The sequence below is a fragment of the Tenrec ecaudatus genome, chromosome 6, assembly GCF_050624435.1.
Source record: "Tenrec ecaudatus isolate mTenEca1 chromosome 6, mTenEca1.hap1, whole genome shotgun sequence".
NCBI lineage: Eukaryota > Metazoa > Chordata > Mammalia > Afrosoricida > Tenrecidae > Tenrec > Tenrec ecaudatus.
In genome coordinates, this window is record NC_134535.1 from 100,350,877 (window position 1) to 100,495,055 (window position 144,179).

The 144,179-nt window shown below is 42.3% G+C and overlaps 2 protein-coding genes, 1 non-coding gene and 2 pseudogenes across 4 annotated transcripts; 4 read left to right on the plus strand and 1 right to left on the minus strand.

The window, feature by feature from the left end:
* The first annotated feature begins 10,753 nt into the window (after nt 1-10,753).
* IPO8 (importin 8) lies at nt 10,754-102,936 on the plus strand. Of its 2 annotated transcripts, none has more exons than XM_075551916.1 (25): nt 10,754-11,014; nt 27,049-27,130; nt 42,039-42,195; nt 44,922-45,080; nt 46,862-47,018; nt 49,951-50,040; nt 51,113-51,207; nt 52,986-53,070; nt 54,406-54,540; nt 56,133-56,232; nt 59,835-59,911; nt 61,606-61,722; nt 62,581-62,667; nt 64,716-64,881; nt 66,532-66,692; nt 68,171-68,296; nt 74,266-74,332; nt 76,159-76,284; nt 77,118-77,215; nt 84,462-84,557; nt 86,078-86,298; nt 93,357-93,562; nt 95,328-95,531; nt 99,744-99,860; nt 100,731-102,936. In XM_075551916.1, exons 1-25 carry the CDS (start codon nt 10,931-10,933, stop codon nt 100,826-100,828), a joined length of 3,111 nt encoding a protein of 1,036 aa, XP_075408031.1. In that variant the 5' UTR covers nt 10,754-10,930; the 3' UTR covers nt 100,829-102,936. The 2 variants fall into 2 exon arrangements, with proteins under 2 accessions (XP_075408031.1, XP_075408030.1); XM_075551915.1 differs by having other exon boundaries at nt 10,755-11,014; nt 62,578-62,667.
* LOC142451119 (large ribosomal subunit protein uL6-like) lies at nt 23,119-23,704 on the plus strand. The gene has a single exon (XM_075553042.1). It carries the CDS (start codon nt 23,129-23,131, stop codon nt 23,702-23,704), a length of 576 nt encoding a protein of 191 aa, XP_075409157.1. The 5' UTR covers nt 23,119-23,128.
* LOC142452052 (U6 spliceosomal RNA) lies at nt 24,236-24,340 on the plus strand. The gene has a single exon (XR_012785116.1). It is a non-coding gene; the product is annotated as a U6 spliceosomal RNA (small nuclear RNA).
* LOC142450569 (U3 small nucleolar ribonucleoprotein IMP4 pseudogene) lies at nt 77,678-80,811 on the minus strand (annotated as a pseudogene).
* Nucleotides 102,937-119,129: 16,193 nt separating the features above from the next.
* LOC142451564 (heat shock cognate 71 kDa protein pseudogene) lies at nt 119,130-120,744 on the plus strand (annotated as a pseudogene).
* The last annotated feature ends 23,435 nt before the right edge of the window (nt 120,745-144,179 follow it).

Here is a 144,179-nt window from a genome sequence, read left to right on the forward strand (position 1 = left end):
TGCGAAGTCATGTGACTCCAGTGTTGGAAACTGGCAGGGTTCCAGCAGCTCTCAGGGTGGCAGGCAAGCCGGTAGGTAGGTAAAGGCAGAGAAGTCTGCTTCCAGAGAGAGATATCTTGGTTGCTCCATCAGGGGAAGTCAGGTTGTGACCAAAATTCTTTAACTATCACAAGGATGTAATGAATTTCACCATTTAGCTCCTAGTGTAGGTCCTTTGTTGGTTAAGAACTTTGGTAGTCTGGTTAAATAAATTAGCTCATACATTTCATGTCCAGAACTTGTGATGTAGAGAGCAAATCTGTCTATTCAGTTCATACACATTTCGGTGGTTTGTCACTGATTTAGATATTTACAATGTAACATCTCACTTTCTCCCTTTGTTTCACATATTCTTTCCAAAATCTGAACTTTGTCCTCGTGTAAATGTCCTTTTGATCTCAGATGATTGGTCTGAAATGCATGTGTCCTTGTGTTATTATAACTTTTATAGACCGGTCTACTAGCTAAAAATTGGACCATGGGGTTCAGTCCTAGATCTGAATGGTGGCTAGGAGTCATTGTCTTGGGGGAGCATCAGTTTTTCTGACTTGTAAGCCTAGTCTTTGAAAAGAAAATTTTTTTCATGTTTTATTACAACTTTTATTGCTATGGTGTTTAGGGCTTAAAACATTTTAAATTGTAAATTGAGTGAAGGTTTACAGCACAGGTCAGTTTTTCCATTTAACTGTTCATACAAAACAACATTTTGTTTTACCTCACTGATACCAATCCCCACACTATACACCACTCATCCCAGTTCCTGTGGTGGTTTTGTTCACATTCTTCCTCTTCTGACCCTTCTGAACTTTGTCTCTGGATAAATGCTGCTCTTCTGACCTCAGGTTGATCACTCAAAGCTATTCTTAGTTTCCTAGTATTAACTGTTCTCCTTTTAGACCTGCTGTCTGAAAATCGAGCCATGGCATGAGTTCATTTCCAGACCTGATTGGTGACCAAAGGTCAACTCTCAGGGGTTCAACCAGTTTCTATTCAACCAGTCAGATGGTTTTGAGTTGTGCCACATTTACCTCCTACGCTGGGACCTCCTAAGATGATCCTTTCAGAGCAGTGGGTAGTGGTAGCCAGGCACCATCTAATTCTGGTCTCAGAGCTGTGAAGACTGATGTTCGTGTGATACTTCAGTCCATTGGACTAATTGTTTCCTTGGGTTGATTTTCTTCACTCGTGTTCCTTCTGGACAAGGAGAGACCAATAGTTGCTCCTCAGGTGGCTGGCTGTTCACTACCTTTTAACATCCCAGTCACTGCTCAACAAATTAGGAGGCCGACCATTATCTTTGTGAAGTATGTGATACCAATTGGTGCCCTCTGAGAGTATGATCCTGAGCTCGTGAACTTGTAGTTGTCAAAACTCAAAGTTATCATGCCTTTGCTCCCTATGTACTCTGCCACATTCATGAATAGATTTGCACCATGGGTAGATAGATAGCACATATAGAAATGTGAGACTTCAAAATTTTTCATGAAAATTTCCACTAATTTTTAACTCCACTTTTCTATGAGCCTGATATTTTTTTAATTACCACTTTTATGCTTTGGGGCAAATTGTAGTAGAAACAGCTGATATAAATCACTTGCTACCAGTGTCATATGCTGAATGCCAAATTATTAACAAGATGTTTTAGGCTTACTAGTTCTGTTTTTCAAGCATTACTATATTAATTTTATTTGAAATGCCCATTTATTACTAATGATTGGTCTTCAAACATTTGGGCTCTGATTTTCACTTGGCTCTGGAACTATGAAGATGAATGGCATACACATACTCAGACCTGTCAGGTAGATTGAATCTTTTTTGTTTTTTTAAAAAATTTTACTGGGGACACAGCTTTTATCACAAACCATACATATATCCATTTTGTCAAACATCTGTACATAAGTTGTCATCATCTTTTAAAAAATGTTTTCTTTCTACTTGAGCCCTGGCATCAGCTCATTTTCCCCTCCCCCACCCCCCCATCCCCTTGATAATGTCTAAATTCTTTTTTTCATGTTTTACCCCAACTGCTGTCTCATTTCATCCACTTTTCTGCTGTCCGTCCCCTTGGGATGGGGGCCATACATCTATCATTGTGATCGATTTCCCCCATACTCTCCCCCCCCCCTTACCTTCCTAGTATCGCTGCTCCCTTTTTGGTCCTGAAGGGTTTATCTATTCTGGATTCCTTGTGTTTTGAGCTTTTATCTGTATCAATATATATGTTCTGGTGTAGTCAGATTGGTAAGATAGAATTGGGGTCATGGTAATGGGGAGAGGAAGCAGTACAGAACTAGAGGAAGGTTATATGTTTCATCAGTGCTGTACTGATACACTAAATCTATTAAGAGCCATTTAAAATTAGTCCTTTGATTTCTGTTACCCTTTTCTCATTCCTTTCTCGGACTTTTGTTGTTTATAAGTTAAATTCATTTAGGCCACTTTAATATTTTCATCTTTCATTTATTTCACGGAGATTTCTTTGCTTCTATGGAGAGTTTTAAATTACTAAAGGCATGTCTTTTGTCTGAATGCCCCTTACACATATGAGTCTTGGTTTGTGATTTCATTATTTTCTCATCACTCTATAAATTATTCATTTCCCCGTCTGAATCATCTGTTCCCTATGCTTTTTTCTATTTGTTGAAGTTTTTATATCATTTGGGGGTAAGACAAAACGCACTGTTACTAGCTGATATCAGAGTTCAAGAAGAAAGAAAATGTTTTGAAAATGATGGTGGCAGCAATTGTACAGTTATGCTTGATCTAATTTAACCATAAAATGGTTTAAAAAGAAAAGCACCGTTACTAGGATTTCAGTTCATACATGCACAGGTTTATACCAAACAAAATATGCTTAGCTAATACACTTGTCTTGATCTCAGGGTTCTTCGCCTCCCCCCCACCCTGGAAAAAGGTTCATTCATACCAAAAAGGGTATCTGTTTGCTTAGTTATAGTTAGCTCAAAGAGTATGGTGGTTTGTTTGTTCCCAAGAACAGACTTTATCAAAGGACACAGGTAGGGAATGCTTATTAAATTTGAAGAAAATGGAAAACTACCTTTGTGAGAAATAGGCAGGAAAGCAAATAAGTCCACATGGAAGAAGCACACCAGCTGTGTGATCATGAGGTATTTAGGGACCAGGTTCAGATATCAAAAGATCCAAAACAAACACATTTATGTGAGTGAAGGGGGTGGAGTCGAGACCCAAAGCCCATCTGTAGACAATTGGACCTCCCCCCACAGAAGGGTTACAAGGAAAGGACAATTCAGCCAGGGTGCAGTATAGCACTGATGAAACACATCATTCCTCTAGTTCCAGAACACTTCCTCCCCTTCCTCCACCCCGCCTCCCCGCCCCTCCCAGTTCTACCTTACAAATCTGGCCACTCCTCAGTACAGATAAGAGCTTTTGACCCATGGAATTCAGGACAGATGAAACCCTCAGGAACAGTAGTGGGAATAGTTACATCATGAGGGTAGAGGGATGGTTGGGAGGGAACATGGGAGAACCCATCACAAGGTTGGATATATAGCCCACCCCCCAGGGGGATGAATAACAAATGTGGGTGAAGAGAGGCAACTGCCAATGTAAGACACGAAAGAATATATAATTGATCAAGGGTTCATGAGGATGGGAAGGTGGGGAGGGGGAAAGAGGAGCTGATACCAAGGGCTTTAGTAGAAAATGTTTTGGGAATGTTGATGACAACATATGTACAAGTGTGCTTAATATAATTGAATGATGGATTGTCATAAGATTTGTAAGAGCTGCCCAATAATGAATAATTAAAAAAAAAAAAGACCAGGAAAGTTGTAACCAGAACTTTTTTCCCATTACAACAGTACAGCTGGTCATTCTTTGAGGGTAGCAAGGGTGGTCCTACGAGAATTTCACTGGGAAACTAGTTGAGCAGAGAGTAGAATACAGATCTAGTTGATAAAAAAGTTAAAAACACATACAATCATTGAATTATATTTTATGGTGGGATATACAAGGCTTTTGGTAGTGTTAGCTTTAATGGGCCTTGGAGCTTTGTAGTCAGAGGAAGGAAAACTTTGCCCTTTCATTCTGAATCTGACTGTAAAACCCAACAGATGTCTTGTTATTGTTAAAGAAAGTAAAAGATACACTAGATTACTATGGCACTAACCCTGCCTTATCTTTTCTTGGATCATGCTTGAGGGTTTGTTGTAATTACTGTTGTGCTTATGCTTGGGATAATAAAAGCCACCCACCTTTCAGTGGTATTTGCATCTAATCTCAGTCCACAAAGCTTTCCTGTATGTAATTTTCTTTGATCCTCAAAAGAGCCCGGATGAGTTAGGTAAAATGCTTTAGGAGGTAAGAAAATGTAGGCACTTGAATGTTTTTCAAAGACTTAGCGGAAGCACTGCCCACCAAGCTTGTCTCTCCTAAGTTCACACATAGTGTCTCATTTTCTCCAGCACTTTATACACTTAGTTCTCTAGTGCTCCTGCTTCCCCCTCGTTTTCCACTGCTGTCTCCTGTACAAGAACATTTGTGGTGCATGATTCCATTTTGCTGTGGCAAACAATACATTCTGTGATAAGTCCTTCATGGACTCAGTTGAGGAAGGCACAGGGCACTTCAGGGAGACAAGCCTCATGGGAATGTAGCCATCGCACCTTGAAGTCCAGTTAATTTCTTTCTTTAGCTCCCACACCTCCTCTCCCTGTTTTGGTCTCTAGAGAAGTTTCTTTTGGCTTTTGTTTAGAAACTTCTTGACATTGCCTACTCCCTAATATTTGGCTTTATTATCACTAATTTAAAAAAAATAAAATTCCCCTTTAATGGCAAGGTTTGTCACATTTTTTTTCTTTTTTTTTAAATTTTAACAATTTATTGGGGCTCATACAATTCTTTTCACAGTTCATACATATACATGCATCAATTGTATAAAGCACATCTGTACAGTCTTTGCCCTAATCATTTTTTTCTCTTTTCTTCTTTTACATTTTATTAGGGACTCATACAACTCTTACCACAATCCATACATATACATACATCAATTGTATAAAGCACATCCATACATTCCCTGCCCCAATCATTCTCAAGGCATTTGCTCTCCACTTAAGCCCCTTGCATCAGGTCCTCTTTTTTTTCCCCCTCCTCCCTCCCCCTTCCCCCCTCCCTCATATGCCCTTGGTCATTTATACATCGTTGTTTTGTCATATCTTGCCCTATCCGGAGTCTCCCTTCCCCCCTTCTCTGCTGTCCCTCTCCCAGGGAAGAGGTCACATGTGGATCCTTGTAATCAGTTCCCCCTTTCCAACCCACTCACCCTCCACTCTCCCAGCATCGTCCCTCACACCCTTGGTCCTAAAGGTATCATCCACCCTGGATTTCCTGTACCTCCAACCCTCATATGCACCAGTGTACAGCCTCTGTCCTATCCAGCCCTGCACATTTTAATTACTGTGGGGTACCAGCCTACACAATTGAATGGGTCCAAGGGGCAGTTGTGTAGAGACATTTGACAATAGAATGCAAGTCCTCACCAGATCCATGCAGAGAGAGGGAATATTATTTCCAACCACGGCTTAAATATATTAGGGGTGTCCCAGTCCCCTAATTACAGGTAACCACATGTATAATAGGAAGGGGTTGTACAATAGGCATATGCGTAGCAAGATAGGCGGGCTCTAGAGTCAAGATGGCAGCTTAACCTTGGTTGTCCCTGAGTTGACTTGACCCTTAGGTATCTGGGTTCTCCTGGGGAACAATCCATTATCTTTATCCGAAGGGAGTGGGTTCTACTTAGGGTGGGACAGACAATAGGGCCTGATTGCCTTAGATGGCTAACTACCTTCAGGTAGATAACCTTTAGGCAGTTGACCTCCAAGTATACATCCAGTGACCATCCCGTGCGTTTGCAAATAGCACCTTAGGTTTAGGATATATTATGGGCGGACATCTGGGGAATAACTTGTTTCCTGTGACATTTCCATGGAGATTATCACTTTCAGGGTAAAGATATTTAATCATGAACTTGAGAGTACTCACTGAATATGGGTATTTAACATCGTTTGAAAGATGGATTACTAAACTTACAGATAGAGATATCTGTGTATTGTTTTTTTAGTTCCCATTTTCTGTTCACCAGATGGGCTAGACACACGCCTACTAACATAGACCAGCAGATGAGTTGCTGTCAGCAGATGGGGAGGACAGCTGTGTGTGGTATTCCATTTAAATGACTAAAATGTTAAAACAACAACAACAACAACAACAACAAAAAACCCTACAGTGCCAGTGCTTGTGGAGTAAAAATTACTTTCTGTAATTTGAGCTGTACTCAATCATCCCAGTTATTCTCACCCCATGCTGTAGCTCTAGGGCAATGTACACTCGGGTACAGATGACACACAGTTCCCTAACTCCGTTCCTTTATGGCTTCCTCTCATCCTGCCACAGCTTTCTGCCTCCTCCCCCAGCTCTAGTGAGTTCCAGATGTGGGTTCCAACTGTCTCCTTGAAATCTCTAGCAGCACACCTCATAAATGTTTATCTCAGGACAGCTCTTGGAAGCTCCACACTTCCAAAGGCAAACTCATCGTCCCCAAATCTTTTTCCTGGTAAATGACATCCATTAGTCATCAAAGCTTGAAACTGAAGGATCATTCTTAGCTGCCTTTTGTTACTTTGCATACCAAATCAGTCACAACTTCCTGTTGATTCTACCTGTTATACCTTTCCCATGTCTTACCTTCTTTATCTTACTGTGGACATTCTATTTCAGATCTCTCACAGGGTTCCTGAGTGGTGCAAATGCATATGTACTAGACTAGCCAAAAGGTTGGCAATTGTAACCCACCCAGAGGTACATCAGAAGACTGGCCTGGGAATCTGCTTCCAAAAGGTCACAGTTGTGAAAACTGGAACAGCTGTTCTCTGGGGCTGTCTTGAGTCTGAATTGACTCATTGATGGATGACATCCGACCTCTCCCTCCCTCTTGGACAATACGGTGCTACTAGTAACCATTTTGGAACATGTACCATGGGTAGTGGGTTGATCTCATTTAGTCCTCAGAGGAGCTCTTGGAAGCACACGAAGGAAATGAGACAGGGAGGTGAGGCACATGCAAACCGCAATAATACTGATTCGATTCTACCTGATATTAGGTAAGGGTAGATATAAGTACAAGTATAATCAGATCCTCTTATGCACAATAATAAAAAGAGGGCAGGCTAAAGCAGTTAAACTTGCGGCACAGTGGTAAATGGCCTTGAATAGGCCACCAGCCTATTCCACAGGAAGATGTGTCAGCCCCCTGCCATAGATTTGCAGCCTTAGAAACCCTAGGGGTTTGCCCCATAGGGTTGTTGTGAGTTAAGATTAACTAGATGGCAGTGAGTGTTTTTTAGTTTAGGGAAAGTCATTTAAAAACAAATCAGAGTAGAATCATTAATGGTTATATTTTATCTTAATTTTTTATGTTGTCTATAAAAAAGCCCAAACTCACTACCGTCTAGTCTGTCTCAGTGACCTTACAGGACCAAGTAGAAACTTTATGAGTTTCTGAAACTGTAAATCTTTGTGGAAATAGAAAGCTTCATGTGTCTCCCAGAGAACAGCTGGTAGTTTCAAACTGCTGACTTTGTGGTTAGTAGGCCAACTCATAATCACTACGCCATCAGAACGTCTCAGCCATAGGATATTTGCGTGCTTAGTTTTTTATAAAACTGTCAGACTTGTTCAGAGTGGCTGTATCATTTTACACATCCATCAGCAACATGGGTAATCCACCTTTCTCCACACCTTTGCCAACATTTGGTGATGGTATGTAAAAATCCCATCTCTTATATTACTGGAATAACCGCATCCGCTCTCTCCCTGCACCAAAACACCTTCTTTAGGACTACCAGAGTTTAAGATGTGCACCTTAAAGGGTTTAGGGTGACTAGTTAGAAATGTGTAGGTTTTTGGATCCGTACATATTTTCCAAGGGAAGATGCCTGGGCACAGCCGGTTTTGTGAGTTGTCTGTGTTGAGGTGATGGTTTCAAGCTGTATTAGTGAGTGAAAAGCTGACTAGCTGGAGAGGAAAGAGAAGTGGCAGGAGCACCATTGTTTAAGGCCTGGGTGACTCAGTATTCAGAGGGGTAGCATATATTCTGTATTAGAAAACAGAAGAGAGACATTCAAAACAAACAAAACATGTAATAAATACAGTGCCAGATACCAGAGGGAGAATTAATGACGTGTTAGTCTGGGTAGACTACAGTAACAAATCTAGGGAGACATTTCTATGTATATCCAAAAGAGCTTTATATAAGAGTAATTATATATTAAGAAAAAATATCCCAGCCCAATCCCGATCAAGTCTGTAAGTTCAATATTAGCACATATGTCTGAGATCAGTCAATAAATTCCTCTTTAAACTCACGCAACACATGAAATGGACAATCACAGGCCAGTTGGTTGGAAGTCCTGTGGATCCAGTGGTGGTGGAAGCTTCTCAGCACTTGCCTGAGTCTCGATGTGGCTCCATCAGCTTAGCTCCATGTGGCTTGTCAACAGGAATGTGTAGCCGAGTATCTCCCACCTGCAAAGGAATACAGGAGTTCCCAGAATCCTCAGAAGGCCATGCCCACACAGTGGCCTCATTGGCTGTGACCTCATTGGCTGTGACCTCATTGACAGGTGAGACTCCACCCCCTTCACAAATGGGCAGATTATGTAACTGCCACAAATGAGAAAAATGCCTTCCTTGTGTTTTGGTAGATGAGGGATTGGTGTTGAGGGACAGATCGGTGCTTGGCAGGTTCAGTGGGGAAAGGTGGGGAGAAACCTGAATAGCAGGTAAGGAAGTGGAGACCATGACTGAAGACTGTCCGTTGGAATGAAAACTGAAGGAGCAACAAGTATGACTGCAGATGGTTTTAAACTAGTGAAATGTTCTTAGGTTAAGGTTGAAGCGGTGTTGAGGAAACGGCTATAAGCAATAGGAAAAATTATAAATTGACAATTATGTACCCGAAGTTTATTCTAATAACTTTAAAGCAGGAAGAGCAGAGATATTTTGGAACATGATCTTGGTGGTGGGAGAGGATTTAAGTTAAGGCTGGGGAAAAGGAGGTAAAGCGGAGTAACCAAAAAACACTACCACCACCACCCAAACCGCAGTCCGAACCCTAACACCGTCACTGAATGGATTCCAATTGTTAATATCACTGTCTCTTTGGTTTTCTGGGACGTTGACCGTTTTGCGGGAGCATATAGCCTCGACTTTCTGTCATGGAGCAATTGGAAAGTTCAAAACGCTGACGTAGCAGATAACAGCTCAATAGGGCTCTTCTAGTGAGGGGCAAGGAGAAGTAAATGCAGCTGAACGAGGTGAGCCTGATATCTTTGCTCATCTGGCGGGCTTTCAGGGGGAAGCTGGTAGTTTGAGAAGTGGCTTGAGGTTTGGAACAGTAGGCAACGGGATGGAAAAACTCCCAAACTCAAAGCCATCAAGTCGATTCCGCCTCAAAACTGCCCTCTTGCGTTTCAGAGAGGTAACTGTTTACAGGCGTGGAAAGGAAAGCCTCATCGTTCTCCCAAGGTTTCGAACTGCAGCCCAATGCAGAAGCCCTGTGCAACCACTAGTGTAACATACGCAATCAGAGACGTGTTAAAATCATTGCCAAGCGGTTTCACACCGTGCAGAGGGCTGCAGTTTCTCCTAGGCTCCGCAGAGGGGTTTGCTATGAAGGGCCTTCAAAAAGTCCACGGACAAGACATCGTTGAATTCCCTTCTCTCCCCCCCCCCCCCCACCCCTTGGGAAACCACCAGCCCCTGGTTGCATAGAGCTACGCCTTGGAAAGCCCCAGGGGCAGTTCTACCCTGTCCTACAAGGTCGCTGATTCAGAATCGGCTGGATGGCAGTGAGGTTTCCTTTGTTTCAGAGACTTTAAATCTTTACAGGAATAGGCAGTCTCAGCTTTCCCTCCCAGAGCAGCTAATGGGCTTGAACAGCTGAGCCTGTGGTGAGCAGCTGAGTGGGTAATCCACCACTCCACGATGGCAGTGAGCTCCCCCGGAAAGAGCTCGTCCCCTCACCTGTTGTACCCACACTCTCAGCTATCAGTGTCTGGGACTTCTGTTTCCACTTACTTTGTAAGCCTATTTCCTTTTGTTTCTTTTACCAGATTGTTTCTTTATACGTTCATCTTGCTCTTACCTTGTTACAGCGTGTAACTCGTATCTTAGAAAATGGGTTAAAAAAATACAAGTTTCACAAATGTCCAGTGAAAAGAATGAATGTGGGCTCCCACAAACGAAGGGAACCCCGGACTCGGTGATCTCAAGTCGTCCCTGGAACACACTCGGGTGACAATGTCACAGCTCAGCTGTGCGCAGACGGAACACACACACAAAGTGCCATTGCTTCCAGAAGCGGCGATAAACTTAAACGGGGAGGAGACACCGAGTCAGCGCGTGCCCACTTCTGGGAAGAGGCGGGCGGCCGTTTTCCGTACAGCAGCATGGCGGCCGCTGGCCGACACAAGTCAGCGCAGTTTCCCCTCGAGGAGCCCGCCGAGCTGCCTTTCCGTACAGCAGCATGGCGGCCGCCTGAGCGCGCCCGGCTGCGCCGTTACGCCTGGGGGAAGAGGGCGCCGTAAAGCAGGCGCCGCTTCCTCTTCTCCCGCCTCCCGCCCGCTGACGTAAAAGGGTGAATGGAGAGCGAGTTGTGGGGGGGAACGAGGGAGGACCGGGGCCGCCGCCGAGCTAGAGTGGCGCAGCAAGTGGCTGCAGGTGGTGGCGGGGAGTGGGGAGTGAGGTAGCGCAGCGGTCCCGGGCGCGGGCTAAGAGGGGGAGAAGGCGGACTAAAGCCGCAGTCTGGCGTAGGGGGCCGGGGGCCTTGGAGCCCCCACCCAGGGAGATGGACCTCAACCGGATCATCCAGGCGCTGAAAGGTACTATCGACCCGAAGCTGCGAATTGCTGCTGAGAAGGAGCTCAACCAGGTGAGCGGCGGGCCTCGGCGCGCCCCGGCCGCGGAGCCGGCACCCTGGGCGGGCGCGCGCGGGGCCCTCTCCCCGGCCCCCCCCTTCTCCCGCGCCCCCGCCCCCGCCGGGGCGCGTCCCGGCGCTGCCCGCGGCCTGGCCCCGCCCGCCCCGCTCCCCGCCCCCCGCGGGCCCCGGCTGCAGAACTCGCGCACCTGTTGGCTGGCTTTGCCTCTTTTTGCGTGTGTTGCCTTTCTTCTGCACTCCGCTGTCGGTGAAAAGCAGCGCTTTGCAAGTTTTTCGGGTGGGATTTCCTTTCCTTTCGGGTGCCGAGTCGGGACCGCGGGGGGCAACGAACTCTCCGCCGATCCCATCGGAGTGCAGCCTTTCTCCAGACCCAGCCCTTTTTAGGTGTTAGGCTGGGAAGCTGCCCATCGCCTGCCGCTGCGGGCTTGGCAGGGCTGTGTGACACCGATTGGCACAGTTGTGCTGGCGCGCTGGGAAATGCTGTCGGGAGAGCGCTCTGGGAAGGATAGTTCGTGTGGCGGTGCTTGCTAATAATCGATCTGAACAGTAATATGTGCTTAGAGGAATCTCGTCTAAATGCTGGCGTGTGTAAGTCTTCTAAATGTAAACGCTACTAAACGGAAGACTTGCTCCGGCCACTCCACTCTTCTTAACTAGCATTGACCTGGTCCAATGGAATTCAGAGTCCAGCCTTAAACCTGCAGTATTTCAAAAGTTTAATCTCAAACTCTGGTTTATTTCTCTGCTTCTTTATCTCCCATAATGAATTTTGAACCTTTCCCTAACAAGGCACGAGTTAAAGTCTACCTCCAGGATATAGGTAACACCTGTTTGAGGTTGAAGAAGTCTTTAACGTAAAGTAATGCAGGCAGGCAGTCTGCCCGTGTGCGACTTGCAGATGACTCCTGCTAGTCCCTAAAGCCAGCTTTATCACTGCTGATGAAGAAAAACAGGAGTTTTGACAATCAGGGTGGCTGGGCTCTGACAGGATCGGGAAAACGGACAGGTGGAAGCCCTGGAAGGGGAGGCTCAGAGTCACGGTGTGAAATGAGTTATTGGCAAGACTCTTAACAGCTGCGCACAGTTAAAGTAAGTGGGTGACTGACGACCACGATCTTCGAAGCCCTGCTTTAATGTACATTTGCCCTCATTTGGAACCGATTGGCTCAAGCCCTACTTCTAAACCCCAAAAGGCAAACCCCCCTGCTACCAAGTCAGCTAGGACTCATACCGGCTGCATATAGAAAGCAAACGAACTCCCATTGAGTTGATTCCAACTCATAGTTACTATAGGACAAAGTAGAAGCGCCCTTCGGGTTTCCGAGTTCTTACATCTGTACTGGAGTAGACAGCCTTATCTTTCTCCTGCAGGGTGGTTAGTGGTCTTGAACCATGGGTTTTGCGGTTAGCAGCTCTGTGACCCACTCTGCCACCAGAGCGTCTCTACTGACTGCGTATACAAAACTTCCCTGGCATCCAGTCAGTGTTCCTCATAGCGACCATACTGGTCAGGGTAGAACTACCCCTGAGTTCTGAGACTAACTCTTGACTGGGAAGCAAGCTCTGTCTTTCCCGCCACAGAGCAGCTCGTGGTTTTGAACGGCTGACCTTACAGTTCCCAGCCCAATGTGTAACCCCTGTGTCATCAGGGCTCCTACAGACTGTATCCCCCAAATTGGGAACCTTTGCTTTCAAGGAGCAGGTGGCTTCGTCGTCGGCTGGTAGCTTTGACGTGCAGACAGCTCAGCACTTATCCCACAGTGCCACCAGAGCTCCTTGTCCCCATCCTCACTCCAAACAAATTCTTTATCACAGTCACAGTCTCTTGATGCACACCCGACTGTTTTTTTAAAGGATATATATATATATATATATATATATATACATAATATATATAATTCAAGTAACTGCAACTAGGAAGCCAGAAGGGGCCCCAGGTGGGACATAGAATGGTTCCCCTTTCCAAGGGGAGAGGGCGGCCTTACACCCTCCCCAGTCAGCATGTACCACACCCCTCCTCACTCTGCTGCAGCATCCTAGGGCTAAGCCCCACCCTCCCTGGGACTGGGACTGGGCTGGTCAGTAACCCAGCCTGCTGGGCCTGGCCCCCTTTTCCTTGAAGAAGCATACTGGGGGAGGGGGCGAGAAGGATGACCATTTGGCCCTGTACCAGCAGGGATGACAGATGTCTGAAAACAACACACTGTCCAGAGGTAGTTTGTGAACAGAGAGAAAATGGAACCAGAACTTTGGGGGCAGGGTGGTGGTGGCAGGTGGGGGCAAGGTGAGCTCCTTGGTATTAATGCCCCATTTGAAGGGGGAAATGGAGGCCTAGAGTGTAAGCAGACAGCGTGGGGTGTGTGACCCAGCCTATTTAAGTGGCTGCCACAGGCTCCCGGGACCTTCTTGAGCTCACCCGGGAACCCCAGCAATGCAGGGAAGGGGGGCATGGCTGAATCCCTCCTGCCTTCCTGTACCCCTAGACCACACTAGAATAGGGACGGAGGAATGGGGTTATAGGTGGGGGACACACTGAGGCAGAGAACCCCCACATGGACCACACCTGCTGCTGCCAGTAAGGTGGAATGGGTGTTCAGAAGATGGGGCATGGACCTCTTTAAAGCCAGGGGTATCCACTTGGGTCCCTTTGTGGGGAGCCAGAGGGAAGAGTGGGAGCAGGTGGGCCCAGATAGCAATGTTTCCACCCCTGAGAGGACAGGGATGCAGCAGGCACACACAACTTTTTAAAATTTAAATTTTATTTTATTGGGGGCTCTTACAGCTCTTATCACAATCTATATATATATACATTTTGTCAAACACATCTTTACATATGCTGTCATCTTTTTAAAAACATTTTCTACTTGAGCCCTAAGTATGAGCCCCTACTCACCCCTCCCACATACCCCCTTGATAATTTATAAAGCACTCTCTTTTTTCCATCTTTTACACTGACTGCTATCTCATTTCACACACTTGCTGCTATCTGTCTTCCTGGGATGGAGGCTATACATCGATCATTGTGATGGGTTCCCCTACCCCACCCCTCCCCACCCTTTACCTTCCTAGTATCACAGTGCCTCTTATCTGTTCTGGATTCTCTGTGTCTCAGCTCTTATCTGTACCACTGGTAAGATAGAATTGGAGTCATGGTAGTTGGGGGGGAGCATTAAAGAACTAGGGGAAGGTTGGTACACACAACTTTTAAATCATTGAAAAGGGCTGGAGCCTACACTCAAACACTCAGCCCACCCCCACCCCCCCACTGCTGTGGAGTCCGTTCCAATTCATAGCAACCTTGGACAGGGTAGAATTCCCGTGGGTTTCTGAGGCTGTAGATCGTTACCAGGAATAGGCCTCATTTGGCAGCTCGGAGCAGCTAGTTGATTCAAACTGATGTCCTTTTGGGTTTAGCCTAGTTGTCAACCTACTATGCCACCAGGGCTCCTTTCTTGGTTGAAACCCAAACCAGCCAATCCTATGCTGTTGAGTTGTTTCCAACTCACAGTAGCCCTGGGCAGAGTTTCCAAGGCTGCAAACCTTTCCTGGAGCAGCCAGCTTCATATTTCTCCCACAGAGTGGCGGGCCCACTTCCCTTTCCCTCCTCCAGTGAGCCCACCCGGCTACTACTGCTCACTGCCCGTAAGTTGATTCTGACTCAGAGTAGAATTGCCCCTGTGAGTTTCTGAGACTGTTACCCTTTATGGGAGTAGAAAGCCTCATCTTGCTCCCTTGGAGTGAATAGTGTTTTTGAACTGCTGACCTTGGGGTTAGCAGCTCAATACACAACCACTATGCCACCAGGTTCCTGAGAGCCAACCCCCTACTCCCAACAAATTCTTCATCACAATCACTTTACTTGTTGCATGCACATCCTTTAAATTATGGGAAAGACTTTTAGTCGTAAGAGCTGTAAGAATCCCAATAAAATAATTTATTTAAAAAATCAAAAAAAAAAAAAAAGACTTTTAGCCTTTTCTTGCACTAAAACCCAAAAGTAAAAACCCACAAACAACAACAACCAAAAAACCCCTCCCTGCCACTGAATGATTCTGACTCCTGGTGACTTGACTTAGGATTTCAGGACTATCAATCTTTATGGAGCAGACACCCTCAGCTTTCTGCTGCAGAGCTGCTCTTAGGTTTGAACGGGCAACTTTGTGGTTTGCAGCCTCAGTCCCTGCTTTGACTTCTAAGTTCTACTTAAAAGACACGTAGTGGTTGGTCACACATTCGAATCGTAGTAACATTAGCTGGTCATTCGCATAGACTTATGGGTGTTTTCCTGCCACTGACAGTGGTATACTTCAGGATAGATCTTGAAATATTCTTTTTGAAAATGAATGTGACTTTAATTTGTCATTTCGGGCTATTTGTAGACCATTATGATTTTCTGATTCAGAATGGCCAGCACCAATTTATTTCAGCACACAAATACCCAAGGTACCAATCATCAAGCATTGCATTTCATTTTGACAACACCCAATTTCTCTTGATCCAGTACTGTGTACATTTCATGTTTTAGTTACTAATGTACATATGTAGCTATTTTTTTCTTATTTTGACTTGTGCCACATCAGCAAATGAGGCTCTAAATCATTAAAGATTAAACTTCAAGGATCCCCACCAGCTAGCTACTCCTTAGGAAAAGCCTTCAGTTCTCATAAAGATGTACAGCCTTGGAAGCTGTACATAGAGCGGCTCTGAATGGCGTCCACTCGATGGTACTGAGATTGGCGTGTATACATTGGTATGCACACAGCGTACATTTACTGTTAGGAGGCAGTTCGTCCCCACTGGTATTGTGAGTACCTTCTTCCCTGAGGGGCTCATCTCTGGCACTGTATCAGATCAGTGTTTGTTTGCTAGCCATAAGGGTTTCACTGTTGAGTTTCTTTCAAAACAACATCACCAGTCAGGTTGTTCTTCCTAGTCAGAAACAAAGATCAGTAATTGGAATACATGACCTTGATGATAGAAGTGGAACCTTCGGTTCAATGATAGGATTGTGCAAGACTGATGGCTTCTTTGGAATGATTTACTTTTTAACAAGATAAAAAGTGACATACATGGGGACCTCATGGAATGGTATATCCAAGAATCAAACTGACTACAACTGTGGAAAAGATCAAATCCCTACAAGGCCAGAGACTGATTGGGGAACCGACCATTAATTGCTCCTCTGCAAGTTCAAGTTGGAGCTGAAGAACATTAAAACAAGTCTACAAAGCCAAAGCGCAACCTTGAATATATCTCACCTGAGTTTGGAGACCATCTCAAGAATAGATGAACACGAATGACCAAAGGGCATTTTGAGTTGTGGCATGACAAAAAATACAACAAACATGAAGAAAACAACAGGTCATTAAGAAGGGAATTTCAGAAAACAAAATTAATGTCAGAAGAGACTTGCTCTTGATTGTAGTCACCAAGTTGAATGGAAGCAATGAAGTAAAGTACTAAATAGAAGATTTCAAAGGGCAGCTTGAGAAGACAGGAAATGTGGCAAGACTTGGAGTTAGAAAAAGATTCTGATCCAGTGTGGCCTGCAGCCAAAGGCTCTGTGAAACCCTCTTCCTTCAAAACTTTTTGAAAAGTGGAGGAAACTCAAGAACCTGAGTTATGGACACCTCCTCAGAAGAACAGGAAACCAATACCAGTTGTTAGGTGCCATTGATTGAGTTGTCTCCCACTTGACCCTGTGAACAACAGAACAAAACCCCGCCTGGCTCTGTCTTGCTCACAATTGTCTTTATTGTTTGAGGCCATTGTTGCAGCTGCTGTATCACTCCATCTTGTCAAGGGCCTTCCGTGTGATTCTTTCAATAGATACAGAAAGGTATTCCAAAAAATCCAACATCCATTCTTGATAAAAGACAATAAAATAGGAATAGAGGGGAAATTCCTCAACATGATAAAGGCCATAAATGCAAAACCAGTGACCAGCATCTCACTTAAGGGGTTGCCCTTTATTACCACTCATTAAATATAGTCCTATATTAAATATAGTCTTAGCCAGAACTGTAAGACACCAAAAAAATATTAAAACTATCCAAATTGGCCAAGAAGAAACAAAATTCTCTCTATTTGCAGATGACACAATCTGATACATAGAAAACTCCAGACACACACACACAAAAAAGCTGGAACTAATGGAAAACTTTGGCATTCTAGCACACTATAAGATCAACATAAAAAAGATCAACATATAGAAATTCATCAGATTCTTCTATTGAAGAGGCCTTCAATAAGGACATGGAAAGAACAATACTATTTATAAGAACCATCCAGAAGATGAAATACTTAAGAATAAGTCTAACCAGAAAAACGTCGCACACAAAGTGAGTTAGTTTATTGTGCCAACCTGGCTGATGAACACATGTGGGATTAATTGAAGGGCGGAGGGATAAATGGCTTGGCGAGCCTCGCCTTTCTAGTTCTCGGGTCTCTTGCTTTGTGATGGTTGGACCAGGGTGCAGCTGCCTTAGCAGTTCCCTGCTTCAGCTTGCAAGGCTGACTTCCTGCAAGTCATCCCCAAGGAGAAGCCACATGGATCTACCCCGATGCAGCCCTGGGTGCTGGAGCAGCTGTGTGGAGACTCCTGCCAGCGCTGAGATGCTTACACGCTCAATGACTCGGCTTTCCTCCTGCAGTCAGCGTCATTGTGTCACTTTGTGAGATGAAGGAGGACTTTGTGGATTGGTGTTGGACATCATATGGGTTAATGTTGGACTTGTGGGCTTGGGCAGCACTCGGTAGGGATGTTTTCTTGATGTTCATATAACCTTTATGTAAAACTCTTATACATGAGTTTCTGTGGATTTGTTTCTCTAATAAAGTACCCAGACTAACACAAAAAAACTATAAAACATTTCTACAAGCAATCAAAAGAGACATGTGAATGGAAAAATGTCCCATGCAAATGGAAAGGAAAACGTCGTGGTTTTTGCTAGGTGCTGTTAAGTGTACAACAGAACAAACTCTTGTCTGGGCTTACACTGTCCTCACAATCAGTTTTATGTTTGATCCTACTGCTATAGTCCTGTGTCCGTCTGTCCCACTAAGGCCCTCTATTTTACCAAGCATGATGTCCTTTCCAGGGACTAGGCTCTCTTGACAACATATTCAATGTACATGAGATGAAATCTTTCCATCCTTGTCTCTAAGAAATACTCAAAGTCATCAATTCTTCTTGAGTCTTTCAGTGTCCAACTTTCACATGCAAACGAGGTATGATATTTTCATCGAGTGTATCCTCTCACCATACTTAATCTGTATGTTTAGAAAAAATCCGAGAAGCTGGATTATATGAAGAAGAATACAGTATCAGGTTTGGAGGAAGACTTTTTAACAACCTGTGATATGCAGAACACAACCTTGCTTGCTGAAAGTGAAGACTTAAAGCACTTGCTGGTGAAGATCAAGGATCATCCACAAGTCGCACAAGTGGACCAATAGGAAACATCAGGATAAACAGAAAAATTTGAAATTGTCAAGGGTTTTGTTTTGCTTGGATACACAATCAGAGCTCTTGGATGCAGCAGTCAAGAGATCAAAAGCCGCATTGCCCCGGGGAAATATGCTGCCCAAGACCTCTGTGTACTGTTGAAAAGTAAGGAGGTTACTTTGAGGACTGAGATGTTCCTGACCCAAACCATGGTATTTTCAGTTGCCTCTTGTGTTTGTGAAAATTGCCAGGAAGTAAGGAAGACTGAAGAAGAATCGATGCATGTGAATTGTGGTCCTGGCAAAGAATCTTGAAAGTACTATGGACTGTCAAAAGAACAAACAGATCTGTCTTGCAAGAAGTACGGCCAGGTTGCACCTGAGAGGCAAAGATGGTGAGACTTCTCACATACTTTGGACAGATCACGAGGGACCAGTCCCTGGAGAAGAACACCACGCTAGGTAACATGGAGGGGCAGCGGAGAAGAGGAAGACCTTCACCAACAGGGGTCGACACAGTGGCTGCATCATTGGAATGAAAAAGTAACAATTGTGAGGATGGCATAGGACCTGGCAGTGTTTCGTTCTGTTGTACATAGAGTTGCTCTGAGTTGGAACTGCCATGATGGCACTTAACAACAACACCCTGTGCTGAGTTCTCAGTTAATGTAATACTTCCATGATGAGACCTGTGAGCAATTAATTAAAAAGAAGTTTCCTCAGTGGTATGGCCTGCTACCAGTATAGTGGAAAAGGTTGCTTACTTTTTACTTGGTCTGGATCCTGCATTTGGCTCATTATCTGACCTCCAGTTCTTTGGATTTGATCCTGCAGCTTGCTGATCTTGAGAGTAATCGGCAGCCTGGCATCTGCTGCCTTTCGATTCATTAGCTTCTGCAGTTAGAAGCCTTCTGTCTGACTTGCTCCTCTTAGGAGTACCAGCCCCCTGCAGCTATGCCAGTCAAGAGAAGCGTGTAGCCTCCTGTTTGACCCACACACTTGGAACTTGTCCATCTCTACCACTATGTGAGCCACTTCCTTGATATCAACCCCTCTCTAGAGAATCCTGCAGAAGACAGGTAGATTTTGGCTGAAAGCAGAGAATACCAGAAATAATCTATGGGCAAAATTAAAAACAAATGTTTATAGACTTTGCAAGGACACTTGATTGTGGATCATAACAAATTATGAAGAGATTGTAAAGAACTAGTTACAGAACACTTAATTGTGCTTATGCTGAACTTGTACAGAGATGAAGAGGCAGCCATTTGAACAGAACAAGGAATACGCACACCCATCAAGTCAGCTCTGACTCAGCGATCCTATAGGACAGTGTAGAGTTGCCCCTGTGGATTTTGGAGACTAACTCCTTTTTAAAATTTTTTAAAAAATCTTTTTATTGGGGCTCATAAGGCTCTTATCACAATCTGTACATACATCAATTGAGCAAAGCACCCTTATACATTCGTTGCACTCGTCACTCTCATAATTCACCTTCTACTTGGGTTCCTGGAATCAGCTCGGTTTCCCTTTTTGAGACTAACTCTTTAGGGAGCAGAAAACCTTGTCTTTCTCCCATGGAGTTGCTATTTCTGAGTTGCTGGCTTTGTGCTTAGCTGCCAACACATTATCCACTGTGCCACCAAAGCGTAAGGGTAGTGTGGTTTAAAATCAGGGGCGGTGTGTTTCAGGGTGTGTCCTTACAAGGTGTGTGATAGGGTGGTATCATTGTGTCTATTGAATCTATATGCTGGGAAAACAATCTGAGAAGCTAGACTATCTGAAGAAGAATGTGGAATCAGGATTTGAGGAAGGTTCATTAACTTGTGATATGCAGCTGACACAGCCGTGCTTGCTGAACTGCGCCCTTGAAGCACTTACTGATGAAGATTAAAGACTATATAGCCTTCAGTGTGGCTTGAACTGCTATATAAAAGAAAACAAAAATCATCACAACTGGACCAATAGGCAACATCATGATAAATGGCAGAAGGGGTGAAGTCCAGAATTTAATTTTTCTTGGATCCATGATCAATGCCCATAGAAGTAATAGTCAGAAAGTCCAGCAACATGTTGTGTAAGGCAACTCTTCTGCCAAAGGCCTCTTTAAAGTGTTAAAAAGCAAAATGTCACCTTGAAGTCTAAGGTGCACTTGATCCAAGCTTTGGTATTTGTTTTGTCCTAATTAGTATTCTCTACTTTATCTCTAGATTCTAATATTAGTTGTAATGGCTACACAGAACTCAGGCAAAATTTAGGACTAAAGGCTTGATTACGGACTTCATACAGGTTTCGGTGCAAGTGAGAACTGCGGAGGATACTCATTAGACCATATTACAAAGTTCTTTTGGAGTTGCCAAAGGGCATACCCATTAGCTGTAAGCTCAACTAGAAGGCATTCAGCTCAAGTTCTGGAGGTCCTTCAATGACGTGCCCAGAGGCATCCCATTCAACAAGCCAGCCTTTGTGCAAGAAGCACTTAGCTTTACATGCTCAGTAGGCTGGGAAGTTCATCACTCTGTGCTCTGGCTCCTGGTTCTGCTGCTGCTGCTCTTCTGGTGCCACAACTCTCTTCTGGATCCACGGGGTTCACTGCATAAAGATCTCTGGTCCGGAGGACACACTTCTGGCTCTTGCTGGTAATGAGCTCCCCCCTCCTGCTTCTGAAAGGGCTCATTTTATACTCAGCAGGATGGCATTGCAGGGAATCCTGTTCACAATTACTCACAGGTGAAACCTGTCTTTCTTACACTTCTTACCAGACCCTTGCAACAGTAGGTCCTTTGGTGGGAGTGTGAGACTTTGGCTTGAAGAGCCTCATTAAATCATTCACTGCCCCTGCAGTATTTTCATCCTTGTGTGCATAAGGAAACTGAAAAGGATTGGTACAATAGAATTTTAGTGTTGGTGAAAAATAGTAAAATTACCTTGGACTGCTAAGGAGAATAAACAACTCAGTCTTGGAAGAAGTACAGCCAGAATGCTCCTTAGAAGGGAGGAGGGCAAGACTTTGTCTCATGTGCATGTCATCTGGAGGGACTGGTCCACGGAGAAGCTCGTCATTCTTGGTGAAGCCGAGGATCTGTGAAAGAGGAAGCCTTTGAATGAGATGGGTGATAACAGTAGCTGCAACCGTCGGCCAAAACGTGATAATGATTTTGAAGATGGCACAGGACAGGCAGTGCTTCGTTTCATTGCACCGAGGGTTGCTTATGAGTTAGAACCCACACCAAGCCGCATGACAAGAACAAGAGCAACAGCAGTACCTGACAGCAACAGGAACCACCAAACAGTAACAGGCCAATGACTGGTTTCATGATGGCTATTAGAATTGTTGCATTACAAAAATGCAATTTTAGTTACCATATATACTCGTGTATAAGCCGAGCTTTTCAGCACATCTTTCTGCAGTTTTTGTGGTAAAATTAGGTGCCTCAACTGATATTCGGGTCAGCGTATACTCAAGTATATATGGTACATCAGCATATTATGAACAGGGAATTTGACTTGTTACCCACTTACTCTTACAAAGAAGGTAAATGTTACTTTGAAGTGTTGATGGGAGCATTTCTTTGATAGGTTGTGTTATTCTGGGTAGACTAGAGAAACAAATTCAGAGACATTCATGTGTATAAGAATTTTATATAAAAGAGCCTTTGTATATTGAGAAAACATCCCAGCCCAGTCCAAGTCCATAAGTGTGATATTAGCCCATATGTCTGATACCAATCTAAAAATTCCTCTTCAGACTCACTCAACACATGCAATGACACTGAATACAGGAAGATCACAGGCCAGTGGGTGGAAAGTCTTGTGGATCCAGTGGCTGTGGAAGCATTTCAACACTGGTGTGGGACTCCACATGGCTCCTCCAGCTCCAGGGCTCTGGCTCTATCAGAGTATCTCCATGTGATTTGTCATCAGGAATGTGTATCAGAGTCTGGCCTCCAGTGAGCTATTTATCTCCGTAGCACCACTCAATAAGATCCTTAACCTGTGACCTGATTGACAGACTAACCTCCACCCACCCCTTCACTTTTAGTTGTCTCCAATTGTTACCAGATTATGTAACTACAACTTATGTTATACTTGTTTGCCCATGTTGGCCTAACCTTAGTTTCTGATTTTTAAGCGTCTAAGTTCAGGGGAAGTCGTGGAAGTAGATACAGTAGGAGAGGCAATAGATCAAGAAGACAGGTTTTAAGACTAATTTTTCCTTCATGGTATTTTAGTCCATATCTGTCTACCCTACTCTGCCTTACTCCAAATCCACCCAACACACCCGAGACCACAATTTCCATGACAACTTCTAATAGCTTATTATTGATTGTCTGCTTATTTAGCTTTTCCGTGCATCTGTAAGGTACCATTTCACAAGTATTGCCTTGAGAATTTATGTAACTGAACAACAGATCTAATTATTGAGTTATACTTCAAGCATTGGTGCAAGACTGTCTCTTTTAGAGCTTGCGTTCTAGTGGGGCATGTGGTGTGCTGTTGAATTGATTCTGACATACATCAGCCCTAGGAGTCTTGGTGGCACTGCCAGGCAAGTGTTGGATTGTAGGTGGTTCAAACGCACCAGCCACTCCACGGGGGAAAGGTGAGTCTCTCTACTCCAGTAAAGATTTGTAGATGCTCTTTGCTGCATCTACTGCGAGAATGAAGACCATTCTCAGCAACCAGACTGTCGACATTCCGGAGAATGTGGACATCTCCCTGAAGGGGCGCACGGTCATCGTGAAGGGCCCCCGAGGAACCCTGCGGAGGGACTTCAATCACATCAACGTAGAACTCAGCCTCCTTGGGAAGAAGAAGAGGCTTCGAGTTGACAAATGGTGGGGAAATAGAAAGGAACTGGCTACAGTCCACACGATCTGTAGTCATGTACAGAACATGATTAAGGGCGTGACACTGGGCTTCCGATACAAGATGAGGTCTGTGTATGCCCACGTCCCCATCAACGTGGTTATTCAGGAGAATGGGTCTCTTGTTGAAATCCGTAACTTCCTGGGTGAAAAATACATCCGGAGGGTTCGCATGAGGACAGGTGTTGCCTGTTCTGTTTCTCAAGCCCAGAAAGATGAGTTAGTTCTTGAGGGAAACGACATTGAGCTTGTATCAAATTCAGCTGCTTTAATTCAGCAAGCCACGACAGTTAAAAACAAGGATCTCCGAAAGTTTGTGGATGGCAGCTATGTTTCTGAAAAGGGAACAGTTCAGCAGGCTGATGAGTAGCTCTAGGAGGTGTCCAGCAACAGTCTAGATGACTCCTTTAGACTTGCCTGTGACGCTGTGATCCAATCCAATAAAGTTCATGTAATGAAAAAGAAAGATTTATAGACTTGGAAACATTTGATAGGGCTGCTGTAAGTCAGAATCAACTCAACGGTGGTGGTTATCAAGCCCTGTGTGATGAAGAAGTACCCTATACAGGGTCTTCTCGGTTGTAATCTTTACGGGAGCAAATATTTAAATGTTTTTCTCCCAGACTGCCTGGTGTTTGAGCTGCTAACGGCTTAGCTCCTGTGCCAGCAGGGCGCCTTAGTGGACCATATGGAAAAGTCCATAGTAAAAGTTTTGCTCACAAGTGCATGAAGTATTGGGCTGTACAAATAAGGTGGACATTCTCTGAAGAATGACAGTGCAAGCCCAGAAAAGGCCCGCGTGCAGCATGCTGGAGAACTGGAAGGTTCATGTAGTCAGGGCAGTGAGGCAGAGAATGGAGAATTTAAACAAGTAAACATTTATTCAGAAAACTTCAGAGATGTGCTTGCTTCGGCGGCACATATACTAAAATTGGAACGATAGAGAAGATTAGCATGGGCCCCGCGCAAGGATGACACGCAAATTCGTGAAGCTTTCCATATTTTTTAAAAAGAAAAAAGAAAACTTCAGAGATAATTTCATTGGGAAATTACTCTTAATTTGTGTGTGCGTAGCGGGGGAGAGTGGCTTAGAAATTTGAAGCCCAAGGTGGAACCAAGCTATGAGGTAAATATTTGTGAGTAAAGACATAGAATATATATGAATTTATCTCGGAATGTTTTAACTGGCCAATTGAACGTAAATTGACTCAGGGCCGAAAGAAGCCACAGTCTCAGAAGTTATTGAAATGGCAAACAGCTGCAAAGGGTTGCAGATAGTTCCAGAAGGGGAACCTGGGAGCAGTATTGAAGCAGAAATCGAAGTAGAAGTAGTCTTCCCAATAACTAAAAATGTCGAATTAGTCTAAGGGTAAAGATTATGTTTATGTGTAATCACATTTTTAAAAGGTAACAAGTCAATCATCATGCTTACAAATAAACTATGTTAAGGCTTTTTACTATGAGAATTTTCAGAATCTAAACCATTATAAGTATGAGATAATTTATAATAATGTAAATATAGAGGATGTAGAGAATAGGAATTTAATCTGAATTCTAATCTGTCAACTAATAAAATATGCCTTCTTAAAAATCTACTTTAAGATTATGGATAAAACTATGGATAAATTTTACCTTTATATGAGGAGACCAAGAAGCTCATGGAAAAATCCCATTATCTTTAAATTCTGTATTTAAAAAAGCACTTTTACACAGGAGATATGAATCTGAAGAGTTTATAGAATAAAAGGAACAATAATATTAACACTTAATATGTTAATAAAATAATAAAGGGAACAATAATAAAAACAAATATTTTACTGAAGGACATAGATTTAGAAAGCACATTATTCTTGAATAGGGATAGGATCAATATTTTAACTCTTTGATGACCAAACTATTTACAGATCAGATCACTATTTTTACACTTAATGATTTAGAACTTTGAATTTTGTTGTTCACACCATGTGTTTTCAATAGTGAAAGGCATGTTGAAATCGAGGAAAACAATTTGAAGGTAATGCCTTTTATAATTCTGTGGGGCAGTATGTCACAGATGAACTCTGAGGTAGGATTGGCAGTGTGAAGCCTGTCTTCTCAGATTCACAGTTATGCAGACCTACAGCTGGGATAGCAGCTTCTCAGGCAACCTGAGGCTAAAAATATTAATAAATAATGTTATTTATAATATAAATTCCGACTCATTGTACAGCTGCCCTTTGGGTTTCTGAGACTTTAAAATAGTATTGGAACAGACGGCCTCATTTTGTTCCTGTGGGGTAGCTGTTGAATTTGAACCTCTGGCTTTGCAGTTAGCAGCTGTCCGATGTGTAACCCACTGTATGACCAACTCCCTGTCCCCTCAAAAGAACCCCTCCAAAACCTCATGTCATTAAGTCGATCCCAGCTCATAGTGACGCTCTAGGACAAGGAAACTCCTGTGGGTTTCTAAGACTGTACCTCTTTACTGGAACAGAAAACTCGATCTTTCTCCTGAGGAGTGCCTAGAGATTTTGAACTGTTGACCAACAGTGAAACCTCCATGCCCCCTCTGTCCCACCAGAGTTCTTGAAATAGGTTTGGTCGGTGATTTATTCCCACAGGTCACAAAAGGGTTAAAGATACCAGTTTTTCTCCAAATTAATTTTTAATCAAATTTTTATCGTTATTAAAACTATTTATATCCATAAGTGAATATGACTAATTAAAAAACCGGAAAGTTATAAATAAACCAGCTCTGTATTGGAAGGAATGGCACCATACTTGTAGATTCAGGCTCTCATGAGAAAGTAAGGTGAGCAGACTTTCTGGGTCATTGACTTTAGCTGCACTGAGAATTCCCACTCTTTCCTGAGAATGTCAGTGGTCAAGTCCAGGAGTTAGTTCTGGGAAACAAGGTTTACCAAAGTTTAGTATCGGCAGGGCTGTAATCTGGTCTCTATACTAGACGTCTGGAGGGAATCTGGTCAGAAGGAGTGGGCTGCCTTGTGTCACCATAGCAAACTCAGGAGTAGGTCAACGTAAAGCACATGTGTAGGATGAAATGACTCAGGTCAAGGGTAGAGCAGTAATTTCTCATGACAGACTCACTTGGATATTGCCAGGCTTACAACATGGCGCAGCAGCAGGAGGCAGCTTGGTGACAGTCTCCTGAGTTGCTGTGCTTGTGTGGGCTGGTTCCCTCCATCTCACATGCACAACTATTTACTTAACCACCATCTTCTCTTTTTTCGATGTTGACTGTTTTCATATCCTCAGGTACAAAAGAATAAAGGAACCAAGAAATTTGCTTAAGCATCCAAATAACTTGCAAACATGAAAATAATTCCTTGACTCTTGAGATAAAGGAAATGTAATTTAAAATATCGATAGACAAAAGATAATTAATGAAGTTTTACCATTGTGAAGGAATGATAATATCTGTTTGAACATATGGACATTTTTATGTACTGCTGTTGGGAATATAAGTCAGCAAATTCTTTTTAGAGAACATTTTGGAAGTATATGTGAACCAAAGATCCTTTTAATTGAATTTCTAGAAACTTTTTGAAAGGTCTTTTTTTTTTTTAGCTTGGGTATACTTTAGTAATTTTCATTTTGCCTTAGAGAGTTTCTCTTACTTTAAAGATTAAAAAAATAATAAATGAGGCAGTATGGTATTCAGTAATAGTTCATTTATATTACCCTATTCCAAAAAATATTTCTTTTCACTTTCAGTCCTACAAGATTATCAATTTTGCCCCCAGTTTACTTCGGATTATAGTCTCTGACCATGTGGAATTCCCTGTACGCCAGGCAGGTGAGTTGGATTTTTTAAAAAAATTCTTTATAAATTTATTTACAGATAAAAGAAAGATAAGAACTTTATTTTAAATATCTGTGATCTTTTTGGAAAAACTAGGAACAATGTATATTTAAGAGTTCACTCTGCCCGCGCTCTCCCCCCCCCCCCCCCAATTTGGCTAGTCCTTGTATTCTCAAATATCCCCTAGCCTTTTCTCTCTTCTCCATTTTCCCCATCAGTTCTTTGCCTCTGTAACTTTGGGACTGTGCCTTAATTTTAATAGTTTAATCTCCCTAATTTCCCATGATTGTTGGTAGCCTGTTGTTGTTGGGGGCCATCAAGTCGATACCGACCAATGCTGTCGCGATGCACAGCAGAAGGAAACACTGCCTACGCCTTTGGCATCCCACAATTGTGTCTCTGCTTGGGCCCATTGTTTCAGCCACAATTTAGTCTGTAGAAGAACCCCAACATTAAGCTAATGGCTGTCCGAAAACCTCTGGAAAATTCCAAAAGGTTTTTTCCTGAGTTGGGGTATAAGGCAAAATTATGATTGATTTGTTATCCCCACTCAGTTGTCTTCAGCCATCCTGGCCTTGGCAGTCAGCTGAGCTTTGTTCCCAATGAGGCCAAGTGACTGTGGGGCCTGTCTTGCCCAGATGTTGCCACTCTGGAGGCTTCTCCTTTTGTGCTAGCATGGCAGTGCGGGTGATAGTTGTGTGAGAAATGACAAGGTGAAGACTTAAACGGATCAATGCCATACATTTCCCTGGCTCGTGCACTCTATAAATTGTAACTTGCAGCAAGCCTCAGGGGTGAACTCTAGGACAATTTAGGTATGGGTCTCCCCTTTTAAAAATTTAAATCTTTTTATTGTGGGCTCGTACAACTCATCAGAATTCACGTATCCATCCATTGTGTCAAGCACATGTTGTACGTTTGTTGCCATCATCGTTTTCAAAACATTTTCTTTCTACTTGATCCCTTGGTATCAGCTCATCTCCCCCCTCCCTCCCTCCCTCCCTCCCTCCCTTGCTCCCTCATGAACTCTTGATAATTTATAAATTATTATTTTTTCATGTTTTAACATTGACTGATGTCTTCCTTCACTCACTTTTCTGTTGTCCATCCCCCTGGGAGGGGGTTATAGGTAGATCATTGTGATTGGTTTCCCCTTTCCCCTTACCCTCCTGGTATCTCTACTCTCAATATTGGTCCTGAGGAATTTTATTTGTCCTGGATTCCCTGTGTTTCCAGCTCTGATCTGTATCAGTGTACATGCTCTGGTCCTTCCGGATTTGTAAGGTAGAATTGGGGTCACGAGAGTTGGGGAGAGGAAGCATTAAAGAACTAGAGGAAAGTTGTATGTTTCATTGGTGCTGTACTGCACCCTGACTGGCTCGTCTCTTCCTTGTAACCCTTTTGTAAGGGGTTGTCCAGTTGCCTACAAATGGGTTTGGGTCTCCACACTCCCCCTCATTCACAGTGATATGTTTTTTTCTTCTGAGTCTTTGATGCCTGATACCTGATCCTATGGATACCCCATGATCACACAGGCTGGTGTGCTTCTTCCATGTGGGCTTTGCTGCTTCTCAGCTAGATGGCAGCTTCTTTATCTTCAAGCCTTTAAGACCCCAGGTGCTACATCTTTTGATAGCCAGGCACCATCAGCTTTCTTGACATTTTCTTATGTACCCGTTTGTCTTCAGCAATCGTATCGGGAAGATGAGCGTCACCAAGTGCCAGGTTAATAGAACAAAGTGTTCTTGTGTGAGGGAGTACTTGAGTAGAGGGCCAATGTCCATCTGCTACCTTAGTATTAAATCTATAAATATATGCACATGGATCTATTTCCCCATCGTCATATATAAATATATTTACATATGTATCTGCCTGTATTTAGACCTCTATAAATGCCCTTTACCTCCTAGTCATTTCCTGTTTCCTTTTACTTTCCTCTTGTCCCTCTGTCATGTTCAGCCTTCATTTGGGTTTCAGTAATTCCTCTTGGTTACATTGCCCTTGATCAAGCCCTACCAGGCTTCCTATACCCTCCTCACCATCAATTTTAGATCACTTGTTCCCTTGTCCCTGCATTTGTTAACACCCACTCCTTTCCCCCACCTCCCCCTCTCCCATGTCCCCCTGGAACCGTTGGTCCCGTTGTTTTCTCCTCTAGATTGTTTATCTCGCTTATCTTCTCTAGACAGACCTGCAGAAATAATGTGCACAAAAACAGGACAGAGCAAAACAAAGCAACAAAAGAAAACAAAGAATAACCAAAAAAAAGAAACTCCTGTAAGTAGTTCAAGGTCTGTTGACCTTTAGGAGTTTTTTTCTGGTTGAATCTGATGGGGTGCCAAGACCTGGCCCCAAAGTCTATTTTTGGTGTTCCCTGGGGACTTCCTTGCTGTGCTCCCCTTGCTGTTCTGTTGCACCCCTTAGTGTTTTGCCTCGGTGTGGTGGGGTCAGATTGGGTGCAATTCCCGCACTGTGTCTCCAATGTTGTCCCCGTAGCACTATGGATCAGTGAGGGATGTCGTGTCTTGTAGTGTGGCTGGCCCTGTGGCCCTCTTTGTGTATGGGTCCCCATTTACTGTGTCAAACACGTGTTTTTGAACTCTTCTATGGGGATTCCCAGCAAGGGTCTTACCCAATTTTATATCTCCTAGTAGCTTTTGAAAATTATTTAATGTTTTTAGATGTTTTTTTTCTAATTCCAACTTTTTGTGGTGTAATAGTCATCTGATCTACTATTGTCCCTAGGTATGTATAAGGGCTGGTTGTCTGAATTTGATCAGGAGCAATTACTGATCCTGTCTGAGTGCTGGCCTCTCTGGTATGAATATAAGCTTGTAGCATTTCATTAGTAGGTGCTGCTGCTATGATACTATTCATGTAGTGGATGATGTATGCCTTGGGAAAAAACCTCTGTGACTGGTTCTAGGACTTTACCTATAAAAAACTTACACATCGTGGCACTTTTCATCATGCCCCGAGCTGAGTTTCTCATTTGAAATCTTCTCATTGGGGCCCTATTGTATAACTTGGGGACCATGAAAACGAATTTATCACGGTCAGCAAGATCTCAGTGGATAGTGTAAAAACAATCTTTCAGATTTATGACTATTAAAGACTACTCTTTTGGGATCAAACTCGGGAAGGGTAGGCCTGGTTGGAGAGTCCCCAACAGCTTTACAATTGAATTCATGGCTCTAAAATCTATGAGCATATACCAGTTACCAGATTTCTTCTTAATTACAGACATGGGAATTCCAAGAGCTGAGAGTTTCTTCAGTGAGACATGCTCCTTGCAGCTCTTGAACTGACTCATGCAAAGAAGCCACTGTCCCACCCATTTCGGGCCATTGGAGTTCCAGGACAGTTTAATGGGTGTAGGCCTTATGACAGTCGTCCTGATTAAAAGATGTAAAATTTTAAATTCTTAACAGATATAACTAGGAGTGGCCTTGATTGGATGAGAATCTCCGTGTTCACTATTTTTTCCCTGAGGCCTCCCCCTTTATGTCCTGTTTTCCCTCTCCTGTTGAAATTGGGTAGTGGTGAGGGTAAAAACAAGCTGAATGAAGCCTGACTGTCTTTCAGGCTCTGTACTCTGTAGGATTTTACGACTCTGCCATATTTTTTCCTGGTTGACTTCTCCTATCTCCTCCATATTGAAATCAGGAGGCCGTGGTGATGAAATTAGTAACCATGCCTTAGGCCATTGTAGATGGTTCATGACCGTGATACCAGCCCTTGAGTCTGAACATCCTGAAAATCCCTTTCCTTCAATTACTCGTTCCATGTGGGGACGCTCCTGCTTGACCACAGCAGCATCCCAGAATACTCCACGACCTATGAAGTCAGATTCCTCGGAAGCTGTTTCCCAAGTGGTGTCTGTTTTACCGATTGGAATATCCCTTTTTTTTATAAACCAGGGAATTTCTGTTTTAATTACAATCTTAATTTCCCCTTCATAATTTTGATTAAAAAACTCCAGTAACAATTTGAATGCCTTGAGTTTTTGGGCTAAATCACCCTCTTGACATTTCTGCCGCTCCTCTGGCGGACTGCGGGCCTAGCTTTTGGACCTTTCCTTGCTAGGTAAGTCTACAGCAGTGCACACTGTGCTCTGGTTCCAGACCAGCGCATTGCTGGCACTCCTTTGGAAAATGTCTGATAAATCACTCCCTGCATCTTAAGTTATTTTTAAAGTTTTCCACCTAATTCATACTCATTCAAAGAGACATTAGTTTGCTTTTGAAAATTCGGATAGCTCACACAAAACTCTCACTAGACTGACAATCCTCTTTCTCGTCTTCCTATGTCTGCAGAGGTTCTAAAGCAATTTTTACTTGAGTCCACAGAGACCATGTCTCCACGGGGACGTTCTCCCCCTTCATGTGCTGTCTTTACATTTGTACAACCTTTTCCCACGTCTGTAGACCTAGCGTCCCTTCCTTAGGGAATCATGCAGTGTACCTTTTTACTACTTGTAGAAAACCTGGCATCTTTTCATTTTGTTACTACTACACTCTTGTTTTTTCAGTCGGTGGTTGAGACTAATACTTTCACCTTGCCCCATTGTTCTGTTAATTTTTTAAAAATCGTACTAATTCCCCAACTGGATTCTCACTTCGAAATAATTTCCCCAATTCACTCTCATCTGATGGGGGTTACACAACCATTGTGTGGGGTAATTTCTCCTCCAGGAGATCTTCCCCTGATATGAGATCCAGACAGGTTCTAAGAGATGATTGTGTAATTGAAGGGAAGAAATTAAGAGATGAGTTTTGGGGTGCTCACCTCTGCCATGGCTTCAGGATCCAGGTCTGAGCAGAGCGAGTATATTCTCACATCACCTTTTATACTCGTGGGGCATGCTTGCCCCTCTAGTTACAGGTAACCACATACGCAACAAAGTGGGCTGTACCTTAACCCTAAGGGAACCTGAGTACATTGGAGGAGTAGCCTAACACCAGTGCAGGTGTTGTGGGTTCAAATAAATGACAAGCCACTATAATGTCTTTAAGTTTAGAAGAGTCTTTTATTCAGCTAGCTGGGCTACCGAGAAACTGAAAGTGTTTCTCTCAAACGCAGCCCGGAATGGAATTAACAGTGAGTTTATAAAGGCACAGACCACAAAGATAATTTATCAGGGGCTTTAGCAGGGGTGACAGAGCAAGATTAGCAAAATTAATGTTAACATTCTTTAGATCAAAGCAGGGTACATTGGTTACAGAAAAACGATAGTAGCAGGATTAATTATAACATCCTGGTTACAACATCAAAAAGGAACAATATTAAAGAGTAATCAAAAGGAACAATATTAAAAAATAACAATATCAATTACAATGCCCTCATTCTGGGTACACCTGACTACATTCTGAAATCAATTAATTACTAGTGGAGGTTGCTGAGATGAGAGGGGCAAGAAGGCAGGTCATTCAGTAGTCAACAAAATGGTGTTACAGTGGCTAGTCTGCTTCACAGGGGGCGGGTAAGGGGAGTGACTCACCTGAGTAGGGAGAGCAATAGCTCCTATAGATAAGCTGCCAGCCAGATTGAGCCATGTGCTTGTAAGAGGCAACTCTAAGGTAGCACTATTATGGGAGAATATTGTGGGGATTAATCTTGGTTATGAGAATGTGATTGAGACTCATTTCCAACTCACAAGTGTGAAGGCCTTCCTCCACCCAGAATCCTGACCTCCCAGACTTCTTAAAACATGAGACTAAAGAATTTGTCTGCATGTACTCTCTTCCCGTGCCTCAGTTTCCCACACCCTTAGTCCCTGTTTCAGGGTGCCATATGTTGGGGATTAGTATATTTATTTATAGATGAAAGAACAAAGAAGGATGAGAACTTTATTCTAAATAGGTGTTTTTTTTGAGAAACTAGGAACCATGTATGTCTTTCTAATCACTTAAAGTCCTTGTAACTCAGGTTATAAGGAAGGATGACTCAGCCAAAGTGCAGGAGAGCACCAAGGAAGCACACAGCATTCCTCTAGTCCCTGAATGCTTCCTCCCCACCCACCCCCCACTACCATGACCCAGTTCTACCTCAGGATCCGGCTCGACCGGAGAACACACATCGGTACAGGTAAGAGCTCTCGACACATGGAATTCAGGACAGATAAACCCCTCACGAACTAGTGATATCATGAGGGTAGGGAGATGATTGGGGAGGAGGAAGGGGGAGAAAGGGGGAACCAATCACATTAACACCCCCCCCCCCACCAAGGGGGATGTATAACAAATGTGGATGAAGGGAGACAGTGTAAGATGTGAAATAATAATACCTATATAATCGACCAAGGATTCATGAGGGTGGGGGAGGGAGGGGGGAAAAAGAAGGTTTATATCAAGGGCTCAAGTAGAAATGTTTTGGAAATGATGATGGCAACATATGTACAAATATTCTTGATAAAATTGTTGTATGGAATGTTTTAAGAGCTATAAGAGCCCCCAATAAAATGATTGAAGAAAAAAAAAAGTTCACCTCTCCCCCCCCCCCCCCCCATTTAGGGTAGTCCTTGAATTCTCAGATATATCTGTTGTTCTCACCATTTCCCCATCAATATTTTGCCTCTGTAACACTGGCACTGTTTATTAATTTTTTATCGCTTTTCTCCTTAATTTCCAATGATTCTTGGTAGCCTGTTGTTGCAAGGTGCCTTCCAGTCAACACCGACCCATCCTGACCCCAAACTCTGCCGACTCCTGTGCCCTCCTCACAGTGTGTCTCTGCTTGAGCCCACTGGTCTAGCCGCTGTGTAAATCCATCTTCTTGAGGGCCTTCCTCTGTCTCTGCCTTTCTACACTACCAAGCATGGTGTTCTGCTGACATGTCCCAAATGTGAGATGGAGTCTGGCCATCTGGGCCTCGAAGGAGCTTCTGCCTGGAGTTCTTCCAAGACAGATTGGTTTGTTCTTTTGGTAGTCCATGATAGCCCTCCCCACACCCACCAAAAACACCAAAACCCAAAAAACCAAGCTCACTGCCATCAAGTTGATGTTGACTCAGAGCACGCTGACCCTCTATCTAGGATAGAGTAGAACTGTTGCTGTGAGCTTCTGAGACTCTAACTCTTCATGGGAATGGGAGCCCGCCCCGTCTTTCTCCCATAGCGTGGCTGGTGGTTTTGTACTGCTGACGGTGGTTAGCAGTTGAACACTTAACCGTTACACCACGAAGGCCCCCTGCTAGCCTAGACCCCATGAACTAGGACCACATATCTGAGCTCTACTTCTATGTCAGATCAGAGAGGTTCAAATGGTTGAGCACATATATCCAACTAAATCAGGAGTCCTCAAACTTTTTAAACAGGGGGCCAGTTCACCTGTCCCTCAGACCCATTGGAGGGCCGGACTGTCGTTTAAAAAAAACTATGAACAAATTCCTATGCATACTGTGTATATCTTATTTTGAAGTGAAAAAACAAACGGGGCAAAAACACCCTGCGGGCCGCATGTGGCCTGCAGGCTGTAGTTTGAGGAGCCCTGAACTAAATGATAAGCTGGACCTTGTGAGTTAGACATAAAAGTTACTTTTCTGTTTGTGGGACTCCATAAGGTTAAAAATGGGGAGAGCCTTGCAGCATTGTAAGTTCAGAGAAGATGATTATTACAATATGAAGGGGATAAAATGACACAGAGTTGCTAATTAAAAATTTACATACTTAGACTTTTATTATGTAGTGACATATTCTCCTTTTAAATATTTCTGGAAATATCCAAGAATACCATGGAGAAAGTAAAAAAAAAAAGCAAATAAAAAATTGAGCCAGCAGTCATCATACAGAAAAGACTATCTTTAACATTATGAATATCTGCCCAGGCAGAGGGCAGACGAACAGTTCTATAGAAATGGGATTATAGTGTGCATAAGCAAATGTGGTGAAGAAAGCAGATGGTGCCTGGCTTCAAAAGATATATAGCGCCTGGGGTCTTAAAGGCTTGAAGGTAAACAAGTGGCCATCTAGTTCAGAAGCAACAAATCCCACATGGAAGAAGGACACCAGCCTGTGCGAACACGAGGTGTTGAAGGGATCAGGTATCCGGCAGCATCAGGAAAAAAAAAGATCATTGTAACTGAGGGGGAGCGTGGAGTGGAGATCCAAAGCCCATCTGTAGGCAATTGGACGTCCCCTTACAGAAGGGTCTCGGGGAGGAGACGAGTCAGTCAGGGTGCAATATAGCAACAATGAAACATGCAACTTTCCTCTAGTTCCTAAATGCTTCCTCCCCCTGCCCCCCACTAGCATGATCCCAATCCTGCCTTGCAAGTCTGGCTAGACCAGAGGATGTACACTGGTACAGATAGGAACTGGAAACACAGGGAATCCAGGGTGGATGAGCCCTTCAGGACCAGTGGTGAGAGTGGTGATACTGGGAGGGTGGAGTGGAAAGGGGGAACTGATTACAAAGGTCTACATATAACTCCCACCCTGGGGAAGGACAAGAGAAAAGTGGGTGAAGGGGGACATCAGACAGTATAAGATATGATAAAATAATAATTTATAAATTATCAAGGGTTCATGAGGGAGGGGGGAGCGGGGAGGGAGGGGGGAAAATGAGGAGCTGATGGCAGGGGCTTAAGTGGAGAACAAATGTTTTGAGAATGATGAGGGCAATGAATGTACAAATGTGCTTTTCACAATTGATGTAAGTATGGATTGTGATAAGAGTTGTTTGAGCCCCTAATAAAATTATTATGAAAATTTGAGGAGTTAATAAGGGTTGAGAAAATGTTCATAACCATATGTTCTTTCCTAAAAGGGTCCCTTTGTAGTTAAGATAAAATGGAAAAACTATGAAACCATTTAACCTTGGAGTTGTTTTGGTTTGCAAGGTTGATGTAAATTCTTTGGATCCTTAAATCTCAGTTCCTTAGTCTATGTTTTATCAAATAGACGGAACCCTGAAGGTACAGTGGTCAAGCCGCTTAGCTACTAACCAGAAGGTCACCAATTGCTACCCACCAGTCTACTAGAAAGATGTGGCAGTCTATTTCTGTGAAGGAAAGATTGTGGCCTTAGAAACCCTATGGGTTAGTTGTGCTCTGCTGTGATTCTGCTGAGTTAGAACCAGCTTGATGGAATGGGCTTTCATGTAGAGCTATTGGGAAACAGGAGCCCTGGTGGCGTAATGGTTAAGCATTGGGCTGCGAACTTCAAAGTCAGCAGGGCTTTCTTGGGTGAAGGGAGATGTCACAGTGTGACAAAGTAATATTAATTTATAAATTATCAAGGGTTCATGAGGGAGGGAGGGGAAAATGAGGAGCTGATACCAAAGGCTCAAACAGAAAGCAAATGTTTTGAGAATGATGATGGCAACAAATAAATGTGCTTGAAACAATGGATGGATGTATGGATTGTGATAAGACTTGTATGAGCCCCCAATAAAATGATTTAAAAAAAGGAGGGCTTTCTATTCCTGAAAAGAGTTACAGTCTCAAAAACTCATAGGGGCAGTTCTACTGTGTCTAGTTGCTGTATGAATTAATATCGACTCTGTGGCAGTGAGTTTTGTTTTTTTAAATCTGAAATGATTTTTTGCAAGCAAAAAAAATATTATGTAAGTGTTTACAGCATCATTATAAGGTTTCTTTGAATTTTAGAAAAATAATTTAAGTATAACTGAAAATATTAAATTAATATCTTAATTCCATGAAATAGAATTATTATATAATATTGATTTTTTACATTAAATTGCTCTTAATCTTACTTCCAAATAACTGCCATCGACTTTAGTGTGTGGCTCTTTAATTCTTTGTTTTCTGTACATATGCTGTCTTTAAAAGTATATTTATAGCACATAAGAGGGGGCTTCAAAAAGTTCATGGGAAAAGTTCCATTCCTGTAAGACATAGGTTTTCATGCCCAAAGAAACAAACTTTGATGGTTACCAGGTGGCAGAGGGTGGTGGAGGGAGGAGGCCAGAGGGGCGGGGAAGGTGAGACAAAAGACTAGACCACGAGCTGCAAACTTTTCAGACAGGAGAGCCAAGCCTGACCCTCACAAAAATTTAAAAATTATTCGTGAGCCATAAATATATTTCTACAAATAAGGAAATAATTACAAATTTTAAGTTCTATTCTAAATGAAACTATGATACTTTTATTTTCATTTTACTTCAGAGTCACATGTATGTACCCCAAAGCCCCATAGGGCTTGAGAGCCACAGCTTGCCGACCCCCAGGCTAGACTAATAGCTAGGCATTAATTGGGTGTACAAGACGGGGGAGAGAAATTGGGCATAGGGGTGACAAGGCAATCTATGGGGAGGTTTGATAAGTCATTTAAATATTTGAATTCAACATTTTCTGGAATATAAACCTTCACCTAATTCACAATAAATGTTAGCAAAACAAACAAAAATGTGTTATTTTTTAATTCCATTTTTTCCACGAGCTTTTCGAGGTTTCTTCATATTATTTTACAGTTTCCTTTAACTTTATTTTGGGGGTTTATTCTAGATCATTGTATCTCTAGATAACTCTTTCTTTACAGTAACTGTCAATGTCTTTTTGGTGTACAAATGTCATTGCTTAAGTCTCCATTGTTGGTCTTGATAGAGGCTAAATGTGTATTACTGGACATGAGTCTCCAGGTACTTGTGGGCTTGTGTTCACTGGGTCACTGATGAGTGATGGAAATGCTGTCAGTGGACATTAATGGTATTAACATGTAGAATTTTAAATTCTCATTTTTTTGTTTTGTTTTACTTAATTAACAGTGCATTAGAATGCTAGATTTTCCATATTCTCATCAACTCTGTTCATGTTTAAAACTTAATTAACTTTTTGAAAGATTTTATTGTAATATATATATATATATATAAAACTTAAGCTTTACCATTATACATTTTTTAAAATGTTTAACTCATGACATTAATGAGATTCAAATTGTTGTACATCCATCTAATACCAAAACTTTTTCATCACGGCAAGTAGAAACTTTGTGCCATTTAGCAATAACTTCCCATTTTGCTCTTCCCCAGCCCCTGGGATCTACTGATCTGTTTCTGCCTGTACATTTGCCTATTGTAATGACCACAATGATTCTTAAGATCACGTGTTTGTTATGCATTCGGATGTCATTTTTGGTGAACTGTCTGTTCATGTCTTTTGCTCACTTTTACATCGGGCTCTTCATTTTATTGAAGTGGTGCAGTCTTCTGTAGATTTTAGAGATTAGTCCCTGTCTGTTGTGCCATTGCCAAGATTAATACCCCACTCTGTGCGTTCTCTTTAATTGTCTTTTGTTGCACATAAGGGTGCTTATTTTTAGTAGGTCCACTCATCTATTTTGTCTTCTAATATGTGTGCTTCTTTATATATGATGATGTGTCTATGGCTTGCAATAGGGCCATTAAGCTGGTCCTTATTTTATTTTTCTCATTGATAATCTTTATAGCTCTGGGATTTACAGTTAAATTTGTTTTGTTAATTGGGCTTAATACCTATACCAAATATTTCCATATTTCATTCATGTCAAGCAGAATTGTACATTTGCTATCACAGTCAGTTTCCAAACATTCTTTTTCTATATGGACTGAATGGCAGTTATATAATCTGTCAGTTTGTGAAGGGGTGGAGTCTAGCCTGTAAATCAGGTCGCAGCTTGATAACCTCATTTCGGGAGGCAAAAATGGAGATAAATAGCTCATTGGAGGTCAGATAAACCCTCTCCCTGCGAGACATTACTGTTGAAAAGACACATGGAGCTCTACTAGACTCCTGGAGCTGGAGGAGCCATGTGGAGACCCCTGCCAACATTGAGATGCTTCCACCGCCATTGGATCCACAAGACTTTCACCTAGTGGCCTGTGATCTTTCCTCCTGCATTCGATGTCCTTGCATGTGTTGAGTGAGTCTGAAGAAGAATTTATAGACTGGTAACAGACATATGGACTAATATCAGATTTCTGGAGGTAACCTGGGCCGGCATGTTTTCTTAATGTACAATTGCTCTCTGATGTAAAGTTCTCTATTACACACATATGAGTGTCCATGAATTTGTTTCTCTTTTCTATCCAGACTAACACAGACCCCTGGACGTCATCACCCCTTCATCCTGCCACCTCCTCTGTGTCCCTCCAAAACCTTATTCCACTTGCTGACTCTAGGTTTATCAGTCCTGGTTTTCATACCCCAAAAGTGAAAAAAAAAACATTTACTGCACTTTCAAGAGGGTGACCCCCAATGACATAACACTCCTGAGATACCCCCTAATGTGTACAATCAAAAACCAAGCAAAACAATACAATCCCACAAAACATACGAGTTTGGTAACCAGATCAGGTCCAGCATGCATCATAGGGGAAATCTGACAAGTTTTAACTGTTCAAGTCAGGCTTCTGCCTTTGACCTTCTGTACTCAACATACCAGTGCACTTCATTTAATGACCACTTTCTTCCTACCCCTCGCTCGTGGATAGAGGGAGTTAGTTCACTGGAGATTTATTTCCTGTATACCTTTAGAGTTTTGATCCATCCTGAGTTTGTTTTTGTATGTGGGGTGAGGTATGGGTGCTGTTTCATTCTTCTGTTGATGGAGACCCAATTTTGCCAGCACCAGCAAAATAGTCTCGCTCATCTTCTCTCTAATAAACTTCCGTATTTATTAATTTGCTTATTCTAGATAGTTTATATAAGAGAAATCCTACAGTATTTGTCTTTTTGGTTTGGATTATTTCACTAAGTGTAATGTTTTCAGGAGTCATCCATATCATAGCATGTATCAGAGCTTCCACTTCTTTATGGCTGTGTAATATTCCACGATACCTATGTAACTGCATCCAACTGTTCCTGGACTCAGTGATTGTGAACCATGTTATGGTGAACGTTCATGTCCAAGTACCTATTTGCACCTCTGTTTTTGGCTCTCAAATAATCTGTTGCGCTTAAAAAAGGAGAAAAGTGCATGTATCTTTAAAAAAATTAAAACTTATGTTTAAAGTGGTGAGTGTATTTGATGATGTAAGGAAGCAAAGTTTAATGCTTTATATCTGTGAATTGGATAAAGATGATATTAGAGTTCTCTTTCTCAGCTTTGGCAAACTGTTGCTGCGTGCTGTCAGATTGGTTTTGACTCAGAACAAAACAGTGCCTGGTCCTGCACCATCCTCACAAACACTGTTATGCGTGAGCCTGTTGTTGCGGCCGTGGTCATTGCCGCAGACTGTAATCTTTATGGAAGCAGACTGCCACGTAGGTCTCCTACAGAGCAGCTGGTGGGTTTGACCCGCCAGTCCTACTGTTGGCAGGGCAGCACCTAACCACTGTGCTAGTAAGGCTCCATTTCATCAGTAATGTTAGTCAATTTATTACATTAAGTTTAATTTATTTTTTAACTAAATACAGATCTACTTAAATGTATAATGCAAATATGGTATTTATAGAGGCTGTCTTGCATAGTGCCCCATAACAAATATTTTTTGTTACTAATTTCGTAGATTTAATTACTGGATCATAAGTGAGTTTATGTCTACTTTGATTTTTACTTTCTGTAGGCTGCTTGTCTTTATTTATAAAACTGATTCTATAGGGTCTAAACGAGCATTTCTTATATATAAGATATAGCTTGATTTTTGTTTTTCTTTTTGCAAAGATTAATTCCGGGCACTAGTTCTGACCTGCTGCTAGGTTTGCCCATATTCTTAGATCATATATCAAGTTTTTAACAGTTTGCATGTTTTTACTGAGTATTTTATGTCACTGTTACCTCAGATGTAACAGGACTGGGATATAAAAGGCAGCACTTGGTCTTAAGTCTAGGTGGTTTAAAATGAAAAGTAAAATGAAACAGCAAACCAAACTAATATAAACACAAAAATTCTCCAAATAACTTTTTTTCCTCTGAACACATTGAAACCTTACGTAGAATGTCTTTCCAGATCTTAGGTGAATAAAAAAAATAAGAGGATTTTATAGGATGCCAATTTCATAAGTTAATTAACTTTCTATTGTAGTGTAATTATAGCCAACATCGAACTTCCTGGTTTGTCTGTAGTGTAATCTTTTAACCAGCCAATTTAGTTGTGAAGAGGTAAAGAGGGTTGAAGGCAGAGAGATTTCGGCGAGAAGGGAGGGGCCGGGAGAAGCTTGAGGGAAGAAAGTTATGCTGCTTTGGGGATCACACCTCTTTATTCTTAAATGCCAAATCGTTTCATTGTATATAAGTTCTTTGCTTACATTTCTGTGTCCAAGTCGATGGCTAGGAAGCTTCACATTCCCTCTGAAAGACCTGGTGGTCGTAGTGTGTCCGCTTGTTTCTTTCTGAGGCCTTTCGTTAAAAGTTGAAGTTGAAAATGATTAAGAAGAATCGGAACTAAACCATTGCGCATCTATTCTGATAGGAAAAAACAGATAAAAACATTTCCTGTCAATATTTGAAGGCTAATGCGCTCCCTATAATTACATTTACAAGTATTAAATATTTCAAAAAAGGTTAAACAGATTTCTGATGTTTAAAGTAGATCTATGTTCTTTTTCAAAACGGTAGAGCCAAGTAGAGCGGGTAAAAGTGAAAAAGCAATCTACATTCATTTCTCGTGAGCTTCATATTAAGCATAGTGAAAGGAGACTTCGGAAAGTTCATGGGAGATGGAATTGAATGACAGAATTTTTCATGAAGCTTTGAAGCCAGGGCCTTGTAACCTAGAAGTGCATGGAGTAGCGCTGTCATTTAGACCGTGCGTTAAGGCAAAGGCTGTGTGCTGGATTCCCAGATCGTTGCTCCGGTCCTTAAACACTGGAGCTTGCTTAACCAGCTGGAGAGGAACCTTTCCTTTCTGTTTTCCCTTCCCTACTTGACTATTTTCATTTATAATGAAGATCTTTCCCCGCTCGGTCAGCTCACTTAACCACTCTGTCAGTGCTATTGCGTTAGCCTGTTTTCTCTCTTTCTCAGCTGCCATTTACCTGAAGAACATGGTGACACAGTATTGGCCAGACCGAGAGCCTCCACCAGGGGAAGCAGTATTTCCATTCAACATTCATGAAAATGATCGCCAGCAGATCCGTGATAACATCGTAGAAGGAATAATCCGATCTCCAGATTTAGTGAGGTGCATTTTTTTAAAGATGTAAAGTTGTAAAAATGGGCATGCAAATAATACTCTTATTTATTTTTTATTTGTAATTCTTTGCCTCAAGCATTTTAGACAAGATTTTCTTAGCCTTTTCCTCAGACACAGGGAAGTTGAATTCTGTGAATTGTATTTTACTTTAAAATTTATTTATTTATTTTTAATTTTGTGAATTTTAACTTGCCACTCTTCTTAACCCTGTACCTATATTAGGTGAAGAAAAGTTTGTGGAGAAAGTGCAGTGTTTTTAATTCCACTTTTCCCCTGACCTGTTTGTAACCCCCTCGTGTTTTTATTCATTTCCTTGAACTGAGAATCTTTTCCTCTGAAGAAAACAGGATAGACTAGGTATGAATCACCTCTAGTTTCTCAATTCATAGAAGCAGCAGAGCAGCAAAAGGTCTTCAGTGATGGAAACATTTTTAATTCACATTGCCCACTATTTAGTCACTAGCTTTGGGTAGATCTTAAATATTTTAAATGTGGCTAGTGTAACTAGATGCAGAAAATATAATTTGCCTAATTTTGCCTTATATGAGTGTGTGCATGTAGTTAGTGGCTGTCTTGTGGGACAGCATAGTTGTAGAGTCATGAAAATTTGTGATTGTCAAATAGAAATACACTCTTTAGTGTAGTGGATGTGAATTACCTAATGTCAGAGACTGGATAGAGTTTCAATCTGAGTGTCTGATAGACTTGTGACATAAGCAGTAGGAAGGGAAGAAAATGTGGGCAAGATGGTATCAGGAAGGCAAACTAACACGGACTCTTCTTGTGCAGTTACTCTGCTAGGGAAGGGAGAGACAGGTTTACTGCTTTAGGAAAATCATCTTTATTCTCATTGGTTACCCAAGTCAGTCATGGCACTGGCAACCCTCCAGCCAATCACGTATTCCAGTTTTTGTTAAAAGGACTTTTGTTTTCAGCTTTCTTTTGCTCTCTGAATGATTCTGCACATGAACTCATTAAATGACTTAGAGTTGGCAAGTTTCTTCTCCCTTCTTGGAATGAGAAAAGATTTGGAGAGAGAAACTGAGGGCGAAATTGAAAAAAAGAAGAATTTTTATTGTACCCAAGAATAACCTATTTTTAAATAAATAGTTGCTGATGGCAAAGAGGAGACCTGTCTTTGTCATGCAAATTCCCTGTTGCTTTCTTTCATGTCTTCAAGGGTTTATTTTCTGCATTCTTTGAGAAATATTTTCTTTGCTATACTCAATGTTTGAGTTATGCAAAGAACAGTTTTGAAGGAACTTGGCAACATACGGGAAAGGTAGCGTAATGCTTCTTTTACCAGTTTCACTGAATTCAAGTTATTTGCTTTTCAATTGAACACATTTTTTTTGCACTGTGGAATTCTAATTTAACTAGATTGACTTTCTAACCACTTGTCAATATCATGGAAGGACAGATGTGGTGATAATATTGATAATTTATTGAAGAGAAATGATTTTTCTCATCTTCTTTTCAATCCCAATCATTAACTAAGTGTTAGGCGATCACATCTTTTTATTATGTAACTTTTAGTTTTATTAATGGGTTGTTCTTATTTTCTGTTTTGTCTTCCTGTTATTTGAATTTTTTCAGGAATTGTCTAATACTTATTTCTTATACTCAGAGTACAATAATTAGTGCCTCAGGTAGCGTTGCTAGGTACGATGTGCTTTTTGTTGGCCAACGACTGATAATGGATAGGTTTGGCCACAGAGGTTTCCCTATTTTGTGGGCCTCTGTTTCACTTACTTTTACAGTTGTAGGCTGAGATTATCTAATTGAAACAACAGAAATTTTATAATCCCGCTCTGCATATAATAGGATAACTAAACTATAAAATAAGCTGGAAATTTGACAGACCTGAGGTAGATACATTATCTTATGATTTTTTTCAAAATTTTTATGAATTTATTTCTAACTTGTTTCTTTTGGAAGCTATATTTTAAGGTAAGGCTGGGTAAAGGTTTCATTCATTTTAGGAAATCATCTCTTCTGTTAATTTTCAGTTAATTGAGGCATTGAGGCTTTTTTTCTAGAGGAGCTGCTTTAAAAATTATTGTAAGCAGTTTGATTGTCCTAGTTCACACGTCACAGCATCCCATAGCCGATCGCAGTAAGGACAGTGGTGCAGTCATTGCCTCCGTCCATCCTGGGACATTCCCTTCTCTCCTGTACTCACTGCTGCTCACTCTTCATTTCCCCAGACCTCTCCTGTTGTGCTCCAAGAGAGCTTCAGTCCAGTTACTGTCTCTGTCGACTCACCTCTCCTGGATTTCATATCGAGAAGCCACACAGAAAAAGAAAACAACAGCAGACCCCCCCCCCCAGTTCCAAAGTAAAGCAGAAAAAATTGAATGGAAAAGAAGCAGGAAATATTAAATTTTAGAACAGATTTAAAATGGGTAAAAAGGGAGGTCCGATGGTAAGGAATTAAATTTCATCCTAAACTCCTTGGCAGTAATCGATCCACTTTCCAGTGCACTCCGCACAGCACGGCTGTTCGCTTCCTTGCTCTGTAGTCAGGGGCTCACCAGAGGCGCAATCTACTTGTTTTTCCCCTTCACTTAAAACAAAAGCTGAAGGGTTGCTCTTATTCTTCGCTCGTCCTGATGTGTACCTGCAATGTGTGTGAAAGGCTCGGTGCTTATGTGTCAGTTAGTCGAAGCCTTTGAAGCCAGCTATCTGTAACGCTGCATTTTTCCTGTCCCCAGAGCCCAGTTAACCATGTGTCTCCGTGCCATCATTAAGCATGATTTTCCTGGTCGTTGGCCATCCGTCGTTGACAAGATAAATTATTATTTGCAATCACAGAACAGTGGAAGCTGGCTTGGCAGTTTATTATGTCTGTATCAACTGGTGAAGACATATGAGTAAGTTGATTTCTATATTAGCTGAATATATCAATCATGTAAATTGTTTATGGTGTCTGTTTTGGGATATACTGTAGAATTAGATTATTTTAGAGGATATTTTACATGTAGTTAAACATGTTTACTTACTGCAGTTATTAAAACAATCGTTAGTATGCTAATGCGCATTGTTATTAACAGTAAAATAATACGCAGAGCTTCTCAGTTATTTGATAATTTCAGAGGACCACTTATTAACAGCTTTCATTGGAAACATAGCTATAGAGGCATTTTAATGTTTACTCCTATTCTCCTTTTTGAATGCAAAATAGGAAATATTAACTGTTAACGTTTTCCTGCTAACCAACCCCCCTGCCCCCACTGTGGGGAGCAGAGGACGGGAAGAGAGTGTATATGGATGAATCCTGACAGGCTGGGTTTCTGGGGTGGAGGGAGGCCTTTACCCTTGTGATTTGGAGGTGAATTCCAATCACATTCTCATAATTAATATTGTTCCCCACTATATCCTCCCTTAATGCTACCTTAAAGTTACCTCTTACAAGCTATTTAGCTGGCAGCTTTAACTGTAGAAGCAGACATGTGCTCTTTCTCTCTAGGCTCTGAAGACAGCCACTCCTCCTTACCTGCCCCCAGCACAGGTGTTCAGTTACTCCTCCAATGTACTCAGGGACCTTTAGGGGTAGGGTACAGCCCTCTTGTTACATATGTGGTTACATGTAATTAGGGGGGGCTTGCCATGTCCCTGAGTGTATATAAGCTTTGGTTCTCTGCGGGAGCCTGGTTCTTAAGTCATGGTGGTTCCAGAGGTGAGCATTTGCATGCTTTATCTTGTCTGATATCTCTTTAATTTTACTCCTCAATTACACAACCACCCCTTGGACCTATTTGATTGTGGAGGCTCGTGACCCCCCCCTCCCCAAACAAACAAACCCATCAAGTTGACGTTAACTCTTAGAATCCTACTCTGACCCTATAGGACAGAGTAGAGCTGATCAATAAGGTTTCTGTACTGAAAACGTTTCTGGAAGCAGCCTGCCACATCTTTCTGCTGTGGAGCAGCTGGTGGGTTTGAAATGCTGACCTCTGGGTTAGCAGCTGAGTGCTTCACCACCACACCACAGGGCTCATTGTGTTTTTGCTAGTAATATCCTTTTCCCATGAAAGCTGGTTGGCAGGTCCAGGATTTGGCATCAGAGTAGCGTGTGTCATAGTAGTCTTGCTTTCTGGTTTCTGAGAGGACTTGTACATATAAAACCCTGTTGCTGTCCTGGTTTTAAGCTAAACCAGTCATACTATGCTTTGAGAATTTGAAGAGAACATTTTAGATATGTAGTAATTAAAGTGATCTCAGAATGCCTAAGTTTGTAAAGTTTCCCCTCAGTTCACTTAGGTGAAGGTAAGAAATGCTTCCCAGCCCTGCCCCCTTCATGTGCTCGATCATAAGAATGTCTGTTTCAACTACTGTGGGGTGGGGGTGGGGTGGGGATTGGGTGTAGTTGAAGACTAACTTGAGGAGAGCTACTAAATTTGTCTGGGATGCTTTTAAAATGAGTCTAAATTATTATAGAAAGATTTTAGGTATTCTGCCTAAAATAGGGATTGTCCTTTCAGAGTTTCTTCTAATTTTAGTGTGGTAATACTTACAAAATGTAAGATAGAATTCTGAACATTTTTGTAGCTTTATATAGTTTATATATATTTCCACATTTATTGTTTTTATTGCTGTTGCTGGTTTGTGGGGAGAAATGATTTTGGTCTTTTCTCTGTCTTTGCTGATACAGGTATAAGAAAGCTGAAGAAAGGGAACCCCTGATAGCGGCAATGCAGGTATTTCTGCCTCGTGTTCAACAGCAAATCATCCAGCTTCTGCCGGACTCCTCTCATTATTCTGTGTTGCTGCAGAAGCAGATTCTGAAAATCTTTTATGCACTTGTTCAGGTAGGTTTCTGTGGAAGAGACAAATTCAAATGTTGTATTTCTGCCTGACATGTGCAAGGTGCTAAGTCAGTACCCGGTATTAGCCACTATGATTTATTCTCATGCCCTGAAAAGATCCCCGTCAAACTGAACGCCTTTTTACTCCATGAACAAGCCCTCTCTCACTTCTGAGCGTTTATAAATACCATATTCCTGCCTACAATACCAATTGGTGCTCTTTCTTCAGGCCTCAGCTTGCTTATTGCCATTTCTGGGAAACCACCCCTTTATATCTTGAGTTGGACTGGGTGGCCCTGCTGTGTGTTTTGTCAGTACTGTACTACGTTTAGCTATATTGTGTCATGTCGTATTGTAATTCCTCCTTGATCTGTTTTTGGAACTGGAGTATAAGCTTCCTAAGGGCCGAGATTAGGTGTGTCCTCAGCGTGGAGCACGTTTGTGGCATGAGTGGAGGCAGGTCCCTCCTGCAGCTCACAGTGAGGCAGGCTCACATTTCAAAGTTGGGCTTGGGTACTATGCCACAGTGTAGGGGAGAATGACAGTAAAAATATCTCAAGGATAGCATTTTTTAGAAATTTAAATCAGTGGGGGCTGGTACAACTCTAATCACAATCCGTACATCCATCCACTGTGACAAGCACATTTGTACATTTTTGCCCTCATCGTTCTCAAAACATTTGCTTTCTACTTGAGCCCTTGGTATCAGCTCCTCATTTCCCCCCTCCCTTCCCCTGCCCCCTTCCTCACGAACCCTTGATAATTTATAAATTATTATTATTTTGTTATGTCTTACACTGTCCAACATCTCCCTTCATCCACTTTTCTTTTGTCCGTCTCCCTGGGAGGGGGTTATATGTAGATCATTATGATCCGTTCCCCCTTTCTGCCCTACTTTCCGCTTCCCCTCCTGGTATTGCTACTCTCATTATTGATCCTGAAGGGATCTGTCCTGGATTCCCTGTGTTTCCAGTTCTTAGCTGTACCAGTGTACATGCTCTGTTCTAGCCGGATTTGTAAGGTAGAATTGGGGTCATGATAGTGGGGGTGGGGGGGAGGAAGTATTAAAGAACTAGAGGAAAGTTGTATGTTTCATCAGTGCTATATTGCACCCACCTGGTTCGTCTCCTCTGCGTAACCCTTCCATAAAGGTCCAGTTGCCTACAGATGGGTTTTGGATCTCCACTCTGCACTCTCCCTCATTCACAATGATATGATTTTTTGTTTTTTGATGCCTGATACCTGATCCCATTGACATGTGATCACACAGGCTAGTGTGCTTCTTCCATGTAGCCTTTGTTGCTTCTGAGCTAGATGGCCACTTGTTTATCTTCAAGCCTTCAAGACCCCAGACGCTATATCTTTTGATAGCTGGCACCATGAGCTTTCTTCACCACATTTGCTTATGTATCTGCTTTGTCCTCAGTGATTGTGTCAGGAAGGTGAGCATCACGGAATGCCAGTTTAATAGAACAAAGTGTCTTGCATTGAGGGAGTACTTGAGTGGAGGCCCAATGTCCATCTGCTGACTTAATACTAAACCTATAAATATATGCACATAGATCTATTTCCCCGTCATATATAAATATATTTACATATGTACATGCCTGTATTGAGACCTCTGTAAATGCCCTTTGCCTCCTAGCTCTTCCTCTATTTCCCTTTGACTTTCCTTTTGTCCCACTATCCTGCTCAGCCGCCTTTTGAGGCCTCCTACACCCTCCTCGCCATTGGATTTGGATCACTTGTTCCCTTGTCCCTGGGTTTGTTAACATCACGTCTTTTTCCCCACTTCCCCTTGCCCCATGTCCCCCCCGGAACCGTTGGTCCTGTTTTCTCCTTCAGATTGTTTATCCCACCTATCTTATCTAGATAGACCTGCAGAGATGATAATGCACAAAAAACAAGACAGCGCTAAACAAAGCCACAAAAGAAAAGAAAACAACAAAAAACTAATGTCAAAAAAGAGAAAAGCCTGTAAATAGTTCAAGATCTGTTTGTTGACCTTTAGGAGTGTTTTCTGGTTGAGTCTGATGGGGTGCCACGCCCTGGCCTCAAAGTCTGTTTTTGGTACTCCCTCGGTACTTACTTGCTCTGCGCCCCAGGATGTTCTGTTGTACACCCTTCGTGTTTTGCCTTGGTGTGGTAGGGTCAGATCAGGTGCAGTTCCCACACTGCCTCCCGTGTTGTCCCCCGTAGTGCTGTTGGTCAGTGGGGGATGTTGTGTCTCTTAGTGGGGCCGGCCATATGGTCCTCTCTGTGCCTTGGCTGCTCTGAGCTGGAATAGTGTCCTCAGGACTTGGGGGGCCAGGATGTGCTCCACTCTCTCTTCCTCCCTCTTCATTTGCTCTCTATGCTCTGATCAGACGTGTCCCTCTCCCTGAGCCGTAGCTTCAGTGATGTCCTCTGAAGTAAATTCTTCTGGTGTGAGGGGGTGCTGTCCACATAGTTGTGATTGGGGCCGGCCCCTCAGACCTCTCTATTGGTTCCCAGCTTCAGAATAGCATTCTTTTTAAGGGGTAAAGAATTTAATCCAAGGGAAAGTTTGACACCTAAGGGATAATGGTAAAAATCTTTAGAGTTTCATGCTGAATAAATGAGACCTACCATATTGCTTAATTTTTTTTAATTTAAAAAAGTAAACCAGAGAAACAAGACAAACATCCCATTGATAGGGTGCTCTTCCATCACATCTTGCCTGAAGTCACTATAAAAATCCCACTTTTCCCCCAAGTGAAGTGTAGTGAATCTTTTTCCAGATTTAGAAAATTTATACCATATGAATTTACAGGTCTGTTTTAAGCTTAATTCAGGATTGAACATTATGAAATTGTTGTCTTGATTTTTCATAGATGTTGACTTTACAGTAGGGGAAAAACCACTAATTTTTGAAGAGGAGAATAGATATTGTTTATGTTATTCCTTTATTTTACAGTATGCATTGCCTCTTCAGCTTATGGGAAACCAAATGATGACACAATGGATGGAGGTCTTTCGAACGATTATCGACAGAACCGTCCCTCCCGTAAGAAGGGAGATGGGTGGAAGATGGGCTTGGCTGTTTGTGGTTGACTGGTTTGTTATATTAGCCTCCTGCTTGTAAAACCACTACTGTCATAAAAGTAATTGATAATATGCCTGCATTTTTAGGAAATTCAGATAAGCCAAAAATTATAATTGTATGTAATCTTAGAACAAATGGTGATAACTTTTTAAATTTGGCATTTACTCTTCTAGTCTTTTTCTCTGTATCTTTATGCAACGCTGTTTTATTTATAAAAATGCTCTATGTAGATACTGCTTGAAATTCATTTTTAATTTAAATCTGCTATGAATATTTTTCAGTGATTATGAATGCTTTAATAGTTATCATTTTTGTTACATGCTTCATTTGCTGGACATTTAGAATGTGCTAGATGCTTACTGTTTTAACCAGAAGACTGGAGTTAAAGTTTTGTGTACATACACGATTACTTTCTTTGGTTAAATCCCTAGAGGTTTACCTGTCATTGTCAGCTTCTGACTGATCTTGCAAAATGCTCTACGGTTCACTTCTTCTTCCTAATAGCTTGACTCTAAGTTTGCCAGTGTGAGAGATAAACGATGGTCTCTCATTTTAACCTGCTGTCTATCACCTTCCAAGTCAAATTTGCATAATGTAAAATCTAAGATCTTCTTAAAATGTCCAGTATCCTTTCCTTTGTCCCCATCTTGGGGAAAATTACATTGAGGTTGATTTGTGTACCTAATAAACAGTTGAGTGTGCTTCAGCAAACATTACACACACGTTACCATTGCTCAGCTCAACATAGAGGACCTTCTGTCACCCCAGAGCATTTCCTTGTGGGACATTGTGCTTTGTGTTCAAAGGACCTACTGAAGGTAGGAGATAAAAGTGATGAACAGCATTTTCTAATGGAAAGTTTCTCTGCTTACTTAATTCTTAAGTAGTATGCTATAAAATGAAAGTTGTAATTGTATGGCAATATAAGTTGTCATTTAAGATGAGTTATCCATACCAGTATTTATCCTGTCTGTATTATTCACATAACTCCTTTTTTATATAGACATTTCCTGCGGGTATTTTGTCCCCTTAGGAGACTCTGCAGATTGATGAGGATGATAGACCAGAACTTGTGTGGTGGAAGTGTAAGAAGTGGGCATTGCATATTGTAGCTCTTCTCTTTGAACGGTAAGTCTCTGTTGTCATTACTGTCTTACTGTCAGTATCTCAGGATAGGAAATTATAAAACATCTGCCTGCTGTGCCTGTTTATGCTCTGCAGTGTTTGATTATTTGCTCTGAGAAGCATTAGAGCAGAATCACCCTCTGTTTGTTTCAAGCAGGCTTAACCATAATCATTGATTTTTGAGGCCATAGGAGAGGAGGCTTCCCTGTATCTTTTGTATTTGTGAAAAGACTGAAGAAATGGCATCATGCAACTTAGAAATATACCCAGGAATTATGGATGAATGTGTCTGATCACTTAGCTCCATAGGGAAAATTTTAAGATAACTTTGTGTAATTTTAAGATAACTTTTTGAAAACCTGTTATATATCAGGTATAACATAGTCTCAGGCCTAAGATTTGTCTTGTAGGAGGTCTTGATTTAGTAGGTAAAAGTCTTATGTCTGAACTCTTAAGTATGGCTCAAAACTTTTTTTAATAAGCAGTTTTATTGGGACATAATCCAAATATTATACGATTCAGTAGTTCAGTCATACTAAGAAGAGTTGTACAATATCACCACAATCAATTTTAGAACATTTTCTTTTTTCTTGTACTTTTGTAATTAGCTCCCCATTTGTTCCCAGTCCCCCTGCCCTGCCCCCAAGGAACCATCATTACATTTACTGACTCCTAGATTCGCCCATCCTGGCTTTCATATACCAATAAATATACAAAAATTCAGACCCAAGGGTCAAAAAAGCTAATAACAAAATAGAGTAAAACTCTAGTTGAAAAGAAAACAAAGTATTAAAACTAGAACAACTTTAAAATGGATCAAAAGGAGGTCAAATGATAAGGTGTTAGCCTCTAATCTAGCTATATCTGTCACAATCCACTTTTCATTGCATTCTGCATGATCACAAAATTATTTACCTCCCTGGTCTGTGTTTAGAAGTGGCTCATCAGAGGCTTCTTCCACATGTATTTCCCCTCATTTTTTTTTTTCAACTGAGTCAAAAGCAGGGGCAAGGGCAGTGTCGGGTGGAGTGGAGGTCAGATGTTACGCTGTGACCATTTAAATCAGATGGTAATGTTAATCTCTAATTACCTCTATAATCATTGTTTCTCTGCTCTCCAGGTTATTCACAGCCTTCAGCTGTGGTCAAAGGGAAATCTCTAGAGGCTCAATCTCTCTGGAGGTCTTGCAGATAGACTTGGGCTTCCACTGTCATCCTTAGCCTTGTGCAAACCAGGAATTCTCAATTGAAGCACTGATACCATTCCCTCCTCCGGGTTTGGATGATGTTATATACTTTCCTTGGCTCACACAGGCTAGTGTACCTCTTCCATGTGGACCTGTTGACACCTCACTTAGGTGGCTGCTGCTTTGAAGACAAGCCTTTAAGACCTCAGATACTAGGGAGGGGGAAATGAGGAGCTGATACCAAGGGCTCAAGTAGAAAGCAGGTGTTTTGAGAATGATGATGGCAGCATAGGAACGAATGTGCTGGACACGAGTGACGTATGTACGGATTGTGAGAAGAGTTGTATGAACCCCTAATAAAATGATTAAAAAAAAGACCCCAGATACTATTCTTTCTGATAGCGAGGCATCATCTAAGTTCCTTCATCACTCTTTGCTGTAGCGCCCTTATCTTCAGTGATCTCTTCATGAGGGCTCGTATCAAGCTTGGGTTATAGTTCACATTTTAAGTATGACTGAAAATGTTGGTGGACTCGATCTTTCAAAGGGGATTGTGTTTAAACTAGTGAGCATGCTTTTCTCTTCGCATTTTCAGATATGGAAGCCCAAGAACTGTCACAAAAGAATACTTCGAATTTTCCCAATTCTTCTTGAAAACTTATGCAGTAGGAATTCAGCAGGTAATAAACAGGCTTTTAAAATAGAAAAATGCTTACTATTGAAAGTGAACTAATTTCTATTTGCTTAAACGTAGATTCCAAACATAATAAATTATATCGTTGTAGGGGTCAAATGACACCTCTGGGAATCTTGTGTCGAGTGATCAAATTTTAGGTCCCAGACTTGAGAGCCACTACCACAGAACTGCCCCTGTGGACCCCAGACCCCAGCTAACCCTTGGAGGCTGTTGACGCTGATGTGGCAGTCATCAGTAACAGAGTTGTCTGTGAATTCTTTCGGAAATCCCAAAGTTCTTAACCTCTTTTTTCGATGGGTCTAACCCCTTTGTTGTTAACTTTTGTTTTAAAAATGTACGAATTTAATTAGAAGATAATATGAATTGAAGTATTTCAAGAGGAGTTGAGCTTAGATGTTAAGATTTTCAGCTAAGAATTTATATTGATTAATTGAAAGTTTGGGAACTCTTCAATACACTAACAACGAGGAATTGTTGATTGGTATTTCCATTTGAATCCAGATCTTTATGTGTTTAAGTGACAGTAATCATTCATTGAGCATTGGCTATGTTGGGAAATGATTAATCAGACATAATAAAAGACTAATGTTATACAGGTGGTTTCTGGATTTTTCATAAGTCAACACATATTAATATTCTGTTTTCAAAATAATAAAGTTAAATAATTCGAACCTGACATCTTAAGGTGGAACGCGTGGACCGAATCATGTTCTGAATTTATAAGTTCTGCGTACATTTTGAAAGAACCCTTTTAGTAGGTTCAGCAGACCTGTTACTGTAGCAGGATATAAAGAAGATCTCCAGAGCCCAGGACTGAGAGACGTGGGCTTAGTGTGTAGTTAGTTTTAGAACTCTCCCTGACGAAGGATTGCTCAGCCAGTCACAGCCCTTCTGTGTTTTCTTAGAATAAGCCCTTTTTTATCAGTCTTTAAAAAATTGCATCTCAAACTCTCCAACATCTGAGGTTATAAAATCTCACATTTTTAATAGGAATTCATTGCTCTAATGTTATGATTGTATTTCCCTATTGGAGTATATTTTGGTATGAAGTTTTAGTTAGGAAGTCAGCTTAATTTCTTTTAGAAGACTAATCAGTTGTCCTAGTACTAATTTTTTTAATTGATTTTTCTTCTAATTTGAAGTGACACTTTTACTGCATGCTAAAATCGATGTATACTGTCTCTTGCATGGGAGCTTTCAGTTTGCGTTTAGTTAAAGCTGTTCTTTTTCATGTCTGCAGTCTAAAAAGCTGACACCGTTTTTAAACCTTAAGATAGTTCATGTGCTTCTATATTTACTTTTCCTGTTTTTTATTTAGGTACTACTAAAAATTTTAGACCAATATAGACAGAAAGAATATGTAGCTCCCCGTGTCCTTCAGCAGACATTCAACTATCTCAACCAAGGGGTTGTTCATTCTGTAACCTGGAAGCAGATGAAGCCGCACATCCAGGTTTGTGTCTTGGGCAGCGCTCCAAAATGTTCCTCTGCTTGAATCTGTTTTCTAGACAGAGTAAGGGGCAGCAACCCTGTGTTGTACACCTAATGCCTTTCTTCTTCTCATAGTTTCAGATTAGTTCTCGTGTGTGTTGCACTGCCGTGCAGACCTGGGAGGTAAGCATTTAGAAAGAGTGAGGACTTCATGTTTCACACATTGGACAGCTTAGATTCACTGGATCTTGCTTGCAATCCACTTATTCGTAGTTTCCCCCTTTCTGCTCTTGGTCTCTGAACGTTGTTGAGATCAAATAAAATATTTTATGTGAAAGCACTTTGGAATTTACTAGCATACGGTTATTTTTTTGGAGAATGAAGCCTGGTACATGACCGTTTTCCTTTGTACCACCTCATGGAAAAATGTGCTTTGTTTTGGATGGCTAACATTTGTTCTTAGCAGTAGTCAGTCTTCTGTTTTTATGGCTATTTCTAATTTAAAAGAGAAATTCACCATTGTTATTTAATAAAAAGGAAAAATGAGAATGGAACATTATGAACCATTGATAAATTTTTTTTGCATTGTTAAGTTTTTATTGCATGCAAATAACTTTAGATAATCTAAGGTATTAGGAACTGAGTTTTTTCTCTCAAACTGTAACTCCTTAAATCTCTCAGTTGGTATCTTAAAACACAGTAAACTTTTTTTTCCCTTTCTCTTGATGCAGTAAACTCTTTTGCTTTGCCTTTGGGCCCAGGATTGAATTTATTATCATCTTATTATAGGCCTGACAAATTTTATGTCCATCCAATTACCTGGATTAAATGACAATTTTTGGCAATAAATAAACTGATTTTATTGATTGTGTTCCTACAAAGTAGTGGTGAATTGATAGTATTTCTGCTCCAATTAATACCTTTAGCCATGTTTTTACAAAACTGTAATATAAGGTTAAGAATGAAAGAAAAAAAAGAATAATAATGCCCTCATCCTTACACTGAGTTTTTCTTTTCAGGATTTAAAAATTTGCAATAGATAAGAGATGATCCCTTTTTTATATATGTTAACACCCAAAAGGCTGTAAAGCATTAGCAGCGGTGTACTTAGAGACTAATAGATGTGATCTCGCTTTTCCTCAAAACTGCATTTGTAGAGTTACAGATCAGATTTTTTTTAAATCTAAGAAACATTTAATATTGTCGAGTCACTGACATTTAGGACCCAAGGGGGAATAAGAAATTTCAAAAATAAGAAATAAAATAGTAAACATGACCTTGGGTTAACATTTTTACCTCTTCCTTTAAAGAATCAAAGTATGTCTAATATTGATCTTTTAGTTGATCAATAAATTCCTTCTGTCGATTGAAAGAATAATGTTATACATGTCTTTCTAAACACATGTAAACAGTTTGTTTACCTCCTTATCCCAAACCGTGCCTCCAAAGCTCTGTCTTGTTCCACTTGATTAAATCGATGCTAAACGGAAAGGTGACTGCCAGTACCAGCTTGGAGCAGCCAGAACAAGCCTGAGATCGTGGGCTCTCGGGCAGTCGCTCCTGACACGGCCAAACACCTATGCTCATTCTCGGTGTTGTGTCTTCTTCTCGCAGAACATTTCCGAGGATGTGATTTTTTCTGTGATGTGTTACAAAGACGAGGATGAAGAGCTGTGGCAAGAAGATCCGTACGAGTATATCAGGATGAAATTTGGTAATCTGCATGCTTCTGTTCCTCATCAGTTCCTGCATCTGTAAAGTGATGTCACTAAACTTACATTTTGGAGCAGATTTTATCAGTTAAATTTTCAGAGTTCTGTGCAGGATAAACTCTGAAACTCCAGGAGAGTTTGATGTTCCATTGAACCAGTCATTGGGACCTTTGGGTATGGGACGTGGAAAGCCACCTTATTCATCTGCTTGTGGGTGCTCGAGTAGTCTTGGAATCAGCGATTGTGCTTGCTATTGTGCAGTGATCTGTAGAGATGGTGTCTTTCTGTGCTTTTAGCAATACCCGTTGTTCTCTGTCTGAGAGACGAGACCCGTTGGATTTCTACATATACGAAGAGCACCCCTATTTAGTGCCAGGGACTAAGTCTTTCAGAAGAACATGCTGCGGCCCACTATGTGTGGCCTAGTTCTTTGGGGCCCTTCTGGGTCTTCTTTGAATACATTGGACTGTGCATATTGACTGGTTTCAGTTGGAATTAATCACTTCACGGAATACTTGTGCACTCACCATGCCAAAATCTTATTTGTGTACATCTGTCTTTCCCATCTTAGAAACGATCTGACAACAGGACTGTATCTTAATTACTGACTTTATTTTGCATTCATCGTCCTTGACACACCTCCATCGTCCTTTATTGGTGCTTGCCTCTGGCAATCCTTCAGTGAGTGCTGAAGCAGTCATTGATCAAAGGAGAGTGCTGTCCTGGTATGCTGAAGGGCCTCTCTGGCAAAGCAGTGCTTGCCCCTTGTTGGGCAGTGTCTCTAGGATGCCAATTAATCGACAGGTGTAAGTGCAAGATGATTGGACTGTGTTGTTTTTATAGGCTTTGTGTCTTGTATTAATTAATTCAGTGGGTGAGGAAGTGCCTCTTTTTGGAGAAAAAGTGTCCAAAAAGCAAGTGAATGAAAAATAAGATTTATGATCTGCCTATCTCCACATTCTACTGTTCTCTTTTGAAAATTACTGTACATATTATGTATAACCTATTTTTTCTGTAATGCATTTGCCTAATTTTCTGTAAGCCAACCTTTTTTCAATTTTTCTCCGAAGCATTCTTTAAGTACTTAACTTTTCTATAATATTTGTGTTTTATTATGTAGATTGTTTATGTAGCTCTCAGCTAATGATCATTATTCATTTTGTCAAACAAGATAGTATCTAGTTTTAAAAAATTTGAGAATAGTGTGTGCTGGGGGACAGTTGGAATTTGCATTTTATTAATCACTTAGAAAATATGGTTATGCGCGGCCATCTAGCTGAGAAACAACAAAGGCTACGTGGAATAAGTCCACCAGCCTGTGTGATCATGAAGTTGCAGTGGGATCAAGTATCCAGCATCAAAGACCCAGAACAAAAAATCATATCAGTGTGAATGGGGGAGAGCAGAGCGGAGACCCAAATCCCATCTGTAGATAATTGGACATCCCCTACAGTAGGGTCACAAGGAAGGAGAGACGAGACAGGGTGCACTGTAGCACTGATGAAACATTGAACTTTCCTCTAGTTCTTTAATACCTCCCCCCACTATCATGACCCCAGTTCTGCCGTACAAATCCGCCTGGACCAGAGCATGTATACACAGGTACAGATAAGAACTGGAAACATAGGGAATCCAGGACAGATAAACCCCTCAAGACCAATAATGAGAGTAGCCAAACCAGGAGGGGAAGGGGAAAGTGGGGAGAAAGCCGGAATCGATCACAGTGATTGACATATAACCCCCTTCCAGGGGGATGGACAACAGAAAAGTGGGTGAAGGGAGACGTCAGACAGTGTAAGACATGAAAAATAATGATAAATTATCAAGGATTCATGAGTGAGGGAGGGCGAGAGAGTGGGAAAATGAGCTGATACCAAGGGCTCCAGTAGAAAGAAAATGTTTTGAAAATGATGATGGCGACAAATGTCCAAATGTGCTTGATACAATGGATGGATGTATGGATTGTGATAGGAGCTGTAAGAGCCCCCAATAAAATTATTTTAAAAATATGTATACATCAAGACTAGTTAAAAAGTGATTTTCCAAAAAAAAAAAAAAGAAAAGATTTTCCTTATTATTTCAGCTTCTGTGGCTTTGAATGCAATGGGCATTTGATGTATGTATGTATTTTAATCTTCGTCAACTGCAAGGAAGAACAATTACTGCACTAGTTTCCTTTCACTAGCAAATCTTTATATGAGCAAAACCTTTCTATCTTATGTTATTGATTATGTCAGTTTCTTTGTGCTGCTGTAACAAATACCACAGGAGGGCGGGCCTAAAGAATGGAAGTTAATTGGTCTCAAATGCAGGCAGCTTGAAGGTAGTATTTGGAGCACTGGCTGTGGGGAGGCTCTCTGTCTCAGCTTCTGTGACCCCGCCTTCTGTGGCGTCTTGGTGATCTGCATGGGGAGGGCATTTGCTGGGAGGTAGAGACTGGCTAGAAGAGCCACGTTCAGTCCTCCACTGCTTCTGCAGGAACTGAGTCCGGAACAGTGGCTCATGTTAATAAAAGTAGTAGTATAATTCCAGATTTTGTAAACATGAAGATGAGCTCAGGCTTTAAGACATTCTAGGGCAAATGCTGACCCAGTTTAGTGACTCGGAGCAGGTTACTTAACCTCCCGCAGACGCAGTGTTTTCAGGTGTAAAGCAGGCAGTGATGATGTTGATGACAGCATTAAGTGGAGTGATAGCACATGAAGTAACTGCGTAGCACAGTGCTCTGCACAGAATACAACTACTAAACTGTTAGTATATTATGTTTGCTTTTTGTATCTTACATGTTGAAACAAAGACCAATATTAGTCTTATTTTTGTATTAAAACACATTCTCAGGTTCTTCTCAAATTTTCAGATATTTCTATAAAACAGCCTGTTTTGAAATATGTGAGCATGTTCATGATATGAAATAATATACTAGTTTTAAAAGATATGCAACAAATGCCTATTGAATCCGCCTGTTGAAATAGTGAAGAGCCATCCTAACAGTCCCTCAGTGCTTGTATACTTGCTGCTCCCTCTGCCTTGAGGGCTGTATCTCTAGTCTATGGATCATTTTCTCCTTTAATGTAACCACTGCTTAATGTTTACCTTAACAGAGAATTGACTAGACTCTCAGGGGACTCTATTTGAATTAGTACCCATACTCTTTGTTTTCATTTCTTCTGAATCTGACCTCTTTGTGTGTGTGTGTGTGTGTGTGTGTGTGTGTGTGTGTAATGTATGCATGTATGTATAATCTTTTAATTTTTTTCTCTTAGCCACATAAGCAGTACCTGGCACTTTTTTGGTCACTTTTGTATCTGCAGAGCCTGGAACAATGCTTGGTACGAGTAAACATTAAATAATTGTTTTGAGATATTGCTAGTCCTCCATGATGCAGATACTTTGATTTGTGTTGCTGTCCCTAGTACATGTGCTTAGAAGAGAAGGCGCTGAAGTATGATAACTATGATTGCCCATGGGAACATGGGTAAGATATACGCTCAGCTTCTTGTTGTCGTACCATGTGGAATAATATTTTATGTCTCGGATTTAGGTTTAGAATCTGTACTGAGTAATTCCATTCTGACTAACATGTCTTACCCTTTTGCCCTCATAGATATTTTTGAAGATTATGCTTCCCCGACCACAGCAGCCCAGGCTCTATTATATACTGCTGCCAAGAAAAGAAAGGAGGTATATGTCATTCTCTTCAGTTTAAACAGGAAAGGGAGCCTATATTGATTTGACACTCGAATATCCGAGGGGGTACCCCCCAAAAAAACCCCTGGAAACTTTTGTAGTACGCATTTTTCCCGCTAGGCGAGCGTTGAGCAACTTGCTCTGAGTTAGTGCACCTGGTGGTGTCACCTAGGAAGGTTTTCTCTGGTCACAGTGAATTTTTTTGTAGAAGCACTTTCACTTGAACGTTGTTTTATTGTCGTGGCTAGTTTAAAAGAACAGTGTGGGGCTGTGAACTTTTGTTTCCCTCTCGGTGGCTGGGGAGAGGGAATGCCGCAAACACTACAGTGGTGTTGAACACAGGTCACAAGGATAGCACGACGGAAAACTCAAGTGTACGAGTGGTTTCCTGTTTCAAAAAAGGGTGAAATGTTTTGATGACAAACCTTGTTCTGGATATCCATCAACTTCTTGAATGAATGAAAATGTTGACTTGCAGTGCATTTGGAGTTTGTTCCACCAGGTCAGACTGTTAAATCAAGCTTTCTATTTAGAGGTTCTGAAAAAAATTACCTAGCAGTGTGCAACAAAAAAGACCTGATTTGTGGCAGATGGGGGGACTGGTTTTGCCACCACGGCAATGTACCTGCAGACGCAGCCATCTCAGTGTGACAGTTTTTGGCTAAAAACAGCATGCTTCTCTTGCCCTCTGACTCACCTGACCTTGTTCCAGGTGTACTTCTCTTTGTTTCCATGATTGCAGAGGGACTTGAAAGGATAGTTATTTGATGATATAGAAGAGGTAAAGAAAATAACAAGGGAGGCGCTGACAGCCATCCAAACAGATGAGTTTGAAAAATGTTTCCAAGAATAGAATAGCAAATTTGACATATGTAATAAGTATAATGGAGAGTACTTTGAAGGTGATAAGGTTGTTTCGTTAAAAAAATTAAATACAAAAAAAATTAAATACATAGCTTTGAACAAAAAAGTTGGTTTTTTTTTTCGGTACCCCCTCCTACATACCCTTTTATATTTGAGCAATTCTCTATTTTAAGTTATAGTTTGCCACTGTATGAATACTGTTCTAGTAAATGGAAAAGGAGTCTTGGTGGGGTCGTGGTTATGTATTGGACTTCTCACTTCAAGGTCAGCAGTTTGAACCCACTAGCAGCTCTGCAGGAGAAAGATGAGGCTCTATATGCTCTTATAAAGATATGAAAATAACAGTAATTTATAATTTACCAAGGGTTCATTGGTGTGGGAGGGTTGGGGAGAGGGAAAAAAGAGGGACTGATATCAAGGGCCCAAGTAAAAAGAAAATGATGATGACAACATATATATAAATGTGATTGATACAACTGATTTATGGATTGTTACTCTAAGAGCCCCCAGTAAAATGATTTAAAAAACAAAGTGTTAGTGTGGGTAGCCCAAAGGCCAAGGGGCAACTCTACTCTGTCTTATTGGGTTAAGAATTAGAATGGACTCAATGGCAGTGTTTTTTGTTTTGTTTTGTTTTAAGGGAAGCTAAAAGGTGAAGTATCATTGGTCATTCTCTTTTTCAATAAACTGTACCTTTTTACTGGGATTATAATTGTTTGATATAGGGAAATAAAAATCTTTCTGAAATTTTGTGCATCTTAATACGATGAACTTTGGTAATCAGCGAAAGCTCATGTGGAATAAAATAGATTCTCTCTCTCTAGGTGTTGCCCAAAATGATGGCCTTCTGTTACCAAATTCTAACAGACCTGAACTTTGACCCCAGAAAGAAAGATGGAGCCCTGCATGTGATTGGTTCCTTAGCAGATATTTTATTGAAGGTCAGGATAATCAAAATGTTAATGTATGCAATTAAACCATGAGGAAGGGGGCAACCTAGAGATTATGAAAGTTATGAATGATTTAACCTGGTGACTGCTTCTGGATAATGGAGTGGACTTCTATTTCTTTAATTAAAAATAAACTGTCATTTGTTTCTGTCAGTTTGTCCATATGAAACTTGCTGTATAGAGAATGATATGAAATGACTTGAGTGTCAATTGTTTTATTTTTATGAAAAATCACGATCAAATTGTCTTTGAGATACTATATTTTCTTCATTTAAAATATGAAATATCTAGATCAAACAAATTTTATAAAATAGGAACTGAAAACAGGGAATCCAGGGCGGATGATACCTTCAGGACCAGGGGTGTGAGTGGTGATACTGGGAGGGTAGAGGGTGAGTGGGTTGGAAAGAGGGAACCGATTACAAGGATCTACATGTGACCTCCTCCCTGGGGAATGGACAACAGAAAAGGGAGTGAAGGGAGACACCAGATAGGGCAAGATAGGACAAAATAATAATTTATAAATTATCAAGGGCTCATGAGGGAGGGGGGAGTAGGGAGGAAGGGGAAAAATGAGGACCTGATACAAAAGGCTTAAGTGGAGAGCAAATGTTTTGAGAATGATGAGGGCAATGAATGTACAAATGTGCTTTACACAATTGATGTATGTATGGATTGTGATAAGAGTTGTATGAGCCCCTAATAAAATGATTTAAAAAAATAATCACTTTTCAATAAAAAAATTGTAACTAAAATATATTAAATGTGAGAGATGATAAGACTAAATTTTTAGAAGTATGTTTTATGTATAAAAAAACCAAATGGATACTTTCTATTTTCTAACAGAAGACTTTATTCAAGGACCAAATGGAGTTGTTGCTGCAGAATCACGTATTTCCATTATTATTGTCTAATCTGGGATATCTTCGAGCTAGAGTAAGTTTTCCATATTCCACTATATATCTTAAAACCTTTTTCTGTCATTTAATTATTGAAGTAATTATTATTGGAGAAATTAACTTTGCATATTCAGATCAAGTGATAGTAGAAGGTCCACTATCATCACATCCATTGAATAAAGAGCAGGCTCATAAACTAGGGGTTTGTGGATTTTAAACCCAGTTGCTCTCATTCCCTAGAACTTCATTTGCTTCATGGATGTGAGAGGGATGTTGTCAATAGCAGTAGTGTGATGGAATTTTATAAACAAATTTATTTCCTTTGCCTAAAGCAGCATAAGATTCTAATTGGGTTAAACATTTGATTATGATTTCTAGCATATTAGGTAGTTACTGCTTAATTTAAAAAATATTCCATGTCAGTTTATTTGTATCTTAACTCATTAGATTTCTAGAGCCAATATATTTTATGGAGAAGTACAAATACAACTTAAATTTCAGTGCTTTGTAGAATACATTAGCACAAAAAAGTCTCAATTAAAACAATAGGAGCTAATGATGCCTTGTGCACTGTAAAATATTTTTTAATATAATGTATACATGCCTAAAGAAATATTTGAGAAAATGTGGATTAGGGGCATCGAAAGCAAAGGAGTGTTTATATAGTTGTATTCCTCCCTTAAAAGATTGTATAAACTATGGGCTCTACTAGAAAGCAAATGTTTGGAGAATGATGATGGCAACAAATGTACAAATGTGCTTGACACAATGGATGGATGTTTGGATTGTGATGAAAGCTATAAGAGACCCCAATAAAATGATTTAAGAAAAAGATTGTATAAATTGTAATCCTCTTAACTGAAAGGTTTTAATGACTTAAATTAGTTAATGTTGATTATGTTTTTTGCACCTAGGGAATAAATAAAGGAGAACTATGATTTCATGGTACATTAGTTTAAAATTTCATGAGCTATCATACCTGCTGTTGAGTTGATCTCATAGCAACCCTGTAGGACAGAGTCGAACTTCCCTGTAGAGTTTCCAAAGCTGTAAAGTTTTATGGAAGCAGACTGCCACATCTTGTTCCCTTGGAGCAACAGATGGGCTTGAACTGCCAACCATTTGGTTAGCAGCTGAATGCTTAACTATGGTGCCACAGGGCTCATTTTTGGTAAGTTATAACCAACCAAACACACTGCTTTTGAGTAGGTTCTGACTTGTGACGACCCTGTATAGGCTTTCTGAGGATGTAAATCTCATCTTTCTCCTATGGATCCACTGGTGGATTTGAACTGGAACCAATAGGGAGTTAAAAATATTTGTATCTCTTTGAATGTAAAAAAGTTTGCTAAGTTAGATAGTGTACGGGAAAATAATGTCTCACGATATGTGTAAAGGCCAGCAAATGGATTTTATTATTTTTTTTGCAAATGAATTTTAAATACTGGTTTGTAAGAGCTTTTAATATAAAGGTTGAGTTCTCAGTTATACTATTTTTTGGTTCAGTTTATTGGGGGCTCAAAGAACGATTATCACCATCCATCCATCCATCCATCCATCCATTGTGTCAAGCACATTTGTACATTTGTTGCCATCACCATTCTCAAAACATTTGCTTTCTACTTGAGCCTTTGCTATCAGCTCCTCATTTTTCTCCCTCTCATGCTTCCCCGTGAACGCTTGATAATTTATAAATTATTATTATTTTGTCATGTCTACACTATCCCATGTCTCCCTTCACCCACTTTTCTGTTGTCTGTCCCCCAGGGAGGGGGTTATATGTAGATCCTTGTAATCGGTTCCCCCTTAACCTATTTTTTAAAAGCATAAAGAAGATTTTTTGGGGGAAGATATTTAACTTTGGCTTCTTTTTCCTATGACAAATGTTATAGAGTATAGATAGTTTAGAAGTAATGAAACTGCTTTCTTATATAAATAGTAGCCCAACTGGAAGATAATATGCTGTTCTCCAAGAAGAAACCGGATGACAGGCTTAATGATGGTCTGTGATGTAAGAAATTCTTACACGTGTGATGTTATTGTGGAATGCCTCTATCCTAATGGCCCTTACTTCTTTTAATATAGTCATGTTGGGTACTTCATGCCTTCAGTTCTTTGAAATTTCATAATGAGTTCAACCTAAGAAACGCAGTTGAGCTAGCAAAGAAGAGCCTGATTGAAGATAAAGAGATGCCTGTCAAAGTGGAAGCCGCCCTCGCGCTCCAGTCCCTAATTTCTAACCAGATCCAAGGTAAAGCTAAACATATCTCTTAGACTTGCCTATCTTTTGTTCATGTATTTTTCCTCATATTTGCCATTATCTCCGATAGTTTCTCTCCCTTTTAGTCCTAGAAAGAAGACTCTGTAGTGTTAGGGTTTATTGTTGAGAACAGGGGGCTTTTCGTACCCTTTGCAGGAGTTGTCTATTAGGAGACGCATTGATACTGGCAGCGCTAGGTTCAGCTTGGAGGCTTGGTTTTAGTTTTGCCACTAGCTTGCCATGTGAGACATATGATATGTCAGCGTTTCCACTTCTTTATATTTAGGAGAGTTGGACTGGGTGGCATCATGACTGCTTTCTAGGAGTCTTACTTTGCAGGTTCTGGGAATGGCAAGTAGGATTTCTAATGAAGTGTCTCATTTGTTTCTGTACAATAATGATAAGTGTATAGGTCAAATAAACCAGTCAAAGTAAATTCAGTTTTGTGAAGAACATGAACCTAGTTCATGCCCATTCAAAACGTTTCACTGGGAGGTTTGATTCTTTACGGAGGATATGCTGTTAAGCCAGTGGTTCTCACCTTCCTAATGCCACAACCCTTTAATACAGTTCCTCATGTTGTGGTGACCCCAACCATAAGATTATTTCCGTTGCTACTTCATAATTGTCATTTTGCTACTGTTATGAATTAGTGACCCCTGAAAGGGGTTGTGAGAGGTTTCGAACCACTGTGTTAAGTGGAGTGGGTTGATATGGGCCCCAGCAGTATTGGGCATAGTCATTTTATTTTTTTAAATCATGCTTTGTTTTGTGTAAGGTGGAAGTTTATACAGGTGATTAGGTTTTCATTTAATGATTTTTAAACAAATTATTCCTTGATGGTTAAATTTTCAGTTTAACTGTCATCATTCTCATTCATTCATTTATGGTTGTCCGGTTTCCAGAACTCCGGTTTCCCTGTCCCCTTACTGCCTTCTTGTTGCTTTAGAGTACTTTTTGACCATTTGATCACAAATAAGTGATTTTTTTTGATGAGTTTGTTATTCATGGGTGATACGCATTTATTTGAGCCAATTTGATACTTATCCAAGGGAACTCAAGGATAATTTTTATGTAATTTTAAAAGTATGAGGGAGCTTCCAGAAGTTTGAGAAAATGTCATTGTTTTCTAATTGCATTTTCCCGTGAACCTTTTGAAGAAGCCTCATATCTCAGGATGATCATCTCTTGGAATTATCTAGTCACAGTTAGCTCAGTAAATGTGAACTTTTTAAGAACTGGAGTTCTCTTGTTCTTTCATCCATCTAATGTGGCCCTGATACAAATAGTCTGGGCTTAGTCTTTTTGCACGTGATATTTTATACTTGTGTCCTGATGTTATTTTGGGTGTATAAGTCATGCAGATGACAGAAGTTTTGTATAATTAGAATTTAATAGGGGCTCTGGTATTTTGGACAGAACAGTTGTTTCCTGGGTAGGATTGCTTAACCCTTTGTTGCTGAGGGGAAATTAATGCACTGGTGAACAGTGTTTGTTTTGGTATAACTTTCAAACATCGTCATCACCAAACAAATGTGCATCTAAAGCCATATCTGCGTCTTAGGCTACTTTACATTGTGATGAAATTCTTTTCCTACATATAAGTGGCTAATTTTTACTAATTTTGTTTCATTGCACTAGCTAAGGAATGTATGAAGCCACATGTGAGGTGTATTATGCAAGAGCTGTTGTATATTGTTAGAGAGACAGAGAACGATGATGTTACTAATGTGATCCAGAAGATGATATGTGAATACAGTCAAGAGGTGGCCTCCATTGCTGTTGATATGACACAACACTTGGTAAGACTGGGCAAAGCATTATGTTAGTTTGGCATAAAAGCCCTAGGTAAATTGAACTTTAAACCCCAGTGTTTGGTTTTATAGGTAACTGACACGTTAATGTAAAAAGCACTGCTTGCTCCGATAATGCTGACCCTGTCTGTAGTGTTATATATTAGGAGGGTCAAATCATCGTTAGCCCAGTTGGAATAATGTCTTCAACATGCATTATGGTGACTATTCTTTTTGCCAATATCGAAAGGACTGATTTTCTGATAGTTTCCTACCCTGACTATCGGATAAGGTCACTTATCAACTCTAGAGCCATTGTAAAGAGGCTAGTTATTTTTTAAGGGGTTCATAAACCTTAGGGGTTTTATAAATTATTTAAAGAATAGTGCCAGTGTTAAAATTTAAAACAGTGAAAAGTGTTGATATAAAACAAACAACCAAGAAAAACCCCAAACCCATCACCATCAAATCGATTCGGACTTTTGACAATTCTGTGTGTTACAAAGGAAAACTCCATAGGGTTTTCTTTGCTACAATCTTTACAGAAGTAGATCCCCAGGCTCTCCTCTGCAGTGCTGCAGGGCGGGTTCAAACCACTAATCTCTACTTTAGGGGTCAAAGACAAGCCATTTGTGCCACCAAAGACCCCATCCCATTGTTGTGATGGCTCATTATTTGAGATTGCTTTAAAAAATGCGAATAAGGAAAATCTTAGTTTCCCCTGGTTTTCTTTCAATGTTGGTTTTTATTTTTAAAGGTAATTGTTGTTGTTATCAAAGCAATAAGTGTAAGTAATTTAAAAAAACAGGACCAAACCCACATTGAGTTGACCCTAACCCACAGAGGTCCATTAGGCAGAGTAGAGGATTGTCATGTAATATGCTCTGAAGTTTTGTAATGCTGTGTTCCTTCTAAGGTTTGATTTCTTTCTGTATTTTTAGTTTGTAAATTAAAAAAAGTGTAAATAAATTTTCTTTATATTTCGACAGTATATTAGTTGATACATTTCCCTCTAACATTTTTTTTTGGTTCTGTATTTCTGGAATGGAATATTATTACCTGGACTGAATGTCCAATTTACTGTTTTGTTTTTTCTATTCTTTTTGTTTCATCCCTTATTGGACTATATGGCTTTATCTTTTCAACTTTCTATTGGATTTTTCCTTTTATTATCACATAATTTTACTTTTCCCTTTATTCTCTGTTTACTATTTTAATGACAATCAGAAGGTTAATAACAATCTAATACTAATAGTAACATATTCCACTCATCACTGGATAAGAAAAAAATTGGTTATATTTAAAACATGATAATTTCTATCATTTTAAGAAAATACATGATAAGGAGTACAAGAATTAGAATTTGAATAATGATAATTTTATATATATATAACTACCTCTTTTGGGAAAGACTTAATTTCTTGCTAACTTATATTGGTCGGGGATTGTACCAATTATTGAATATTATTTCAATGTTATTTTTATAGGCTGAGATATTTGGCAAAGTTCTTCAAAGTGATGAATACGAAGAAGTTGAAGACAAGACAGTAATGGCTATGGGAATTTTACATACCATTGACACTATCTTGACAGTGGTAGAAGATCATAAAGAGGTGGATTACCTTTGTATACATTTTATTCTGCTTTTACAGTGCATTATTTGAAATCTGTATGCTTAATAGAGATGCATTTTAAAAGCTTGATTTTAAATTGCTATTTAGTCTGTTGCAAAATTTAAAACTTATCATCAATTTCAAAGGTAGAACGTCAGAGGAAACCAGCTTCTAACAACTGAAGGGTCCGTAGGTGCAATTGTACGGCGATAATATGTAAATATTGTAGAAAAGTCATAGAAGATAGGAGAGAGAATAAAATAATCAGACACATTTTATGGTAGCAGGCTCACTTCAGCCCTTCTTGGTGGTCTATGTGGAGGTGGGAGAAGGGAGAGGAGAAAGAGAGTGTCTTTATTATCTTGGGATATTTGTAGGTAGCCATAAGGCATGCATATTCAGTTGTAACATTGTCACAAGGTCACTACAGTAAGGACCCAGAACTCACAGGTGAGGAAACCTAATACCTGCATTGGGGGAAGGTATGAAGTGGGCTGGGTGACACAGTGGGGGGTGGTGGGGGGCGATAACAATAGGAATGTCTGCTTCTATAGGGAGATAGAATCAACCCTGTGCTCACTTTAAGGCAGCACAGCTCTTAGGGGAGAATCTGTGGGAATGATATTTAAAGCAGGATAATGTACATGGACTTTATTTCTAACTTACCAAAGTGGTGGCTTTCCTACCATGGAATACTTCTGTTATAAATTAGGGAATATAGTCTTAGTCATATTTCCCTCGGTGTTAGTTTTTCACAGTAGAATATCTTCACCTGATCATCTTAATAGATATGTTCTCTTAAAGTGTATGCAAGAGTTTGTCAAAAGTACTGCTATAAAAAATCATAGAAGCTTTTATTAAACACAGACATCAAAATGAGAATGTGTTTCTCAACACATCCTCCACTTAGGTCTATGTACTTCGGAAGGTGATGTTTCCTTTTTCCACCGCGAAAAATTGAGTTTATTTTATTAAAAATTTTTTTTATTGGGGGCTCTGGCAACTCTTGTTACAATCCATACATCAGTTGTATCTGACATAGTAGTACATATATTTCATTGTTCTTGTCTAGACATTTATTTTCCATTGAGCCCTTGGGATCAGCTCCTCTCCCCTCCCCCAACCCTTGTGGCTCCTTGATAGATTATAGATTTTTAATTATTTTCAAATATCACACTGACTGCTGTTTCCCTTCCCTTCTGGTTTCTGTTGTTCTTACCCCTGAATGGGGTGTTCTTTATTTTTATTCACACCACATCAATATAGCAGCGTTGACATCCTCATGGACTCAAATCATGCTTTAGAAGCTAGAGATTGAAAAAATCCCAAGAAGGTAGATGAGCCAGTCAGGGTGCAGGGAAAAAAAAAAAATGAGGAACTGATCCCAAGGGCTCAAGTAGAAAGAAAATGTTTTGAAAATGATGATGGCTACCTATGTACAAATGTGCTTGACACAATGGTTGGCTGCGTGGATTGTGATAAGAGTTGTACAAGCCCCCAATAAAACAATTTAAAAAGAAAAAAGAAAAAAAATCCCCAAAATTGAACTTTTGCAACTCTTGCTCCGCGCCTCCTCCCACCCCCAACCAGCTCCCTCTTGAGTATACTCCCTTACGTCTCTGGGTTCTGTGAATTGCTGCAATGTCTACAGCACTCACACAAGTTTAAGGACATGCCTCATGGTAGGTGCATTTCAGTCCAAAGTCTAGATGCCAGGCAAAAGGTAAGCCAGATGCCGGGACCAGAAGACACATTCCACTCTTGGCTCTTGCCAGTGACGAGATCACACCGGTGCTCTGCTTGTCAGTGAACTTATTGTACTCACAGCTGGATGACATTGCAGGGAATCCTGTTTCCAGTTACTCACAGGTGAATTCATTTAGTATCTTCCTCCCCCTTCATACCAGACCCATACAGGAAAAGGTGGTTTGGTGGGAGCCACATGGCGTAACCACATTTCACCCACATGTCACGATCTGTTCTCTCCTCTGGACTGTAGCTTGTTTGTGCGCACGTGACCTGGGCCTCTGGCAGGGTGTTTCCAGTGGCCTTGGCCTCCTGCTAATCTTCATCAGCTAAGCTTTTCCCCAGGCCACTCCGGGAAGCTTTCCTTCTCTTCTTAGCTCTAGTGTATAATTCCTTACATCCATTGTTAAGTCACAATAACTAAACCAAACCCGTCATTGAGGTAGTGCCTGCCTCATAGCGACCTCCCTGTGGGCTTCTGAGAGCAGAACATCCATTCTTTCTCCCGCGGAGCTGCTGGTGCTTTCGAACTACCAACCATGTGGATTGTAGCCCAAAGCATAACTGCTACGCTACCAAGGCTCCCAACTAGTATTTAAATTAGGCATTAAAGAAGGTGGTGTGATTGACACCCCTGTTAAGGTCACAAGTCAGTCTCATCCGTTCCTGCTTGTTAGCAGGTACTACCCTCCGAAATGGAACCACAGCTTAAGGCATGTGAAATCCAGTCTTCTTATAGAACACATAAGAGATTATGGCTGGAAGGCCCTCTCACTGAATATGGCTCAGATCTTCAAATAATATTAAAGGAACATGTGAATTTATAATTAAGAGGTATGGGTTAAAATTGGGGTACTAATCAAATTTAGCTTCATTATTTACACATGAAAAACCTTAGCTAAATGGCTTTACCAAGGTCATAGTTTAAAATTAGAAACAAAACCAGGATTAGAGTCTCTTGTCTATTTTATGATTTTGAGCCTTGACTTATGAAATGAAAACTTTACAACAGTTTCCCCCATTTAAAAAATATTTACTAATTGGGAATTAAAGTATCATGTCATTCCATGGTTCAGTCACGTCAAGCAGAATTGTACCATTGCTACCACGGTCAGTGTGCAAACATTCTTCTCCTTCCTGCACCCCTTGTCATTGTCTCGACCTCTTACCCTGCCACCGCCACCACTACCCCTCCCCACCCAAACCCTTACCTACGTTCTCTATAGGTACATCAATCCTGGGTTTCATATACTGAAAACAACCCCAAGAGGGTGACCCCCAGTGACATTACACCTCTGAGATAAACCCTAATGTGAACAAAGAACAAAACAAAGCATACCAAAAATACAGAAAATGTTGAAAACCAGGTCAGGTCCAGTGTGCATCGTAGGGGGGATCAACTGACAAGGTTTTAATTGTTCAAGTTAGGATTATCCCTTGGTCTTCTATACTCATCTCTCCACTGCACTCTGTTTAGTAATCACTTTTCTCCCATCCCTTAATTACCGATAGAAGGACATGACTGGAAGTTTATTTCTTATGTAGTTCCCACAAATGTATCATCCACAGCCTTCCCAAACTGGATTCTCACAGTTTAGGCTCTGATAACATCTCCTTCGACTTCCAATTATATGATTTATAGTCCTTTGGTGACTGGTGATGGTGTGCTTCCTCCATGTGGACTAAGTTGACATCTCACTTAGATGGCTGCTTGTTTGGAGACAGCCCTTTTAAGGCCTCAGACACTATTTTATCTGATAGCTGGGCACCATTGAATTTCTTCACCACCTTTTGCTACATCACCCATATCTTGTGTGTTGGCTTCCTGAGGCTGGATAATGAGGAGGGCCACGATGTAAGAACTACCGCATGTTCTTGAGTATAAGCCGACCCGAATATCAGCCATGGCACCCAATTTTACCACAAAAACTGCAGAAGAGTGTTGAAAAACTTGACTCATTCACAAGTATATAGGTAATTGTTTTTACGTTTGGAGCTAGGATTTGGCGCGAGCCCGAAACCCATTCTTGGATCTGTTGTTTGTTTCAACTGCCTTTGTCTCCCTTTCAAAACCTCCTTGTTAATTTATGGTAGAGAGTCTGATCAGTCTGTTAATACTGTCTTGGATTAGCCCTGGTACAAAGTTTTTAAAGCTCTGTTGATAGAGGGATATTGAGCCAATGTAGGCTAACGCCATATCACCGTACCTGAATTATTCACTTGTACAGAATCAATCCTTTTTTAGCTGGATGCTGTTTACCCAAATACTGGTGTTAAATGTCAGGGAAATTTACGGTAATAATCACTGAGAATGGTAGTCACAGGATTTCCAGAATAATACGTATCTTAATACAGCATATAGGGCAGTGATGTAGCAATGTTTCCCACTTACTAACAGTTCAACAATAGGTACAGGTGTCTTCCACTTCCTCACACATCATTAAAAAAATCATTTTATTAGGGGCTGGTACACCTCATCACCATCCAGCCATCCATAGTGGCAAGCACATTTGTACATTTGTTGTCATCGTCATTCTCAAAACATTTGCTTTCTACTTGAGCCCTTGGTATCAGCTTCTCATTTCCCCCCTTCTCCCCTCCCGTCTTCCCTCACAAACCCTTGATAATTTATAAATTATCATTATTTTGTCACGTCTTACACTGTCTGATGTTTCCCTTAACCCACTTCTGTCCTCCAGGGAGGGGATTATATGTAGAGTCTTGTAATAGGTTCCTCCTTTCTATCCCACCTTCCCTCCACCCTCCTGGTTTTGCTACTCTCATTATTGGTCATGAGGGGTTCATCTGTCCTGGATTCCCCGTTTCCAGTTCCTATCTGAACCAGTCAGGCACCATATTTTCAAAGGAAAACCACATGTGCATGAGTGTACAAATACTTAATGTAGGAAAAGCAAAACTAGAAGTCTAAAGTACATGCTTTTTATTTAATAATTTAAAATATACTGCCAGATTCTTTACAATGGGGAGATTTGCATCATTTGGACTTCAAGGCAATAGTGTAAGCACAATAAAGGATATGCTCCTTCAATTGAATTAAAATACTTAGATGAATATACTTATATGATGAACTTTAGTTTTTCTTTTTCAAAAGCAAATAATACTGATATCTTTTATATTTTAGAAATATAAAAAATGAAAAGGCTACAAAAAGGTGTTTAGTGAGGTCTTCCCCTTAGGAAGCAACCACTTTTACCAGGTTTTATTTGCTTTTCTAGAGATTTCTCTATGAACATGTAAAGTGAGTATGTATTGTTCTTTTATGGAAAATGGTAACACACTGTATACAGCTTTCCATCTGACATTTTAAATCTATTACAGCTTGGTGATCCTTCCATATCATTAAAGTTATGTATTTGTAATTATTATATAATATCCCCTTGTATCATGTATCAGGTCGATTTAACCAGTCTCCTGTATTGGATGTAATTTATTTAACTTGTCAGGTCGGTTTAACCAGTCTCCTGTACTGGATGTAATTTATTTAACTTGTCAGGTCGGTTTAACCAGTCTCCTGTATTGGATGTAATTTATTTAACTTGGGTTTTTTGTTATTTGTGGTTAATGTTTCCTAATGCCCTTTACAGCGTGTACCAGCTTCCCAGATTAGTGTCCAACATTGAAAGTGTTAGTCTTCCACTTTCAATTTAGATTTTTCTTATTAGACATGGGAATGAACATCCTTTATGACTTAGGCTCATTTTAGTTTCTTTTTTAAAAATTTTTGCCTATTTTTCTGTTGATTTCCTAATCGTTCATGAGAGGAATTTGATTTCTTTGATTCTTATTGAAAACAATTCACCTCAATTTTGCAGAAATTAAAAACTATCAGATGGCTCAATATTTTCATTTCTCATTTTTTTGAGCTTTGAATCATTTTCATTCAATATTCTATGGAAATTCTTTTATTTCTTCAAGTATTTTAATAGTTTAATATTTAACATTGAGCTCTTTGACCCATTAGGAACTTATTTGGTAGCAAATGTTAGATGAAGAACTGATTGCATCTGTAACTTTATTATTTATTTAACCCTTGGCCCCATCACTAGTCTGCTCTTAACAATTATCTCGTTTTTCTTACATATTAATTATTTTCATATGAATGTTTTAGAATTGTGAAAACTTTTGCTAGTGTTTTTAATTGGGATATTAAATTCATGTAAAAGAATGTTTATTTTAAATTAAGTATTTGAATTTGTCTGTAGATTACTCAGCAGTTGGAGAATATCTGTCTACGGATCATTGATCTTGTTTTACATAAGCATGTAATTGGTAAGTTCAAAGGCTGGCTAAAAAGGTAAATTGAGTAAAGCATGTAAATTTTTGTTAACTTGACAAGCTTAAGGTGCAGTTTCCAGCTGTTCAGAGTCAACCCAATGGGCTCCCTAGAGAGAAAGAAGCGGCCCTGGCGGTGCTCTTGGGTCCATGCTGGACTGCTAACTGCAAACCCACCAGCCGCTCCGTGGGAGGAAGAGGAGGTTGTGCACATCAAACATTGCAGCCACCGAAACCCCGTAGACAGCTCGATGTCAGGGGATTTGGTTTTGACATAAAGAAAGCGAAACTGATATGCTCATCAATTTTTGAGTTATACAATTGACCCTTGAATCCAGTAGAGGTCAGGCATGCTGACAGGGTGCCCTGCAATGGGAAAATCCACATGTAACTTCTGGCTCCCCACTTACTTAACTATAGTCTACTGTTGACTGAAAGCCTTCCTGATGAACTAAACAGTTGACGAGCACATGTTTTGTATTATGTATTGCGTCCACATAAAAGCTGCAGTTTCAATATGAAATAAAAGGTATCGCACAAAAAGCAGTGTTTGTCCCTGACGGTGGTGGTGTGGCTGAGGCATTGCGCTGTTAGCTGCCAGGTCGATGGCTTCAACCCACCAGCTGCTCTGTGGGAGCAAAATGAAGGTGTCACTCTCATGAAGACTCACAGTCCTGGCAACCATAAATAGAGGTCACTGTGAATTGGAATAAATTCTAAGACAGTATTTTCTTTTTTTTCTCGTCAACTTAAAAAAAAAAAAAACTAATGGTCCATAAACTGGATGATTGAGTTAGTGTAAATGGTGAGCAGCCACACTGCAGACCTGAGGCTGTGGTACATATCAAACAAATCGATTTTGTGATAACATGAGTTTTCTGGGGAATATCTCCAGCAACAGTAGTGGCACTTCCTATGGGCCCCGTGGTGGTGTTAAGGCTTATGGTATTGTGGTAGACAGGGCCACATGGGTCCGCAGCCTTCAGACTCCCATTGTTCAAGAATCAACGGTACTCGGTAATGTTCAAAGCCGAACCCATTGCTTTCACACTCTCGGGTTCACAGCGACCGATACAGGGTTTCCCAAGCTGCACAGCCTTCCAGGAGCAGATGGCCCATCTTTGTCACGCGCAGCTTGGTGGGTGTGAACCCGTGTGCGGGTTAGCAGTCTGATGCTTTCCCCCCAGGGTTCTTTCTGTTTTCTCCTGCATTTTCCTTTAGAGACTGACATAGCGCACACCCGCTGAGGAAGTTTCTGTCTTGGGAGTTTTAAAAGCACATGCAATTTAAAATTTCAGACTTTGAGAAGTCAAGAACTGGTGTGAAGTTCATATAAGGTTTCTTCAACCTGAGGTTGAAAAATATGAAAGGATACTTCATATCAGAAATAATGAGCTAATTATTGTCTGATTATCTATTGTAGTGCCTCAATTCTGAATAGAATCAGTAACCAGGGCTACATGTTACATCCTGATGGGAATTTTGTAGGTGAGGCCACTTTTCCATAGTACCCAAGCATTTTGAAGGTAGCAGCCCAGGTCTGCTACTGTGTGCCTGAGGCAGATGTGCATTGTAGCGTGCAGAACAAGGTTCAAGAGAGGAGCCACAACTTAGAGCCGCCATCCCCAAGCTTCTTATTTCCCACCCTTTAGTAGAAAACTGGGCGCGCATTTCTAATACTGGTGGGAAAATGTACATATTTGTAAGTACATTAGAACTGAGGGGGACATGCATGAATATATAGCCTTTATCTTCCTCTGTAGGGTCTTTGTCTAACTTTTGCTGTTTCCTAGCATCTAACTAGAATTTTTTTTCTTTTCTAGAATTTTATGAAGAAATTCTTTCACTGGCATATAGTTTAACTTGTCATAGTATTTCCCCTCAAATGTGGCAGCTTTTAGGTATATTATATGAAGTTTTTCAGCAGGATTGTTTTGAATATTTCACAGGTATGGTTTTAGTGTATTTTTGCTTTTGTATGTCTAAGACTTTCTTTGGCCAATTTTAATAAAGACACATATAAGTCTACTACTAATCAGCAAATAAGTGTCCTTTTTTCTCTGTCAAGTAGAAGGTGAGGCTAATGTAACAGTATGTTTCCATGCTAGGTGTGTAGGCAATGGAAGGTATTCAGCATTTCTTATGATGTCTTAAATCAGTTTTCAGCCAGAGTATATCTGTGCAGTAATTCAGTAATTTTTTTGTTGCTATCTGCCATAGTCCAAGTAGTAGTCTAAGCGATGCGACACAGTAATGAACAAAGTAGGAGTTGGAAGGGTGGGAAGCCCTCAGATAAACAAGCAAGAAAATACAGTCCAGGCAGCCCCTGGAGTGTAAATGAGAGCCTTTCTTAATGTATTTTTAAGAAATTGTAAGTCAGTCAGAATACAGGTGCAAAGATGGAAATCCTTTTAGTGATTTTGAAGCCCATGCAGGCACGTCTAGGTGACTGCCATTTCAAAGTAAGAGTAACTGACATAATATTAAAGGGCATGTAGGAATTATCTATGAGTTGGACATTTGTCACCGGTGTGACAGATGGTGAGGAGTGCTACCAAGAAGAAAATATTCCAAGTAATTACTATAGTAAATATTGAGCATATTAATTTTTTTACTCACATTTTACTCAATGATAAATAAGATAGACAACCACTTTTTTGTGGCTTGGTTGCAAGGGAATATTAATAATGTATGACTGCCTTGGAAGTGTGAGTTCAGTGGGAATAATTGAGTTCTACTCCTGTTACTCATTTCTCATCAGGATTTTAAATTTCTTTTCCAGACATGATGCCTCTCTTGCATAATTATGTGACAATAGATACAAATACCTTGCTGTCAAATCCAAAGCATCTAGAGATATTTTTTACAATGTGTAGAAAGGTAAGCATGTCTTAATCAGTTGTGAAGTTCGTCTGAATTGTTTAGACATTTTACTTCAGAAGCTTTCAATTTGTTTGTTAAGTATTGAGTTCTAAATTGCCTCCATCATAATACATTTATCATTTGTATTTTCAAATGGAGCTTGGAAATTTGCAACTGTTGAAATCTGGAAATTTCATGTTGTCTATTTTGCTTAATAATGCTCACCACTTTTTTTTTTTAAGTGGCAGACAGGATTTATTGTGGTTCCTCCTAAAGAACCGATAGCTCACGATGGATGGATGGATGGATGGATGGATGGATGGATGGATGGATGGATGGATGGATGGATGGATTGTGATAAGAGTTGTAGAAGGCCCCAATAAAATGATTAAATAAAAAGAACCCCTAGCTATAATTTCACGAGTCTATAACAGTCCCATTTCCTGTGCTGCAAGCCCGTCTCTGACCAATGAACAAAGCTCAGTCAGCACTCAGGCAGACCCTCTGGCGTGCAGTGTGGGTGCAGGGGGCCAGCGCCGCTCAGCATGGCTGTGGCCTCCTGTGCCAACGCGCCCAGGCGAATCACACACAACTTGAGCTCAACGCGAGGTCCGGCTTCAGTCAGCTCACGTTGTGGCGGTCCACCTTGTAGGTGCGGCGTTGGAAGGAGACGTAGCCATCCTGGTTTGCACAAGCGATGCTCCCGTTGCTGCCATCTTTGGGGACAGGGAGCAGGCCTTTCAGGATGGCAGAGACCCGTTTGCCAGGCAGGAGGGGAAGCCGCCATAATGAGTGGGGCTTGACTTCTGACTGCCCAGCTCAGGGATGCCGTGCGGCAGGACGACGTTGCAGGGTGGGGTGCGGGGGTGGGGGGACCGAACGGCAGGTGGCTGCAATAAGCCCCGCGGGCATCCAGGGGCTGGTGATCCACCGGCAGGTCGGTCACTCCATGGGCTTCGCGGGCTCGCACCAGCGCGCCCACCTGCGGGCCTGGGCTCGGGTGCTGGGCACCGGGAACGCCAGGTTCCGATCCTTTGCAAATGGCTTGAGGCGGAACTGGGATCTCGGGCGGTGGTGATCTTAGGGTGCTCCGCCCCTGCCCGTCAATACTCATCATCCGCATGGCTGGTCACCCCTTCCCCAGCAGCATCCTCCAACTCCAGGGACCCTGCAGCGCCAGAGCCCGCGACGCGGACGGCACTGGGGGGCAGCTTGGAGCGCGCGTCGGGCCGCTCCTTCTAGGCTGTCCGTCTGTCCTCGCGGGCCTGGCGGTCCAGGTGCCCGCGGAGCAGCATCCCGAGCGCCCCTTCCACGTGGGCTTGGGAGCGAGTGAGGTTTTTGCACGGCTCAACACCGCAACACGGCGCAACGTAGCCTTGCTTCCTCGCTCACGCGGAAGGTTGGGAGAGGTTCAGTGTCAGGTTAGAATCTTTGATCAAAGTGGTTGCCGTACATTTTCCACTTCCGTTCATCCTCACTGACTTTCATACCCGTTTGTTTTACACTTAGAGTAAGTCATTTTCTTTTGAAAACACTAGTTTCTTTGTTAAAGCGAAATGCTAGGTAGATTGAGCACTTATATCACAGTTTGGAGATCTGTGAAGTAATAACATTGATTAAAAAAAAGAAATTGAGAGAAGGGGGGAAGGGAGACTCCGGATAGGGCAAGATATGACAAAATAACGAGGTATAAATTACCAAGGGCTCATGAGGGAGGGGGGAAAGGGGAGGGAGGGGAAAAAAAAAGACCTGATGCAAGGGGCTTAAGTGGAGAGCAAATGCTTTGAGAAAGATTGGGGCAGGGAATGTATGGATGTGCTTTATACAATTGATGTATGTATATGTATGGATGGTGATAAGAGTTGTATGGGTCCCTAATAAAATGTAAAAAAAGAAAAGAGGAGAAAAAAATGATTAGGGCAGGGACTGTACAGATGTGCTTTATACAATTGATGTATGTATATGTATGAACTGTGATAAGAATTGTATGAGCCCCTAATAAATTGTTAAAATTTAAAAAAAGATAAAAAAGGAGTTGTATGAACCCCTAATAAAATCATTAAAAAAATATTGTCTCCCCCCCAAAAAAAAAAAAAAAAGAAATTGGATGTATATGTTAGAAACTAATAGATATAAATAAATTTGGACGTTTAAGTCCAAAAATGTAATAGTTGGAGAAAGCATTCAGTTCAATAAAAATATAATTTATAATTACATGCATTTATATTTACATACAAACTTGGTTATAGACTACAGTATCTTTGTCACGGGTTAGATTTGGTCTTCTGTAGGGTATATCATGGAATTAATGTTTGATGACTGAATTTTTTTCTCTTCTGGATGAGTGTCTATACATCCATAAATATAGAACTTTCCACATAGGAATGTGTGAATGTATTTATAAAACTGGCAGGTAGCTGTAACTCAAGTAGCCAGAAGTAAACATTTTACCTCTGTGGAGAGTTGGGGAAACAACCCATTTTCCTTACTTGAAGAGATGTGTGCTAGGATTTGTTAAGAATTTTGAACCTATAACAGTATATCTAGTTTAGGGCCTACTTGAGTTTTAAAGACAGTAGGAGATTTTGGAAAGAACATACATTTTTTTACAGCTAACCTTGAGGAGATTGAATAGCTATTATTTGGAGGCAGGAAGTATAGGGAGCATTTTATTACGGCTTGGCGGAAGTTCACAGAATTAATTAGTTTTCCATTCCACAGTTGAGACACGTTTTTACTTTTGAAGACACTTTGTTTTGTGACATTGGTTGTGCCTCAGTTGCAATGTAGCAGCACTCTTCAGCCGCATCTGTGGGCCCCAATTCCATTTGCCCATCTTTCCTATTCATTCCAGCTGGCTGCCTGCTTGAGCTTGTTGATTGTCCTGAGAAGCACTTTCTTGGGGCTACCATTCATTTTATAGGGCCGTCTATTGTTTGACTAAGTAGTTCTGGTGGTTTTGGCATTGGCTGCTAACCACCAGGTTAGTGGTTCAGGTCCAACAGCCTTTTGGTGGGAGAAAGATGTTGTTTTTTTTGACCTGTGAAGATTTATTGTGTGAAGAAGCCCCGTGCATGATTGCTGTGAATTGGAATTGACTTGATGCCTTTGTTTTTTCTTTTCGTTGAAAAATGTTTTGTTTGTTTATTTGAAAGATGATCTCTGGGAGTGAGTTCAGTTCTAGCTTTGAAGGGTCTAGGTCTGTGGGCCAAGACCATAATCTGTACCATTTACTATCAGACCATTATGTTTGATTTGTTTTGTTTTTTAAATGACGCTGAATCATGTAGTACATTTCTCTCCCTCTGTCCAGCACCTTCTATTACATCTTGATCGGTATGCTTGGTAATGGTGGTTGGGCACCACTCGTCCTTCTGGTCTCAGCCTAGTGTACTTCATGTGGTCCAGTAGTCTACTTGTTTCCTTGGTTCTTAATTTTCTTTATGTTTCTTTGTCCCAGTGTGTTACGTCATAATAACCTGGCAATGTTAATTTTTTTAGGTTACAGAGGTAGCTGCTAGTAAAAGAAAAGGGGAAGCGGAGGAAGAATGAGAATGAAACGCTTAAAAAAAAGAAAGAGAAAGAAACATACCTAAGGCCAGCCTAATCCTCATAGCTGCTCTATGTTGTGACAAATACAATGAAGCTTCAGAAAGTTCCCAGAAATGTTTCATTATCTTCTTAATTCAAAATTTCCATGAGTTTATTGCATAAAGTTGATATTCACAATGAAGCCTCTATACTTAATAGTTATAATATACAATGTTAGTTTTAATAATAGTTAATATTGATTGTGTTAGTCCGGGTAGACTAGAGAAACAAATCCATAGAAATTTATATGTGTATAAGGGAGAGTTTTATATAAAGGGTAATTGTACATTAAGAAAGCATCCCAACCCAGTCTAGTCTAAGCCCATAGTGTATTTATTAGCCCTTATGTCCGAAACCAATCTATAAAGTTCTCTTCAGACTCATGAAACACACAATGACACTGAATGCAAAATGATCACAGGCCAGTGGGTAGAAAGTCTTTGGATCCAGTGGCATTGAGATGTAAGCATCTCAGCACTGGCAGGGGTCTCTACGTGGCTTCTCTGGCTTCAAAGGTCCTGTTGCATCAGGGTAGGTCCATGTGACTTCTCCATCTCTGGACACTAGCACAATTCCATGTGTCTTGTCAGCTGCAGTGTGTCCCAGGGAATGAGTGGAAAGAGATGTCTCCTGCCTCCAAGGAAGAAAATTCAGGAATTCCCAGAATCCTTAGGGAAAGGCCATGCCCACACAGAGATCTCATTGGCTATATTCTTATTGACAGCCTAGAGTCCACCCCTGCACTCTTAATCCTCAAATTGACACCATATTATGTAACTACCACATTGATTGATCTCTTAGTGCCTACCTTAGTTATTTCCTAAACACTTTATAGATATTTGCTCATTTAAGCTTTATAAACCCCCTAAAAAGAATGCACTTCAGAGGACAGCACTGAAGTTACAGCTTGGGGAGAGAGGTACGTCTGATCAGAGCACACAGGAGAAAAGAAGAGGGTTGGAGAGTGAGGGGAACATATCCTGGCCCACCAAGCCCTGATGATGATATTCCTGCTCAGCAGACAATGCACAGAGAGGACCATAGGGCCGGCCCCACAACAAGGCATGACATCCCTCACTGAACCATAGTGCCATGGGGGAAAACACCGGAGACTGTTCTGTCTAAATAATTGACAGAGCTTTTTTAACTCATTAACTTCATTAATAAACTGCTAACCTTGAAAAAATAATAAAAAGAAACTGTCCCTTTTTTATGGATGAGGAAACCAAGGCACAATTTCTAAATTCTACCTGAGACTTAGTAAATTGCCTTAAAGTCACATACTTCTATCGGTTCCAGCCAGACAGAAACCCAACTAGTTTGGTTCTAGACCTGTCTTAATTTCTAAACCATACACGTTTGGGAAAAGAGTGATTTTCCCTCCTCTACTTTCTGTGTCATATATCCTGGTGAGGGTAAGTACTGTGATTATCCCAGTGGGAATTCAGCCCCACAGTTGGAAGGACCCTTAGGAGTGGCTTCTGCGATTAAGGAAATATAAATAAGATAGAAAGGACAGGGCACAGGGGCTCACCTCCCAGGTTAGAATCAGAGAGAAACTTTTAACAGAGAACGTACAGCAGAGGAGCGCAGACCTCCATCAGGCACATACACAATAGACTGGACAAAGTGTGAACCTTAGATAACCTGACGACTCTTGGGAGAACATCTCCAAGGAAGTGTCTGGCATGCTAGTGCACAAATGGTGACAGTCGCTCTTAAGAAGAGTAAACAGCACACGCAGAATGCTGTAGAGATAGCACATTCTCAGCACTGAGAAACCAGGCGTATGTAGGAAGTAACTTATTGTAGAGAGTCTATGCAAAGAGCCTGTTTCCTGGAGAATTATACACATCTGGACTTCACTATTAGTAGCTAGCATCTAATACGCAAAGGAGAGGCTGACTCACAGCTTGCTAAGACCAACAACTTTGCTGCTTTGAAAGATAGGCATCTTACAGTAGTGAAAAGTCAGGTGCCCATGAAAGGCAGTTTATATTAGCATCTTAAAGGAGGGCATTGTGGAGAGAACTATTTCCATCTGGAGAATGTGTAATAGGTTTTATCTCTGTCTTGGAACTGTGAAGTCTTCTCACAGAGAGCTGGTCTTCCAATCTCTGTGGCCACAAGTGTAGAGACTAGGCTGCTTACTCTTACATCCAGGTCTTACTCTCCCACGATCCCAGTCTTATAGAGGGGGACAGTGAGATTAGGGAGCTTTTCTAAGACACAGTGGCAGTGCAGGGCTGGATGGATCCAGTGCCCATTCTCATTTAGAATCTAGACCAGGAAATGCCACCCTAGAGATAAACTGAGTTGAGTGTTGGCTCATCCACTTAACTGCTTACATTCAGCTTTGTGGTTCTTCTAAGTCAGTTCTCACTAACCCCTCTGTCTTGTAGCCTTTTTTCCTATTGCTGGAAGTTTTTACTGCCCTTTTCCTTTTCTCTGTTTTTGTGGGCCTTTGGCCATTTTAATGGGGTTTCGAGGTGGAATGAAATTAAAGAGTGTTCAGTCTGTCATAATTATCTGAAACTTCTTCATTTAGTTTTAAAAGTTTTATTTAAAAAGTTGTCTTTTTAAAAAAAAGTTGTATTTTAGGAAATTACACTTCTCTACTTTTCAAATATGTAAACAACAGTATTCTCTTTCATATGTGTGTCTCTCCTGTTAATATTTTTCATTTTTCTTTGAAAAAAGTAATCTTGGCAAAGGTTTGTATGCTTTGTCTTTTGTTTTTATCTGTAGCTCATTTTAAAATTTGATTAATTTCTATTCTCATCTTATTGCTTTGGTAAAGTCTTTTCTCTCCCCTGTGTTTGGACCCTTGTTACTTAATTTCTAATGTAAGTATATTCTAATGGAAGAAACTATTTTCAGAACTCTATTATGTAACTATATTCCAAGTTTTATGCAGAAGAATATGTGCATTAAAGAATGGTTTATTGTCGTGCCCTGCTGCATCAGTTTTAACTCATAGTGACCTTACAGGACAGAATAGAAATGCCTCATCAGTTTCCAAGACTGCAGCCTTTGTGGAAGCTGATTGGCAAGGCTTCAAGCCTGAGGAGCAGCTGCTGGGTTTGAACCTCTGTTCGTTAGGTTGATCCAGAGAATTATTACTTGAAACTATTTTATAGTAGGGTAACAGTCTAATATACTGTCATACAATATTGACCTATATGATCAGAAAGACTGGGAAATCCAATTATCATTTTAAAAATTCTAATTTTTCATGTGAGGCAATAGAAATGTGTGATATATAAAATTATGGTAATTATGAAAACAATGAGTATATGAGGACAAATTCCAAAGGAACTATAAGGCATTTGTTTTATTATTTTGGTAGGTTATTTAGTTTTCTTTTACTTTCATGTGTTCTCTTGCTTTGAGGCCTTTAATGAGACTTTGTTTATCTGATCAGTTAACTTGGACAGTGTATGTACTTCATTAATTCAGAGTCAAATATGTTAAGGATTATTCTTTATTCATGAGGAATTAGAGCAGATAGGCAGACACTGCTGTTTTGACCTGTGGGATCGGCGTGGACTATTTCAAGCAAGCAGTTATGATTCCTGAGGGTGCTCTTCTATGGGATGACTGCTTCCTGTTGGGCTAGTTAGCTTCACGTAATGCCACTGAGTGCTGAGCTAAATGGTCGTGATCACCGCAGGTGCTGTCTGGAGACGCAGGAGAAGATGCAGAGTGCCATGCAGCCAAGCTCCTCGAAGTCATCATTCTTCAGTGCAAAGGAAGGGGAATTGATCAGGTAGGCACATTGATGGTGCTTACAGTTGAAATGTATTTGCTTGATTAACATTTTGTTTCTATTATGATAGAAATCTAAAAGCTGGTGCCTGCTGGTGTGAATCTTAGTAAATGATAAAGAAAAAGACAATTTGAAAATGATGTTTCATTCTAGCCTAAAAGAGGATACTCAGGAGAATAGAATGTTAATTTTAATAATTAAAAAAACATTAAGTAGTCATCACTAAAAATAAGATGATAAATGTGCAGATTCTACTCAGTTGGGTTCCCAGAGATGTGTATGTCCACTTTATTTTTGAGTGTGCTCTTTAGATTCTCTGGGTGGTCTTTTCTAATCAGAAATTTTAAAACAACCAAAAATGGAAAAATAAAAAGAAATATTTCTCTTGATAAGTTCAAAAAGCATTTTCCACAAGATAATTTATTTACACTTTTGTGATACGATGTTCAATGGCTGAGAAGCAAGTTAGTTTTCAAGCATAATTGTGGATTTGTCTCTCAGCTCTGTCTGTACATTTTGCTCTATAATTTTTTAATAATGGATCTATTGAGATTTCATTTATGAACCACACTTGTGATAACATTAGTCCATATTTTGCACTTTAAACTAGGCATTAGATGACTTAGCTTTAATGTGCTGAGTCTGACATGTTCTCTTCTGTCTTTTTCTTCTTTTATTTATATCAACAGAATTTATTTTTCATAAAATTCTGATCACCCCAGGCTCAGGATCAGTTCTGCTCATTTATTTCCAATTTGATTTATCCAAGGAAAACCCTGTTCTAGTAGTTTACCTTAAACATTGCAATTGCTGTGTCCTCATTTTGTAGAGTATAGACTCCGTGTATATCACTCTCAACTCGACTTTGTATTTGCAAAGGAAGGCGACTTTGGACAGTGCCCTGTAGGACTGCTTTGGGCTGTTTCATCTCTGTGTGGAGCTTGGTCTGCGAGATTGGCAGTTTAAAACCAATAGCAGCTCTTGGGGAGAAAGACAGGCTTTCTACTGCTGTAAAGGGCTACAGTATTGGGAACTCATGGGGGCAGTTCTACCCTGCCCTGTAGGGTTACTATGAGTTGGCGGTGACCTCATGGCAATGAGTTTGGCTTAGTTTGGTTCTTATCTCTTCAGTTTTTAATGAGAATATAAGTTGGCTTAATAATGCTAAAAGTTATTTTGTAAGCAGAAGTTTCATAGACTTTGTTAGAACGTTCTAGGTAATTCTTAGGAGCTTTGCTGGCACTGTGGGGTGAGTGTTGGACTGCTACCTGCCAAGTCAGTGGTTCAAGCGTACCAGCTGCTTTGTGGGAGAACAATGAGGCTGTCTGCTTCTATAAAGAGTTTGCAGCCTTGGGGCCCTGCATAATGTCTCCATGGGTCAAATGGACTTGAGGGCCGTGGGCTTCTGTATTGCTCACTCTGTCTTGCCAGTATTTGGCCCTCTGTGGAAATCACTTGGGGAAAGAAAACCACTTGGGTGTTCTGTGTGTTTGACTCTTTTTCTCTCATTCTTCCTCCAGTGCATTCCACTCTTTGTTCAACTTGTTTTGGAGAGATTAACCCGAGGTGTCAAGACTAGTGAGCTCCGGACCATGTGTCTTCAAGTAGCGATTGCTGCCTTGTATTACAACCCTGATTTACTGCTGCACACATTAGAACAAACTCACTTACCGCACAACCCTGGGCCCATAACTGCTCAGTTTATAAATCAGTGGATGAATGATACAGATTGTTTTCTTGGGTAAGTGTCTTTTGAACTTTGTACCACATCTCTGTTTCTGGACAGTTAACTTACTAATAGACACCTAATTGCATGGCAGAAACCGTATGTTTACATCTTGAGCATTACGTTTAGTATACGATTAACAACTTATATAGATTTAAGAATGTGTTTCAGTAGTCTAATCTTGTGGAAAGAATGCAGGGTCTGAAAGTTAAACATTGCCCTTCAACACGTTTTTGCCTTATGTGTATCATGATATCTTTAGGCAACAAGAATGAGGTGCCCATAGGATTCATGACGACCACGTGTGTGTGGTTGAAAACCTTTGCGATGGAATCAGGTTCCCAGGGAAGAAGGCAGCAGCCTGGCAGAGTGATAGGTGCGGTGTCAGATGGTTCACTCTCTGCGGATCTGTTCTCCATCGTGGGGACAGAACGGTTGTTAGTGCTGGCCCAGAGGCTGGCTGGTAGGAGCGCTGACTTCTGTGAGGCACTCTCCAGGGTTTCTCCCATAAGAAAGGGGCGTTCCAAGTAGTGGCAGTCTCCGAAAACATACGGCAGGGGTTGGGGGAATTTTCAATAGTTCATGGGGAAATTTCATTATTGCTCACTTCTGTTTTTCCATGAACTCTGGAAGCCTCGTATTAGTGACTGCTTTATGCTAAAATTTGAGCTAGTTTGATATTTGCTTTAATTAAAGCCCTGGGAACACTGGTGTTATTTAAGTCTTGCAAGGCATTGTTTAGAAATATTTGTGGAAGGGAGGACTTACTGTTCACGGTTGGGAGGGGATGGAGGTCTGAATTAGGATGGTAGACTTAGAATGGGGGTGGCAACAGGGCATACTTCATGGCTACGAATTGTGAATACACTAAGTTTTTGCTTGTAGGAGACTGGGCCTTGCCCCTAATTGAGATTTCCTTTTAAAGCCTTGAAAGGGAGAGACCTGCTTTTGAAATACGTTGTGTGAAAGTTACCTCTGATGAAGATTTAGGAGGTAGAGATTTGGTCATTCACCGTTGGGCAGCTGGAAAGCTTATGTCTCTGTTGGCGTCGACGTGCAATTTCCAAAGATAGAAAGGCTAGCTCTCTAAGCTGCTGCATGCACTTGCATCACACCTGTGCTTCCTTGGCTTCTTTGGCGCTCCTTTCACTAAGCATCTAACTGCGCCCTGATAGTTATGCGCTGCATGCATGAAAAGACCTCAGGTCTGGTCCAGTTCTGGTCCTAGCCCACTTCTATGGTATTAATAACTGTAATGAATTAAGCAACGCTAGTGAGGAGGATAGTGGAAGCATGTAATATATAATACCTTCTTCGTAGAGTTTATTCTGTTTATTCTAGTAAACTCATTAAACCAACGTGGGTGAAGGGAGACAGCAGATGGTATAAAATACAAAAATAAAAATAATTTATAAATTATCAAGGGTTCGCTAGGGTGGCAGTATGGAGGAGGGAGGGGAAAATGAGGAGCTGATACCAAGGGCTCAAGTAGAAAGGAAATGTTTTGGAAATGTTGATGGCACCATATGTACAAATGTGCTTGACACAATTGATGTATGGATTGTTATAAGAGCTGTAAGAACCTCCAATAAAAATGAGTTATTAAAATTAATAAACTCCCATTAAACAATTAAATCACTATAAAAGTGCAAAGGGAATCCAGCCCCTACCACATCATCACAGGTCCAGTAGGTGCAATTGTACAGCGATAATAAGTAAAGATTATAGTAAAGTTATAGAGAGCATGAGAGATAGAAGGGAGATTGAAATGATGGAGTCAGACACAATTCATGGTAGCATGCTCATCTCAGTCTTACTTGTTGGTCCACGTGAAGAGAGAGAGAGAGATTTAATGCTAACCAAGGCTTTTATATTCTCTGGGGGCATGCAAGCCCCCTACTTACAGGTGAAGACATATGTCACAGGAAAGGGTTGTGCTATAGGTAATACAGTAATGGGAGGGGGTGGTCTAGGGGTATCCACATAATAGGAAGAGGAGGGATTGGGAGTATACATGTGACAAGATGGACGGATCCTAGATTCAGGATGGTAGCCTAACTTGGATGTCACTGAGCGGGTTTGACCTGTTCGCTGGCGGAACCTATCATAGTCGGGTGACTGACTGCCTCCAGGGAGGATGTCTGTAAGCATCTGACTCCCCCCATATGCTAGGAAATAGCCCCTAATGTTTGGCATGTCTTTGGGGGAGGCAAAACTGGGAGAAGTCTTTTATAATCCCACACGAAAGCATTTCGTTCATATTTGTGTTCTAAAAGTAGTGTACTAATATAGTATTTTAATTCTTAAATATATTTTTAATTATTTATTTTTTTGTATTTTAATTCTTAATTTTTAGTTTTAAATGACTTAGGAAAACGTGTAGTAGAAAAACTAGTGTATATTAGTGAAGCTCTTTTTCCCCTTCGGAATTCAGCATCACCCGTGCATAGGCTTGGTGGTGCCGTGGCTGCGCGCGGCCTGAGCTCTTCAAGGTCCACAGTCAGAAAGCCCCAGTGCTGGTTGGGAGGAAGGCGGGCCTTTCTACTTCTGCAAACAGTTACAGTCCGGTAGGGTGGCTATGAGTCAGCAGTGAGGTTTTTGTTGTTGTTTTTTAAACTTTTTATGAATTAGTTGAAAGTTTACAGAATAGATCATAGTTGTTACAGTCAACAATTCTTACACATTCTGAATCAGCTCATCAACTGCAGTCTCCCCAGTGTACCATCATTGATCCCACGCCTTCCTGTTCTCACTCCTTTTCCTAATCCTCTGGACTTGGCCCGTTTCTGTTTGACCAGTAAGCCTGCTCTCTTTTATGATTTTCAATTCTGTTCCACATTTTTCCTCACTCTTATCCAGCATCTCTTCATGCGATTCTTTCCAGAGCAGTTGGTAGTGGTAGCTGGGCACCATTCCATCTAGTCTTTCTGGTGTCAGGATGAGTTAGTTAGTATATTGTGCCAACCTGGCTGATAAGCACATGTTGGATTAATTGAAGGGCTGAGGGAAAAATGGCCCGGTGAGCCTGGCCTTTCTAGTTCTCTGGTCTCTTGCTTTCTGATGGTCAGATCAGGGTGCAGCTGCCTTATCAGTTCCCTGCTTCAGCTGGCAAGGCTCACTTCCTACAAGATACCCCCAAGGAGAAGCCACATGGACCTACCGCGATGCAGCCCTGGGTGCTGGAGCAGCCGTGTGGAGACCCTTGCCAGTGCTGAGATGCTTACACATTCACTGACTTGGCTTTCCTCCTGCAGTCGGCATTATTGTGTCTGTTTTATGAGGTGGAGGAGGACTTTGTGGTTTGGTATCGGACATATGGGCTAATGTTGGACTTGTGGGCTTGGGCAGCACTGGGTTGTGATGTATTCTTTTGGTTTTTTTTTTACATTTTATTAGGGGCTCATACAACTCTTATCACAATTCATACATATACATACATCAATTGTTTAAAGCACATCTGTACATTCTTTGCCCTAATCATTTTCAATGCATTTGCTCTCCACTTAAGCCCTTTGCATCAGGTCCTCTTTTTTTCCCCCCTCCCTCCCCGCTCTCCCCTCCCTCATGAGCCCTTGATAATTTATAGATTATTTTTTCATATCTTGCCCTATCCGGCATCTCCCTTCATCCCCTTCTCTGCCGTCCGTCTCCCAGGGAGGAGGTCACATGTGGATCCTTGTAATTGATTCCCCCTTTCCAACCCTCTCACCCTTTACTCTCCCAGTATCGCCCCTCATACCCCTGATCCTGAAGGTATCATCCAACCTGGATTCCCTGTGCCTCCAGCTCCCATATGCACCAGTGTACAACCTCTGCCCTATCCAGTCCTGCAAGGTAGAATTCGAATCATGGTAGTTGGGAGGAAGCATCCAGGATCTGGGGGAAAGCTGTGTTCTTCATCGGTACTACATCGCACCCTGACTGACCCATCTCTTCTCCTAAACCCCTCTGTGAGGGGATCTCCAGTGGCCGACAAATGGGCTTTGGGTCTCCACTCTGCACTTCCCCCTTCATTCACTATGGTATATATATATTTTTTTGCATGATGCCTTATACCTGGTCCCTTTGGTACCTTGTGATCGCACTGGCTGGTGTGCTTCTTCCATGTGGGCTTTTTTTGCTTCTGAGCTAGATGGCCGCTTGTTCACCTTCAAGCCTTTAAGACCCCAGACACTATCTCTCTCTTTTTTTTTTAACGTTTTATTAGGGGCTCATACAACTCTTAAAACAGTCCATACATATACATACATCAATTGTATAAAGCACATCTGTACATTCTTTGCCCTAATCATTTTCTTTTCTTTCTTTTTTTTACATTTTACTAGGGACTCATACAACTCTTATCACAATCCATACATATACATACATCAATTGTATAAAGCACATCCATACATTCCCCACCCCAATCATTCTCAAAGCATTTGCTCTCCACTTAAGCCCTTTGCATCAGGTCCTCTTTTTTCCCCCTCCCTCCCCGCTACCCCCTCCCTCATGTGCCCTTTGTAATTTATACATCGTTATTTTGTCATATCTTGCTCTATCCGGAGTCTCCCTTCCCCCCCTTCTCTGCCGTCCCTCTCCCAGGGAGGAGGTCACATGTGGATCCCTGTAATCAGTTCCCCCATATATATATATATATATATATATATATATATATATATATATATATATATATATATACACACACACACACACACATACACATATTCTTTTTTTTTTTTTTTTGCATGATGCCTTATACCTGGTCCCTTTGGCACCTCGTGATCGCACTGGCTGGTGTGCTTCTTCCATGTGGGCTTTTTTGCTTCTGAGCTAGATGGCCGCTTGTTTACCTTCAAGCCTTTAAGACCCCAGACACTATCTCTTTTGATAGCCGGGCACCATCAGCTTTCTTCGCCACATTTGCTTATGCACCCGTTTGTCTTCGGTGATCATATCATGGAGGTGTGCAGCCAATGATATGGTTTTTTGGTTTTTTGATGCCTGATAACTTATCCCTTTGGGACCACGTGATCACACAGGCTGGTGTGTTCTTCCATGTGGGTTTGTTGCTTCTGAGCTAGATGGCTGCTTGTTTATCTTCAAGCCTTTAAGACTCCAGATACTATCTCTTTTGATAGCTGGGCACCATCAGCTTTCTTCACCACATTTACTTGTTCACCTGCTTTGGCTTCAGCAGTTGTGTCGGGAGGGTGAGCATCGTAGAGTGGCAATTTAATGAAAGAAAATATTCATGCATTGAGGGAGTGCTTGAGTAGAGGCCCAAGGTCCTTCTGCCACCTTAATACTAAACCTGTAAATATAGACACATAGATCTATTTCCCCATCGTCATATATATATTTGCATGTACATGTCTTTGTCTAGACCTCTATAAATGCCTTTGACTCCTAGCTCTTTTCTCTATCTCCCTTGACTTTCCTCCTGCCCTACTACCGTGCTCCGTCCCCACCTGGGTTACAGCTATACCTCTTCTTTACATAACCTTACCCTTGATCATTCCCTACCAGGCCTGCCACTCCCCCCTCACTACCATTTTGGGTCTCATGTTGTTCCCTTGTCCCTGTGTTTATTAATACCACTTCCTTACCCTCCTCTCCCTCCCCCACCCAGAACTGTCTGTCCCCCCGGAACTGTCTGTCCTATTGTTTTTCCTCCAGATGACACTATCTCTTTTGATAGCCGGGCACCGTGATGTATTCTTGATGTGCACTTAACCTTTACATAAAACTCTCTTTTATATATGGGTTTCCATGGATTTGTTTCTCTAATGCATGCAGACTAACACACAGGGTTGTGCAGACTGCTGTTTGTGTCTTTGGATGTTCATCACTCTACTTCTTGATGAGAGAGACCAATAGTTGCATCTTCAGTGGCTGCTCCTGAGTTTTTAACACCCCACTCCCTACTCATAAAGATAGGATGTGGAACAGGTGCTTGTGAACTCTGTCACACCAGTTGACCTTGGTGCCCTTTGAGACTTTAGTCTTGATCCCTCAGGCCCAGTGGCTCATTCCTTCAGTATTTTTGAGGGAATGACAAGTTTTCACAGCGTTGTATCTGGAATGTTCCACAGCAGTCATGGACATGTTTGCAGCAGAAGTAAATCCATGTGTACAAATATCCTGTAGCAGAGGACCTGGATAGAATTATTTATAGCTATCAAGTGCAGCTTCCTAAATACTGAAGCAATGTTTTTAAACAGCTCTGACATCTGAGGTGGGTATAGGGTATATATGCCAAGAAGCCTTGTCACTCCAGTGAATGTAGGAAAAGTCTAAGGAACGCTTCATTGTTTTCACTGTCTTGGAATCTTATTATGTAAAACATAGATAATTCTTGTTTCAATAAAGCGTATTACTCCAAGACCCACATACATTATTATATTATCTACAAAATAAGGTGACAGCAAGATTCACCATGCTAATTTTAGGCTCCCATACATCTTTGGCAACAGAAATTCATTTACAGGATTTGATTCATAATTGATTTTTTTTAAAAAAATTTATTTTAACAATTTATTGGGGCTCATACAATTCTTTTCACAGTCCATACATATACATACATCAATTGTATAAAGCACATCTGTACAGTCTTTGCCATAATCATTTTTTTCTCTTTTCTTCTTTTACATTTTATTAGGGACTCCAACAACTCTTACCACAATCCATACATATACATACATCAATTGTATAAAGCACACTCATACATTCCCTGCCCCAATCATTCTCAAGGCATTTGCTCTCCACTTAAGCCCCTTGCATCAGGTCATAATTGATTTCATATACAGTAAAGTTGTGCAAGCCAGAAATGGTGTAAAACAGGAACTGTCGGAAAAGGAAAACACAACTATTTTGCTCTAATAGAGAGGATAGAAAAGTGGCCAAAGTGCACCTGCCACAGGTGGGACACTTGTGAGATCCAGAGAAACCGGCCCGTTTCACTTTCGTGAAAACTCTCTTCAGTGAGTGAACCTTGGGATGTAGCTTGAGAGTTTGCTCTTTGTAGTTTCTCTAGGTTTTCTCTTTGAGTGCATTTCTCAGGCCCGTGTTTTTTCCCCTTTGAAAATCTGCAGGCATCATGACCGGAAGATGTGTGTAATAGGACTGAGCATCCTTTTGCAGTTGCAGAACCGGCCTCCTGCAGTGGATGCAGTGGTTGGACAGATTGTCCCCTCCATTCTCTTCCTCTTCCTCGGTCTAAAGCAAGTCTGTGCTTCCAGACAATTGCTAGACCGAGGAGGTCACTCAAACGCAGAGAAAGCTGATACAGAGGAAAATGGTAAGGTCTTCTATTTATGCTGAATGCTAGGGTTGGCTTTTGTTTGAGGGCTTCTGTTTGTTTAGTTTTAGTCTGCTTGAAGTCATTAAACATTGTCATTTTTACATTCATTGACATACTGCAAACATATTCTATATTAACATCATCGAAACGTAAACTCCCAGTTAGTTCTCACTGAGCTTAAGAGTGCTGTTACACATTGGGAATTAGATTTCTAACAGATCCACGTGACCGTGACGCGGAGTTAGCAATGCAGTATCTTCCATTTTCTGAAAGAACAGCCTCAGAGAAGGCACTAGCCTGCAGTTAAACGAACCATCGGATTAACGAAGAATGCCTGATTTTTTATTTTATTTTTTGAATGCCTTTTTTAAAGCTTTTTAAGTGACTCATAACAGAGGTTATAATTGAGAGAAACATTTGTATTTAAAGTTTATGAAGTTAGAATAAAGTACGTAAATGAAGATAATGTACTTAATTCAAGAATCAGAGTCAGATTTCAGTCAAGAATATTAAAGCTTGATTTTATGTAATACGATTGCAGAACTTCTCCCTGCTTGGGAGCAGGAAGTAGCATTAGTCAACTGCAAATGCAGTTACTCCTCTTCTATTTCAAAACACATTTTTAACAGAAAAAACAGAGCCCTTCCCGGAAAACATAAATGTTTAAAGCCGGATTCTGTGGTTTTAGCATGCATAGATTTAATCTGTTTTGCATTTAAATTGGCGTCATTTCAGTTTGTGCACAAGGATTTGTAAACTCCCTTTCCCTTGCCTCCAGCACAAAGCACAACTTTCATTTGCCTCGTTCTTGAATTCTGTGTCGACTTTGTTACTAGAAGATACTTTATTTAATAATTTTTTCAGGAGGTGTATACTAATGATTGTAAGATCTATTTTATGGAATATGCTCTTATTTATATTCTTGCTATGATGCTCTCTTTTTTGTTCTCCTTACTATTTATTAGCTTAAAAAGTCGTGGTTTGCTAGGAAACTTTCCAAACTTTCGCGTCTTAATCAGCAAGTTTTTAAAAATCATCTTTGTGATTGATTATACTTGTGCCCTGTTTTCTTTTCCTTTTTCCCTTCCTCATATATTTGGTCTGCAGTATGTTTTCTTATTCCTAGAACTAACTTGCTGTCGTCTCATCCAGGGGCCTCCCTATGTTCTGCTGATTTGGACGAGTTTTAGATTAATATTGTCTGGTTTGAGATGACTATTTCTCCTCTTAACATATTTATTATCTATGGCTAGTTATAATACTGGTTCAACTGCTGGGACACATTGGTACAGAACACAAGTAGAATCCACATTGATAATGCAATTCAGCGTTTAACCTTTCGACCCACATGTTGTCATGACTTGTATTTTTTCCCTTACATTGCTTTTGCTAGTTGTGTTAGCAGAAGTGTTCCCGAGCAGTTCAGCATCAAATTAATTGTTGAAAGACCTTTATGGACAACACACGCACTGACAACTGCCCAATAATTACATATCTGTATTACTATTTAACAAAGAGAAGCTAATAGAGAATCTGTAATTATGTAAAATTCTTGTATTGATGCATGAGACAACCACTGAATAGCAAAGTCCAGCTGGGTGACAGATTTAGGGGTAGTGGGAAATCACCTTCAGAGAGAAAAGTCATTCTCAGTTTATCAAGCTATAGGAAATATGAGGAGTATTCTTATAATTTTTGTTTCGTTTTCATCATTCTGTCCTATATTGTGTTTCAATTCTTTTTAATCCTAATGGGTTCACAGAGGAAATTTCAAGTGATGAAGAGGAGACAAATGTAACTGCTCAAGCAATGCAGTCAACTAATGGGAGCGGTGATAATGAAGAGGAGGAGGAGGATGACTGGGATGAAGAAGTGTTGGAAGAAACAGCCCTGGAGGGATTCAGCACCCCACTTGACCTTGACAACAGTGTGGATGAATATCAATTTTTTGCACAAGCCTTGCTAAGTATGTTTCCTGAATCCTCAGATTTTTTTCTGAACAATTTTACATCTTTTCACAAATTGAACTAGACTTTTAAAAAATATTTGTTACTTTTTTTATGATAGAAACCTCCAAACATCGTTTTACACCAAGTGAAGAATAGTGCAATAAAACACCCGTCCAGGCAAACCCAGTCCCTGCAGCTCCGTTACTTTAAAATGATGGGGTGAGCCTGGAGCCTCATGTGAAAAGATGATTTCAGACAATTCTATCTGCACATATTTCTTATTCATGGTCAAGCCATGTTCCAGAAAGGAATACATTGTTCTTGGCATTTGTTGCTTAAAAATTGTGACCATAAGCTTATTAGTAATTCACACAACCTACAGGAAGGAATGGGAGAAGGAAGAAGCTTTCTGCTCCCGTAAAGAGTTACAGTCTTTGAAACTCACATGGGCAGTTCTACTGGTGGCATGCTGGTTACATGTTGGACTGCAATCCACAAGGTCAGCAGTTCGAAACCACCAGTGGCTCTGTGGGAGAAAGACTGGGCTTTCTACTCCATAAAGAGTTAGAGTCTTGGAAATCCTTGGAAACCCACAGGGGCAGTTCTTACATCGGGTTGCTGTGAGCCAGCATTGACTCGATGGCAATGAATGATGATGGGTTACTATGAGCTGGAATAGATTCGATGGCAAGGAACAGGAAGTTCAGCTGCCTTAAGAGAGTGGCTTTTATTTTATTTATTTTTTATTTTACTTTTTAATCATTTTATTAGGGACTCATACAACTCTTATCACAATCCATGCATACACCAATTGTGTAAAGCACATTTGTATACTCATTGCCCGCATCGTTCTCAAAATATTTGCTCTCCACTTAAGCCCCTGGCATCAGGTCTTCATTTTTCCCCTCCCTCCCGACTCCCCCCCCCCACTCTCATGAGTCCTTGATAATTTATAAATTATTATTTTGTCATATTTTGCCCTCTCTGACATCACCCTTCACTCTGTGCAATATTTGAATTCCGTGTGAAGAGAAGCTTGAGCTGGAAGAGGCAAGGAGGCTTGTAATCTAGCGTTTCTCGGTCCCTTTGCTGAGCTGTCCGTGAGCAGTGGATACCGCTTGTGACCGTAACTGCGCCCTCCCTCTGAACCGTTCATTTTAAAAGGTGAACTAGGAAGACTTTCTGAAATGAGGAGTTTTCTGACATCAACCATCTCTTCTTGTTATTTTTAGAAAGCCCTTTCCCACTTCAAGATCTTGTTTCTTTTACGTTTTCTTCTAACATTTTAAAAGCTGCTCCCCTTGTCCCCCAGATCTTTAATCTATGCTGAATTAATTCTGGGGAAAGATATAAAGTATAGGGATCTAACTAACTTAATGTCAGAGGTACAGTCCATCACCATTTAAAAAATCTGTAAGAAGCCCTGGTGTCGCAGCAGGTTAAGCATCAGACTGCTAACCATAAGATCCAGTGGTTCAAGCCAACTAGCTTCTTGGATAAAGATGAGGTAGTCTGCTCCTATAGAGACTTACAGTCTCAAACTCTGTGGAACAGTCCCACAGGGGCCAAGGTGGTTGCTGTCATTCAGAACTGATGCTATGGCAGTCAGTGAGTTTGGTGGTATTGTTTATTTTGATCTCTCTATATGCTGTTTTTACCAGTTACTTTTGAAGTTTCATTATTACGGATTTGGATTGTGCAAAGAAATCTTCACTAAATATGAAAAATAGATAAGCCAAACCAAACAGCCAGGCTCACTGCCATTGAATCAGTTCTGGTTCAGTTAGGGCCAGAGATGGTTGCGGGCATTGCATTGAGCTGCTCACAGACAGGTCAGTGGTTCGCACCCGCGAGCTGCTCCCAGGAAGAAAGGGGAGGCTTTCCACTCACATAGTTTTATAGCCTGAGAAACTCAAAGGGGGCAGTTCCACTCTGTCCTATAGTTTTGCTATGAGTTTGAAAAATAAAAATAAAAAGAGGGAAAAATCATCTAAGTGCCACGGGTCATTAGAACTTTCAATTAGATTATTTCCCACAATTCTCACAAAAATACTATAAAATAAGAAAGGTAGTTATATACTTAAAGACAGGAAATAGTAGCTCAGGAGAGCTAACCAACTTCCTGCTGCTGCTAAACGGGAGGTCTAGGATTTGATCTTGAGGTACTTAATCACCTTTTTGTTACTAACCTTCATTTATGGAATAATTTTCAATAAATACTCATTGAGCACTTGTTCTGTACAATAGAAACATGGAGGGTCTAAAAATAGATAATTTTATCCGTATTGTGCAAAAATAGTTGTAGACCACAAAGAGGGGAACACCAAAGGCCTCTGTAGTGAGGGGAAGAGGCAGAGGCGGCTTCAGCACCGTTTGCATCTGATGCTTTATGAATGTGTGAGGGAGACAGGCAAGAAATGGGGGAGATGTGATCCAACACTGAGATTTTGAGGGCGCCTGGAGCTATTGTAGGTACTTACAGAACGAGTTATCAGACAGTTTCATATGAAAGAAGACAAAGTTCCCGATGTTCAATAGAAGTGCCAAGTGAGTGACAGCGTATGTGCTGTGGGTGTTAAAGCTGAGCTGATGGTCACAGACAGGGAAGAAGCTGGACCTTACCTGGAGTTTGAAAGGTAGGGATAGACGCAGAGACCACCGTGAAAGAGCTCCCCCAGAAGCTGTGGCACAGAAGAGCATCCAGGTCGAGATGGGAGCACTGAGAGCTTGCTCCAAGGCACGTTTCAGGGCGGGGTATGCAGCAGAATCACCGGGGAAGCCTCCACGCCTTGTTTGGGATCGGAGAGCGTGCATTTTAACAGCGCTTCTGCGGGCGAATGTGACCAGATGAGATGCATTTGACCAGAACTTTTTGATGGCCCTTTGTCCTTTAGTAATTTAAGTGTAATGAGGCCCTGGAGGGCGTGGATGGCATTTTATAGAAACATTTAGATCAGCGGTTCTCAACCTGTGGGTCGCGACCTCTTTGAAGGGGGTCAAACGACCCCTTCACAGGAGTCACCCAATTCATAACAGTAGCAAAACTACAGTTATGAAGTAGCAACGAAAATAATTTTTAAATCATTTTATTGGGGCTCTTACAACTCTTATCACAATCCATATATACATCAATTGAGTAAAACACCCTTATACATTCGTTGCCCTCATCATTCTCAAAATTCGCCTTCTGCTTGGGTTCCTGGAATTAGCTCATTTTCCTTTTTTCCCTCCTGCTCCCACCCCGCTCCTCCCTCCTTCATGAACCCTTCATAATTTATTAAAAATACCTTTATGGTTCAGGGCTCCCCACCACCTGAACTGTAAGAAAGGGTCGCGGCATCAGGAAGGTTGGGAACCACTGCTTTAGGTGAAAGGACTGGATGTGCAGAGGACGTGATAAAATGAGAAAGGCTTATCCATCTTCACTGGAAGGCGGATAGTACGAGCATTGCAAGTGGGGAGATAAAAGGATTTTGGAGGTAAAATTCCTTTTAGCTAAAGGAGCCCTGGTGATATAGGGGTTATGAGGTGGACTTCGATGCAAATGGTCGGCCTTTCAAAACCACCAGCAGCTCTTGGGGAGAAAGACTGGACTTTCTATCCCCCTGGACAACCACAGTCTCGGGAACCTCCATGGGTTGCACTGAGTCCTGGCAGTGAGTGAGAGAGAGGGTGTGGGGTCGGGGTTGGGCTACTAGAGGTTGGGGCCCAAGGCCAAGAGCTAATCGGTGAGTAAAAGATGAGGCTGTCTGCTCCCATAAATATTTATGTCTCAGGAACCATAAAGGTTGCTTTGGGTCACAATTGACTCAGTGATAGTGGATGGGTACTGAGTTTGAGGGGAACTTTCCAACGGGAAAAATTCACTAGGCTTTGGGAAAGGTTTTGGCGAAAGGTTCAAATTTAAGTCCTGGTATAGGAGTGCTGCCAAAGCTGGAGATAGTTGATGCTTCCGGAATTTCAGGAAGCGGCTATAGTGAAACCTCTAGAAGAGGAGATGACAGTTACTCAGAGGCAGCAGTCAGAGAAGAAGGCAAACCAGGGATTCGCAATGCCCCAGACTTGTTGCTACCTCTCTGTGGTCTTCAAAAAGAATCCTTTGCTTGCATCAGATTCAGCACCTTGTGTCGTCACAGTACTGTACACTGTCTCATTGTATTGTAATTTTATCGTGTCGTTAATTCTCTGCAACAATAACTGTCACTGGACTGTTTTCTTGCTTTCGACAGCTGTGCAGAATCGGGATGCCGCGTGGTACCAGCTGCTGGTGGCTCCGCTCAGTGAGGATCAGAAGAGAGCCCTGCAGGAAGTTTACACCATAGCTGAGCACCGAAGGACGGTGGCAGGTCAGCCAGAGTGATTCCCAGATTGGATGGATGTGTCAGGGGGCCAGTAGCCAGCCTTTTTTAATGAACCAGGTGACGTCGAAATACTGTTTTACAACTGCTAGAGGACAACCCTTCAAGATAATAAGGAATTGTTACTGTATGGTTGTACTTCATTTCAATCACTTATAATAACTTAGCTCTGCAAAAATCTGTGCATTAATATGTGTCTGTAGTAATGCTCTTATTCACATTCGTATCCTATTTTGGAGCCAAAGGTAAGGAGTCTAAGGGCTGGGATGAGTCTCGCTGAGGATGAGTTTATCAGCTGACTCAGCCATCGGGACAGTTCAGCCAAAGGCTCTCTCTGAACTCTCAGAAGGAGCTTGGTTTCTGGAAAAGAGATATACTCCCCATTTCTGTTTCTTGGACGTTAGGAACTGGTGATTCCTTGAGCCAGAGAAATTCAATCTTGTAGAGATTCATGTAGGGAATCAGTGGGAAAAGACTTATTACAGAATCATGGAATAAGCACCAAGAATGTAGAACTAAGCTGCTTCCACGTTTGCTTAGATTTCCAGGCATGCAGAGTCTGTGTTAGACCTGATGTGAACAGCCGGGAAGGCCTGGTCAGCAGTAGAGAGACATGGGAGCTGATGCCGGTCACCACGAGACTTGTTTTCATTTTGCTTATTTATAGCAAATAGTTTTTCCCTGATTGTAGCATATCTGCTCCCAAGGCCCGTGAGAGTGGTCAGTGTGGGAGTATAAGTAGTTCCGGGAGTGGCCTTCTCAGGCTACGCGTGAAGAGCCTGGCTCCTTTGAGGTGTTTCCCACCTGTACCTTAAGTACTCTCCCTTTCTTTTTTGGCTTTCTTTTGGAACATGCTAGAGGCAAAGAAGAAGATTGAACAGCAGGGAGGCTTCACATTTGAAAGCAATGGAGTCCTCTCTGCATTTAGCTTTGGGTCCATGCCCAGCAGCAACTGAGGGAAGAACATCAACGACCAAAGTGTTCCACCTTGTGTGGCCCAAGGGTGGTGTGAGGCGGGGAGGAACTGCTGTCCGGCCTCCAGCATTAGGCAGCACTTCTCTCCCTCCACGGGCCCCTCCTCGTCCCTTTGAGGTTGCTCACTCGGAAACCTGCTTTCAACAGCTACTGTCGTGTATGAAAGGAAGAGCAATCGTTGAGCTGAGAAGGACCAATCACATGCTCCAAAGGAAGGCTGTCCAAGGTGGGGCTGCCTTGCCCGTCTCAGGGTTTGCCATGCAGAATCAATGGATTTATGCGGATAACAGTGCCTTCCTTCTGTTGTACATGAATTATCTCCAACTTTTTTTGGCGTGCATCGCAGTTTTTTTAAAGCATAAAACCTATTTCCAGATATAATGTAAACCTTGTTGTATGTTGACTTATTCTGCATTGCCTATGTGAAATTTTACTGTGAGGCAGTGAGCCGTAAGTCACTCTGGTTTCAAAAACACCGCTGCCCCTCCTGGCTCCGCCGCCTGCGGGGCTTCCTGCAGGGGCAGGGGTTGTACAGTATGCACTGGCTCTGGTTTTTCATGCCAGGTTTTGTGGCTTTCCGAAGAAGTGTCTTATTCCCTCTTTCAACATTTTTCAGGGGTGGTATTTCTTTCAGAGTCAGCAAATATGAGTCTCAATTTCATTCAGGGGCTGGTACGTTCAAGAGTCTACAGTCTCTTGGTAGCACGTGATAGGGGCTGTGTAGTCCCTGGCGTGAAGAGCCTGCGTATTCTGTGCTTTTCAATCACCACTAGAGAATGTCACCTGAAGCACATCGAACGTCTAAGGCGAAGGTGCTACGTAAGCACACGGTCTTTCCGCATGGGGGCTTGCACTTTCCGCAAGTTAGCATTCCAGCCGTGTCGGACCGGGGTCCAAAACATTTTATAACAGGATTTTCCTCTGTAAGAAAAAGACCCAACTAATTCTAACATCTTCCTTTGTCACACATAGGAATTTCGCCCTGCTTACATTGTTCTCGTCTTTGTGTAGCTCAGCGTGGCTGCTCACATCGTTCGAGGGTCGGAATTACTGGTCGGTGTGTCCTTAGCTTGTAGTCATGTAAGACAGCCCGCAGCAAATACTGCAGGTGGGGGCTCAAGATGAGAATATCGATCACGGTGTCTTTACTCAACAAAATGATTCAAAAGAAATCTAACAGGTTTTCCATCTCTGTGGAATGTCTGTCTGCCTCTTAAATTTCCCCAGTGCCTCCTAAATGTTGCCACCTCTTGTTTGTGCTAGTTATCCAGGGCCACGCTGACAAACCAACCTTTTTACTTTCTGACTTTGGGGAGCCAGAAGTCCACATTTGGAGCATGCTGCTTCCTCCCTTGGGAGGCGACCCTTGTCTCGCCTGGGCTAATGCTCCTGGGCAGCCCGCATTGGGGTTGGCAGCTCGCCCCCCTGCTTTGCTAGCTTGTTAGCCTCCACAGCTACATTGATCACGCCTGCGTCACATGACACAGTCCTTTTTCACACAGGATTGTTACCACGGACGTAGAGGCTGGGATGCAAAACATGGTTTTGGGGGACACAATTCAACCCAAATTTTCTGCAGGTGCTTCCTAGAGTGCTGTCCCTTGTTAATTCTAACTCTTTTTAGAATCGAAGGTTATTTGAGTAATTTTTACAGTAGCACCTGAAGAGCCACGAGTTTCAGAATCCAGGCTTCTGCTCTTCTTTTGCCATCTCTTTTCCAGATTGAGGCGGGATGTGTCAGCTGGCCACTAAAAGAGGAACTTGACAGTGGGAGGAGGTGGCACATTTTAAAGGTTTTAAACTTTGAATCCTTTTTATTCTACCTATGGCCATAGAGTTTGTTCTTAATAGAGATAGTATGCCTTCACCCAGGATTGTAAAAGGCATGTGGTTTTAGGGAATTTGTTTTGAGATGTTTTTTATCTTCAGTATTAAAGGGCAAGAAGTATTAATGTGCATCACCCTTTCTTATTTTCGAAGCCAGGGTAGTTGTGTAATTTTGTTACCAGCAGTGCAACAGCGAATGTGATCCGGTTACATTGGAAATGCAGGAATTTATGAATGTACTGTAAAATAAAATGCAGATTGACTCCCAAGCCTCTGAACTCTTGTGTGAAATGCTTTCTGAAATCTGGGGGGTGGTCAGGGTCAACTGGCAGGCATAACGGGGTCTACATCTTACTTTGGTGAGCCGTGACAGGGGTCTTAAAAGCTCATGAGCAGCCCTCTGTGGTGCACTCTGGGTCTCTCCTTGTTTTGAGGACCAGAGTGATGAAAATCAGAGACATGTGTTATCCTTCGAAGGGTTCATGCCCTGGAGTAGCAGAGAAAATTCACCAACTCCAAGTTAGAGCGAGAAGGTCACACCAGCAGGGAGTCCAAAGTGATGCAGACTGTATGGTCTCCTTTGAAATTCGAATACACAGAGATTGCATGCTTTTTAATTTTGAAATGCACAACCTGGAGGAATCGTACCAACAAGCAAACAGAATTAACTGCTGTCAAGTCAGTTCTGACTCACGGCGACCCTGGACGACAGTAGAACTGCCCTTGGGTTTCAAGACTGTAAGTTTTTTGTTGAGCAAAGAGCCACATCTTTCTCCCTTAGAGTGGCTTGTGGTTTCAAACTGCAGACCTGGTGGCTAGCAGCCCAGGCGTAATCCACTACACTATCAGGGCTACCAGGGCTCCTGATGTTAACTCAGGTGCCAGGATAATCTTGGCATGCAATTGCTGATGACTTCCAAGCAGACAGAACAAGAAGGTTCCTTAAATCTAAGACAATCTCGGGATGTCTCGGTTGACTACCCAGGTGGCAGGATCAGCTTTTGGGCTACTAACAAGCAGGTGAAATGAACAGACGATTTTCAGCATTATCTCGACCTTCCAGGAGACATCCTCATCTCAGCTTTGTGCCTCGCGGCAATACAGAAAGTAATTCCAGAGACGGAGGCTGGCGACAGGCTGACTACAGTGGTAAGGAATCACATCAAATTCCTGACTTGGGTGGGAGAAAAATGTGGAACAACCTCAACATCTTAAAAGAGAGCAGGTTTAACTGGTTGGACAGAGACTGCTAGAATCCCCAAGACTGTTGTCCTTAGTCACCCTTCAGTTCTGGAAATTGCCCCAATGACTTAATTTTCAGCCAAATAATACATCTATCAGGGGAACACAGTAACACAACTGAGGTGTGCAAGCCTTAGAATAATCAAACATTTTAAATCAGCACTCACCCCAGGACAAAGTTTAGAAGGCTCAGGGAAAGAAAACATGGAAACAGGGAAGATGTGGGATAGGTGATGTTACGTGGTGGGGATTAGAATCAGTGGGCTGAAACAAAATTTATATGGCTTGTTGAAACAGATCTGTTCTGTAAACCGTCACCCAATTCACAAAGTTTAACAACAAAGCAAAGCTCAATGTAAAGCCTAACACCATTCAACTGATCTGAAGCTGGACTGATCATCCGATGCCAGTTTAAAAGAAAAAGCTGTGTTTTGAACAGGTGATTAAAAGTCCGCCCATGTGTTAGCCTGGCTGCTTGTCTGCACGGGGGACAGAAGGGTTCCTGTGAGCCGGTCTCCCGGCAGCCGCAGCCCAGAGCCCATCTCTTAAACCAGGGTGTGCAGGCTGAGTGAGGAAGCCCTGCCACAGCGAGAGCCTTTTGGCCGCATCACCTGGAAGGAAAGGAAAAGGTATCCCATCAGTTTGGGAGCATTCATGAAATGCTGGCCTGGGGCACCATTTGTGTGATGGTAAAGCCTACTTCCAACTCATTCGCCTATAGCCAGTGAGCTGATTCTGATTCCCAGCAATGCCCCAGGAGCAGCAGACTGCCCCGTCTCTGCGTCGGGGACCCACTGGTACGTGTGAACCACCAGGCTTTGGGAGGCTGCTGAGTGCTTAACTGCTACACCACCAGGGCTCCTTTGACCAGTGGCATCTGACTACTAAATTGTTAAAGAGTGAAGGAAGCATGTTAGAATGTTATTTAAGATTATAAAAATGAATCATAGAAAGCTCGGTGGCCTAGTGGGTTATGCAGTGTGCTGTTAACTCGGGTCACCGGCTTTACTCTAGCTAGCCGTCTGGCAGCCTGGCGAACATACCAGCTGCTCTTTGGAAGAAGGAGGATGCTTTCTCCTCCTGTGAAGATTTCCAGCCTCGGCAGCCCAAAGGAGCAGTTGTCCTCTGCCGGACAGGGTCGGCAGGAGTCCGAAGCAACCTTGATGGCAGTGTTTTGTATTGCTTTCGAAGCACCTAGTATAGTGCTTAGCTTATGGCCAATCCTTAAACAGCCATTTATTTTCTTACTGGTCAATATGCATGTGTCTAAAAAACCAAAGGAACACACTGGTAATACCTAGATTGCAAAATGCCACAAGATCTAACATACCTTACTTGAAATTGAATTTACTTGCTGAGTTGCAACCAAAAGTATCTAAAGGAAGCCAGTAATTTGTTTTTTCTTTGATCTGTGATGCTTAAATATTTGCTCAACATGTATTTGGAGGAGTTGGGTTGACACTGATTTTTATGATAAAAATTTAAGATTAATATTTTAAAAGTAAAAAAATCTATGGTGTACGTTTATTACAGGAAGTTTGCCAAGCCAGGTTCAGTCCCAGTCACACAAACAGTAACATTCAATTTCATCGTCTTTTAGCTACCTGGAACTGCTGATGTCAGATAGCCCCTCAGGTCTCACTCCAGTGAGTTGACATTTTCACATTGAAAAAACTTTGCCAGCCTAGGGACCAGCAAGAAGTGTGCATTTCTCATGAGGGTCTTGTCTTCTCTGGTGGGAGTGAGATCAGTTTTCAGGCAAACCGAACTCACTGCCATCGAGCCCCCACATCATTGCGACCCTATAGGGCAGGGTAAAACTGCGCCCGTGATTTTCTAGGACTGTTACTTTGTATGGGGCTAGAAAACCTCGTCTCTGTTGCTGTCCTTGCTGTTAGCAGCCTGGTGGTAGTCACTGTGCTACCAGGGCGCGTTGGTTTTCACGGCACTATTTAAATGTGGAATTGTATCGGACATCCCTCACAGGAGGATCACAAGGAAGGGACGAGCCAGCTAGGGTGCAATATAGCATCGATGAAACACACCATTTCTCTAGTGCTTCCTCCCCACCCACTATCATGACCTCAGTTCTGCCTTATAAATCCGACTGGACTGGAGCATGTGCACTGGCACAGAAAAGAGTTCTCAATACACAGAATCTGGGACAAAGAACCCCCTCGGGACCATAAAGGGAGAAGCGATACCATGAGGGTAGGGAAGGTAGGAGAAAGAGGAACAGATTACAATGATCGCCGTATAACAGTTCCCCCCACTGAGGACGAACAACAGAAACATGGGTGAAGGGAGACAGCAGTCAATGTGAGACATGAAAATAATTGATAAATTACCAAGGGCTCAAGTAGAAGGAAAATGTTTGGGAAAGGATGATAACAACATATGTACAAATGTGCCTGACACGATGAATGTGTGGATTGTTATAAGAACTGTAAGAGTCCCCAATAAAATCATTTAAAAATATGGAATTGTATTTAGAAATCTTTGTTACGTGACACTGTATTTCCACAGTAGCCTAGTGAGACTTTACCACTTCATACGGGCGGTACTGCAAGATTCCCCCGCCGACCGTCTCCTTAGTTGGCTTGTGATTGGGTAGCCAGAGACTTTGTAAGGGTGGAAACCAATCAAGTTATCAAGATTGTTGACTCTTTGTGCTCCCACCTGACAGCTGCTGCTTTCAGCTCCATAGGTGGTAGCCCACACAAGCTGTTCGAACTGGTTTATTCAGGTTTGGCCTTTTGTCCGGCCTCCTTGTCTAGAGAAACAAATCCAATGACACGCATGTATGTATAAGAAAGAGCTTTGAGTCAAGAAGTAACGGTATACTCAGGCATCCCAGCCGAGTGCAGCTCAGGTTCATAAGTCTGTTGCTCGCCCACAGCTCCTCTTTAGTGTCCTGTAGCTGCAGGTAGGTGATGCAGGAAGGCCTTGTGGATCCAGTGTTGGGGGGACATACCAGGGTGCCTCCCAGAGTAGTCTGCCCCACGGGGGGGCTGCCCCTGGAGTCACTGAGGCAGGAAGGCAGTGTCCCAAAGAGCCAGGCTCCCAGTTTCTTATAGCAGGCCACACCCCAAGGAGGCATCATCAGGCCAGGACCTGACCACAGAGTGAACTCTGCACCTGCACTTAGGAAAGTTCAAGTTGATAGAAGATCATGGAACTACAACCCTGCTGAGAATTTTCATTTGCACCCCAGACTTGCTGTATCAGAAGGTGCATTTTAGCACGATCCCCAGGTGATCCTCCTGTAAGTGCCCTCAGCGTTTATCAGGAGAGAGGTGGAGCAGGTGTTCCGACACTGGGGCTTCCATCTCGGTCGGTCGTATTCTCCCTCCCTCCCTCCCTCTCATCCTTTGCTCTGGTAGGAGCCGTGTAGTGGGACCCCTTCCTCTCTGCATCCTGGGGACCTTTATGGAGTGGTTCTTCCCTGCTCTTCTTGTTGCTCTGGGTCCAACTTGATGGCAGTAGATGATTTTTCTCTTTATACTGCGTTTTTCAGGTGGGTCAGTGGCCCACCAAGAAGGGATTGACCCTTTTGTGGCCCCTGCTGGAAGAGGCCATGCCTTGAGTTTGTATACGAAAGGAGCAAACACTACAGAAGTGTTTGAAAGAAGTACAAACAAGTAGAGAGGAAAGAACTGAGCTGTAAAGTGAGTCACAGTCTGTGATACTGAAGGTAGCGACAGGCCTGGAAGGGCCCCAGTGGCAGAGCTGGTGGCAGCAGTTGGGGGTGGGGTGGAGGAGGCGGGGCCTTGTGGTAGTCAGCTGTGACAGATGGCAGAGGCCAGAGGGCAGAGAGGAGGCCTGTCCTCCAGAGAGAACTGCCCTGCACTGAACAACAGAGTCTGCCTCCATGCTTCCTGGTCCTGAGTTGTAACCTGTTCCTTCCTAAACCACTTAACTGAAGTCTAGTTTGTGGGTTCTGTGTAGGCACTGCAACATGTTAAGATCTCAGGCTGTGGGAGGGATTCCTGGTGTCTGAAGTGGTGTAAAGGTGGGAGGAGGTAGGTCTGACCTCTACTTCAAAGGAACCAGGTTTGGGCTGCTCTTGATTCTAATTACCTCACCTAAAGTTAGACTGGTGCTGTTACTGCTCCCACCCTCCTGCACCGTGTCATTACAGGCCATAGAGAGGTCCACAGCGTGAGAAATGGAACTTGCTGCCAACGGCCATGTAAGCACAGCGGCCCTGTCAACCCCAGTGCAGGATTCAGAGAGCTCCAGAGCTGAGAGCTCCAGAGCAACTTCATTAAGGATGCCCAGCCAGAATGGCCCAAATTGCCCCTCCTGGATTTCTCTCAGGGACTACAAGATTAATGTTTTGTTGTGTTTAAGAGAGCAGTTTGAGGATAGGTTGTTATGTTGCAATAAGTAACAAATACAAGAAGATAATGTGTCCCCCCCCCTTTTTTTAAGTAGTTCTGTATATTTAGAGCTTAGGGGAGAGGGATTGTCAAACTGTCTTCATTCAGTCACAGCTAAATGACAACTGCAGAGATCAGGAAACTAGTCTTTGATGGTTTAAGAAGGGAATTTAGGATTGATTAGACAGATGGTTATGCAAGGTTCAGTTTTGTTGCACAAGCAGCCCCCAAATGAGGTGGTTCTGGGAAGCAGTTTCCATCTTCCCTCCATTCTTGTTGGCTCATTCATGCAGTTCCGCTGCTTTCTGCCAGTGCACTGCCTGGGGCTGGGCTCGGGACCAGGAGGCCAATCGCTTTCCATGTGGTCACCTACTCTGTGAAGGAGACCCAATTTCTTCATACAATGGTAGCCAGGTTGAAGAATACAAGTGGGAGTTGCCTGATTTGTTCCAATCTAGCTTGCAAAGTGTCTTGCTGGGTTTCAAACTGGCGATAGGCTAGCATCTGATATGTGGGGCTGTCTTCTCGACCGGAACAGGTCCATCCAAATCAGCCTCAGCTCCCTCTTGATGGGCCGCATGAGAAAGTCACGTAGCAAAGGAGTGTAGACACTGGCTAATGTTATTCACTAGGGACCATGGTTAAAATCCACCATAATCTCCCCAGTGATTCAAATTCCTTCTACAAACAAAATTCACTTACCCTCACGCGAAGAGCCTTAAAATCTAATTCAGTCTTGGCTGAAAGCCTATTATTTCATGATTTACATTAGATACTGATGCGATTTTGGGCTACAGTGTCTCTTTGTCTGGAGACTGAGAACTAAAGCGTCCGCTGCCTTGTTCACCCCCACCCAACAAAATGAGATGGGGGACAGGATGTTCACATGACACAAACACACAGATCCGATGTTCGAAACTCACTGCCGGTGGGTCAGTTCCACCTGCTAGTGACCCTAAAGGACAGAATCGAACTGCCCCTGTGTGTTTCCATGGCTGTAAATCTTTAGGGGAGCGGAAAGCCTCATCTTTCGCCTGTGGATCAGCTGGTGGGTTCAAACTGCTGACAATGTGTGACCCACAATCCCTTAGGTCTTACTCAGGTCAGTGACATTTTCACATTAAAAACGGCTCGCCCTGGCAAGGTACCAGTGAGACGTGTGTGTTTCTTGGGCGGGGGGGTGGGGGGAGGGAGGGAGGGGGCTTTGTCTCATTTGGGGGGAATGAGCAGAGAGAACTCATCGCCCTGGAATCAGTTTCGACTCTGCATCCTCCTGTTCTCCCGAGGAATGGTGGGTGGAACAGTGTGATTGATGAGCAGCTCAATGAAGAACCAACATGCCACCAGACCTCCTCCAGCATGCTTAAACATAGAAGCAGTGCCAAGAGTTTCCGGTACTGAAGCAGAAAGCCCTGCCTGCCTCTCCCTGTGGAGGGGGTGGCGGGTTCAAATAGCCACAGCTCAACCCGTAACCACTAGGCCACCAGGGCGCTGTTCGATGCCAGCCTATTCTGATTTTGAAATCCAGTGGAACATGAGTAGATTGAAGTCAGCTGAGTGTTACCAGACGGATGCGCCCTCTGGGGCAGCAATGTTTTTGCCTGGGCCTAGGCCACATTTAGGAGTGATTGTTTAGTCTTGTTCTCCAGGGCTTTTGGTTCCTCCCTGGGTTCCTTCTGTCATGCCACAGGTTCTTGGTTTTGCTTTTAAAGATTTTTTTTTCCTCCTTCATGTTTATAGCTGAGAAGCTTATTGACTGAAGGAAATTTAGGTACCAGACTCCTCTTGTCATTTGAATCACCTCTGTCCCTACCTGAGGTCAAAGAAGAACCAAGTTTAATCTTTCTGATGCCTGTGTGTGTGTGTGTGTGTGTGTGTGTGTGTGTGAATTAGGTTGGGGTTTACATATCAGATTGTTTCTGCATCCAACAACTTAAACAACTTGTCATACCTCACAATTCTTTCTGAAGTCTTGTGTGAGTCTGAGTACTTTAGAGAAACAAATCGACAGAAACTCATGTTTAAGAGAGAGTTTTATAGAAAGGTTAAGTGCACATCAAGAAAACATCCCAACCCAGTGCGGCCCAAGCCCACAAGTCCAACATTAACCCATATGTCTGACACCAAACCACAAAGCCCCCTCCATCTCACAAAACACACACTCTGATGCCAACTGCAGGAGGAAAGCCGAATCAGTGAGCGTGTAAACATCTCAGCGCTGGCAGGAGTCTCCACATGGCTGCTCCAGCATCCAGGGCTGCATCGGGGTAGGTCCATGTGTCTTCTCCTCAGGGGTGTCTTATAGGAAGTGAGCCTTGCCAGCTGAAGCCGGGAACTGGCTAAAGCAGCTGCACCCTGGTCTGACCATCTGAAAGCAAGAGACTGAGAACTAGAAAGGCGAGGCTCACTGAGCCATTTATCCCTCCACCCTTCAATTAACCCCACATGTGTTTATCGGCCAGGTTGGCATAATAAACTACCTCAAGTCTCAATCAAGGATCCGACAGCCAATCGTTGCTTTCTTCGGGAGAGTTTCTCTGGTGGGAGAAACTGGAAATATTAAACAGTTCTAATTCTGAATCTGGAACATCCTGACGATGCTATATATATAAAACCAGATTCCCCTAAACTAGATGTGTAAACTGAACGTCTTACTCCTTTCACACGGTGTCACGCACACCTAAACAGCCTCGCGCTGTGAAACTCTGTTTTGAATCTCCTGTATTCTGTTGACCACGCGTTCAAGAGGAGGGCAAACAGCTGCCGCCTGATGGGTTTAACAATCGGTTAGAAACCATACGCTCTGTGGGTGCAGAATCACCTAGGCATCGATGCTTCAGCCAGCCTGGAAAACACAGCTGTTTGATTTGGAGGTAAGCCCCCTTTTAAATGTTCCTCATTTCTTAAGATTCAGATCTAAAAGCAATGCCTTCAAACATTGCTTCTGCCTCTCATTGATCTTTATTTTACCTTTGGAATTCACTTGAAAAAGTTCAATTCTGTTGTAAAGAGGTGTGACTTTGTGTAAAATATTTCGTGAAACTCCGGAAGTGCCAATAAATGTTTTCTCCTGTAACTGTGACACTGTTAGCAACCTGTGAGAAATATTGGGATAATGGAACTCTACTGTGTTAGATTATTTTCCTTTGAAATTGGAGAGTGAGGAAAAGGGTATTAAAAATAGAAGCTGAACAAGAGTCACCGGATAAACGACTTTTCCCTCTTTAACGTGCAAGGCACTGATGTCATGTTTTGACAAGTCAGACAGGAGAAGCCTTTCCGGTCAGCTTGTTGGTGAACTGCAGAATGGATTGTTTGCATTGTTGGAGAAGGTGTCGCTCCTCTGAACGAGGGTAGCAGGTGTCTGCCTCCACGCTGAGACACCCCTACAAACAATGTTCCCTGCATCCTAGGGAAGAATCCGATCCAACCAGGGTGGGGGCGCCGGGCGGAACTGGCAGCAGCAGAGTGAATGCAGAACTGCACTATCCCGAAGGACCCCCGCACACCCCAAGATGGGGAAATGGGTTGAAACCAGAGAGTACATGAGATAACTGAGTTAAAAAAAATGGTTTAGATTGTGTACTCTCAAACTACTCACTGCCATCGAGTGGATTCTGACTCATAGTCACCCTAAAGGACAGCTAGGACTAAGCCAGGTCTGCACAGAAATATGACTCCATCTGTAGCCTCACCTTTAGATCAGACGATTCTTCTCAGGCACTGCCATTTGTTTTTCTACTGGGCAAGATGTCTCACAAATGAGCGGCCATGATCTAATTCATATTTTCTGTTTGCATGGCCGTAGAGCCCCCTCCGCAGCCCTGATGGAATTAGATTTTCACATGTGCAGGCACGATCTTCAGTTGATACCTTTACGTGGGCTCATCTGTAGCGATGGATGCGCTGTCACTCACTCCAGCTGCTGAGACGGTTCCTCCCTCAGTAGGGCAGCTTCATGTCCAGCATGAACTTGTATGGCTGTTTCTCAGGCTCATTCAAGTGTATTCTCAAGTCTGATCTGCTCTGGGTTCTATTTTCAGCTTCTCATGTCTACATTCCGGGTTTAAAGTTGACTGGGGTTTAAATACAAGAGCAGAATTGTTCATGAAATATAATAGCTAACCCAGCCTTTGGTTCCTGAGGACTTTTGTTGAGCTGCCACTTGGTGAGGGTTATTTGGTGACAGTATTATTGGTAGCTCTTACAGATGTCATAACATTCCATAATTCATATGGATCAAGCATAATTGTACAATTGCTACTATAATCTGTTTCAAAACATTTTCTTCTTGAACTCTTCGACATCAGCTCCCCTTTATCCCCTCCCTCTCCCACCCATCTCCCGAAGAACCTTTATTATTATATGTTATTATTATTATATTGTTATATTATTATCATCTAAGATATCACACACATATTAGCTATATCTTCCCCATCTAATATATCCATTCACCTACAAATCTGTTATTCACTTCCCTTGAGTGGGGTTATACAGTCATCACTGCTATAAGCCCCCTCCCCCCCATACACTCTTCATGTATCCTCAGGAAATCATTACTCCTCTGGCTGTTTCTGAAGGGTCATCCATCCTGGCATTCCTGCCTCGAACGATCGTAATTATACAAATGAATCTATGCAGGTCTAACAATATTAATTAGGTAAAACATTAGCCTTAATAGTGAGGGGAGTAAATGTTAAAGAACTAGAGGACAGTTATGTGTTTCATCAGTGCTCTACCACACCCTGTATTTATCATCCCTTCTGTGTGGCTCTTCTGAGAGGGACTGTCCAATTATCTTTCAGGTGGGTTTTGGGTCTCCATTACATCCAGGCCCCTTTACATCAATTTGGTAGCTTGCTTTTGAACTTCTGACACCTCTTCCCATGAATACCTCATGATCACAGGCTGGTGTGCTTCCATATGGGCTTTGTTGTTTCCCTGCTAGATGGCCACTTGTTTAATTATAAGCCTTTAAGACTCCAGACACTTTATCTTTTAATAGCTGGGCACCATCAACTTTCTTCATCACCTTTGCTTATGCACCCACTTTGCCCTCAGCAATTGTGTTGGGAGGTGAGTATCATACAGTGCCACATTATTAGAACAAAGTGTTCTTGTACTGAGGTAAGATTTTAGTAGAGGCCCAAAGTCTATCTGCTTCCTTGTTGTATTACATATATATCCATGTATAGACAAATACACCTATATTGAATAATAATATAGATACATATTTATACCTATATACATTTAAGTTTTACTTTCTTCTACTTTCCTCTTTTTCTTTCCTCCTGCCCCACTATCATACTTATCATTGTTCACCTCTCAATAATTCCTCTAAGACACTTTTCGATTGGTCAAACATGACCAGGAACACTGCACCCTCACCACCGTCAATTTTATAACTCTTGCTGTTGCCCTATTCCTGTCATTATTGGCTCATCACTCACCTCCTCCTGCCTTATCCCCTCCTATTCCACCTCCAACCCCCAACAACCATTGGTTGTCTCCTGGGGTTGTTTATCCTGCCTATTACACACACACACACACACACACACACACACACACACACACACACACACACACACTATAAAGAGTTGTTTAACTGGTATCCTGACCCAGAGTAGATGACTCTCTCTGTTAATAGCGAGCAGGCCCCATTATAACTCCTCAACCCCATCTCCTTTTCTTTCAGGGTTCCATATCCCGGGACCCGCCTACCTAACAACACTTTTACCCCTCAGCATCCGTGTCCAAAAGGCACATCTTCCTGCAGTCAGGAATGGAGTGGTCTAGTGCACCCCCCCATTACCCTAGACTATCAGTGTGGACCCCTTGTGAGTAACCCCCCACCAGTTTGGTTGAGGTGCCATGTGCTGCCCCAGAGTGAGAAGTCTGCAATCAGGATTCTTTGGGGACTTTGAGGCTTTGCTTGCATTGCTGGTCTGTTGCATCCCCTTTGGTTTGTCCCCATGTGGGCGGGTCAGACTGGCTGCTCTCCCTGTGGTGCTGTCATCTAGGGAGGGGGCAAGCCCTGCTGGGTGACAGTTGTTTTTGTTCTGCCTTGCCGAAAATGCCTGGATCACAGCAGTGGGTTTGTTGTCAATTAAGTTTGATGTAGCCTCTGTGGCACTTTGTAATGGGATGAAACCAACATGGTCCGGTGGTACTAACTAGGATTAGCAGTGTACCTTACTAACTGACATGCTCAAAAGTGTCTTTCTTTATAGTGGATCTGTTTTCCCAAAGCCACCAAAAATAGAGGAGGGGACTGTCCAAAAGTCAACAGATCAGAATGTGGGAGTGGTCAACTTCTGCTATTGCCTGTGCTCCGTGCACACCTCGGACAAGCTGGGGCACCTTCATCCTTTCGGTCAGAAGAAGGGCAGCTTTTCTGTCTCTTTTAATAAATCATTTTTGGGGGCCTCTTGCAGCTCTTATCACAATCCATACATCCATTGTGTCAAGCACATTTGTACATAGGCTGCCATTATCATTTTCAAAACCTTTTCTTTCTATCCGAGCCCTTGGTTTCAGCTCCTCTCTTAGGGCAGTTTTTCTTGTTTCTAGAATTGAATACTAAACAACCAAGTGCATTTCCCTGATGCACTCATCCCTTTAAACTATAAAATAGTGTGGTATTTCTAACTCTTGCTATGTCCCCGTTTGCCTCTAAAAAGAGTATCCATGGCCCATCATGCCTTGGGAAGTCATTAACATAATTTTTGGTAAGCCTTTTGGACTTGCCATTCTGGTTCCCTGGAATTCCTCGTTTTTCTTTGATACCTCTTTATCTCACGCCACTGCAGGGATGGGAAACAGCTGCCCACACAATCATCAATAGCAGCTAACAAAGAGAAGCAATTCCACCATCACATTCCAAAAATCAGACTCGCTGCCGTCAAGTCAACGCTGACTCATAGCGACCCGCCGCGGTTTCGGGGACTGTCACTGTCGACAGGCGTAGAAAGCCCAGCCTTTCTCCCGAGGAGCTACTGTGCTGTCCAAGCGCCGGTCATGCGGTGGGAGCCCAGCACGTAACCGTGGCGCCACCAGGGCCCACGTACCTGTTTGACACTGTGCTCCAGAATGAGGCCATACATTGCCCAACGGCCTTTGGCAGGGACAAGCTTCTCCCCTTCTGCTCCCCTGATTGAACAACGTCGGGGTAGAAACAAACCCAGAGTCGTGGTTGGCAGAAGTCCATGCTAGCAGTCTTCAGAGATGCGCTGACTCACTCTAAATGTTTGGATAAGTACAGAGGCGGGAGGAGGATAAAGGACAGGGAGGTGGGGGTGGGAGGGAGAAGGCTTGGTGGGTGGGTGGGGGGGGGCGGGGGGAGACGGCTGTCCAGGAAGAGAAACCCAGTTAGGCTAATAGCCTGGCAGAGTGAGAAAGAGCGCAGTGCCCTGCCCCCCCCCCCTCATTCACATTTCTCATCACATCAGCACTGTGGAATTTCTCCACTTCTGGGAGGAGGCCGGTGAAGACGATGAAATTGGTTTAAGGCTTGCCACCCAGTTTGAAGGTCCAGAGGCGCTATTGTTCTGGAGAAGGTTAGACACTGTTGAGCTGACCTGCCGAGGTAGTGTGCCATTCCCCTTTGGCAGACGGGAGTCCGAAGACCCGAGTTCAAGCTCTACCTGCCCCCTGGCTGGTGGGATGAGCCCGTGGTCAGCCTGGAACACCACCGAGAACTGGGTTTCTTCATCCAGGATCAGAGATCGGGAACAGCATCTGGCAGGATTATCACCAAGATGCAATGGTTGAATGGAAGGGCTAGGACTCTAGGAAGTGTCTCACAGATAGGCACTGGGAAAGGAGACAGGCGCAGGGACCTGCTTTCCACGGTCCTACTCTGCACCCATCAGGGCACCAGGAGTCAGGAGTCCACTCGACGCCAATGGGAAACTGGCAAGTGGAAGTTGCCTGGGAAGCTGCCGCTGACATACTTTGTATACAGTGTTGTGCAGAGAAGCAGTAGGAGGGGGCTTCGCAAAGTGGGTACCCCAGGGCCTGCCAAATCAGGCACTAGGCAGACATCAGCTGTTGTCAGTATTCCACTCTTACACGCTCAGCGATCCCTCAGGGGTCGTGAGAGAAGATGGCCAGAAGGGAAGGGAGGAGTTGTCCTTTCTGGCCTTTGTTCAGATATGTGGCCAGGTTTTCTAAGGCAGTGAAAAAGCCCAGGCCAAAGAATCTGTGTAGGTACCCTTGTGCACAGGGGTGGGCTTAATTTCGAGGGCAGAGATTGCCAGTCCAAGGCACGTGCTTTGGACATTTTGACAGCAATTACTGTTGTCCACACTTGGGCCTTTCTGTCTGCAGCTCCCTCCTGTCCAAACAACTGTACGTTTCCCTCGATCTGCAAACCCCTTAAGTTCAAATTTTATTAGCTTTCTGCCTAGGCTTCCTGTGTGGTGTCAATGAATTGAGTGATTGGCTGCTAACTGGAGTTGAGGGTTTGAGCCCACCCAGAGTGCCTTGGAAGAAAGGCCTGGCTATCTAGTTCCACCCAACACCCTACCCCCAATCCAGTGATCCCAAACCCTACAGAGCACCGTTCTACTCTGACACACACGAGCCGTCATCCATCAAAGCCAACTCGCTTTCAGGGTTGCACACGCCACATTTACAAACGACTTGAATGGACCTTCGATTGCCCTCACCCAGGATTCTCCCCAGAAACACACACTCTGCTCTCAGCGTCTATGTTTGGTGAGTGGAACAGTAGATCACCCTAAAAATGAGGATTAATCTAAAGGCATCGTTACTAGGACTGCAGGTCAGACCCCCCCCCCCCCCCCGGGTTTGGTCCAAGCAAAACATGTTTAGATAAGTCTCTTCTGGGTCAATACCTTAAAGAAGTCACAGCCACATGCACTCCTGTTCATCTCAGCACTGGTCGCAATAGCTAGAAGAAGGAAGCCGCCTAAATGTCCATCAGTGGAAGGATGGGGAAGGAAACTTTGGTCCCACACACAATGAAACCACCAAGCATCTCATAGCATGGATCGACCTGGAGAACTTTATTCTGAGTGAAGTTAGTCAGTCACCAATGGACAAATATTGTATGAGACCAGTGTTATAAAGAAGAAGAAGAAAAAACAAAACAAAGGCCAAAGGGCATAGACTTTGGAGGTTACCGAGCAGGGGAAGGGAAGGCGGGGAGGAGGACGCAGAAGGCTGAACACTGACAGGTATTAACTTGGGTGAAGGAGAAGATACTGATCCACAAGAGGATGAAGGAAAATCAAAGGAGGCAAGGAGAACAAACAATTGGGGGTTTGATAAGTAATGCAAACTGTTGAATACAAAATGATCTGAAATGTAAACCTTACCTAATTCTTAATAAAAAATTATTACCCAAAATATATAAAAATAAATAAGTAAAGGAGAAGAGTTGATGTGGAAACAGATGAGCTAGGAACAGAGCCCCATCCCTCCAATGGATAACTCAGCGAAGTGCCAGGGCTGGGAAATGAGGACACGCCACAGGTGGAGTGTGTGCTTGCGGGGTGGTGGTGGAGGAGAACCTGAATTTTCAGGAATGCTAAGGTGAAGATGTTTATCCTTGAAGACAGTTACTCTTCCTTTGTGCCTCTTCCCAACCCCAGCACCACTATCATGCACCCAAGCACGGAGCAATGACTTATCAGCTAACGTCGTCATGCCCTGCCACAATTCTCAGTCGCTACAAAAAAATAGCAAACAACGGCTAGCTTCTATGGTTCAGAGGGCAGAGCATGAGGTTGACTTCGTTATCTGTTTGTTCATGCACCTCGCTGTCATGCAGTTACGATGAAGTGGAGACAATAAATACGAGAGAAGTTTGTCAATGGGGACCATGCTGGAAGAACTGCTATGGGTCACTTGAATTTATTTTACATTTTATATATATATATATATATATATTTTTAAAATAGGATTATTGCATAGTATTAGTTATTCTATTGTTATTTCTTTGGCAGCTCAAGGTTACTATCAACTCAAATTTGACCAAGTAAACAGCATGAATCTACAGATCAATAGGCTATTTTTATTTTTGATGACAAAAATTATAGCTCGATCATGAACAGAAACTTCCAGAAAACTGCCAATTTTATAAAAATAAAAATTAAAGGAGGAAAAATTCAATGACCATATTTTGGGTTTTAGAAATTAAGCCAAAGGGACAGTTTCACAGTGCTCATTCCAAACCTAAGCTGCTGCCATCGAGCCAATTCTGATCCATAGCGAGCCTATCCCTGGTTTCCAAGACTGTAAATATTTATGGGAGCGCAGGGGTCCCTCTTACTCCTGCAGAGCAGCTGGTGGAGTTGAACTGCTGACCTTGTAGTTAGCAGTCCAATGCCTAACTCACAGTGTTGTCATAGTCAATATGACATGGCTCTGTTTTATCTAATCTTCATTATTTGATTATTCATTCATGATAAGCAGAAATTGTTCAGAATGGGCAATTTTTCAGGCACCAGAAGTTTAGAAAATCGGAATCTCTTCATTTAGCTCCCAACTTTGACACTTTCTTGTTAGGAGTTTATCTGGACAATAGGGATTTGAGATCTTATTTAGTGTGACAGCAGCCTTGTATATGTTAGTTCACCTATCCAGGACCTACGCGTATGTTGAGCAATCCTGCCTAAGGGGCCTATAGTTGACCTTGACCTGGATAATTACAAATGGCCAGGGCACCCAAACCAAGCCAAGCTAGGCTGCTCTCAGGGATGCTGACAATTCGTGATGCAGCAAAGAATCAAGTTGTTATGAATCTCACACACACACACCCCTTTAAAAAATGTCCAAATGTCTAAATGGATGAATAGTTGATGATTCTCAATGTGATATGATTCATTGGCCCTCATGGCAGTCAACCATGCAAGCAGTCCCACGGTCCAAGTAGAATATAAGGGAGAAATAACACATTTCTATCCTGAGAAGGGGTCCTCTGTGGTTCTGCCAAAGATAAAGTAAATCCCAGAAGTCTACCTTCGGAAGACTGTTCCCAATGCTGCTGTCACTTATCAGCCTCCCAAAGATGCTCGAAACATAGCCAGCCTCAATGTACTTTTAGACTCATCAAAGAATCAGTTGCTGCTGCTGCTATTGCTTAGGGCCTAGAAAAAAGATTAGTGCCGAAGAAATGTGCTGATCTTTCACTGGGAATGGGTCGATGCTCACAATTGAAGATGGAATCTTCGAGGAAAGCGCAATAGCAGGAGACACTCAACTAGGTGGAGAAGATTGGGACAACCGATTCGTCAACTATGTTAGTGCTGAGTTCAAGTGCAAGCATAAAAAATACATCAGTGAGAATAAGAGAGCTGTCCATCGCCACGCACTGTGCATGTATAAACCCCACTCTCTTCCGGCACCCAGGTCGGTATTGATTTCACTGATTGTGTGAAAGAATCAACTTCTATCTCTCCATTACCAAGCCCAGTTTGAAGTCTTGACTGCTGACCCCTTCTGTGGTACCCTGGACCCTGTGGAGAAAGCCCTTGGGGATGTCAAGCTAGACAAAGAGATCCATGACTTGATCCTGGTGGATGGCTTTACTCTTATTCTCAAGATTCAGAAACTTCGTGAGGATTTATTCAACGGCAAAGAATTAAACAAGAGCATCCACCCCGGTGAGGCTGTTGCTTATGGTCCAGGCAGCCATCATATTTGCAGAAAAATCTGAACATGTTCACAATTTGCTGCTCTTGGATATCACTGCTCCCTCTCGGCATTGAAACTGCCGGTGGAGCCATGACGGTTCTCCTTGAGTGCAAGGCCGCCATTCCTACTAAGCAGACACAGACCTTCACAACCTACGGTGACTGCCAGCCTGGTGCCCTGTCTTCATAAAGATGTGCATGGCATGACCCGCCTACTTGATAAGTTTGAGCTGCCTACTTCCTGTATCCTGTGATGTACGATTGAAGTTACCTTTGCTTTCGATGCCGATGATGTTCTCAACGTCTCTGCTGAGGACAAGAGTCCCGGGAGAGAGAAGATGACTGTCTCTAGCGACAAGGGCCACGTGAGTGAAGAAGACATGAGAAGTACCAAGCTGAAGATGAAAAGCAGAGACTTAAGGGGTCCTCTAGAGATTCCTTCGCATCTTCTGCATTTAACATGAAAGCAAGATTGAAGATGAGAAGCTTCGAGGCAAGAGCAAGGATGAACAGAAGATCTTGACAAGTGGAATGAAATCAACTGGTTTGATAAGAATCAGACTGCAGACAAAGAGGAATTTGAACATCAGTAGAAACGGATGAAAAATGTCTGAAACCCCATCATTACCAATTATAACCTGGAAGTTATAAATCCCATTATAACCTGGAGGTTTTCCTGGTAGTGGAGCCCCGCCATCTGGCAGTGCCTCATCTGGTTCCACCACTGAAGAGGTGATTGAGCCAATCTTTGTTCCAGAGAAAAACTGGAAGGACCCAGATTTGTAGCACATCGACCAGCAGTTAGAAAGTTACAGCCGCTATCCTAAGTTTCTGGGCATTCTCAGTACTTGAACATAGAACACGTGCGTAGGGAAAAGACGCTGACATTGCACTTTATTAGCATCATATTATAAGGGGAAAATGCAATGTCCTGCAGCTGTAAAAGTAAAACTTGGAAATAAGTAACTAGATAGAGAAGAGTAGTGATTGGAGGTAGGAAAACTGGTTCCTTTTGGTGAATTGTGTCAGAATCAACTTGATGGCAATGTGTTTGGTTTTTGGTTTTTTTTTGTATCATGGCTCTGACATTTTATAAAAGCAGGATTGACTTTATTCTTTTGTTCTTATTTATCTTATAGTATGGACTATACAGCAGGCAGGAAGGAGAAAGCGAGAGAGAGATCATGCAAAAAGATCTTGTGTTCTTTTTCAAAAGTGATATCCTACTGCCTCCCAAGGGAGCACGTTGCTGTTGTTGCGTACCAATGCTAGTGACGCCATGTGACAGAGCAGAGCAGGATTGTCTTGGCTGTAGTCTCGATAGAGTGATTCTCTAAAGACAGAGCAGCTGTGCCTCAGTCTACACTGTTAAAGTCCCAGGAAACCTAAATAGTACTGTGGACCAAGACCAGGTTACAACAGGAAAGGAGTTAGTACAGAAGAAATGTCGAGCAAAACCAAGTAAACTTTAGTGCCTATTTACCTGGGCAACTTCTGATCCGGCAATTGGGTGGGGCGGTCATTGATCAGATTCCTTTTTAGTTTTGTTCCTCCTAAACCTGTGACATGCATTCTTTTTTTTCTTAAATCATTTTATGGGGGCTCTTACAGCTCTTATTACAATCCATCCATCCATCCATCCATCCATCCATCCATCCATCCATCCATCCATCCATCCATCCATCCATTGCATCAAGCACATTTGTACATTTGTTGCCATCATCATTTTCAAAACATTTTCTTTCTACTTGAGCCCTTGGTATCATTTTCCCTCCCTCCCCGCACCTCCCTCCCTCAGCAACTCTTGGTAATTTAGAAATCATTATTATTTTTTTCATGTCTTATACTGACCGCTGTCTTCCTTCACCTACTTTTCTGTTGTCCGTCCCCCAGGGAGGGTGTTGTATGTAGGTCACTGTGATCGGTTCCTTCTCTCTCTTCCCGCTTCCCCTTCCCCTCCTGGTATTGCTACTCTCATTTTTGGTCCTGAGGAGTGTATCTGTCCTGGATTGCCTGTGTTTCCAGCTCTGACCTGTACCAGAGTACATGCTCTGGTCTAACTGGATTTATAAGGTAGAATTGGGGTCATGATAGTGGGAGAGAGGAAAACATTAGAGAACTAGAGGAAAGTTGTATGTTTCATGGGTGCTACACTGTACCCTGACTGGCTCATATCTTCCTTGTGACCCTTCTGTGAGGAGATGTCCAATTGTCTAGAGATGGGCTTTGGGTCTCTGCTCTGCACTCCATCTCATTCACATCGATATAATTTTTTGTTCTGTGTCTTTGATGCTTGATACCTGATCCTATTGACACCTCATGATCACACAGCTGGTGTGCTTCTTCCACGTGGACTTTGTTGCTTCTCAGTTATATGGCTGTTTGTATATCTTCAAGCCTTTAAGACCCCAGACACTATATCTTTTGATAGCTGGCCACCATCAGTTCTCTTTACCATATTTGCTTATGTACCCATTTTGTCTTCAGTGATTGTGTCAGGAAGATGAGCATCACAGAATGCCAGGTTATTAGAACAAAGTGTCTTTGTGATGAGGGAGTACTTGAGTAGAGGCCCAATGTTTGTCTGCTGCCTTAATACTTAATATACATGTACATAGCTCTATATCTTTATCATTATATATATGTACATGCTTGTATTACCCCTATATATGTTCTTTGCCTCTTAGTTCTTTCCTGTATTTCCTTTTGCTTTCCTCCGGTTCTGCTATCATGTTCGTCCTGCATTCGGGTTTCAATAATTCTTCTCGGCTACATTACCCTTGATTGAGCCCCACCAGGCATCCTACACTCTCCTCACCATTGATTTTAGATCATTTGTTGTTCCTTTGTGTGACATGTATTCTTTTTTTGTGTGTGTGACATGTATTCTTGCGGGTAGTTTTAATTTTTTCGTTATTCTCAGTTCTAGAAAAGCACAATGGGACCTAAAAAATGGAAAGCTAAAAGTTGCCAGGACTTAGAGTAACTCAAAGTGACTTGGCATGGGAGCTGCAAGGTTGCGTCCAGAGCACATTCAACATTTGAAACACGGCTTCTTTGTCTGGCCCTCCTTCTAGGATGTATTTAAGGAAAACTCTTGGTATAGAGTCTTATTAACCATTCCCTTTGTCCACCCTTTTATCCCACCTCTGTGCTTGAGCAAAGATGAAGGTAAGAGGAGTTTTAAAAAATGTCTCAACATTTCATAGTGGTTCTCTCTGGCTTTGTAAGAAACTGGTGACGCTGTGGCACACTTGGCTGCGAACCCAAAGGTCAGTGTTCGAGCCTGCCTGCTGCTCTGTGCAAGAAAGATGAGGCAGTTGGGCTTCCTTAAAGATTATTACCTCGGAAACAGTTCAGCCCGGTGCTGTCGGGTTGCTCTCAGCAGGGTTGCTCTTGACTGGATGGCAATGGTTTTTGGTTTGGTATAGCTTCGTTGCTAAGAGATGCCTAGGCTCTCCTTTAAGGAGCCCTGGTGCCATCGTGGGTTACACATTGGGCTGCTAACCACAAGTTGGCAGTTTGAACCCACCTGTCACTCTGCCAGAGAAAAAGGAGGCTTTCTGCTTTCACAAAGGTCTGCAATCCCAAAAATGCACGGAATACTTCTATTCGGTCTGTAGGGTTGCCGATGAGTCCAAATGGTCTTGATGGCAGCAAGGGGGTAATTTTGTTTTAAAATGCAGGTTCGTGGGCCCCACCCTACTGGCTCATATAGGAGATGAATGAGGATCTGCATGAATGAGAATCTAGTGATATTCCTGAAGGTGGCATACACTTAGGGAACATCCTTCATTCTTTTGGATTAATCAAATATTATTAGTTGTTTGCTACTATGTGTTAATTATGCATTATTTTACTTTTCATGTACTCGCTACTCTGTAGAATATAACATGTCCGATACAACCTAATACAAAATACTAATTTAACCACCTTGCTAAAAATGCTAAAACCTTAAAACATGTTATTTCCATTTCTCCAACTTATCATGTTATTGTTGCCACATATTTTATTATTTTTATAAATCATATTTTGGAGGCTCTTACAGCTCTTATAACAATCCATGCATCAATTGTGTCAAACACATCTGTACATATGTTGCCACCGTCATTTTCAAAATCATTTCTTTCTATTTGAGCCCTTGGAATTGTCACATATTTCAAGTCTTCTCATTTTTTAAACAGCAGTGACCTTACTAGTATGTTGAGCTATTGTTTTTAAGTGCAGTCAAGTTGGTTCTTGGCTGCCCAGCCTAGAAAGCGCAGAAGGCTGCTCAGCCTTCTCCAGCCGGCCCGAGGAGCCGCACACCGTCTCTCTGTACAGTGGCTCCCGCACAGCGGTGACACACGACGCCATGGTCACAGACAAGTCAGCTGTGAGCTTCCGCACGCCTCCGTGTGCGCTAGCCCACGGCCAGCGCCTGCTGCCACTTCCTCATTAGAGCAGTTTCATAATCATATAAAGAGCAATTTTAGAACAAGGAAGTAAGCGTGGTAACGTTTGATTGGCTGACGCGCCCCGTATATACTGCGGAAAGACAACCGTAAAATAGACGCGCGCCATCAGAGCCTGGTCTCCCGGGTCTGTGTGCACACGCGTCGGTCGGTGACTCCGTCTCCCTCACTGCCCTGCGGCCGGGCCTATTCCCACAAATAAATAATTTAGCTTAATAGAAATCCTTTAATGATTTATTAAACAATAAATATAAATTGTTGAATAATTATAGATTATTCTTGAATAATGTGTTAATATTTACCTCAGAGCAGTAGATAAAAAGTAAGACACTCTCCCAGAGATGCCCGCGTTCTAGTCCACAGACGGTGTGCGTGTGTTGTTGACATAGCAAGGGGGTACAGCTGCAGATGGGAGGAAGATTGCGAAGCACAGCACCACACTGACTCACTGCCATCAAGTCAGGTCCAACCCCTTGCGCTCCTGTGGGACAGAGTAGAGCTGCCCCTGGAGGGGTTTGAGACTTTCCATTTTTTTTGTTTGTAATCCAAGTGGGTTTAAAAAAATAATTTTATTGGGAGCTCGTACAACTCTCATCACAATCCATCCATCCATCCATGGTGTGTCAGCACATTTGTACATTTGTTGTCATCATCCTCAAAACATTAGTTTTCTGCTTGAGCCCTTGGTTTCAGCTCATTTTCCCGCTCTCTCCCCACTCCCCTTCCCTTATGAACCCTTGATGATTTATAAATTATGATTTTGTCATGTTTTACACTGTCCGATGTCTCCCTTCACCCACTTTTCTGTTGTCTGTCCACCAGGGAGGAGGTTATATGTAGATCCTTGTAATCGGTTCCCCCTTTTTGCCCCGCCATCCCTCCACCCTCCCGGTATGGCCACTCTCCCCACTGGTCCTGAGGGATCCTCTGTCCTGGATTCCCTGTGCTTCCAGCTCCCGTCTGTACAGGGCAGACAGCCTTATCTTCCTCCCAGTTAAGGACATAGGGAGATGCAAATGGTCTGTGTTTATCTACTAAGCTGAAAGTTGGTGGTTAGAATGCACTGAGCACCACAGAAGACTTATGTCTAACAATGATTCTTGTTGGCATTAGTTGCTGTCCAGTTAATTCTGACTCAGAGATGTCAGCTGCACAAACCCTGTCCGTGGAGTTGCCATGAGTCAGAATGGACGAGACAGAAATGAGTGGGTGAGTTGGCATTCAGTATAGTTCTAAAATTGCTCTTTCTTGTCCTTGAACTTTACCGACTTCTGAATGGTATCTAAAGCCCGTCCTGGCCTCCACATATGGCGCCCTGTTTGCCGGAGAAGGTGCTTATGTTTGGTGACATAGAAGTTGTGTGTGTGTGTGCTGCCCTGGTGGTGTAGCGGTTTTAGGCCTGGGCTGCTAACCACAAGCTATGCATGTGTAAACACATAGATAACTATAGAAATGCATGTGACTGTCACGGAGATGGATTGACACAGTAGCCATAGCAATGGGATCAAACATAACAGTCGTTGTGAGGATGGTGCAGGACTGGGCAGTGTCTCTTAGTGCTCATACGGTGGCTGGGGCTCAGCATCTAACAGCAACAATAACACAGAATAATACCAGTAATGTCATCGGAGTTTTGGAAATACAAGGGATTAAAATATATGACAACAGTAATACGAACAGTTGGAGAAAAGGAAATAAAAATGTTTTAAGTTTTTGCATTTGTAGCAAGGTGGCAAAAGTAGCGATTGGTTTTAGGCTGTATTGTGCTATATAGTGGTAGAAATATACACAGCAAAACATGTGGCAATTCAACACTTTTTACATGCACAGTTCAGTGGTATGGACTGCATTTTTTAAAAGTTTCTTTGGCACGTCATCCACATATCATCCAGTTCAGGGCTCAGTCACATCAAGCAGAGTTGTACAATCATCACCACAATCAGTTTGGAATATTTTCTTCTTCCTTGTACTCGAGTACATTGCTCACGTTGTGTCTAGATACCATTTTTGGTATGGTTTTTCCAAATTGTCCAACATCAGGAACAAGCATTCATTGCACCCGAAACAAAAACTCCCTATTCCCCCCACCTCCCCATCCCTTATATATTGCCTCTTTCATATTAGTGAGATGACACAGTATTGACTCCTGGGGAAATACTCCGATGGCCTTCTTTCACTGAGCCTGCTTTCTAAGTCGGTTCATGCCGTGGCCCCGGCAGGGCTTCCTTTCTCTGTGGGGCTGAGCAACACTCCACTGTATACATACACTGCAGTTTGTGTATCCATTTATCAGGTAATGGGGCTTAAAGTTGTTCCCGCCTTGTAACAGCGGTGAGTAGGACTGCAGTGAACAGACGTGTACATACATCGGTGTGTCGTAGTTTAGGCCTTTTGAGCATACATCCAGGAATGGGACTGCTGTGTTGTATGACAAGGTCTACATTGAGCCCTCCCTTTGTAGCTAGTGTGTTCTGACTGCCGTTCTCTGGCCCCGCTGTTTTCAAAACACAAGGAATTGAAATCCAGGACAACAATCACACGAACAGTCGGAGGACCGTCCGCCTTATTTTCCACACACTTGAAACCTAAACACTGTTCTTAGCAGTGCCCCTTTGTGGTGGAATCCTTCTCTTCTGAGAAAATCACATGGCCAATGAGCTCTCAGACCCTAGCTCTCCCTTTTCCCTCCTGATATTCCTGTTGCTTCCTTCTGCCCAGCAAATCTTAGCTGCCTTTGAAAATGTGTTGGTGGGTTTTCTCTGTCTCCTAGCATCACTAAAAATGAAAAAAAAATTGTGGATTAAAAAATTATTCATGTTTCTCCCTATCGTTTTCAAGAGGATCCATGGAAAGATTCAAAATTAAGCCAACACAATCTTTATAACAGATATATTAACAAGCCAAAACCTATAGAATCAATTCCAATTCATAGTGATCCTACGTAGGATTTTGAGGCTGTAAATCCCCCCTCCGGCCCCCCCTCCACCTCTGTAAGCTCCGTTTTATTAAGTGGGATTTTGTAGTGGGAACTGGGGTACTTAAGAAAATTCCACCGCCTGGGCCCGGGGTGGCTCTCTGGCCCCTCCCCGCCAAGATCTCTGAGACGACAGCTGGGTATCAAATGACTTTAGACTCTAACTGAAGGAAAGGTACAAGTGGAAGAACGGAAGTGGATGCTTGGGTACAGTTTGTAGAAAAGGGACAGGTCTAGCCCACATGCATGCGCTGCCTCAGTGACTTGGGGAAGGCCAGGCGCTGCTTAGCTTTCTCTATCACTGTCTCCCAGGCTGGGATCCGGGGCCCCCACCTTGCGCAGGTTGGTGATGGTGTTGCCCAGCTCTTTGATGGGTTTCATCTGCTCGTCCAGGTACTGTGTCTCGATGACGTCACGGAGATGGGGGTTGTTCTTGTCCGTGGCCAGTTGGTGCAGCTGCAGCAGGGACTGGTGACGCTCCTCCCCAGGTGCAGCGCACCCCCCTCGGCTGCGCCCGCTCTCCCAGCCGCCGCGGTCTGGTGTCTTGATAGCCTGGAGGAAGATCCGGCGCTCGATCCTGCAGCTTCATCGTTTCTCGGCGTGCTCTCTCTCCTCATGACACTGGTGCAGCACGTATTTGGCAAGGTTCTTCAGAGTCGCGCCATGCGGGTCAGAGTAAAGACGTGGACAGGTAGACGTGGGAGGCGTGGAGCTCCAGGCTGATCTGGCGGTTGATGGCGGCCTCTGTCCTGCCAGGGAGACGCGGTCATGGTGCTGATGGAGGGCCACCCGGGGGACCTAGGCTGGCGAGCTCCCCGGTTGTGTTCAAGCACTGTTGAAGCAGGAGACCGCGGCGGCTGTGAGGAACGTCTGAAGCTGTAAATCTTTATGGGAGTAGACAGCCTCCTCTTTCTCGCAAGGCGTGGCTGGTGGGTTTGAACCACCACCCTCGCAGTTAGCAGTGCAACACTGACCCAACAGCACCAGCACCAGGGCCCCTAGGTGTCCTCCAGCTATGCTAAAACATGTTAACACCATCTTTTGAAAGAGTCAGAGTGCCTAAAAAGATAGTTCTAATAACCTTTGGTAATCTCACGTAGACCAGATGGGAACATCGGCCAGGAAATGCTGAGCTGCGATGCAAAGCCAAGAACAAGGGCTCGCTGCTGCAATGTGATCTCTCCATATGGGTTCTTTGATCTTAGTCACGAAGAGCAGTCCTATGATCTCACTCTTTCGCAAACATTGTAATACTTGACTATTATAAGGATTTAGATCTATGATTTAAGTGATGTAATGTCAACAATCCTTTTAAATCCAATATTGGTTCAACAACTGCTCTTTATGTGCTTTGATTTAGTTCAATGTAATAGAGTAGTTTATAGATCCTTGAATTCCAACTACAGTATGTTCCCAGGTTGCAGACATCTGACTTACAGACAATTCCAATTTGTCCTTTAGTGTTCGGGAATTTTGCCCTCACGTTGAAAGACTGAACCAACCCACACTCATAATAAATTCTTCATCCCGGTCACACTCACTGGCTGCATGTGCAGCTTCTAAATCATTGAAAAGGCTCCTAGCTGCTTCTTGCACTAAAAAGTACCGTATGCACCTATTCCGATGAACCTACAAATTCGACTTACGGATACAGTACGGAATGGATGCCATCTGTCATCTGGGAACTGTCTGTACTGCCATTGTAAGCACTGCTGTGCGGACAGAGCAGCTGTTGAGCCATTAATCCTTTATAACAGTGTTATGGGATTGAATTGAATTATGTTAAATTACACTGAATATAACAGGCACAACTCTTATGTTCTTGGCATTATATTAACTTTAAAATTATTTTTTAATTTTGAAAACACAGCTTGACTTATAGAATAGATTATTTCATGATATTTAATGACATTTTATAATATAAAATAAAGCCCACTGGTCATTGGTGTCCATTAAAAAAAAGAAGATTCTTTCATTGATTTGATAATCCCTTATTAGAAGAAACCCTCGTATCTGAGTGCTGTTTTTTCTTTGGGCCCTGAGTCATTTAAAAAATAATAGCATGGTGGTTTTTCCTCCCTCACTGGCTAAATATGGATCAACACCCGGTGAGTGGCAAAGCTGAGAGAGCAAAATAGAAAAATGGGGGAAGAGGAAAATAAAAACCGAAGTTGCATGCTGCCTGGGAGGACTTAAAGCACACATGTGAGAACACAAGAGAGAGTAGACGTCTGTGATGCCGCTTGAACACTTCAAAAAGATTAAGGAACGATTTATGTAACACCTTCTAAAAACATACAGTTTGAAAAGCTTTGGTAAATCTATACCTTCATCTAATCATTACCCTGCCATTATCAAGACACAGAATATGTCTATCACCCCCCAGATTTCTTCTGCTCCCTTAGAAAAATGCCTCCCATCACCTTTGTTTCTGACCGCTTTTACAAAGAACCGTCTTCCTGCTCGGTGAAGTAGTGGTTCCAGTGTACATTCCCACCAGCAGTGTATGCCTTTCCCCAATTCCCCGTATTCTTGCCAACACTTGGTTTTGCCAGTCATTTTAATTTTAGTCATTGCAGTGTGTGCAGAGGTATCTTGTGGTTTTTGTTTGCCTTTCCCTTATCTCTCATGATGTTGGGCGCCTTTTCACATGTTTACTGGTCATTTCAATTTCATATTTGGTGATCTTTTGCCCATTTTTAACTTGGGTTTTGACAAATTATGAGTAATACTCTAATAACTGAGTAAGATTTCTGTATGTATTCTTCTCACAGTGTTTTGAAAATATTTTTATACAATCTATTGTTGGCTTCTCAATACTCCCTTTTAAAGAAAATTAAGTATTTTTGAAAATTAAACATTTTCGTAACATTCAATTTCTCCTTTTATACTTTGTGTGAGTTCTTTGCCTACTTGAAGCTTAATAAGATTTTCTCCTATGCTTTCTTTTAGAAGTCTTGTAGCACTTCTGTAAAATCAATCTGACAGAGAAGTAAAAATGCAATTCTGAGATCAAAATAATTTCAGGGTGTCTTTATGGAGCTGAATGATGCCCGTACCAAAAAAGACTGAGAGAGGGTTTCTTTTTATTCTTGTGTAAACAAATTTGATTGAATTAAGAAGCTATAAAAATTTAGAATCTGTCTCACTATAACTTAATGGGCTGGAAATATAATTTTTTGGACCAGGAACTACAGTTTTCTGAGTCATCATTCTTTTGTTCTACTCTGAGAAAACTTGCTGTTTCTTCCTAGGTAATGTGGAAATAGAAGGGTTTGGATGCACGGAGGAAGAGCCTGGGTGGGCATTGAGTAGCGAAGATAGGCATGCAGCTTGTATTAGATTTTTATCAGTGACTATGGGCCTCTGCAACCAAATGGGTCCTAAGGGGTGGTTGTGTAATTGAAGGGTAAGTTAAAGAAATGTCAGACAGGCATGCAAGGGCTCACCTCTCTCATGGAGATTGGAACCAGAGAGAGAGGCTAATGTATTCTCCAATAGCCTTATATAATCTTGAGCTAGCAAGCCCTGGTAAGCACATACGTAACAGGAAGGGGCTGTACTAGAGGCATACATGTAACTGGAAGGGGAGGTACTGGAGGCAGACAAGTGACAGGAAGGCACATACATAACAAATTGGGTGGGTTCTAGAGTTAAGAAGGAGGCTTCACCTTTGTCATCTTGAGCTGACTTGAGCTTAGGTGTCCCTGAGCACTTCTCCAGGGGAATAATCTATGATCCTTTATCAGAAGGGAGCTGGCTGTGTCTAGGGTGGGGCTGACACTAGGCTCTGGGCATACTAGAGAGCAGCCATGTGCTTCATAGGAACATCTTTAAGTTGGCTTTGTTACGGGGGACATCATGGGGAATAATTTTTAGTTAGGAGAATGAGACTGGGATTAATCTCCAACCCATAAATGTGAAGGCTTTCCTCCACCACAGCCTGCCTCCCAGACTGCTTAAATATGTGCGTAGAAAATTTGTCCACATACACTCCGTTCCTGATTCTGTTTGCCACTAGGGACCACCTCGTGAATTGTGTCTCAGGTATCAGCAGAGCTTGCTACCATTCTTTATTCAAACAATCTTTGTGAAATTCTAGCCATCGTGGAGGGCTCGCTATGGAAACAGCACTATTGCAGAGGCCGGAGTACATGAAAACCTGTAAGATGATGAGCCAGCACTTAGGGAATCTGAAGTAGCTTAGATTTCAGCCACTTCTGTGTATTTAAGAACCTGACTCCATGTAGCATACACTTCTTATGTGCTGTATAGATTGGAAACAGAATAAGAATAGCGGAGACTGAGTGGCTTGAAGAAATCGTTGTCAAACTGACTCATAGCGACCCTATAGGACAGGGTAGAACTGCCCCTGTTGGTTTCCGAGACTGTAACTCTTTACAGGAATAGAAAGCACCTCTTTCTCCTGTGGAGCTGCTGGTGGTTTTGAACTGCTGACCTGGCAGTTAGCAGTCCAATGAGTAACCATTATACTACCAGGGCTCCCAAAGAAATAGCTTAAGACTGGAAATCAGAAGAACTGGGTTGTAATGGTTTTCTGTACAATTAATGAGAACAGCTTACTTGTATCAAGTACTGACTTCATCAGTTCATAAAAAAACAGAATTAAAAGATAATGGAATTTTCCCATAAATTTTTGAAGCTCCCCTCATATGTGTCAGGTATTGCTTTCACTAATTTCTTCAATCCTCACAATAACACTGGTGATTTTATTATAATTCCTGCTTCACAGATGAGGAAACTGATGTACTGTAAGATCACGAAGCTCAAAATCTCCAAGTGTGACCTGAAATTGACATCTACAGTGAAGTATCGCGGATACTGTCATGTGCTTTCCAGATTCCCTGTTCCGTTGCTAGTCATGTTGACTCCCGAGTTGAGTCTCTCCCTGGACATTGCCGTTGACCAAAGGGATTTATTTGCCTCATCCAAGGATGTATTCTTCTTGGGTGTAGTGCACATCCAATTTCTGGTCACCGTGGTCAAAAGCCTGACCCTTTGTCTGTATTAGCGGCAGGCACCTTGAATCCCCTTTCTAACTTGAAAGCTCTCTGTGAGATCAGAGTAGCCTTCTGTAGCTGGACTGCTCATTTAAAGGTTGGTGGTTCAAACCCACCCAAGTGCCCCTGCAGAAGAACGACCTGGTGATTTGTTTATATAAAGATTTCAGCTAAGGAAATGCAGTACTGCACTGTATCACATGACGTCACAGTGAGTTGGCATTTACTCAACAACAGTAGCTTTTGAGAGACTATATAACAGCCTGAGGTCATCAGCAAAGAGGGGTCAAGGAGGAGTTGAGCCCAGGCAGCCTGGCGGCAGTGCCCAGGCCCTCCTGCACCATACTAATCTGCCCTGTGGGGCAGAGGTTAAGTGGCTTGGCACTGTGATGCCGTTGGGAAGGGAAAAGACTGGGACCTGTAACTGGGCCTCCCTGACAGTCGCCCTCTCATGCACCTTACCCATGCTTCTCGCTGACCTCCACATCACTGGTGACGTAAACGGGCCTTCCAGCTTTGATTTTCAAAAGAAAGACTAATGCTAAAGCAACATGTGTTGGTGGAAAATGTTATTCTGTAACATTATCAGAGTCAACGCTATTTATCCTGAGCCTGAGATTAGTTGCCTGTTTAAAATTTCAAACCACAATTGTCTTTAAAAAAAAACAACAACCCCCAAATCAGACTGGTTTAATCTGGAAGGAGGTGAAAGCCAACAGGCTGGCAATTGTATACAACTTGTTTGCCTTTCTTATATTTATGAAAGTTGTGTCTGTCCCTGGGCCTCGGGGAACATTTGTGCAATTTAAAATATAAATTAGGAAAATATGTTGACACAATTGTCTGCTTGAAAGAATTCCCCTAATCACAGACTTAATGTAGAAAATTCCCCAGGCAGAAGTTGGCTTTCACAGATGAAATTTTCCATGTTTCTGTTAGCAAGCGCGACTTTGTACCAACACAAAGCCGTACCAGACCAGAGTCCCCACTCCACCCAGGCCGTTGTCTCCATCTGCCCTTCTCCTTCCAGCCACCTCCAGGCTCCTCCCACCTGCCCCAGCATCTCTGGCAATGCCGCCTTGGGCCCACCTTTAAAGCTGTTGACCCCTTCAGGGTCTGGGTCCAGCCAACTCTCCCCACTTCTTGCGTGGCCCTCGTGTGCCTGCTATGTTGCCTCTTCTTTGTACCTGGGACCCCCATGCCTCCTCTCCTGCCCTCCTGTGGCCCAAGTAATAAAAAATAAGTTTGCAGTGTTGGCAAACAGTCTCAATACTCACAACGGGTTTGTCAGCTAGACACCTGCGTTCAAGGTACCAACAAGAAAGATCAGCCGAAAAGGGGAGCGTTCTCAGTCCCTCATTCAGACAAAGGTGCTGTGAGCAGGGCTTCCAAAGTGTCCCCCCAGGAAAAGGAGCCTAGGGATTGACACCTGGCAGTCTGTTAGTCACCGGGCCTCCCTCCTCCTTCAGCATTGGGCAGACAAATCAAGCAACCGACCCCACCTCACTGCCTTCCCTGGACTGTGATCCACAGTGGTCAGGGCTACTCTGAATGGCCGGGAATCCATGCCTGAAGAAGCTTTTACTGCTTCTGAGCCTTACTGCAGCTTCATGTCAACTGTGGCTTCCACGCCTCCTGTTCTCGGAGAACTGCAGCAAACATGAAGCACCAGACCGATGCAGCCTCCCTGTGGGCCGAGGGGGAGAAACTGTGCACGACTCAGCAGAGCCGGTCCCCTTGTCCTCTCTGCAAGCCCGAGAGCCAGCCGTTCCTGCTGGGCTGCTGCCAGGGTGAGGCCAGCGGCTGACCCCTCTCCTGAAATCCTTTAAGAAATTCTCTAATATATATATATATATATATATATATATATATATATATACATATATATATATATATATATATATATATATATATATATATATATATATATATATATATATATATATATATATGAGAAAGACAACGAAATTGAGTCAAACTTGAGGAGGGTGGTCTGTGTGGATCTGTCTGCAAACCAAGGGAAGTCGACGAAACAAGGTAGGCTCTTGCCTGGAGGAGAGACACAGAGAATTGCTTGGCTGACACTGGGCATTCAGACTTGGGGTCTCCTGAACTGTGAGCAAATAAATCTTTGTTGTTTAACCCCCCACTTTGAGCCATTGGGCATGGCAGCCTGAGAGGAAATGACAGTTCCTGCATTGTTGTGGAAGAGGAGAGATGACACAAGGTAAATGTATGTGCCGAAACCGCTGCTCCTTCAACATCCTTCCTTTGTACAATTCGGTTCCTTAGCACGTTTTGTGTCGCTCAATGATTACACTGCTGTAAGTACCACCTTTTAAAAAGGGGTTGCACGATGAAACATACAACTTTCTTCTAGTTCTTAAATACTTCCTCCCTCCCCTCCCCACTATCATGATCCTAATTCTACCTTACAAGTCTGGCTAGACCAGAGGATGTACACTGATCCAGATAGAAACTAGAAACACAGGGACTCCAGGATAGATGACTTCTTCAGGACCAGTGTTGAGAGTGGCGAGCCTGGAGGGTGGAGAGAATGTGGGGTGGAAAGGGGGAACTGATTACAAGAATCTACGTATAGCCTCCTCCCTGGGGGACAGACAGCAGAGAAGAAGGTGCGGGGAGACGTCGGACAGTAAAGCATATGAAAAAATAATACTAATTTATGAATGATGAAGGGTTCATGAGGTGGGGGCAGTGGGGAGGGAGGGGGAAACGAGCAGCAGACATTAAGGGCTCAAGTAGAAGGCAAATGTTTTGAGAATGATGATGGCAACAAATGTTCTTGACACAGTGTACGTATGTATGGATTGTGATAAGAATTGTACGAGCCCCCAATAAAATGATTTTTAAAAGGGGTCGCAGAAGTGCTATAAGTGGAATAAGGTGGTTGGTTGAGTATCTTAAGATAAACTCCATCATATTTCGTGCATTTTCTGATGTAGGTTGATGGTAGTTCACAGATTCCGCGAACTCCTTAAGATGGTATGTAAAAGCCTCTCTCTCTCCGTGGGTTTTGCAGGGAAACATATCATAGCTTTTATAAAACGTTCCAGGTATCCATAACTTAAACAACGTTGAGAGCCATTCTATAAAGGAGGGTAGACACAGCGCTCCAACCAAGTGTGGAATATACCTCGGGAATGCAGAAGTTTGCCTTTCTCGCTCTAGCGTCTTCCGGCCTAAGCTTGGACGCCGAGGAGAGCAGGCTGGGGGGATGGCGCTTTCTGCGTTGTGTGCACAGCACCTAGTCTAGCGCTGCGACCCTCACAGTATTATTGCCTGCCTCGTCCACATCCATCGTCGTTCTTCCATAGCTACCTTTGATTTTATTTGAATGGTCTTATTGGCATATAATTCACATGCCAGACAGTTCACTTGTTTAACCATATTAAACAGAGTTGTACAATCATTACCATAACCAATTTTAGAACATGTTCTTCACTCTTGTACTCATTATTACTAGCTCCGCATTCCCCACAACCTCATAAAACTAAGAAAATGATTCCTTCAGTTACCAGCTCTATAGATTTACCTAACTTCGATTCCATATGAAGAAACACATGCCAAAAAAAAAAAAATCAAAACAACACCCCCCAGATCCTAACAATAGCAAAGTTAAAAACCTCAATCCAAAAGAAAGCAGAACATATTAAAAGTGAGAACAAATTTAAAATGAGTCAAAAATCAAAACCTCCTTGACCTTAGATTTAACCTTTAAACCGATGAGTTAACAGGATAAACAACAAATTCAGGAAAAGTAGACAATAGGTGAAAGCTTTCTCTGTATTAATCTAGACTCAGTGCATTACAATAGAACAGGACTACCAAAAAAGTTTAAGCACAAAGAGGACTTATGGCATGGTACTTAAGTAACTCATGAAGTCAATGAGACCCTATAGAAACCAAATCGGAGACAAAATAATAATAATTGATAAGCTATCAAGGGTTCCTGAGGGAGGGTGGAGGAGGGAGGGGAAAAATGAGGAGCTGATACCAAGGGCTCAAGTAGAAAGCAAATGTTCTGAGAATGATGATGGCAGCAAATGTACAAATGTGCTTGACACGATGTAGGTATGGATTGTGATCAGAATTGTACAAGCCCCCAATAAAATGATTAAAAAGTTTTAAAAATTAAAAAAATGAGTCAAAAGGGAGAACAAGTGATAAGGCGTTACCCTTTAATCTGACTCCACCTGCAGGAGGCCACTTTCCAACGCCCTGGGTCAGAGAGCGAGGCTGTGCTTGGCCGGTCAGCGGTTCGAAGGGGCTCCTTGGAGCACAGCCTCACTGGATGGCACCAGGTTGCGCAGCTCCTTGAATAGCCGCCGCAGCCGTTGCAACAATAACATAAGCACACAGTGGCAGTCGATATTTTAGTAGGAAATGTTCCTTTTGCATCTTCTTCTTAAAAACTGCCAATTACTTTTCCTTAATTGGCCCTCCCCGCAAGCTTACCTGTCTGTGAGGAGACTCAGAGCCTTACTGTTCCTGTGGAATCGCTCGAGATTCTCTGGGAGGTCCTAATGGGGCGCTGGGGGCTCAGTGGGTGAAGTGACAGGCTGCTGGGAACCGAAAGGCCAGTGGGTGGAACCTACCAGCCATTCCCTGGGAGGGAGATGATGCAGTGTGCTTCTGTAAGGGTTCACCCCTCAAAACCCAGACGGCGCACTCCTGCTCTGGCCTGGAGAGTGGTCATGAGTCGAGGCTGACTCAGTGGCAGTGGGTTTGGCTTGGGCTACATATTTACTCAAGCATCTTTCTCCCACTGCTGCCATTTGGGCTAGGTCCGCCACAGAGCTCCAGGGAAGGCGGATTGTAGCCTCTGCAAGCATGTGGGGCCCGCTCTGCTGCGTCCCACAGCGTTGCTATGGGGCAATCGATTCTCTCGCTGTGGGTTTGGGGTGGGTGTTCTCCGTAGGATCACATCAGGTGGCGTGGACCTGACTGTCGGTTTACATATTGTTTGACCAGGTCTGCTCACTCATTCCACTGTGCTGTCTGATGAAGCTCCACTCACACAGGTCATCATCTCACTATTCAGTCCTGGTTGGCCAGCCACAGGGCACCCCTCCCCACCGCCACCCCTTACTGCCTGCCCAATCCCAGTGCCACGCATCACCTTTGTGTCTGAGTGTTCTGTTCTGTTCGTTAGAACAGTCCAGTTCTGTGCCACACTCAAACCTGTTGGCTGAGGAACACACTTGCTCTCCAGGAGGAGGCTAACCTGGGAATCTCTGCCCTGATGGCTTACACGCTGTGACTCCCGGCTGCAGGGTACAGAGGGCAGTGGGGTAGCGGTCTGAGACTAGCTAGCTGAACCTATGATCCTATGAAATAGCAGCTAAAAAAAAAGACAACCGTGGGCCAATATGGCCTCCTCCTCTTTTTGAAAATCAAGTTTTTTCAGGAACACAGCGACACCTACTTGCTTATGTATTGTCTATGGCTGTTTTTCCTTAACCATAATGGATTTATTAGATGCAGCAGAGGATTTATGCCATGCAAACTTGTATTGATTATTTGGTCTTTTAAGAAAAATTTAAACAAAACATGGCAATCCTTTTTTCAAACGTCTCCAAATCACCCCATCCCTTTGAAGGGAAAAGCCCTCATACTTAAGACTCCCCCTTCAGCGTTCTGTATGCTCTGGCCCCTGAGACCTCCTGACCTCAGCCTCTACCATGTCTCCTCTTTACTTTGCTCCCAGCCTTCCCACATGTGTTATCTGCTTTGTCTAGAATGTTCTTCTCCTAGATTGCTGCCTGGCTTGCTCCCTCGTGACTTTGGGACTATTTCCAATGAGACTTTTCACGAAGACCTTCCCAGAGAACCCTGACAACTGTAACCCCTACCTTCAGCACCCCCCACGCCCACCCTGTGTTTTAGGTTTCCCTGGACCACTCATTTATACACGTCTGTATGGATGGATTGGTCACCCATCCTCCCATCCCCTGTGCAGAAGCTCTCTGAGGTCGTACACCAGTGCCTGACACATCGGACGGCGTTCCCTTCAGTAGGTGCCAGTGAATGGCTGGTGCTGAATCATTCCTTCTACTCAATGGAGCCACAGATAGTAACAGTCTTCTTTTGCAATTTTAATTTAATTAAAACCATAGACACATATGTAACAACACACGAGCATTGCTGCATTGTTTACATGTTCCTTCCAGGGGCCTGGTATTCATCATGTTGTCCAAGGATTCATGAGCAGTAAGTAGGCTTTCTCTTTATAAAAGAAAACAAAAGCAAGCTGATTTACCAGCAAAAGGTCAGGGAGAAAAAGATTTATTAGATACAGAAACATGGAAAATAGTATTTCAAGTAACTCTCTGGTCTTGACATTTGAGTAAAACTGTGAGAAAAATAAGCCACACTAAACTCTAGCAAGATTTTAGTCCCCATAAATCAGATCTTAATGTCATTTCTCATAAATCCATCTGATTCTCTCTGTAATCAGTTAAATCATGGTGCCTCATTTACACATATTTGATTTTATTTTGGAGAAAATGGTACTCAAGAATCAAGTAGCACAAGACAGCACAAACGGCTAAATTCTATTTTATATATCTATATTTAAAAAGAATTCAACAAGGATATGGCCTCTCAATTTTCTAAGAGAGATTGGATCCACAATCAGCACTTAAGGGAACAAAGAAATCAAGCAACACACTGCCCTGAGCCAGTATGCTGCAGCTCTCACTCAGACTCCCTGCTGAGTCCATGCCGAGTCATCGCCACCCTGTAGGTCAGGGTCAAGGCGTTCCTGTCTGATGCGTTTCCGAGACTGCAACTCTTTTCCAGAGCAGAAAGCCCATCTTTCCCTTTAAAGTGTTACCGAGAAAGGATTTCACGTTGAGAACTAAGGTGTGTTTGCCCCGTCATAGTATTTTCAGTCATCTCATATGAATCAATCAGTTCAATCATCGCATATGGAAGTTGGACAGTGACAAAGGAAGGCTGTAGAAGTGACGCATTTGAATTGCGGTGCCGGAAGAACATTGAGAGTCCGATGGACTGCCAGGAGAGCAAGCATCTGTCTTTGAAGGAGGAAGAAGTCCAGCCACAATGTTCCTTACAGGTGAGGAGCCTTACAGGCCAGGAGGAGCAGGGCTTTGTCTCATGTCCTTTGGACGCATTATCAGAAGAGCCCCCAGAGAAGGACGCTCTTCTCAGTAGAGGCTCAGCAACAAAAGAGGAAGGCTCTCGATGCTGTGGGTTGATGCAGCGGCTACCACAAAGGGCTCAAGTTTGACAGCGGGGAGCGCGGTGCAGAGCCTGCAGTGCTCCGCTGTCTGTGGAGCTGCTATGAACTGGAGCTGACCCACAGCATCTAACAGCACAAGACACAAGAGAGGCAGACAAAGAAAGCACCACGGAGAAATCATGTCCATGGAGAAATTAATGATTTTTTTCTACCTGTGTGCGATGGAGTCTGTACTTGTTTATCGAGGCCTGCATTTGACCTGGATAGTGGTGCTGTCGGGCAAGCATTGGCCGTTCAACCCCCCAGCACCTCTGAGGGAGGAAGTAGAAGCTCTCTGCCCTTGTAAAGATTGACAGCCTCAGAAGCTCAGAACTGACTCCGTAGCAAGTGGGTCTTGGTGGAGCTTCAGTTTAAGGAGCTAAGTCCTTGGCTGCCGACCGAAGCTTGGTAGTTTGCACCTGCTAACCTTTTCGTTTGAGAAAGGTGTGGCGGTCTGCATCGGTCAAGATTGCAGCCTCAGAAGTTTGATACGGCATTTCTACTCTGTCCTACGGGGTGACGATCAGTGAACTCTATGGCGTGGGTTGTGGAAACGACTCTTGTTCATATGGAAAACTTTAAACGGTGAATACAATTATTTATATTATTTTCCAAACGACAAAAAAGCAGTCACTATTACTTTCGATTATTTTCGAGGCCTCAGGCACAGAAAAAGTTGATTCTACAGTGGAGGAAAATAGAACGTGCAATTCCCGCAGCGCTAACCTCGTGTACTTAACGAGACTGCAGAAACCTGCTGGGGAGCCCAGGTGATTTCTATGATGGGCATCCTTTCCTGCCGGCCTTGACCTGCAAGAACACAGTGCTTTACGGCCATTTTATCACAGTGGCGTTTGCAAGAAAACCCTCTCATTATCACAGACCTTAGAGTGGTGGCATCACCCATCTCAACACCCACTTGACTGACAGATTTGAATCTATCACTAGCCCGGTATCTGGCCTATGCTTAAATATTGTCACGACCAGATGCTCAGGACTTTCCAGCAAGAGTCATCTCGGTAGAGGACAAGCTCACCTACTTCAGCATTTGCGCTGGCTTTGTTGAATTGGGTTTTCGTACCCACTATTAAGTGATAGTTTGATGCTATCTAAGGAAACAAAATGATTTCCTCAGGCCACAGAAAGTGCTTTCTCACGGTCTCAAGGCTTTATCCTTCCATTCCCCCAAACCTCTTTTTTCGTTGACTTAAAAATAAGTATCCCAGTGAATATCATATCTGTAAGGAATTTAACCAAGTGTTGGTTTTGCAGAAAACCAATAACCAGCAAATTTCCTATTTTAATACCATTATCACTATATATCTATTCAGCATAATAAAATCAAAAGTTAATAACAATACATTCAATTATGAATACTTTTTTTCTTTTTTTACATTTTATTAGGGACTCATACAACTCTTATCACAATCCATACATGTACATACATCAATTGTATAAAGCACATGCATACATTCCCTGCCCCAATCATTCTCAAAGCATTTGCTCTCCACTTAAGCCCTTTGCATCAGGTCCTCTTTTTTTTCCCCCTCCCTCGCCGCTCCCTCCTCCCTCATGTGCCCTTGGTAATTTATACATCGTTATTTTGTCATATCTTGCCCTATCCGGAGTCTCCCTTCCCCCACTTCTCTGCTGTCCCTCTCCCAGGGAGGAGGTAACATGTAGATCCTTGTAATCAGTTCCCCCTTTCTAACCCACTCACCCTCCACTCTCCCAGCATCACCCCTCACACCCTTGGTCCTGAAGGTATCATTCACCCTGGATTCCCTGTGCCTCCAGCCCTCATATGTACCATATGTGCCCTGCAAGGTAGAATTCGGATCATGGTAGTTGGGGGGAGGAGGCATCCAGGATCTGGGGGAAAGCTGTGTTCTTCATTGGTACTACCTCACACCCTAATTAACCCATCTCCTCTCCTAAACCCCTCTATGAGGGGATCTCCATTGGCTGACACTTGGGCCTTGGGTCTCCACTCTGCACTTCCCCCTTCATTCAATATGGTGTATATATATACATATATATATATATATACATATGGTGTATATATATATACATATATATATACACACACACATACACACACACATATATATATATACATACATACACACAATTATGAATACGTATGAAAGCTAATACACACAGTTTACCTTTATACCAGCACATTTTGTATCTGTGGGCACTGATCTCTAAAGCACTGTTATAAAATGTATAACAGTTTGTTTATGGATATGCCTTTTACAAGCAATAGAAGAAATGTTACTGAAACACCAAATCATGAGACATATTCTTAAAAGAGATTGCTCAACTTGCAGAGTTTGGTTGGGCGGATGATATTTAAATGGCAAAGGAGTATAGTATAGTAGTTCAAAGTCCGAGTCCACATTCTGTCTCTGCCACTTGTTAGCTGTGTGAGGCGGAAATAGCACAGGGACTCCATGTCCGACCTTGTTTAGTCCCACAAGGCAGGAAGAGGCTCAATTTCCATATCTGCTCAAGCTGATTCATATGAAACAGGGGCCAGATGTGCCTCCCGGCTCCAGCTTCCTTTTCCTGTTCTGATACCACTCAGCCCTCCCCTGCCAGTCTGTCTCCATTCCATGGACACACAGAACTCACAGATAGTATTCATACTATTTTTTTGGGGGAGGGGCATTAATTGGAGAAATTAGCAGGATACACAATGGTAAGGATCCAGTTCTTTTGTCCTCAATGGCTCTTCTCAGACATGCTGGCAGACATGTCTCTCTGGTCCTCAGCCTCCCAGCCTCGTGGGCCCTAGACCTGCCTTTGTGAGTCAGAAAGCCCCCGGGTCTCAGTGCGGCCTATGGATTCCAGTGCCTCTGTCGCTTCAGACAGGATCTCCCAGCACTCTGCCTGCGGGCAGCTTATCTTTCTTGATGGTCCTGGGATTTCCTTTCCCTATTTCTAGAATGGCTCCTTCTATACTCAGCGGAAGGGCAAAACTTACCAACCCCTCTATTAGTGTTTCACTAGTGTTTCATGCTCCCTGGACACAATCTCACTCAATTATTGGTGGCAATTACAAAAGTTATGAATAGGAGAACTAGACTAAGTAATTTCACTTCACTGCCATGACCTTGCGAAGTTGCTTACTTTTCCTGTGGAGTTCATGATTGTTATTGTTGTTGGTTCCGACTCATGGGACTCTTAGCGAAAGCAGAAAGAACCACCGTCCAATCATGTGCTATCATGGGCTTATAATTGTGGCTATTACATCAGTAAATTCTAATGCGAGTACCTGTTTCAGAAGGTTATTGTGATTAAATTGGTTAATATGTAAAAGCTTTTAGAATAATGTATATCACACACTAAGTATTCAACACATTTTTTTTGCATTCAACACATTTTAATCATTATCACTAGCTCAACATTTACTCGATACGAGGGGTCTTCAAAGATTCATGGAAAAGGGGAATGAAAAGATAATGAAAAATTTCCACAATTTGTGAAGTCCGTTATATATTTATCTTTTATATACTGGTGCATCTTTTATGTAATGCTCTATTAGTAAGTCAGCAAATACCCTTATTTGCAAAGCACTGTTTTCATAATTTTAATAAAATGTCTGCACACATGTGTGTATATATATACCTGTATACATACACTAGACACATCTATTGATAATAACAACTGTGATGTCAGTAATAGCATAAGGAGGATAGTGCTGAAGGAGAGTTTACCAGGTAGTAGAATATCCAAATAATTTTCATTTCAAGTTTGGCATGGTGTTGAGGACTTGAGGGTACAATTTATTTTTCCTTTGTAATGGCTTCTCAAACATAAGTTTTATTTATTTATGGAAATGTTTGACACCAGGAAGTGTGAGTCTCAGTTCAAATTTAATCGCCACTCCTTGGTTCGTTTTCTGACAAAATGATGTTTCTTGGAATTAGTTTGGTTCAAAATATGGAAGGTGTCATTTTAAGATATCACAGATTCCAACCAATGAGTTTGCCAAATAAAAAGAACACATGGTGTTTCTGCCATGTTTCTAAATTTCTTCAGTGTGCAAACTATGATGGTCACACACCTGTTAAGTGTTTGGCTACTAACCAAAAGGATGGCGGTTCTAGACCACCCACATGCTCAGGGGGAGAAAGAGCTGGTGATCTCTGCTCCTTTAAAGATTAAAGCTAAGACTACCCTGTGGGCCATTTCAACTCTCTCACACGGGGCCCCCAAGTGTCAGCAATGGGCTCTGCCATATCCAACATCAACAACAACGAGATACTAATATCTACTGGATTGGAGACACACCGAAGAGAAAGTGCTTCTTCTTAATACTCTTTCAGTTCAACCAGGGACATCAAGATACTTATAAACCCAACCCAACCCAACCCAAATCAAACCAAACTCACCACCATCCAGCTGATTCCAACTCACAGCCATAGGGGGTTGCAGGCGGTAAGTCTTTGTGGGAGCAGAGAAGCCAGGTGCTCACTTGCTCCCAGGACTGATTGTTC

Coding starts and splice junctions, on each gene's coding strand:
- IPO8 (XM_075551915.1), top strand. CDS start 10,931: ATGGACCTCAACCGGATCATCCAGGCGCTGAAAGGTACTATCGACCCG. Junction 42,196..44,921: donor CGATCTCCAGATTTAGTGAG/GTGCATTTTTTT, acceptor TCCTGTCCCCAG/AGCCCAGTTAACCATGTGTC. Junction 77,216..84,461: donor TTTTTACAATGTGTAGAAAG/GTAAGCATGTCT, acceptor TGATCACCGCAG/GTGCTGTCTGGAGACGCAGG.
- LOC142451119 (XM_075553042.1), top strand. CDS start 23,129: ATGAAGACCATTCTCAGCAACCAGACTGTCGACATTCCGGAGAATGTG.